Genomic DNA, 144,179 nt, shown 5'->3' on the forward strand with positions numbered 1-144,179 from the left:
TCTAGCCTGTCAAAAGCTTTTTATTCATAATTAACATTTTTTTAACATTTTTAGTAACATACCTTTTGTTTATACAAATAAGCATCAGCTCAACATAAATTGCATATTTTGTAACCAGGACAACATTACAGTTAAAACACTTAACGGGTGATGCGGAAGTTATCGGACATATCCTAATTTCATTATTTGAGCATAATAATTATTTTTTGTGGTTTTATGCGTAGGCATAAATGTTCTATAAAATATAAACTTCATTATTTGAAACACAATTATTTAAATGAGGTTAAATGCAGCTCAACGAGAATCTTTTCGAAAGCGACTAAAAATGTTTTTTGTAAATAAACCTAATATTTGAAAAAAAATAAAATCGTAAATCATTTCGAAAAGGAAGGATTTGCTCGAAGTACAATATATGATAACCTAAAAAGACTTGAAACTGTTCAATCGTTTTCTGATAGAAAGCACCCTGGTCGTCCGACATTCTGGACTAGAGAAAAGAAAGCCGAATTAACGAGACTTGTCAACAATCGAAAAGGGGTCAGTCAGAGAAAAATAGGTATTAAATTCGGTGTAAATCAATCGACAATTGGTCATCAGTTAAAAAAAATCAATATTAAATATAGAAAACGTGAAAAGACTCCAAAATACACTAAAGAACAACAAATAAAGGCAAAGAAAAGAAGCAGGAAACTAGTTAACCAACTCTATAACACAAAATCGCTTCTAGTCATCGATGACAAAAAATACTTTTGTTTTGCAGGGGACAACATGCCTGGAAATTCTGGATACTACACAAACAACAAAAGACATGCCCAGAAAGTGTTCGTTTTATAGGAAAAGAGAAATTTCCAAAAAAATTATTAATGTGGATAGCCATATCTCACCGTGGTATGTCCAAGCCATTGTTTCGCACTTCCAAGGCTGTAGCAATCAATTTATCAATCTATATTAATGAATGTTTAGAAAAACGACTTCTTCCATTTATTCACAAGTATCATGGCGACTTTAACTATTCATTTTGGCCAGATTTAGCAAGTTCTCATTATTCTAAAGATTCTCTAAATTGGATGGACCAATATGTCTATTACGTTGATAAAGAATCCAATCCTACAAATGTGCCTCAAGCACGACCAATTGAAAATTTTTGGGGACATTTGGCACAGAAGGTTTACGAGGGAGATTGGCAAGCTTCAATAGAGCAAGTTTTGATTGATCGCATTAAACTAAAACTACAAGAAATTGATTTAAACTTTTTACAGTTGCATATGAAAGGCGTCAGAGCAAAATTGAGATCAATTGCAGATGGTGGTGTTTTTTCATATAAAAAATAATACATTTTTATTAAAAGATAAATGCTTTATTCAAAAAAAATATAATGGTAGTTTGTTTTTTTATTCATAAATAAGTTATTGACATTTTTATTTTGTCCGATAACTTCCGCATCACCTGTTATTGTTCAAAAAAAGTTTGAATAACTATGTCTATGTTATGTTTATGGTCTGTATATACCCAGGTATATACAGACTCTGATATTTTAATATCCTGACTATGAATTGTAGCATGTCTTTTATTGAACTGGAATTTATGCTTAATTTTTAAAACTTGACTATTGATTTAACATTAATTATTGAAAAATTATTAAAAAATTATTGAAAATAAACAAACTAAAAACAACATTCTGCTTACTACAAGATATGGAAAATAAGTAAGACCTTTAGTACTTAACTAGTTATTATAAAGTATTTTGAGTTAGTATGCATTAGAAAAATATATTACTTAAAACCTTGAAAAAATACTTTAAAATCATTAAACAGTAAGCTTTTTAGACAAATGCATTACCATTCACAAAGATTTTTTTTTAATTTATAACAGAATTTGCTTTCCAAATTCTGGAAAAATAGCTCAAATTGTTATTCCTCACAAATTTTACAATAATATTTTGCATTTATTTCTTTTTAAGAAGTTTTTGATTCTTCATATATCAGAATTAGTTCTCATTGCCACTTGCTGTCGTTAAAATTTATTGTATAAAAACTTGAAATAAATAGTCTGTATGGGAAGTAAAAAGAAAAAACTACTTACCCCAGAATAGATCACCACAATAATCAAAATTTGATTGTTGCAATTATATTCTACAATAGTACTGATACAAAAAAAAAAAAAGAAACCTCTAAACTAGTATTTAAATGTTTTTTTTTTACTTTTTTGCATCGATTTAACTAGATTGTTACAATTTTCATTTTTGCAACAACCTAGTTAAATCAATTGTAATTCAATTGAACTTTCCTCTAAATGATATCTAGTTCTTACTTTAGGCTATTTATAGATTTTATAGATTTTATTCAGATTGTGAATAATTCTTTGTGTAGGCTCAAATAGAATAATTGGATAAAATAGAATAAAATAATTGGAAGGAAAATGAATTGGATTGATTTAGAATGGGATAAAAAATACAAACACTAAGATAACTTTTCGGGCTTATATACTTAAAATATAATATTTAATATATAATACTTAATATTTAATAAAAAAATATAAACTTATAACTTTTTTTTTTTTATTGTAACTATTCATTACTTTAAAATTACTTTCATCATTAAAAAATACATTTCCAAAGATCACCCACTTCTCTTTATACAAGCTTAATTTTGTGAGCTAACCTCTGGGCATCAGCATGGGTTTTCCAACAGCAGCATCAACACCATTGATTTTCTTAAGTAAAATATTTCTGATTGTTTTTAAAAGGTATTTTTCACAGTTTTTGTTGAATGAGTTGGTCCACAATAACTTACCAACACATTCAACAACAACAAAAATTAAAACTTTTTTTGAACTCTGTAGTTTTTTTGACCTTCTAAATCCTGCATGACATTGGGTGCTACCTGTCATCTTTAATGTTTTTAGAGTAATTCTAATGCAATTCTCTGAAACTTTAATTTTCTTGTTATTTCTCTGCTATTGATTTTGGAGCCATCCTTCATACCTGCTATATGCAATTTTGTTGCTTTTAGACCAATTTCTTAAATATAATTTTTTAGATTTTATCTAAATAATTAAAAAGGGTTGTCACTAAACTAGATATCATAAACAATTTTATGTAATAAATATTTTTATTTTTATTTTTATGTAACTTTTAATAGGAAATGATCAAGCTGACATAAATTAATAAAATAATTTTAAATAAGAGTTGGGTTGAGAAGGCGGTAGAACCTTATTTTTTACAAAATTTTCCAGCATGTTTTTTTTATTCCTTTGATAAAACTAAACTTTAAAAAAAAAACTAACATGAAGTAAACTTCTTACATGTTTTTTGGAAAAGTCTTATCTTGTAATTATAAAAACTATAACCTTAGCTAAAAATATTTACACTTTTAGACAGAATAAATCAAAAACATTTAGTGTAACATTTGTATGGTAATTGTCTATCATCATGAATATTGTCAGTATAATACATTTTGAAATTTCTTTTTTTAAATAAGACTTAAGCTATTACAAAACTTAAAATAAGTTGAAAAAATTGTAGTTTTTTATAATATAGAATAAAAATATATTATAATATTTTTTACAATATAATTTTCATAATGTACTAACTTTTTTTTGGCATAACAGTTTTGTCAATTAATTGCATTGTTAGCAAGTAGATTTAGAGCCAGTTATTATTAGTTCAAACTCTCATTTACAAAGTAAAAAACTTACCTGTAAATTCAACATCATCCACTTTATTAATACCTAAAATTTCTTTTTTGAGTTGGTTCGAGAAAATATCTGAAAGTTTTTCACTGCTATTAAAAGTAACATCCAATTGATTAAAATACACCATGAGGATATGTAAAATGCATGATAGCAAAATAAAAAAGGCAATAAGCAACAATATACAACTAAAACCAAATTTCTTTCGCCTTTTTTTGCAGATAACAATTCCCTTGAATAACATAACCTAGAACACAACTAATTATGCTTTTATTGATTGAACTAAAACTAAAGTAAATAACAATTAATATATTACATAACTAACATAGTTATATAAGAAAATATGACATCAAATTATTATAGTACGCAATATTACTATTGTATACAATATACAGTTTTTTTAAATTGGTAATTCACCTCCCCATAACCAAGAAGGCCACTACAGTCCAGGAGGCTATTTTAATTTTGGTTACAACCCTCTCTCAACTCTATAACTTGAAACTCAAACTATTACAAAACAAGTGAATGCATGGAGAAACAAGTTGAATGCGGTACTTATTCTTCAAACTCAGAACTTCTTGTTTAAGAAGTATCATAATAACTCTATCGCTACACTACTACCGCATACTTTGACTTCTGGAATCATTGCATTTGGATAGAAATTACCTAAACATGAAGTTAAATCATAATTAGTTAGTATACATTAGAATGAGAACATCTAATAGTCACATGCTATCACATTTAGAATCATAATCACATGCTAATCATATTCAGAATGAGAACATCTAATAATCACAATAAACATCTAATAATCACATGCTATAAACCAACACACACACACACATATACATATGTATCTAAATATATATATATATATATATATATATATATATATATATATATATATATATATATATACACACACACACCCATTTTTTTTTTTTTTTTAAACATCTTCGCTTCCAACAAGGCTGCAAGCAGCCACTAATTAAAGTTGAAAGTTACTGAAAGAGAAAAGATGAAGATTGTAGAGCAAGATAACGATTGACGGACGACTTGAAAGATTGCAAATTATATGAATCAGGAAAGCAAGATGAAGGAAGCGAATTACAAAGAGCTGATGTTCGAGGAAAAAAACTAGACGAATAAGCGTTTTTGGTGCACTTAGGAACAGTCACAGAAAAAGGATGACACTTAACTGAATGACGAGTAACACGAGAATGAATTATAGTAGATGGCACAAGAGACGCTAGCTCTTTAGAGCAGTGCCTGTTATAGTATTTGTAGAAAAGAGAAAGAGAAGCAAATTTACAACGATGTGATAATGGTTGGAGGTGATAATGGTTGGAGGTTGGCTGCAAGAGCAGGTCCAACAATGTTTACAATGCGTTTTTGCACCTTGTCTAAAAGAGAAAGGACATCATTAGAAGATCTGCCCCAGATATGGCAACAGTATTCCATACAAGGCCGGATTTGAGATTTATAGAAATAGAGAATAGAATCCAAAGTAAGAAAGTGTCGAGCTCGATAAAGAGATGCAACCTTAGCAGATGCTAGTTTTGCAACTGATTTGATATATGGTTTCCAAGAAAGATTGGAAGTAAAAGTTAATCCTAGAAGATGAAGAGTAGATGACTCATCCAGTACATCACCGTTCATAAATATAGGAAGATCTAAATTATTGCGATAACGATTGGCTGAAAAAAATTGAATTTTATCTGAACTAAAGTTCACCAGCCACTGTGAGCCCCATGCTGTAGCAGAAGTGAGATCCTTTTCAAGCTCAAATGCCCCCTCCAAGCAATCAGAAGGTGTTGGTTTCTTATCACGACAAGAGTAAATGGTAGTATCATCAGCAAACAATGCCACCTTAGATGTGACAATATCTGGAAGATCATTAATGTAAATTAAAAAGAGTATAGGGCCAAGGGTAGAACCTTGAGGAACCCCTGAAGTTACAGAATAAGAAGAAGAGTGTTGTCCATCGAGGACAACTTTTATGCTACGATTGGAAAGAAAGGATTCAATGATCTTAAAGATGTTGCCGGATACACCATAAGAAGAAAGCTTATGGAGAAGACCAGCATGCCAAACTTTATCAAAAGCTTTTGAAATATCAAGAGCGATGGCCTTAACCTCTCCACCTTTATCTAATGCACGATAAAACCTGTCAGTTATTACTGTTAGCAAATCAGCTGTAGAACGAGAAGATCGAAATCCATATTGATGGTCAGAAAGTAAGTTATTAGATTCAAGATGAGAAATTGTTTGTTAATTAAAGATTCAAAAACCTTGGTTATGATAGGAAGAAGACTTATGGGACGGTAGTTAGACGAATCAGATCGCTCTCCAGAATTTTTGAAGATAGGGATAACAGATGCCGCTTTCCAGCAGGCTGGAAAGCAAGACTCTGATAAGCACTTGTTGAATAGTTTTGAGAGTATAGACGACAGCTCCGGAGAACACTTCTGCAAGACAATAACAGGTATGTTGTCCGGGCCACAAGCTGTAGAGGAGTCTAGGCAGGAAATCACTTTAGATACAGATGCTGGAGTGATATGAATGTTAAGCAATGGATCAACCTGTTTGTTGGCAATATCAGGTAGAACGCAACTAGTGGAATCAAGAGATGATATTGATGAAAAGTTTTTAGCAAACAATTCGGCTGTCTTTAGGTGAGGTGACAGTCTAAACCATACAAGAGAGGTGGAATTACAGATTTGCCCTTGTTATTGATATTATTAAAGATTCTCCAGAAGTCACGAGAGCCTAATTTTTGAGATGAGATACAAGATTTCATGAACTGAGAATAGCGGGTTTTGGCGTTAGACAAAACCTTTTTACAATTGTTTCTAGCAGTAATAAACAGAGGTCTGTTTTCTGGAGAATTGTTTTACTGATAAATATGGAAGTAACGGTTTCGATTGGCAATCGCAGCAGCACAGTGTGAAGAAAACCATGGAGGAGAGTGAGGCTTGACCTGGAATCGTCGAGAGGGAATAAAAGATTCCATGCCAGCCTGAATCCACGAAGTTATGTAAGAAGCACATTTGTCGACAGGAAGACGAAAGATTTCTACCCAAGGGCGATCACGAAGAAAATCACGGAAAGAATCCCAGTCAGCTTTACTGTAGTTGTAAGAGGTACGATAATAGGGGGATTCAGGTGATGAAAAAGAACGAGGTATTAGTTTTAAAGAGATCAAACTGTGATCACACACAAGATATACACACAAATATATATATATATATATATATATATATATATATATATATATATATATATATATATATATATATATATATATATATATATATATATATACAGGTACCCAGAATCAGCCATTTTGTTTGTGTACCCAGCACCGGGTACCTTGAAAAATATTTTTAACAGGTATAACCTTTAAGTGCTGTAACTAATAAATAATAAAAATAATAAAACAAATTTTGTTTTAGTGTTACTTTAAATTGTGCAGAAATATTATTAACCAGATAAAAAATAGCGCAACAACCAATAAACTTTTTGATAATTTCAGAAGTTGATAATTCATATGTACTAAATCTAGACGTGTCTCACTTAAATAAAGTTTTTTTTATTTAATTAAGTATTTTTACTATATTATATTGCAAAAAAAAAATTAAGTATTTTTGCTATATTATATTGCAAAACGTTGATAGCAGATAATATTGCAAAACAGAAATTGATTTATACATATATAAAACCCATAAAGTAAATAGAAATAATATGAGAATACAAAAGAAAGAAAAAGAAAAAAAAAGGGAAAAAAACACCTAATTGCTTCTTTTTATTACTTAAAATGCAAGAGAAAAACATTTTTCAAGATCAATCAAGAGAAAGTTTTAAAAGTTTAAAATTTTTCACAATTTTAATTACGAAAAATGAATGAAAGTTTAATACTTTGCATAGGTCATTTTTAAATAAGGTTTTTGCTAAATGATCATTTGCAATAAGTAAACGTTTAAACCAATGACCTTTTAACTAACAGAGATGATTTTCAACTGAATTTTTTTCCCATGAAGTTTGGGAAGTCGGGCGAGAAATCAATGGTTTTGGCACACTACCTCATTTCGAAAAAAATTCATTAATTTCCTATAAAAATCAACAATTTCTTTTAAAAAAAAAAAGTAGGGGAGAGGCGTGCCCCCTCAGAAACTAGAGGAGACGCATTCCCTCTTGTTTATGAGGCAAGCAATCTACCACTGTGCCACAGCTGCTAAAAACAAAGAAATATTGCATAGTTTTAAAGGGTTTTAATTATTTGTTAGCTGTTTTTAAAAATCTAAATTCTGTTCAAATGAAGTTTTCAATCAATTGAATTTTGAGTTTTTTTCAGATTATTGTTGGAAAAATTATTTGATTGTCTACTTTTTAATTATTTCGAATGTTGATAATGTTTTTTATTTGTCACAAACAAAAAATCATAAAAGAAATTAAAATGAAATACAGCAAAAAAGTGTAGTCTAAATTATTTTTTATTTGTTTAAATTTTTTTTTTTTTCTTTTTTAATGGACTTGGTGCCAGGTACCCAATATTTACCACCGGGTATCCAGCATTTACTGGTTTTGTCACTTCTCTAATATATATATATATATATTTTTTTTTGTTATTCACCTCCCCAAGGCCGAAAAGGCCACTACAGATAAGGAGGCTACTTAATAGTGGTTATAACCCTCTCTCAACTTTAAAACTCCGAAACACGAACCTTGACAAACAAGGCCGCTGCGCGGAGAAACAAGTTGAGCGCGGTACTACCAGGGACGTGGTGGGGATCGAACTCGGAACCTCTGGCTTATAAAGCGAGCGCTTTACCACTACACCACTACCGCATAAAATACATATATATATATATATATATATATATATATATATATTTATATATATATACACAGTACTGTTCAAATTATTACGATAATTAAGAAAATTTTTTAGATTAAACTTTACTTGTACTTTTTGTTCTTAAAATGCATTTTAGTAAATAAGTATTATGATTAATATCATACCTGGGGCATTACTGTGAGATTTTAGTGCCTGCATATTAGATTTGTACTTTAAAAATTTTTAAAATATGTTAGTAATGTTCTTAGTTATAAATATTCAATTATTTGCATTAGGCAGGGATTATTTTGCAAGAAGTTAGGCTACCAGAAATGATTTGATTTGAGGTCTTGAAACCAGACCATCAACTTCATGCACAAAATCAAAATAGTCTTCAGTGTTTAATTGTTTTATTTATTTACTTTAGTAGCAATGGTGAAAAAAAAAGATTTATCTCCCCTTAAAAGGGGTCAGATTAAAGTTCTCTTGGAGAATACAGAGCTTACTCAATGTCAGATAGCTTTAAAATGAAGGGTGACTCAGAACATCGTGTCAAGCATAAAAAAGAACATGCAGCATGGCTCAACTGGTACTCCAAAACGTAAAGGAAAATGCGGCAGAAAGCGAATATCATCGCGACAAGATGATTGAGCTTTGGCGAGACTCTCTAAATCTAACCGCAAGATGACATCACGCAGATTAATGGTTGAAATGAACACTTTAGGTGCTCAGATGAGTAGCAACATAGTGCGAAGAAGATTAATTGAAGCTGGTTTGAGGGCATACCAACCAAGAAAGAAACTGAAATTGACCGCTGCAATGATGAAGAAAAGATTATTATGGGCCAAACAATTTGCCACGTGGACAGTGGAGGACTGGAAAATGGTGAGTTGTCAAAATGTACTTCCATACTGTCCAGCAAAATAATTTTTAAATATGATTAGTGACAAACAAATTAAATGAAATTTAACTTAAATAGAAATTTAAATGTTAGAATGAGAATAATTGTAACAGTTGTAAGCCTATAATAGTAGTCTGTGTAATTCACTGCATATGTGTGTGTTTAAGGTATGTTTTTTGGATGAATCAATACTGGAAATATTAGACAAGGATTGCCACTATGTAAGAAGAAGACCAGGAGAAGAGTTTCTTCCACAGTGTCTGGCGCAGAAGGTCAAACATCTGACTAAAGCCATGGTTTGGAGCGTGATATCTTTTAAAGGACCTGGACATCTATACATTGTAGATGGCATAATGAATGTGAAACAGTACAAGAAAGTGATCAGAACTTGTCTGATTCCTCAACTAGAGGACAGGTTTCCTGATGAGAACTGCATTTACATGCAAGATGGGGCACCCTGCCATACAGCAAACATTATCAAAGATTACTTTTTTGACATCAGTATGGAAGTGTTGCCCTGGCCAGAAAGTAGTCCTGATATGAATCCAACCCAAGAGTAAATGAGGTCACCACCACTAACAAACGTGACCTAATCGAACACATTAATCATGTATGGTATCACAATCCAGATATCACACAGTTAATTTCCAAATACTATGCAAGTATGTCGAATAGAATTGCAACACTTATAAAAGCCAAGGGTGGTGCAACCAAACACTGGAAACATATGCACAATGAGTAAATTGTATGCAGTACATGTATGTTTGCTAAATTTGGGCTTATATATTGAATACAAGGAATAAAAACCAGTTTTTAGTGTAAAAAACAAGTTTTTGGTCAATTATCGTAATAATTTGAACAGTACTGTATATATATACAATATATATATACATATATATATATATATATATATATATATATATATATATATATATATATATATATATATATATATATATATATATATATAACTATTAATATAATTTTAACCAATACAATGAAAAATGTATGTCAAACAAAATCTCAACTTCAAAAAAAATTTTTTTATATATTTCTTTAAAGGTTTGTAAGAAATTAGTACAAAATATATTTAACACTAGAGGCCTTTCAATGTTTCATCAGTAGTGTTAGTTTAAGTGCTGTTATGTACAAATTCATTTATTTTTTGTTACAAAAGTATTTTTTAATCAATTAATGTATTGTTGCTATTAGTTACCATTGTCTAATATTTTTTAAAACAGGAAGTGTTAGTTAAAAGTATCATGCTTTTGTTTATGCAAATGACTTTCATAAGATAATAAATTTTTATTACTTTTAAGTTCCAGAAATACAAAAAGCTGGAAAAATGGTTCCATTATTTTTTTATTTATACGTTGGCAATCATATACATGATTGTCAAACCTGTCTCTTGAATGGCCAGTTCTGCAACTTGAAATATGACCATTAGTGCGATTTCTCAAATTATTTGTTTTTCCAGTATACATTGATTGACCATTACAAGACAAACATTTTAGATAATAAATGACATTCTTGCTGCTACAAGTAATGTGACTTTTAATGTTCCAAATAGTACCGTTGGATGTTACGAAATTATTTACCTCTTGTAGGTAAAATAAACAAATTTTGCAACGACTATCATTACATTTAAAAATTCCTATCTTTTTGTTATTAGATGTTGTGGAATTAAATTTAGCAGAAGTAAGTTGTCTCAGTAAATTTGGTGGTTGTTTGTAAGCTATTACAGGATTTATGTTAGAAAATATTTTTTGTATTCTTTCACTGGTGGATAAACTGAGTAGAAGTTTGGTTTTAGTTAATATAGGTTGGCAATTCAGGTTGCTGTAAAATGTAGTGACTAAAGGAACGACTTCATTATGTTTCTTTTGTTGAGCTGTATATATATATGGAGACATATAAAGTAGAATAGTCAAAACATGAATTTTACAAATACGCTCAACAGCTAGATAAGATTTATGATTACCAACAACATTAAGACCAGTAACATTTTTAATGTTATTGATCAGATTATCAATAACATTAAAAACAGTAACATTTAATGATCCAGGAATTGAGGGTGCCAATCTACTATTGTTTTTGGATGATTGATGGTTCACTAGCTACTATCTGCTATTGACAATTTTTGTGGAGTAACATATATGGTGGTAAATGGATTCCCACAGCATTAATGGCTAAACAAACAGTAACAGTCTATTATTATATAAAGTGCATATTGAAAGCAGTAGTATAAAATAGACTAGTGATTTCAGGAATACATAGTGATAAATCTGGCAATTAATGAATCCATGCAAGCAATCATTATTTTCAAAGCCAATCTATGATAAAGTTTATACTTACATATATATCAGAAAAAATATTTTCATAATAACACTTCAAGCCCAGTATTATCCTTATATGTGCAATAAATATTGTATTAAATCATGAAAAAAATTTAATTAGATATTAGAGGGCATTAAAGATTAAAGAGTTCATCCAGCTCTAATTTAACAATAATTGCATCACCAATAAAATATGTAATAAAATATATAATAGTCTTGAAATAATTCCATATTGAAAAACTTTTTGAATATGAAATAATTGGAATTATTACATATTCAAAAAGTAAATAAAAAGTTTATAATAAACATTTTAACGAAGATTAAGCAAATAATCCGTCAAGCCAGAGATTTCCGGCTATTAGTACTTTAAGGATGCGTACTCATGCACCACCATAAAGATAATTGAAATAAAATGAGCATTGTTTGTTGACAAAAAATTTTTTTTTTGAGATTCAAAATTATTTCATCCAAGTTTGAGATTCATAATTATTTCATCTCAAATTTGGAGTTGGCTAATAAACATTATCATACTGGTATCTGTTCCCATCACAGAAAAACTCTGGATCTTTGAAAAAGATATAAAAGAACCAGTAGCTCTTCCAGCAGCATATGATTTTTCTACTGTGCAAATTTTCATTATTATAAGCAGTCAACTTGAATGCGCAGTTTGTGATGTTGAAAAGGAAACTACCCAGACTTTTTTTCCATTTTTGACTGATCTTCCAAGGATCAGTCAAAAATAGAAAAAAAAGGAAGGCCAGTAAGGTCACTAAAACAGTTCTGCCACATCCTCAACCCATATCTGTATGCTAGAGATGACTGTGTACAGTTGGACACATTTAACCACATTCCTGCAATATATTAGTTTGCAAACATAATCTTGAGACAGCACTGTTCAAACATACTAGTTTGAATAACATAAATTCGTTGCAAAAATAAGTAATAAGTATATATGATAAATAAAAGTCATTTTTGGCATTGTAAAGAAAAAATGTCACTATCATAGATCATCCATGTCATATTTGAAAAATCCGGAAAAATTGTTTGAGTAAAATATCCAAAATATTTTTTCCCTTATTTTCCTTTTAACTTTGTTTTTAGCTGATTTTTTTCAAATGTTTTTTTCAATTTTTTTTTTATTTCTCAATATATTACTAAGTGAAAAAGCTTAAAAAAAAAACTTGAATGAATAGAACTTGAATGTATAAACTTGAATGTATAGAAAATGTTTTAGATATCCGGAAAAAATAAAAGCTGAAAAAAATATCCGGAATTCAGGAAATATCCAGAAAAAGATAATCCTTGCACTATATGAGTAGTGCTTATATATGTGATAATTGTATGTAAAAAAACAATCTTAGACTGCAGTTTAAGGAAATATGAACATTAACTTCATAGGTTGCACACATTTTTTTTTACATGTAATACCTAATGAAACTAATGAAACTAATGAAACCTAATGAAACCCTAAAATTTAGCAAAATTTTAGGGTTTTTTAACTAATTTTTTTATCAGAAAAAATAATCTCAAAAAGTGCTAAGTGGGCACTAGCAAACCCATATATTTTTAAACTCCTATAACAAAGAGGAATAAGATGCTTTTTAACTAAATTGAGCCAACTTAGCACTTTTGAAGAAAAAAAAAAGAATGACCCTTCCCTTTAGTTAAAATTTTTGTAAAATATATTAAAAAATACTTATGCAAATAGTTTTACATTATTTTGTACATATTTTTATAAGGGGAAGATGTGTTCAGTAAAAGTGTATATCTAGAAATTAAAAAAAGGATTAACACCAATTTTTGACCAACACCTTCAAACCCGCCCCCCCCCCTTTGTTTTTGAACCTTTTTTTTACCAAATTTAATATAAGTTAGTACAACCATTAACAAAAAAAATATTGCAGCATTGAAATCTGTTTTAAAATGAACAAATTGCAAAAGTTAAAATCAAAACTGAGTGCTTTGTGGTGTATATAGTAATATAATATTTTATATTAATATAATAGTAATATAATATAGTAATATAATATTTTTACTTTTCACGTAAACCTTTTTATATTTTGAATTATATTATTTTAAATTTAAATAATTTTGTTTAAAAAGTTATTAGATAATCAATCAACAAAAATATTTATATCTTTAGTTTTATAATAATAAAGTTTAATGAACTTGACTTATTTGAAATTTTTATTGCTGAGGAAAATACACAACCAAAAACTATTTCTACAAATATAACAGGTTGTATACTGATAATTGCTAAGGCACTTGGCTCCAATAAATTGACATTTGCACAAAAAACATTAGTTCAGAATAGCTGGCAAGGATCTGCATCTGAAGAAAAATTAACATAAAAAAATGGGTTATGCTGGCATATAATTCAGGGCTGGTAAGGAAACCAGGTAATAACAAAATATTACGATTGATAAATACTAGACTCTCAATAAATGACTCCTAAATTGTCAAATAACAGACATTATTAACTGAATGTGGATATCATCTTATCAAGTAATTTTTGACAAGAGATACAAAACCATTCTGCAAATTTTGGTATGAAAAAGGACGTTCTGATAAATAAACATAAACAAAATGTTGCTAATAACAATAGTAAGTGACCGGGGCCCCGGCCCTGGCTAAAAATGAGACTTTTTGCAAACCCTGCCCCAGCCCTGGCAATATTATAAGATTTAGCAGGAGTTGATAGCAAGGGCTAAAAAAAAATTTATGATACTTTTTGTATTCTAATTTTATATTTACATTTACTATTTATTACATACTGGCATATATTTATATATTTTTAAACTCTAATTTACTTTCAACAAGATTGCAAGCAACCACTATTAAGTTATGACTTAATAGTTAACTGAAGACTTTAAAAGTTGCAGGATGTATTAAAAATGAAAACACGAAGATGGGGAAGAGTTAAAAGGCTTTGATGTGCAAGGACAAAAAACTGAATTAATAAAAGCTTTTGTAGCATGAAGGAACAGATACGAGCTATAGATCTCTCTTCTGTAAATCCACAAGCCACTACAAGCCTTAGGCTTGCATCAGATAACCAGCGAAAACCAGCGTTTGTTCTAAGGAATCAAAAAGTGAAGATTTTTTGTTGAGACACGAGTATAAAATTGAGTCCTTAGCTAATAGAGATACTTTAGATGTAAAATTTTCATGAAGATTTTTATTGTAGATAAGAAACATTACAGGAGCAAAGATAGAACTTTGTGGTACCCTTAAAGTTACTTGAAATAAAGTGGAGAGTAGGCCTTCAAGAATAACTTTAATTCAGCAGTTAGAAAAAAATAATTTATTATTTTCAAAAACTTTATATAAAAAAACTAATAACAGAGTGAAGGCTATTCGTAGGATAGTTGGAGAGGTCAAAATATTTTCTATAGTTTTGAAAAATTGGAACCACTTATTTAGCACTTTTTAAAAGTTTAGCAAAAATTGAAGAGAATTCTGGAGAATACTTTTCTAAGACTATGATGGAAATCTTGTCTGGAACACAAACTATAGAAGTGTTGAGAATTAACCTAACCATTAGAAGCCATAGTGATTTTAATGTTTAACAGTGGGTTAATCTGTTTAGCTGGCAGGAAGAGTGTTACCATTAGATTCAAGAGTTGAATTAGAGTAAGATTTTTTCTTAAAAAACTCTGCCTTATAATGGGGAGAAGTAAAAAGCCAGACCCGTGGATTAGAGATTAAATGTTGAACTTACTTTAGTTAATGACACTGAAGGACTAACGAAGACTTATCAAAAACCCCTAGATCCTAACATCTGAGATAAGAAACAAGATTTAGTAAACTTAGAATAACAGAGCTTAACATTAGACATGACCTTTTTACATTGGCTTCTTGGAATAATAAAAGGACATTTGTTTATAAGAGAGATGTTCTTCCAAAAAAGATGAAAAAAATGGTTACTGTTTAACAAAGCAACTGCTCAAGATTGTAAAAAATGCAGAGTAGAATGAGGCTTGATTTAATATTCAAGAGAAAGAATAGAAGCTTCTAAAATGCACTTTATGCATACATATTATGGGTATAAACATATATTTTTGCTATATATTTAGATGCTGGCAAACAATAACATTGTCACTGGCAAACATTTAGATCCTTACATATTTATATAAACTTTAGTATTGATATGGTGTAGTATTTGCCAAAATAGAAGATGATCAGATGAATGTGTGGTGTGACTCTAACACGACAAGAAAAAGAGGCATAGTCTTAGGCAGATTACAAAAAAGGGTCTTATCAGACAACATTTGTTAGAGAAGATTAAAGTGATTTATGTATCAGCATGTAGAGAGGTAGAAGCTTCAGGAGAAAATGGTAGCGATAGAAGTAAGAAAACTTGAAGAGAGTGCCTTATATATTGTATGAACAAACGACCACAAACCTGGCCCCGGCTCCGGTTATATTTTATCAAACCAGGCCCCGGTCAAATATCAACCCCAGTCATTCACTAAATAACATTTCATCTGAAGATGAGACTTAATTTAAAATATTATTATATATAAATATATTATATATAAAAATATTATCATATGAATAAATTATGTATTTTAATATTTTTTTTGATAATTTTAATTGTTTTTCTTATTGATGTACCTTGGTTATCTTTGTATTACAAAACATACATACATATTTATAAACATTTATACGTATTTTTGTTATAACCAATAAAAAAAAAGCAAATTTTATGAAATTTTCAATATTTTGATTTTTTAAAATGACCTAAATATCCTGCAGCAAAATTATTTTTTAGTTTTTCCAAAATTTACACATAAAAACTTTTCCAAAGTCTTTAATCAACCTTTTCAAAAGTTATTAATCAGTGTCCGTGAAAAAAGCTGTTTAGCCCACTGCGTAGTGTTCTCAGGAGCTGGAAAGGAAAGGTGTTTTTTGAACCCAACCTAAGAAAAAAAATAGGTTTTGGTGGAAAACAGAGCTTTAGGTCTTTTTTTTGACGTTGCAGAGCTTCATAGCAAACAAAGCATTTAGTTTACTGCAAAAGTGAGCTTTTATTATTTAACATATTACCTGTCAAATATGAAATATAAAAGAAAATATAAAAGCTCTAAGATGAAAATATAAAAGTTCTGTCTATTGTGAACACTTTGAGACTTATTTTGAAATTTTAAAATATGTAATAACCTTGAAAAAACTCATGATAAAATAAAGTATTTATTGCACATATAAGTGAAAATATTAGACTTTTGTGTTTTAACAAACACATATTTTTTTCTTGGATCCTAAAAATGAATTTGTAGAAAAGAGAGAAATAAATATATTCCCAGATCATATGGTAAAGATTGGGATAGAAGTAAGAGGATTTTTAAAGGTTTGTTTAAGTATTCTAGATTGAGGACAGGTTAAAATACTAGAAATACAAAAAAGGTTTAAAGCATGACAAGTTCAAGGGCGGAGGAGTCAAGAAACTCGATATTATAGCTATTTTTCAAAATGTTAAAGAGAACCACCACAACATCAAGCAGGTGATAGATCAGTAGAGATAGGGGCAGAAAAGTATTTTTTAGCATTTGACTTAAAGCATGCTAATTTTAATAATTATTTTTAGAGCTTTCTCTACTCACCCTTGCAGTTAGTGTGAACTATCAATCGGGAATCAGCTTATCATTATTAAAATTATTTTCTTTTGCAAAAATGAAAAATCATGTTGATTTTAATTCCGTATTTAAATGTAGGTTTTTTTATCAGGACACAGTATAATTAGAGATAATGCAGAACAGTACAAAAGGACTTGTGTAACTCGCAAGATAAAAAAAAAAACTTTCTGCTATATTAACTAGATGATATACCTGTTTTAAAAATCTTTTTCCCAATGTATATATAAATATATATATATATATATATATATATATATATATATATATATATATATATATATATATATATATATATATATATATATATATATTTATATATACATACATTATTAAGTTTAATAAGTTTTGGAGCTGTGCTGTTCTACATAAAACAGAGTATACTGTAATATATACATGTAATATATTACACATATAATAATATATATATATACATATATATATATATATATATATATATATATATATATATATATATATATATATATATATATATATATATATGTATGTATGTATGTATATATGTATGTATGTATGTATGTATGTATGTATGTATGTATGTGTATGTATGTGTATATATATATATATATATATATATATATATATATATATATATATATATATATATATATATATATATATATATATTAAATTATGTTACTGAATAAAGATCTTACATTCACGGATATTTACAAATAGTAAAATAACTAATATTAAGTAAACACCTATAATTCTAATAATACATAACAAATATGACATAATAACAATAGTAATGCCAAAGCTAACAATATAAAAAAATACTAATATTATTTGAAAATAATGATAATACTATTATTATTAGTATATACTAATTATACATACATATATATATATATATATATATATATATATATATATATATATATATATATATATATATATATATATATATATATATATATATATATATATATTATATGTATATAATATATACATAATGTATATAATATATATATATATATATAATACATATATTTAATATATATATATATATATATATATATATATATATATATGTATATATATACATTATGAATATATATAATGTATACATATACATTATGAATATATTATATACATATAATATATATATATATACATATATATATATATATATATATATATATATATATATATATATATATATATATATATATATATATATATATATGTATGTATACATATATATACATACATATATATATATATATACATATATATATATATATATATATATATATGTATATATATATATATATATATATATATATATATATATATATATATATATATATATATATGTATATAATATACATATATATATATATATATATATATATACATATATATATATATATATATATATATATATATATATATATATATATATATATATATATATATATATATATATATATATATATATATATATATATATAAGATTAACTATTATTATTTAACATTCTAAAAGCGTGGTTTAGCTGTAGGGCGGTTAGTTTCACTTTTTTCAGGGCGGCGTTTTTCAATACGCCATAGAGCCGTATATTTTTTTTATTTTTTTGTTCTTTAATCTTTACAAATTCGTAATATATAATAGAATCTTTACAGAGTAAGTAAAATCTAAAAAAAAAATCACAAAGATACGTTGTACAAAAAATATATAAAATAATACTGTTAAGTATAAGAAATTACTTCAAAGAACGCGGAAAACTTGCCGTCTTGTCGTCAAGAAACCGCTACGCGTTACTAATATTTTTGGATACTTCAATTTGAAATAAGTTTATATTAAAAAAAAAATGTTATCAGTTTTCGGCAGAATGAAAATAAAAATCCAAAATGCAAAAAACAAAGAATGCAGACAAATAGAAGTTTTTCATTTTTTTTAATTTTATTTTAATTCACATAAATATAAGTAGGTACACGATTTGCTAAATAGGTAGTATATAGTGTTTTAAGTGTTGATAAATAAGCCTATTATTTGTTTTTGTATTTTTGTTATTGCTGTTGTTTTTGAGTTATTTAGAGTTATTAGAGTTATTAGAGTTTACATTGGTTTCGGAACAAAGGGCGTTAAATGCCAGAATCGAATTTGTGAAAATGTTCTAGAACCGAATTGTGTAAAAACTGCTTAGATTCGAAAAAGATTTAACTAATTTCTGGAATCAAATTTATTGAACATAAAATGAGATTATTGAATATCACTAAAAGTTTAATGTAACTAAAAAAACTTTAAAAAAACCTAATTTTTTTCGCAACCGAATAATTTAGCATCGAATTTGTACAATCGATTTTTTTATAATCGAATTTGTAATTTTAAAACTTAATTACTTTTCACAGCCGATTAATTTAGCGTCGAGTTTTTTTACAATCGAAGTTTTTTACAACCGTAATTTTAATGCATTTTTGATGCAGTTCAAAGACGGCATAATTTTTCAAACTGGTTTTTGTGTTAAAGGTTAAAGTGTACATGATCCTTCAAAAAATGGTTTTTATTATTTTCGAAAATAATATATTTTTTTTGTTGCAAAGTGTTATGTAAGCATTGTAAAATCCAACGAATGCATGTGAAAATATGTTTAAATTTAAAATAGCAAAATGGAATACAGAAAAATTGAAGGGGACAAACGGAAAAGATTTGTGTATGTTGCAGGGGACTTTGGCTACATCAAAAATAAACAATGGTTTTGTGTATCTCAAGTGTAAGCACCGTCATCAGTGGCGGATTTACCATATGCGAGGCCATAGGCAAGTTTTCTATTATATTAGTTGAGTTTTAAATTCTTGTGTTCTATTGTGTTTTGGATATTTATTAGAACGTAACGAAGCAAAAAGCGCACATAGGTTTTAAATGTACATTAAGTATTTTTTTTATTTTGGATGAAGATGCACTAATAAGACTACTCAAAATGCGATACCATTTATTTTTTTCGCAGATTTTAGGAGGATCGATTACATTGACTTAAAACTTAACCTTTCTGACTTTTAAAGACGCAAACTCATCAATTAAATCAGAACAGTCCAAGGACCGACTTATTTTATTTTCAATGGAAATTAAAGCTAATGCAGATAAGCGGTCTTGACCCATAGTGGAACGTAAATAGTTTTTTATGAGTTTTAATTTGGAAAATGACTTCTCTGCGCTTGCCACTGAAATAGGGGAAGTTAGTAAAATTCGTAGGGCAATAAATAAATTTGGAAAAATTTCGATTAAAGAATTTGCCGTAATATACTTCAAAATTTCCAGTGCATCTTTCGATTCCGCTGAAGCTTCCATTCTTAAAAATGTATTTATTTCCGAGTATAACTCTTCATGGTTCACGTCCGATTCTTCTGTACTAGGATTTCTCAGTGATATTTCTAAATTTTTACAATCATTCAACAATTCATTTGCATCTAAACTTCGCATTTTTTCGGTACGGGTTAAAAAACCTAATATTTGTTGTATGAATCAAGCATTTTGAATCTTTCATTTAAGCTTACTAATGCAACATCAATTATTGCATTAAAAAAATCTACTTTATATTTAGACTTTCCATTTAGAGGTGTATCAGTTCCTTCATATTCACGTGTCTTGTGAAATTTTCATATGTCTTGCTGTATATTCTTCATATGTCTTGTGCAACAGTAAAAATGTAAAGACAATATTATATAAAATAAATAAACAAACAAACAAAAAGTCATTCAGTTAGGAGGATGGAAAAACAGAAAAAGCCTTTGAGACGTGCAGGTGTATATGGGCAAAGATATATTTGTCACAGTCATTGTCAATGTATATGAGACTAGAAACCGCATACTCTTTCATATGGTTGCCAGGCATTATGTATAACGCAAAAAAAATTGCTACATACATAATAATAGATGTATATGTAGGTTGAAAATAAAGTTCAATATTTTATAAAAATACTGTTTATAAAAATACTGTACGCATACATTATATTGAATTTTAATAAATGAGTTTCGTTGATTATATTTATTGTACTAAGAAATTTTTTTTATATTACTTGTACTAAGAAAAAAAAATGCGAGGCCACCTGAGCGCGAGGCCACCGGCAAATGCCTGCTTTGCCTGTGCTTAAAACCGCCGCTTACCGTCATTTTTGCGTCAGCTATTTTTAAATGTTAATAATTTCTCTTTTTCAGAAACCACTATCCTGTTTGTTGATGCTACATTTCGTGTGGTTCCTGCCATCTTCCATGGTGGTCAGCTGTTCAATATTTCACTGGAGTTAGGAACAATGATCGTGCCTGTTCTGCATGTCTTAATGAATGAACGAAAAGAAGGTCTCTACCTACGTGTTTTAAAAAGCTTCGCGAACTTTCTTCAACTTTAGTGCCACAGGCTGTGATGGCTGACTATGAAACTGCCATCGAAAACTCTGCCAAAGCTGTTTTTCCAAACATAAGAGTAACCGGTTGCAGATTTCATTATGCCCAGGCAATTCTCAAAAAGATTAAAGCCATTGGTCTGCAGGTGGAATACACAAGGAATAATGATCCAATCATCAGAAAATGGTGTCGTAAGTTTATTTCCATGAGCTTGCTACCACCCAATTTAGTAAGGCCTGAAGTTGACAAACTAAAAGCTGAAGCTAATCATCACAGTGACATTGCTGTTAAAGAAAAAATGAAAAGTTTGTTCAGTATTACGAAAGGTATTGGATGTTCCAAAAATCTCCTGAGATGTTTTCTGTTCATGGCGTCATCGTACTAACAACGTGTCTGAATCCTTACACTCTAAGATAAATCGTTCAATGGCAGCACACCCTGGGTTTTGGCGTTTCTTGGACGAACAAAATGTAAGTCTTTATATAATAGCACTTTAGTGTTTTGATGCAGCAGTTGAGATCCTATCCTTAAAACTATCTTTAAAATATCAATTTTAAATAGGTCGTCTATCCAATGGAAGTTGAGATGCTCCAGATCCGAAATGGTTCCCAACATAGAAGAGATCTGCGTCAGGATCGTCAAAGGCAGCATGAACGCCTTCGTGGGTACGAAGAAAAGCTTGCAAGTGGTGAATGGACTGCAACCAAATTTCTTGAAGCTGCATCATTCCTCTGCAACGATATGAAAATGCCAAGTGATCAGGAAGTTCAAGAATTCATTGAACAGGTTAGATAATTCGTTACAATTTATAACAATAAACAAAAAGTATTTACTGCATTGTATTCATGTTAGCGGTTTGTTGTTGTTGTTTTTGACTGGTGGAGAACATCTACTAGTTAGACGTTTTATATTTACACTTTTTTTTTGGAATAAACTGTTGATGAAGAATCTCAATCAAATGGACAAGCTGCTGTGGTGGAAAGACCAATTGAAAATGTTTGCAAAGTTTGTCTCGTGAACAATCTTCAAGTTGTTGTTTTTCCTTGCCGCCATCTTTGCCTATGCCAGCGATGTGCTGAAGCTACTTAAAGTAGTTCTATTAATCACTGTCCAGTATGCAGAGGACCAACATCAGATTTTATAAATGTGTTTATTTAATGTACTATTTAAAATACTATTGCATACATTAAATTTTTTATTTGTTTAACTGATTCGATTCTAGAAGATTCGGTTCTAGATGGTGGTTCTATATTATTTGACTGAAAGAAGTTTTAATAATATAATTTAAAAAAATCGATCCTAAAAAATTTGACTGTAAATGATTCTATCCTAACAAAGTTCAAATTCGATTCTAAATAGCTTCGATCAATAAAAAATTTGATCGTCTCATTCTATTCTATTTAAATTCGGTTCTGACATCGGACACGAAAGTTAGTTTTATGCATAGTTTTAAATGCTTTGGGGTTAATAAAAATTCATAAAGCTGTTAGTGTTTAAAATGAGATCTTTTAATAACGTTTTCAGAGTATTTAAGTTATTCGATTTTTCCAGTTGAATATTTTTGGATATTAATTTGTTATATAGACAAAGACTACGGTACGAAATGGAAAAGCGCGAGAGATAAGTTTTTTTAAAAGGTACGTTGAAGTTTCCCGTTCCTCTGGTGTGGTATCTATTTTGCTATTTTGGAAGAAATTCTTTGAAAAGTAAGAAGGAACAATTCAATGTTTATATTTGAGCATAAATAACAAATTTTGGAATATATTTATTGAATATACATTTAATTTGGTTAGTTTGGATTTATGAGTACTCGCCCATGCAACATTAGCGTATATGTCGTAGCTTTGTATGAATGAGAAGTATAAGAACTTTAAATTTTCAGGAGACAGTATAAAACTAGCTTTGTAGAGGATACTAATGTTTTTTGATATTTTGGTATTTAATACATCTGTATGTGATTTCCATGAGATGTTCTCATCAATAAGTATCCTTAGAAATTTAGTTGCATGGGTTCTCTCTATTTCTTTAGTATCTATATTTAGCGAAGGTAAATTGGGAGGTATTTTTTTAAGATTAGAATGAAAAAGAATGTATTTGGTTTTTTCTGTGTTTAGCGATAATTTGTTAGATTTTAACCAACTGTTTATTTTTTCAAGTTCAGTATTTGTAGTTTCATAAAGTTCTGTAATTGATGAAGATGCATAAAAAAAATTGCTGTCGTCTGCGAACATTATGACATCCAATTTACTTGAGGCTTTAGGAAGATCGTTTATGTATATTAAAAACAAAAAAGGTGCAAGAATGGAACCTTGGGGGGCACCGCATTTTATTTTGAGTAATTTTCAAAATTTCTTTTCATGAGCAATAACGCATTGTTTTCTGTCTAGTTAAAAAAATTTGAACAGTTCAGTGCAACACCTTTTATCCCATATTTTTCAATTTTCCTAATTAAGATAGCGTGATCTACTGTTTCAAACGCCTTAGATAAATCAACAAAGACTCCAAACTATTTTTTATTTAGGATTTTGTTATTTGTTAGATATTTTATACAGCTTATTGTATTACTCTCTCCAAAAGTTTTGAAAATACAGGAAGAACTAAGATAGGTCTGTAGTTATTTAGTGTAAAAGAATCTCCGGTTTTTAATATTGGTATTACCTTAGCTATTTTTAATTTATCGGTACAGATCCTGTAATAATTGAAGATTTAAATATTTCATAGATAATTGTTCACCGGAAACACATTTACAACTATATAGCTACAAATATCGTCGTCCCAGGGGCCTTATTTGTCTTAAGCGAGTTTTTTGCAATTTCTAGTTCTTCATGGTTTAGTCCAGAGAAAATATTTAAATAGAAATGTTGGTTTGTGATATAGGTTTCGAAGGAGATATCAGGGCATTGAATTTTTGAAGCCATGTTAGGGCCTATGCTTGCAAAAAAAACTATTGAAGTTTTCAGCGATAGAAATTTTGTCGATATATTCAGTTTCGTTAACGATAATTTTATTGGGTAAATTATTTGATTTTGTATGGTTTTTACCTATTATTTCTTTCAATATGTTCCAGGTTTTTTTAATTTCACTTTTGCTTTTTTGTAGTTGTTTTAAATAATGTATTTTTTTTTTTGAATTCTTTCTAATTTTTAAATGCGAGTCTTTAAAATTTTGAATAGAGAACTGATTAATTTTTCTTTTATAAATTTTGGCTTTAGGATTGTTATAGGTTCTTAAATCTAGAGATAATGAAAAATAAATAGGAAAATGATCTGATATATCGGTTTTGATAACTCCTGCTTTTAAAGAGGTTTCTAGAAATGCATTTGTTAATATATTGCCTATAGCAGAGACGGAGGTTGGGGTTACCCGAGTAGGTTTGTTGATGATTGGAAGGATACACAATTGAAATAGATTATCAAAAAAGAGTTTAGTAAACGCATTTTCTTTGTAGTTTAGACTGTTAATATTTAAATCCCCTATAAAGAAAATATTTTTTCCCTTGTCATTTATTTTGAGTAAGATTTCATTAAAAAAATTTGAAAAATTAGTTATATCACCTTCTGGAGGTCTATAGCAAGTGGAAATTATAATATTTTTTGATTTATTACCCATTATCTCAATAGTAAAGACTTCGCTATCAGCGTCAGAGATGGAGAGGTCTTGTCTTACTTTAAACACTTGATTATTTTGGATATACGTTGCGATCCCTCCTCCCCTTTTGTTTGTTTTTCTTTCAAAAGATATTAGTTTATAATTTGGAATTTGAAAATTAGAGTTCGTTAGTAAAGATTCATCAGAACACCACGTTTCGGTTATGCAAATCATACTAAATGAGTAATTGCAATCTATTAGAAAGTGTTTTAGTTTATCAAAATTTTTATTTATACTTCTTATATTTATGTGTATTGCAGTAAAATTATTTTTTAAAGTTTCAAGTTCAATTTTAAAAGTTTCTGTTTCGAAGTATTGGAATCAAAATTATTTCTGTGAAAAATTTGCGCATCGGAGTCGTAAAAATTATTTGATAAAATATTATTAGCAGTTTCGAAGACGGTGCAACGCAGCGTTTCAAAATCTTTTGTTTTGTTTTTGTCTTCGTTAGTCACTGGGTAAAGTGCGGTAAATTTAACTTGCTAGCATAATAAAAAATGTACAGAACTATTTCACAAATCTCGATTAAGTACTTTGTTAATATTAAAATTATTTACGAAAATCTCGGATTTTCGTAAATAATTTTAATTAAAAAAAGAAAGAACGGACACCGGCATGGGAATAGCATTGAATAAGTGGTTACCTGTTCTACTTTAAAATAGAGTCGGTATCAAAGTCTAATATTAATAGAATCGAGTAGTAGTATAATATATGGTATGATTTTTTAACGTTTTTTGGACGTCTATGTGTTCACAAACTTTGCTCCCTACGCTCCATCTTAATGGACTGATTTAAAAACCTTAGGCTTTTTTTTCGATTACTAAGATGTTTAAAAAAATTTTGAGTTCTTGCAATAGAGCACTGTGGAAAAGCATTTAATTAGAAAGTCCAAACCATCTTCCTTACCGTTGTCGAAAATACAGCCAGAGCAGACACTAACCTTGAATCTCGGGCTTCTGGTTAGTTAATAAGTATTTTAATCACTGTAATCAAACAAATATCAGAAATACACATTTTACACGGAAAAAATGCACTTTTATAAGCTTTGTTTTTCGATTAAAATTTTTTTTTATTACCAATATAGCTGTAAGTCTTTTAAAAACTAATCCAAATCCAAAAACCTCTAGAAGAAGCCACAATTAAATTTCTAGTTTTTTTCCACACAAAGCTGTTGGATCAATCAAATTCACATAAATCTTTGAATAAAGAGCTTTTTTGCTTCTCTCTGATTTTATACATCTTTGCATACATCATGGCATACATACAAAAAGCGATTCAACATACTCAATTGAACATCAATCATTTGACTATACCCAACAAATATTTCTTCCAAATGTACCAGTTCAACTAGACTATATATGTTTTTTGATACTATTTAATGTTGGAATGTTCAAGGTAACTAATGAATAAGGTTGAACTTAATACATATATCTTTTAACACAAAACATGCTGATTAGAAAATTAGTCAATACACGATTCTCTGAATTGGAGAACTGACATGCGCAATATTTTCGGTTGTCATGCGCAGAATTTTTGGAGGTAAACAAACATTTACCGAAATCAATTAAAATCAATCAGTTAAAAAAAAAAGCAATTAAAATTTTTCTTAAAACCTTATGTAATAGCTGGTAAACCTTATGTAATAGCATAGATAATATCTTTTTTCACTTTATTTTGTTTCTTCGTGGAGAATCTAAAAATGTCAAATATCCGATGGTCTCTACTTTTTAAGTAAAACGACATTATAAAACTTTAAATTTATGTCTATTAAAGCACTGCAAGTATTTTTGTCGTTAAGAAAAAAGTTACCTAAAGGAGATCACAAAACAATATTACAAAGCCCATCTAACAGCTTATTGTTGTAGATACGTTCTTTATTGTTTTGGATAAAAAATGCATCAACATTCCAATTATTTATTACTGCAGTAGTATCTTTGTTTATCTTGTGTAATATTTTGAATTAAAATTCATTTTCTTATGTGCAGATTCTTTTTGATTATTTTTTGGTAACAAAGTTACAATGTCAGGAATTTTATATATATTTTTAATTTATTAAAGTCTGCTAATTGAGAGGCATTATTCTTTTTCAGCTGTATGAAAGTGAATCTATTGAAACTAATATTCGAATTCTTTGAGATTCAATGTTGGGTAGTCGAAAGTTGATTTATTTGAAAAATGTAGAGACCAAACTGTGGTTTTTGCAGCAGGACTCTAAAGTCTTTTATTCTTTTTTCTATTTATAAGTAGTTTCTATATATTTTGTATACTTTTTTTTTTTGTTCTTTGTCGGAAGAGAATGTAACCTATAACAAAAAATTTACCTCTTATTACCTGTTACCTAGTAGTTAGTTACTTACCTGTTAGCTACCTAGTAGTTAGTTAGTTACTTACCTGTTAGGTTTAGTTAGCTAGCGATAATATATTCAACATAGAGTTTCACTTTACAGTAGATATGTAACTTATAAATATTTTGAGTTCGTTTTATCTGATTACTACATTCTGCTGAAAAAAAATCCTAACCAAAACGGTGGCTCACAAGTACATTTCAGATCATTCTTACTTACGTCATGCTCTTTACAAATACCTTTATTTTATTTTAACAATTTATATCAATTTATATTAATTTATATTAAGTTCATTTAAGTTTCAAGCAAAAAAAGAAATTTTTAAAATGTAATGATCTCAAGAGTAAAAAAATTATTTTTATTTTAACTAATTAATTTTTTTGTTTGACTATTTTACCGGTAACTTTGCTACTTATTTGCTTCTTAATACGAGCTTTATATATGTTATATACTTCTTAATACGATCTCTTTAGTATATTTATTATGAGTTTTTATTTATATTATACTCGATATTAATGCTGTATATTTACGATTTATTAAAACGATTTATTACTCTTCTTATTTATTATATAAATCTACGATTTATTATTCTTTTAAAAAGGGGCTCTATGAAAAGATTGGGATAACGTAAAGCTATCCTTATCTTCTTTGAGTTCCTACCTGCTTTAACCTTATTCTATTTTAATATTAGTGTATACTCGTGTAACTGAATTTATTTTATATATATTTAAACGAGCATTGTAAAAATTATTATACTATGTTAAACAGAAAGAAAAAAAAAAAATTGACCATTAGTACAACTTTTTACAGCATAATGAGTAGACATTTTTCATTAACTTTTTCTCCAAGTTGGTTTATTTACCTCCCAAAAATATGCGCATAATAACTAAAACTATTACGCATGTCAATTATCCAATTCAGAGAATCGTGGATTGTTGATATGCTGAATTAGTCTCTCGAAAATTTCTCGCCTGATGTGCATAATTTATATTATATGTATAAAATTTCTCGCCTGATGTGCATAATTTATATTATTTGTATAAAATTTCTCGCCTGATGTGCATAATTTATATTATATGTATAAAATTTCTCGCCTGATGTGCATAATTTATATTATATGTATAAAATTTCTCGCCTGATGTGCATAATTTATATTATATGTATAAAATTTCTCGCCTGATGTGCATAATTTATATTATTTGTATAAAATTTCTCGCCTGATGTGCATAATTTATATTATATGTATAAAATTTCTCGCCTGATGTGCATAATTTATATTATATGTATAAAATTTCTCGCCTGATGTGCATAATTTATATTATATGTATAAAATTTCTCGCCTGATGTGCATAATTTATATTATATGTATAAAATTTCTCGCCTGATGTGCATAATTTGTATTATATGTATAAAATTTCTCGCCTGATGTGCATAATTTATATTATATGTATAAAATTTCTCGCCTGATGTGCATAATTTGTATTATATGTATAAAATTTCTCGCCTGATGTGCATAATTTATATTATATGTATAAAATTTCTCGCCTGATGTGCATAATTTATATTATATGTATAAAATTTCTCGCCTGATGTGCATAATTTATATTATATGTATAAAATTTCTCGCCTGATGTGCATAATTTATATTATTTGTATAAAATTTCTCGCCTGATGTGCATAATTTATATTATATGTATAAAATTTCTCGCCTGATGTGCATAATTTATATTATTTGTATAAAATTTCTCGCCTGATGTGCATAATTTATATTATATGTATAAAATTTCTCGCCTGATGTGCATAATTTATATTATATGTATAAAATTTCTCGCCTGATGTGCATAATTTGTATTATATGTATAAAATTTCTCGCCTGATGTGCATAATTTATATTATATGTATAAAATTTCTCGCCTGATGTGCATAATTTATATTATATGTATAAAATTTCTCGCCTGATGTGCATAATTTATATTATATGTATAAAATTTCTCGCCTGATGTGCATAATTTATATTATTTGTATAAAATTTCTCGCCTGATGTGCATAATTTATATTATATGTATAAAATTTCTCGCCTGATGTGCATAATTTATATTATATGTATAAAATTTCTCGTCTGATGTGCATAATTTATATTATATGTATAAAATTTCTCGCCTGATGTGCATAATTTATATTATTTGTATAAAATTTCTCGCCTGATGTGCATAATTTATATTATATGTATAAAATTTCTCGCCTGATGTGCATAATTTATATTATATGTATAAAATTTCTCGCCTGATGTGCATAATTTATATTATATGTATAAAATTTCTCGCCTGATGTGCATAATTTATATTATATGTATAAAATTTCTCGCCTGATGTGCATAATTTGTATTATATGTATAAAATTTCTCGCCTGATGTGCATAATTTATATTATATGTATAAAATTTCTCGCCTGATGTGCATAATTTATATTATATGTATAAAATTTCTCGCCTGATATGCATAATTTATATTATATGTATAAAATTTCTCGCCTGATGTGCATAATTTATATTATATGTATAAAATTTCTCGCCTGATGTGCATAATTTGTATTATATGTATAAAATTTCTCGCCTGATGTGCATAATTTATATTATATGTATAAAATTGCATAATTTGTATAGAGTTGTGTAAAACAAAATGCAGCAAAATAAATATTGAAATATTTCATTGGTATAATAGTGTCAAATGAATATAATTGAAATTTGTTGTGAGGTGGTAGAAAAAAATAACTTCTTCCTTCCCGTAGAAATTATCAGAATTGCTCTGGATGTTCTTTAAATAAAATTTTGTAGCAAAGAAGTGGCAACATTTGTGAAACCTGCAGTACCAACCTGCAGACCTGCAGTATCAACGTTAAAATAAGGAAAAGTTGTACAACTTTTAGCTGCAAAATAAAATGCAACTTAAAACTCAAATTACTGCGCATTCCATGGGATAACAACTCTATTCGAAAATAAGTTATGTCGTTCTTCACAATATAATTTTCGAGCTGTCTTCTAAGATTTTATTTGTGCCCTAAATATTTTCAGGTGGAGTGATTAAAATCATACTCTATACCTCAAAGATTAAAATAAGAAGTGGACTTGATTTATTAAAAAAAGACGTAAAAGTAAATTTTTATTAAAATTTTTTTTTAAATGCGTACTTTTAAAAATTTTTTTAATTGTTTTTTACATGAAATATTTTTTAGGTAGAATATTGCTTAACACACTCCAAACCATAACAAAATTACTTGCTAAATGTCATTTTCAAAAAAGTTTAGTATGACGTACCTATAATCGTACGTACGTACGATTTGTCAAGCTCAGCAGCTGGGAACGTTGTTAACGCTAACTTGTCAACTAACATTTATTAACTCGATCCGACGTGCTTACAACGCAAACTAGAATACATTGCGTGTAACGCTAATTAGTCAACTAATATTTATTAAGTCGATCCGACGTGCTTACAACGTTTTTTAATAAATTTATTAAAAATCTAAATTTATTAAAAAACGTTGCACAACTGAAATCAAATGAATAAATTACATTATATTTAAAATTGTAAATCTTTATCCTCCATTTATCAAATCTGTCATCACACGCAATTACAGATTTTGCCATTTTAAATTGGCAAAATCTGTAATCATGTGTTTGATTTCCATAGTTTTAGCTGTTTTTACTTCGATTCCTAATATAGAAAGACGCGTACTTTGCCAGAAGTTCTGTGCGTTTTATGGGTTTTTGCCGGAAGAATTGCTCAAATAATTTCTCTTATCTTCAATTTTTAAAGAAAAGAACATAGAAAAATAAAATAAATAAGAGAAAATTAAAAAGAATAGAAAATATATTAAAGGAAAAAATAAACAACAAAAAAATTTAAGAAAGTTAAGTAATAAAGTAAGAAAGTTAAGTAACGTAATAAGTAAGAACGTAAATAAAGAAAAAACAAGCAGTTTTATTGAATCAAATCAATTCGAATTAAAATCTAATGAAAATGTTTTTTAATATGTATATTTTAAAAGTGTTGTGTTTTTAGTTATGTATTCATCAATTTTAGCATATATGTTTGTTTGGTTTAGTTGCATTAATTGGGAAAGCGGGGCAACATGAATAATGGGGCAAGATGGCTTTTCATTATGGCAACTCAACAAAATAACTTAAAAATGGGTGAAAACGAAACTGTATTGATATCTTGTATTCATAATAAATGATGTTCTTCGGATGTAACTTTTTTAAGAATATTTTCTTGCGACACGTGTTTATTTTGTGTTACTATAGTTAGAGTAGTTGGTAATTTTTAAATTTTTTTTAAATTGGAGGCAGAAATTGCATAACTTATCTTGTCCCGGTCACGTTACTAGATGAAAAATTTTAAAACTTCTTATTTCAAACTTTTTCTACTTGCAAACAGAAAATTTATGCAGACAATGAATCATTATGTGGGCTTTCAAAAAGTTCGCCATCCTGCCCCGTCTTTCCCTATATATTTTTTTATAATCGCTGTTTTTTTATCAGTTTGTTGTTGCTTTATATTTTATTTCCTTTGATTTTTAGTCGGACTTTTCATAAAGGACTACATTTTTTAAAATAGACAATAATTTTTAAACGCTGCAATTCCTTTAAAAATTTTAGGAACCTTACAGCTAGCCTCTCACCCCCTGCATTGCGGGCTTTTGCGGTATGATAGTTCCGCCACTGAAACAAATTCAAACTCATATAATAATAAAAAAAAATTTATTTACGTTAATGTGTAGGAAAAAAACAAACAAAAAAAACGAGTAAAAACTTTTTTTGAGAAACCAAACTTTTTATATTTATTTAAAACATATCAAAACCTCCTTCGTTAAAAAAAATAACAAGAAGTCTTTTTATTAGAACCTCATTTATTCCATATATAAAGTTTCATATCGTCGGGGATATTGCAAACCCGCGGACCTACTACAGGTAGGAAGCGCGTATCTGTATTGCAGATAATTTTACAGGAGAAGGTTAAAACTGTATATACTTTTTGTTTAAGCAGATTTTGGGCTCAATTTGGCATAGAGTTTTATTAATGTTCATTGCGATGTCAATAATAGCTATTAGGTGTTATAGTTAATAGTTTAGTCGCAAGAACACTTACGCGGATTTGATTCAACCACAGATTCACCACAATGGTATCCCAAAGAGTTAGTTATGCGGTATTGAAATCAAACTAGTAGTATTACTTCGAAATAATAAATTTATAATAATCAAGTAACATGAATTATAATATCTGTTTAAAGCCTTATATCTTACAATCTTAATTAAAAAAGATAAAAATATATATTCTGAAATCTCTTCAAAATGTAAACATTGATAGTATAACAATATTTCAATAACAGTTTGCTTTAATCTTACATTTTACTCAGCCTTTACAGCCTTTTCAATTACCTTATTAGAAATAATGGAGCCACTTTTAGGAATAATATCACAAAATTAACTCATAACAATCAAAGAACTTCTTCAGTTATCTAACAAAAATATATCTTTACGACTTTATGAATAAATCTTTATAATTATAAATTACTCATTAACAAAATTACAAAATTACAAAAAACATCAAAAAAGTATAAGAACTATTTCAACTACTCAAAAAATAACAACTGTCATCGTTTATAGTTTGACAGAATAAAAGAAAATTATTTATTTTTGTAAGGTAATTGTCATAAAATTCATGGCAATCCTTGGGTATAACACTTAACTTTTGTAAATGTTCATATTTTGATTTTGAGATGGGCAATCTTTCAGTAAAGAGTTGTGGTGGAATCACTGGTTGAACTCTTTTTGGTCTTTGTGGTAATTGTTTAAATTGTTCATCGTAACTTAGTTTGAAATATATTGTACCATTGGGATTGTATTTTAGAGCTCTGATACCAACCACACATTTTGTTCCAGGACGGATTGTATCATAATTAAGGTAGCTTTTAAGACTATAATCTTTAAAAAATGTATACCATTGCTACCTCACATGGAGATGGATTGCGTCTAGCATCTTTTGTAATTAAAGAGTTTCGACTAGGTAAAAATATTTCACGGTGTTTTAACTTTCTTTCTATTACCGAATGAGCTGAACCCACCTCCATTTGAGCATGACGCTAATATTATTTAGATCCCCACCACACACACACACACACACAAAAATCTAAATATATTAAAAATCTAAATTTATTAAAAAAACGTTGCACAACTGAAATCAAATGAATAAATTACAGTATATTTAAAATTGTAAATCTTAACTCCATTTATCAAATCTGTCATCGCACGCAATTACAGATTTTGCCATTTTAAATTGGCAAAATCTGTAATCACGTGTTTGATTTCCATAGTTTTGTTGTCTGAAGCTTTTTCCAAACTAAATCTTTCCGTGATACATGTTGTTGATACTCTTGCTCTGTGATATTTCCTGTTTTATATAAACAACATAGATCGCATGCATCTTTCTTTGGTTGAAACAAAGCTATGTTTCTATCTTTCAAAACATCTTCAAGTTTTCTAGAAGCGACTCTCTGTCCTTATTATTTTTGCATTTTTAACGTAGATACAATAGAGCTCACGTTTAGACTGTATTATGGGTTCTAGATACAATTGTTTACTTTCCTTTCTGCAGTTGTGAGAAGGCAATTTAGGCACGGCTCTTAAAAACATTTCTACTAACTCTTTCAATGAATGACAAGGCCATGCAGTTACATTTTGTTATTGTATCCTTATTATATTTTTCTCCTAACCAGTACCTAACTGTCCACTCATTAATACCCAACGTTCCTAAAAACGTCTTTAAACATACTCTCATTTTGTTGTTATTTAATTTTAAATAATAGACCTTTGTAATACTTCGCCTTGTATTAGCTCTTTCAGTAGTTTTTCTTTTAATCGATTTTTTATCAACTAAAGATGAAACAAAGATTTTCTTGGCTACCCAGCTAATCTCCCAAAATTTTTTAAAAATATCTAACTTGCACTTTCTGTAAACTTTTTGCAGTTAATCACATTACTTTTTCCATGCTTTATATAAGGTTACTTTCTATATATATATGTTTGTGTGCCACAAAATTTGAAATCAATTTTTGAAAGCTTTTTTCTCAATAAATTTTGCTCAAATTTTGCACACTTAATCATTTTCGATGACAATACAAGGAGATGGAAAAATTTGACCAAAAAAAGTTAATTAAGTTAATAAAAATTTAATTTGTATTTCCCTATACATTTTATTTATTTGATATGAATTGCGTATTACGTCACAAAAATCATTGATTTGCAAATTATTTGCAGTTTCGAAGACATTAAAGCGCAGCGATTCAAAACCTATTGTTTTTTAAGTCTTAAGTTATTAAGTTAAAAAACAAAAATTTAATAAAAACAGTAATTTTTAAATTTAAAAAAAAGAAAAAAACAGTAATTTTTCCTTCTACAAAAGATAACAAAAAAAGAATTTCTAGGCCCAATAGAATTCTGCTTGCATAAAGCATGGATTTGAAAAAAGAATTTTTTTTGATTTACTAGTTAAGCATCTGTTTGACTTACAAGCCTCTCCAAGTTTTTTGCGCAGGTCTTACAGCGTCTTGAAAAATCACCAGTCTTTTAAAACCTGTATACTCATGATCTAGCATTCTCAAATTCTTATTCCTAAATCTTTTCGAAGACATTTGTTCTGCTTTTTGTTTCCTTTCTCTAGATTCAACTTCAAGTTCCAAATTTCTTTCATGAAAAAAATCGTTATTACTGTCTATTGATTGAATGGAAGCTATCTGTTCAACATTTGTTATTTCAGAGATTGAAATGTTATTTGGATCAGCAACAGAAAAGTCAAAAGTTGGTAATTCACGTAGTGAACTATTGTTTTCAGTACGTACACACTCCGCAAAAAAATATGGTAAATTACCAGTCATTTTCTTTAAAGCTTTCAATGTTATAATTTGATGTGTTTTACCTTCTTGACAAGAGTTTGCTGTTATTTGCCATTTTAATCTTTATTTAAAATTATTTAAAATGCCAATATTAACAAAACTAGTAGACTCCCATCATATTCAATTTAAAAGTAAGAAAACTAATCCTATACAAAAAGTATAGTCCTGCAATTATTTAGATAGTAAAAATAAATAAACAAAAATAGTATTAATTGACAAAAAAATGTAAACAGACTTTTCTCTTTATATAAACATGATCGCGCATTGTGTTTTTTTTTAAAAATGATTAAACTTAATGAGGCAACATTTTTTGAAGACACGTTTTTTTTTTGTAAAACGAGTTTTAAAAAAATGGTTAAAGAGCATTTATTACGTTTTTATATAAATAATAAAACCAAAACTCAGCTGACGTGGTGTTGCTTATTTTCAATTATAAACCGAATTTAACAACATGTCAAATTAACAACAACATTACAGATACGCTCCGGATATGATCACATACGCGGTACCGACATTTACCGGCCTCAGATACACAGTATTGTTGTTGGGCAATAACCTGCATTCTATACTTCAAATGAAAATAACCTCAATATTGGCGGCTGCCAATTAGAATCCTGCGTGCATTGCCCACGAAATCTCAAATAGGCTACATTTGTCAGATACGCGGTATCTAAATGTAGCCAATGCTAGCCACGCGGATTTTTACTATCCCCGACTATATATAAAAGTGCACACAGAAAAGTTACTTAAGTCTAATTATACTGCTAATAATACTAATTATATTAATTTATAATATAGTTAATTCAGATAACTCAGAGATAACTAACAGACTTGGAGTACATATATTAGTAAATTTTTATGGCAACAGATTTTTGCAGTGTTTCACAAGTTTTAGTAATAAATAAAAAATTATGCGTCTTTGTTACACACTAAAATAGTTACAAATATAAATAACTTTTTAAAAAATCCAAATTACATATATTCATATAAAATATATCCAAAAAAAGTTTATTTTTCAAAGTTAATCTTTTTTCTTCTTGACTTCATGAACCTCATTTGGTCCAGATAAAAGTACAGAACAGAAAAGTTTTTCAAGTTTAAGATATGGATCGCTAATTTTTGTTAAAAATAATAAAACTTGAGTAATAGACGCCACAACAAAAATTAGAAAAATTAAAGCATTCTCAGAAACATCCATGAATCCATTCTGTTGCAACACAAAGAGCGCTGCCGAGAACAAAGCGTGTTTTGTGGTACTAGATAGATGCAAAAATTAAAAATATTAACACAAATCAGTTTATCATAAATATTAATGGATTATTGGAATAGCATTATATTTAAATTTATGTTACTAACTTTTTAAATGAATAAATTAAAATTTTTTTAAATATAAGGTAATATTAAATAGACAAATATTTTAAAATTAATAATAAATACTTTAAACATAAAATCGAAAAAAGTATAAAAAAGCAAGAAGTTTATAAAGATGAAGAAAAACTTTATTTTAAATTTTGAAAACACAAAATCAAACTGTAACAGTTTTGGAATTTTGCATCTCAAATCACATACAAGGTTAACATATATTTATAACATATCGTTATTATTAGAATGACTATAAAGCTATTCACATAGACAAAGAATTACCATTAAGCTCAAAATCATGTTCTTTATAAGTTTTTTGTACCAATCATTATAGTGTGTATTATATATTGTTTTCAAAAAAAATAGGCGCAGTAAAATTTTGTTGCTTGAAGTACTTATTTAAACTACCATAAAATAAAAACTAAAGAAAATATTAAACAAACTTTATTTGCGAGAAAAATCTTTTTTAAACAAATCTTGCATATTGGGTGGCATACAAAAACATAAAATTGTATATAAAAAAGGTTTTCAAACATAATAACAAAAAATATCAATAAAAAACTGCAATATATAAAAAATCAACGCAACAAAAATAACATCTAAGCTAGTATCTAAAATATCCCCCACGAGCTTTTTTGCATCGATTTTACAAGATTGTTGCAGATTTCGTTTGGAACACTTCTTCAAATGGTATCTAATTCTTGCTTTAGGCTATTTATGTATCATATTTGCACCTTGACTAATTCTTTTTCCATCCTAGCCCAAAATAGATTCCATTGGATTGGATTCAAATCTGGTGATCGAGCTGGCCAGGACATTAAATCTACTTTATTTTTTTTCATCCTTGCTTATAATGTACGAGTTGTGTGGGCATGCACCAAATCTTGTTGAAATTGCAAACATTCGTTTCGATCAACCAGCATGTTCACTGATGGAACAATCCATATCTCTAGCGTCTCTATATATGTATGTTAGTTGATTGTATAAATGTTACACATTACTACTCTATTAAAGTTAAAACAGCCCCAAATACCAACACTGCCGCTGCCACTTTGTAACCTTGGTACAACAAAGCAATTACTTGCGTTTTTGCATGAAGACCCATTTCTTCATATGTGCCACCAACATTCTTCCATTTCGATTGATTGCTAGGGTGTCATTAAGTATCCTCTTATTGATTTTGCAAGTGCAGAATCTTGTTGGAGAACATATCACAGTATCGATCTCATCATCGCTGGTGCTAAATTCAAACCAAAGCCCAAACCTGTAAGCCCATATCGCTGATTTTTGTAAATGACAGTTTGGTAGGGCCAATGTCTTTTATGCACATGAATTTGCATATATGAAAATGCACATGTATGCTCATTTTAGATCCACAACATAGTCATTGCTATTTTTACCCGAGTCTCCAATGCCTTATTGCATTGTTGATGACATCTGGATCTCTTGTAGAGGCTTTTAGATACGTGTTAAGCAATAATCAAGCACAGGTCTTATTTTCTTTTTATTATCTTGAGTGACGCACATTAGCGGTAGTAAACCTTTAGCTTTTCCATAATTTCATCGCCATATTTGATAAGTATGTCTTGTTTGATCCATTCATTTATATCGTTGTTGAACGCCTCACAATGTTGATCAGACACGTTATACTGACTTGTTCTGTTTTTCATTTTAGGTTCGCTCTACCACTCCCAACTTACAATCCATTTTTTGCCATCAAAATAAGCTTTGTTTGTTCCAATTTCTTTTGTAGCAACACGAGGTGTCGATGACAACGTAATCAAAGATTTACAAAATTTCATGTTTAAGCGAGCATAAAAGAGTGCATAAAGAGGTACACTCACGTGCAAAGTGATTTAATGATTCACAGTTGTAGCATCGCTTTTCTTTCTGTCTTAGTATATAACTTGTCAGTCCTAGTTGTAGGTAACTTGCATTTCATTCTTCATTTACAGATAAACATGTCGCATCTAATCTAGTTTATGCAACCACGGATGCAGTCTTAACACAACCGTCAAAGCTCAACGCATCTTCTTTCCAAAGAATGGCACACAGAATAGCACCATTATTAATCCCAATAATAAATTGGCCAAGAAGTCGGCTATCTCTCTCTGAAGACAAGAACTTACAATCTTGAGCTACTCGAATCACTTGATGCACAAACGTCTGTATAGATTCTTCATTGCCACGACAAGTTTTACCAAATCCATATTGTGAGATTAACAATGATTTTCTTATTTCCAGCATTTCCAATTTCGTTACCAATTTTCCGTACGAAACGTCCTCTGGAACTTCTGGTGCTGTTAATTCTTCCATGATCTTGCAAGTCTTCAACGGCAGAGCAGCAAGCAAGTACGCTACGTATTGATCTGAGGTTATATTGTTTATTATGTAATAAGAGGTAATTTGTCAAATAAATCGCTTTGGCTGTCCATCTTCATACTGCGGAGACACGCCCGGTTAGCTTGTTGTTCAACGCTTTTAAAGCCATTTTGCTCTTAATGTTTCTTCTACTAATCAGCAACCTCGTTTTCTTACAAAAAATCTTTTGCTATATATACCATTTAAAAATGCAGCTTACAACTCATGTCAACAATTAATGATCATTATATCAAAACGCTAAAATAATAATAAAAATGCAGCGTGCGACTTTTTGATTTTAATGTTGAGTGTCAATAATTAGCTTTGCTAATTATTGACAACATTAAAATCACAACATACTCAACATTAAAATCACAAAACACTCAAAATGTTATCAATTGGTTTAAAAAAATAAAAGGTGAACACCTTTATAAATTTCTCATTTTTGATATCATTGATTTCTACCCTTCGATTAGTGAAAAACTCCTTAACGATTCTATCAATTTTACGGAGAAACATCTCACAGGACAAGTCAATTATTATTCATGCAAGGAAATCTTTACTATTTAATAATAACCAGAACAACAACTTTAATAATAACACTCAGAACAACAACCTTGTTCTTAGTGTGGAAACAACTTGAATTATAATGTGACAAAATGCCACGGTCAGTTTCATTGATTGAAAATTTTAGCAAAATTTGTCTTGACTAAGTAAATATAACTTACAATGAACGTGTCATATGATGCAAAATTTTATTATTACATGTGATATGCTGATAAGCTCATTTAACTAATATAGAACTGGGTATTACTAAAACTTTTGATTTTTCAAATTTGTGAACTTTTCTTAAATTTGGTACTGTTTTTAGCAATATGCCACCAATGGGACATAATGGGGTATTCTCCATTTTACCCCAAGTTTTTACCTCTGCCTTGGGGCTCTTGGTTGAGTAAAGGCTAGAGATGGTGTCTCGATAAAAATACTCATTTTGGGCAATGTTAAATGCACCCAGCTACTGTCTTGTAGAAGGCCTCCTAGGCAAAGACTTAAGAGGTTAACAGACTCTATCTGTTGACCAGCCTCGCACCCCTTCTTCATATATTAGGCTGACGCAGATGTATTTTTAATACATTGTTTCCAGTTTAGGATGTTGAATGCTGGATCTTCTTGACTCAATGCATGGGTTTTGCTTGTGTCTCTGTTTTTATGACTAGGCAACTCATTCTATTATCTCCTAATGAGGGTACAGCTCTAAAACTCAGTTTTATGGTTCTGAGGCCGGCTGGTAGTCAGGTTTCCCGAACTCTGTGGTAGCTCTCAGAGAGGCTGATTCCATCAACAGCTGAAAAATATCAAAGTATTAACAGTGCTATGTTGCGCATGGATGGTGTCCCTGTTTGTACTTTTGGTGTGCATTGCGGAGGCAACATTTGGAGCCCTTTGTTACGGCTTAGGGTTTATTAGTAGTAATGAGGCAATTGCTTGGGCTATTAAGCGGTGTTCTGAGTACTATCTATGCTTTGAGTCACCTTCTTCAATCTAATTTAAAAATGGATAAAGTACCAAAAACTAAAAAACACAAAAACCAATCATCATCACCAAGTTCTCTAAACCTATCATTCACTAATGTTCGTGGTCTTTAAATTAACTTTTCTTCTGTTGAGTCTTATCTCTTGCAAAGTTCACCAGACCTACTTGCTCTTTGTGAGACTAATTTGAGTTTGGCTATCTCAACTTGTGATCTTAGTGTTGATGGTTATCTCCTCTAATTCGTAACGACTCCAATAGTCACATGCTTGGCCTGGGCATTTACATTCGAAACAATTCACCCATTTGTCATGAAACTAGGTTTGAATCCACAGACTATTTCATGTGCTATCGTTTAGCACCACTCTCTGGCTTTCTCTTTGTTCTATATCGCTCTCCTTCATCTCAAGACTGCACTCTTTTTGACATTATTTCTGATCATGTTGACCAAGCCCTCTCTCTTTATCCATCAGCTAATATAGTTGTTGTTGGTGACTTTAACACTCACCACTCTGAATGGCTTGGCTCTAGTGTCAGTGACTCTGCAGGCATTAAAGCCCACAACTTTTGCCTTTCTCAATCTCTAACTCAAATAGTCAACTTTCCTACTCGCTTTCCTGACAACCCGAATCATCTACCTTCTCTACTCGACTTATGTCTTGTTTCTGATCCTAGTCAGTGCTCAGTTTCTCCACATTCACCCTTAGGTTTTTCTGATCACTACAGTAAAGCTGACTGGGATTCTTTCCGTGATTTTCTTCGTGATGGCCTTTGGATAGAAATTTTTTGTCTTCCTGTCGACAAAATTACATAACTTCGTGGATTCAGGCTGGCATAAAATCTTTTATTCCCTCTCGACGATTCCAGGTCAAGCCTCACTCTCCTCCATGGTTTTCCTCACACTGAGCTGCTGCGATTGCCAATCGAAACTGTTACTTCCATATTTATCAGTAAAACAATTCTCCAGAAAACAGATGTCTGTTTATTACTGCTAGAAACAATTGTAAAAAGGTTTTGTCTAACACCAAAACCCGCTATTCTCAGGTCATGAAATCTTGTATCTCATCTCAAAAATTAGGCTCTCGTGACTTCTGGAGAATCTTTAATAATATCAATAATAAGGGCAAATTTATAATTCCACCTCTCTTGTATGGTTCAGACTTTGTCACCTCACCTAAAGACAAAGCCGAATTGTTTGCTAAAAACTTTTCATCAATATCATCTCTTGATTCCACTAGTTGCATTCTACCTGGTATTGCCAACAAACAGGTTGATCCATTGCTTGACATTCATATCACTCCAGCATCTGTATCTAAAGTGATTTCCTGCCTAGACTCTTCTACAGCTTGTGGCCCGGACAACATACCTGTTATTGTCTTGCAGAAGTGTTCTCCGGAGCTGTCATCTATACTCTCAAAACTATTCAACAAATGCTTATCAGAGTCTTGTTTTCCAGCCTGCTGGAAAGCGGCATCTGTTATCCCTATCTTCAAAAATTCTGGTGAGCGATCTGATTCATCTAACTACCGTCCCATAAGTCTTCTTCCTATCATAAGCAAGGTTTTTGAATCTTTAATTAACAAACAATTTCTCATCTTGAATCTAATAACTTACTTTCTGACCATCAATATGGATTTCGATCTTCTTGTTCTACAGCTGATTTGCTAACAGTAATAACTGACAGGTTTTATCGTGCATTAGATGAAGGTGGAGAGGTTAAGACATCTTGACATTTCAAAAGCTTTTTATAAAGTTTGGCATGCTGGTCTTCTCCATAAGCTTTCTTCTTATGGTATATCCGGCAACATCTTTAAGATCATTGAATCCTTCCTTTCCAATCGTAGCATAAAAGTTGTCCTCGATGGACAACACTCTTCTTCTTATTCTGTAACTTCATGGGTTCCCCAAGGTTCTATCCTTGGCCCTATACTCTTTTTAATTTACATTAACGATCTTCCAGATATTCTCACATCTAAGGTAGCATTGTTTGCTGATATTACTACCATTTATTCTTGTTGTGATAAGAATCAACACCCTCTGATTGCTTGGAGGGGGCATTTGAGCTTGAAAAGGATCTCACTTCTGCTACAGCATGGGGCTCACAGTGGCTGGTGAACTTAAGTTCAGATAAAATTCAAGTTTTTTCAGCCAATCGTTATCGCAATAATTTAGATCTTCCTATATTTATGAACGGTGATGTACTCGATGAGTCATCTACTCTTCATCTTCTAGGATTAACTCTTACTACCGATCTTTCTTAGAAATCGTATATCAAATCCGTTGCAAAACCAGCATCCGCTAAGGTTGCATCTCTTTAATGAGCTCGATACTTACTCCGGATTCTATTGTCTATCTCAAATCTGGTCTTGTATGCAATACTGTTGCCATATCTGGTGCTGATCTTCTAATGATGCCCTTTTTCTTTTAGACAAGGTGCAAAAACACATTGTAAACATAGTTGGACCTGCTCTTGCAGCCAACCTCCAGCCATTATCACCTCCAACCATTATCGTTGCAATGTTGCTTCTCTTTCTCTTTTCTACAAATACTATAATGGGCACTGCCTTAAAGAGCTAGCATCTCTTGTGCCATCTACTAAAATTCATTCTCGTGTTACTTGTCATTCAATTAAGTGTCATCCTTTTTCTGTGACTGTTCCTAAGTGCTCCAAAAACGCTTCTTTGTCTAATTTTTTTCCTCGAACATCAGCTCTTTGGAATTCGCTTCCTTCATCTTGCTTTCCTGATTCATATAATTTGCAATCCTTTAAGTCGTCTGTCAATCGTTATTTTGCTCTACAATCTTCATCTTTTCTCTTTCAGTAACTTCTAACTTTAGTAGCTGCTTGCAGCTTTGTTGGAAGCAAAGATGTTTAAAAAAAAAAAAAAAAAAAAAATGTGTTTTTAAATAAATTGTAGACTAATTATATATGACATTTTTATGAAAATAAAATAATTTTTTATCCTGAATACATTTGTGTTCCACATAACACATTTTCCCTATATATTTTGAGTTCATATATATATACCACCCCTCGGAAATAGGGTCAGCATTCAGCAATGCCTAGAAGTGTTTGAGATCAAAAAATTGCCAACCTCATTTCTATGTTTTATGGTAAAACCTTTGTATCAAATTGTTTTTGCCGACCTCTAAAAGAATAAAGTTGGCAATGATATACACACACATAATTTATTACTTTATTACTGCTCTGTTCTCTTAGAACATTAGGCACTCTATTTGTAGAATACAAGGACATAATTTATATATATATATTTATATATATATATATATTATATATATATATAAATTATATATATATATATATATATATATATATATATATATATATATATATATATATATATATATATATATATATATATATATATATATATATATAATTATATATATCCATACATATATATATATATATTATATATATATATATATATACATATTTATATATTTAAATTATATATATCCATACATATATATATATATATATATATATATATATATATATATATATATATATATATATATATATATATATATATATATATATATATATATATATATATATATATATATATATATATATATATATATAGAGAGAGAGAGAGAGAGAGAGAGAGTTGTGTTGTATTCTGTTAGATATAATTCCTCTTATCTCGATATCTCTTTGTTGGTTTAAGAGTGATCGATACTTATAAAAAAGATGAAAATATATATAATAATATTTAAACGAAAAAAATACTTTTTAGGAAACTTTTTAAGAACGGTTTTTATTTCATTAGTAATCTTGCATAGTAGTCAAAAAGTTTCTTCCATAAACTAAAGTTTTAAAGAAAACACTAATAAACCAGACCAGAAAAAGTTTAAAAACTTGAATAAAGTTTTTTTTTAAAAATGATAGATTGATGATAAATGATAGACAAACCAAATCCTCAGTAGATGTAGCGGCACTTCCTTGTAGCAGCAGGCAATAAGGTACTCGATGCAGCAACACCCTGCGCATGTTTTACAGTAAAAAAGCAACACTTCTCGTATGTTTTGCCTATTTTTCAGTCAATTTAGTAACACTCATCGCATGTTTCAAAAATATTATAAAACAATAAAAAAGCAAAAACACTATTAATTAAAAAAACTTTTTAATCATTATTATTGAAATTTTTTAAAAAACGATAAAACTTATTTTACGATAAATCTATAATTTTTTAATGTTGATTAGCAATATAATTTTAGGAATTTAAACTAGAAAACTTATTATTTTACTATACTTTAAAGTATTTTTGTATTTTTTTTAAGTAAAAAGGTTCTTTACAAATAATTGTTTTTCAAGATAAATTATATGAGAAATTATAAACGAACATCAAATTGACAAGCATTAAGTGAAAGTGCCATGCAACAAGCGATTCTCTCAGTGATAAATGATGATCAAGGATATAAAAAAGCTGCCAAAGTATATACAGGGTTCCCACTATTAAAACTGGGGCTAAAATTAAGGATTTTAAGGAGATTTAAGGAGATATTTCCCTAATATTTAAGGAGATTCGTTCGCGAACGACAATTTTTTGAAGGAAAAAGTAAGGAGAATTAAGGAGAAAACAATTATATTAAAAACAGAATCTTTCTTTTTTCCATAAATTTTTAATACAAATAGATAAACTATTATAAATGAATATATATATATATATATATATATATATATATATATATATATTTATATATATATATATATATATATATATATATATATATATATATATATATGTATATATATATATAAATAAATATATATATATGTATATTTATATATATATATACATATATATATATGTATAGATATATATATGTACACATATATGCATATATATATGTATATATATATATGTATATATATATATATATATATATATATATATATATATATATATATATATATATATATATATATATATATATAATATATATATATATATATATATATATATATATATATATGTATATATATGTATGCATATATATATATGTGTGTGTGTATATATATGCATATATATAAGTATATACACTGCAGGCCAAAAGTTTCCGGACACTTGGATTTTGTTTAATTTTTTAATTAAAACTCCCATAATTTTTTCAAAAAAATTCTTATATCATATTTATTTTATAAAAGATACATATAGTTACTATTTAAGAAAAAAAAAAGAAAAAAAAGAAAAGAAAAAAAATACTAACAACACTATTATTATTAAACTGTCTTTTCGTCAAAAAATAACCCACGAGTTTTTATCACTTTTTTTGCGATCCGTGGCATCCTATTTATTAACTTATCTACTATTTCGGGTGTAATTGATAACCAGGATTCTTCTAATATCTGCCACAGGTGCTCTTTGGATGTTGGGCATTTTTGTCTGACCTTTCTGTCCAATTCTTCCCACAGTAACTCTATTGGGTTCAAATCTGGTGATTGGGCCGGCCAGGTCATGTTTTTGAGGACACCATTATCCTCTCTTGTTTTGAGGACACCACTATCCTTTATAACTTTTATTTCTTACATAATTTTGAGGTGTGTTTAGGGTCATTGTCCTGCATAAAAACAAAACTACGACCAATAGTTCTTAAGCCAGAAGACCAATAGTTCTTAAGCCAGAAGGTATAGCATTGTTTTCTAGAATTGTTTTATATTGTTCTTTTTTCATAATACCCTCAATTTTAACTAGGTCACCAACACCAGCTGAAGAAAAACATCCCCATACCATAACTGACCCACAACCATGCTTGATTGTCGGCACTAAACACTCTGGGATCATTTTATCTTTTGTTGTTCTTCTGATGTAAATTCTACGTCTTTGCCCAAACAGTTCAAATTTGGACTCGTCGGTCCATAGTACTTTTCCCCAGTCTCCTTCTGTCCAATTTTGGTGGTCTATAGCCCATTGTAACCTTTTCTTTTTATTTCCAATCCGTAGCAACGGTTTCCTGACCGCTATACGGCCAGAAAGTCCTGCTTGTCTAAGACGTCGTTTCGTAGTGGTTAATGAAATAGATTTTGAATGACTCCTATTAAAGCCTGAAGTTATTTCCGGGGCCGTAAGTCTTCGATTCCTTTTACTCATCAATATTATACTATTATCTTCTGCTTTTGTTGTTTTCCGTGGTCTACCAGATCTTTTTTTGTCTTCAAAAATGCCTGTTTCTTTCCATCGTTTGATGGTATCTTGTACAGTACTTCTGGCAACTTTTAATTTTTTGCAAATTTTACAAACTGAATAACTTTCTTTATGTAATGTAATTATTTCAGAACGTTTTGCAACCGTTAAAGAAAGTTTCTTACCCATATTTTTAGTTAAATAGTCGAATTATAAAATTTTAAAATTTTTTTCAAGACTTTTTAATGTAACCATCATTAATACTAAATGAAAACTAAACAAAACTAAATATTCTTAATCATTTTAGTCGGCTATCATTATATTATAAATATTTACTTCATGTTTCAACAAATAAATAACTTTAACAAGACCAAACTCTTAAGAGTAATGTAACGCTATATATCAAGTTAAAATAAACAATTAAAAAAAAAAACTTATTTAAGTTTGAGGTCAGTAATACCCAATTACTGACCTCAAACTTACATAAACACATAAAATTAGTAAGTTTAAGTATTATAAATTAATTTTTTTGGTTAATTTAATGATACAGGATAGATTTTAGCTTTTTATATAAAAATATCAAGTGTCCGGAAACTTTTGGCCTGCAGTGTATACATATATATATATATATATATATATATATATATATATATATATATATATATATATATATATGTATATATATATGTATATATATATATATATATATATATATATATATATATATATATATATATATATATATATATATTATCGTCGTCAACATATAATTTCTTTTTTTTTTCCAACAAGTTTCTTTTTTTTAACATATAGCTTCTCTAGTAACTCTTGTTTTTTGCAAGTGGCTCTTTTTAACGCATTAGATTATGATATATCAGCTTTAATGTCATCTAAATGGAAAAGGAATCATTAAATAATGACATTACATTTGGTGATATAAACTAAAAAAACATTTATATTCAAGGCATAAACCTAAGGCTATTCTTTTTTCAGCACAGAATCCAGTTTCATCAGATGACTTCTTTAAATTCTCAATTATAGATAATGTCTGTCAAATTTAAGTATTGACAATTTCAATATCTTCCATAACTTTTCCTTTTGCTTCCATTTTCAATGTTTTTTCTATAGACAGGACTTTTGAACATTGATCACCAAAATACTTCTTCCTTTGTTTGCAGTAATCTAATTAATCTTTTGTTTTTTCAATTTCATGAGCCATGAACCCATGAAATGTGAGGTAATCTTGGACATATTGTCATCTTTCAGACTTTTGTTGCTGTTAAAACCACATTCAACTTGAGCTTGTCCATGCGATAAAATGAGGACAATTTGAAAATGTGCTGTAGATTTGCATACATCTTTAAATCAGTGTATTCCCACAAAAAGTAGTCCAAACAATCCATATCTTTATCAAAAGTCAAAAATACTTTTGTTATCAATGACCACACTTTTACAGAGCCTGGAATATTCTTTCTTAGCTAAATCACCAACAGAAGGTCTAATTTTCTTGAAAGTAACAAGCTTCATCAACAGCTTGTCAAAAAAATAATCACACTTTTCTTTTTTCTTTGTCTTACTCTTGAGTTGCTGCAGATAATCCGTCAATGAAAAACTAACATTAATCTTGCTGGTTGAAAGCCAGTTTGTGTAATTAAACAAATCTATTTTTAACAAAGACGTTGTAGTTTTGTCATTTAAAAGAAACATCTAACCAAATGAACTTCGCATAAAAAGTTGCGTAATAGTTCTTTAAGAGTCACCACCAGAAAAGGAGCCATTGGTTTATCAGTTTGAAAAGAAACTGGAAGAAAAAAAAAAATGCAAGATTGATAATATGAATAATATATAATAATTCTGAGATATTCTTTCATTATATGAGAATTCTTTTAACAATATGAATAATATGAAAAGAATATCTCAGAATATTTCTATACTTTTCTAATAAAACAAAATATATTACATAAAAAGTGCATCTGGATCAAATACCACCTACCAAGGAATGTATTTAGACTGCCACTAATTTCTTCAAAAACCTTCAACTTTAAAGGAACTAAAACTTTATTTGTTTGAGTACTTAGATGTTCAAAGTTGGTGTTTTGCCCTGATTTACCAAGTCCGGGTTGCTTACTCTTTGGTAAAGACTTCCAGTAGTCAACAAGACTACTTTTGACCAAACCTCTATTGCTTTCTTGGCAACACTTTGATTTTCACCCCGTTGAGTGCCACAAAATATGTAAGGAAAATATGTTGCCTCAGCTATTCTTTCATAATCACTTGCTCTTGATGGACTTTGGTACATTGAAGACATATAGTACATTGAAGACATTAACTTCTTTAAGTTCCGATCTGTAGCTTTAGCACCAGTTTGTAAACCACAGGCAATATCAATGAGTGTATTTAATTCATTGTTATGACATTCTTTGTTGAGCATTTCCAAAAACAGTCTATTTACATTAGAGATATCCATAGAAACTTGAAGCATTTTTTCAGCATTTAAACCAGTCATGCAGGATTTAAACATATTTAGAATATCTGGCTGCAGCTTTTCCCATGAACTCTGAACTATAATATCTTGTACAAACAGTATTCCTCTCTTCATTCCAATAGCGCACATGTAAGTCCATTTGACCTTTCTTTACAACTTTATTGTAAGACTTATCAAAAAGACATACAAAGTTATCAAGCAGGGTAAGATCTTTTATCAGAATTTTTTTTAAATAAGGGGCAAGACCATGAGTTACAATATAGCCAGATTTTGTTCGACCACATAAAAAGTCGCTAGCAATTTTGCTATCTGGAAACATCAAAGCAAATTGTTTAGACTTATTCTCACTTGATCTAAAAGAGTATTTGCTTTGAACAATATTTAAATACCAAATTAATTCTGCTTTCAAAACTGCTTCCTTCTGAAGCATATCTGAAATGATACATTGCTTTGATGAGGTAGGCTTTTGTGGTACTGATTGCAAAGTTTCTTTGAACACAACAACATAACCCTCTTTAGGCAATCGCTTTACATCATATTATTTCATACAATTACACATTTAAATATATAATTTTTTGGAACTTATTAGGAATATCAAACACTTTATTCAAGATCTAGGTGTGTAGCAAAGTGTAAAATTATAGTAAAGAAATTTCCTAGAGTTACCAATATGGTTTTTTAAAATTCTTAATAAGTTTTGCACTCCGTAAGTGTGGTTTAACCATAAAAAATATTTTACTCTGCTGAAACAGATTTTTTGCACAATTTGATAAATCAAGTTTTTCCATCAATACATTTATACATTTAAGGTACTTAAGTGATTATTTAATATTTAGCTTTATTTAATTAAAGTTATAGTTAAAAAATCAAATTTGCATGATTCAAATTTTAAAAAAGCACGAAAAACTTTTGAATATTGCAAAATAATTTATATTGGTAATAAATCATTGGTAAAATCCGGAATGCAGAGATGCGGAAACTTTCAATGGGTAAAATGGGTAAAAGAGCCTTTATATCCATGCCTGCTAATGAGAACAACTTAAAACAAACTTTGCATCTTGCAAGGCTGGTATATTTATCTTTCTGAAATCAAGAAGTGTAACTATCATTATTTAACGAAATATTCCGGAAACTTTTATATTTAGGCATCTAAAGGTAATTAGTGAAAAAAATATAACAATCTTTTTAGTATGAAGTTTGTTTAACATCTTGCTAATGGTTTTTTCTCTAAAGTATATATATTTAGCTGTAATTAAGTATATATATATATATATATATATATATATATATATATATATATATATATATATATATATATATATATATATATATATATATATATATATATATATATATATATATATATATATATATATATATATATATATATATATATAGAGGGTCAATAAATACTTATTGTTCACTTGTTAAGTAAACAAACAAAATTTTTTAAAGAAAGTAACTATGCTTCTCTATAGATAAGTATAATCCATTTGCTTTAAGGAGAGCAGTCAAATTTTAACTTTTTTTAAGGTTATTTTAGAACTTTTAAGGAGTTTTTTTTTTTTTTTTAAGGATATTTAAGGTTTTTAAGGAGGAGTGGGAACCCTGATATAGTGTACCACAAACTACCCTTAAAAAAAAAATTTTCTAAAAAATCCTGATATTAAAAATTCTGTGTGAAAAGAGTAAGTTCAAATAACTAATTATTTATTTACAGTATAGATGCAATGTATCTAAAATTCATTGATAATGAATTTTAGATACATTGCATCTATACTGTAAATGACTCTTTGACAACTTACATGTAGCCCAACACTATAAAAATAACCTATTAAATGTGTAAAATATGTTATAAATATTTTCTTTATAAGTTTGAAGTGGTTAAATTAGAACATTAGGTGTTTTCAAAAAGATATGTGGGAGGTACATACTGCCCATGATGATCTTTCCTCATAAACAAATGAAGCCAGAATTAATGGATGGAACACCACCAGGTACCTGGGCTAAATGTCACTCAAGCGGATGGAAAAAGTACAAAAAGAATTGTTTATTGTCTGGTTAAGAAAATTTATTTAATATTCAGTGGCCAAAATAAGCTCTCCAGTTCTACTTATTTTAGATAGACACAATTCTCACACTAAAAGTATTAAATTAAAATTGCGAGAGAGAATGGTGCAATTCTTCTGTGTTTGCCTCTTCATTGCACACATCGAATGAAGCCCTTGGATTAGGCTTTTATGAAGCCTCTTAGCACTTGCTATGACCACAATATCAGGAAATGATTGAGAACAAATCCTGGGCATGATTAGTGATCATGTGATCACTAAATTTAAAAGAGCTGCACTTTTTGGCTCAGCCTATCTGGAAGCTGCCACAATGATAAATGCCATAAATGGCTTTCAAAAAGCAGGCATAAGGCTAGTTAATAGAATTATTTTTTCCAAAGCAGAATTTCTGGTAGCAGAAATTACTGATATTAATTTCATTGAAACAAACCCTGCTGATACATGTAACATGACTGTTACTAGCCACCTCTCTGCTTCTGTCAGCTATCTATCTGTAAGTATCAGCCATCGAATGGTACCTACAACCCAAATATCTGCTTTTAGCAGCAATCCGAATGCTTATAACATCCATACAATTGCTTCTACAAGCTAATTATCAGATTTTACCAACATGTCCACTTATTCCAGCATTTTAACCACTTCTACGAGCAATGTTAATACCACATAATAATGTGGTATTAACATTGCTCGTAGAAGTGGTTAAAATGCTGGAATAAGTGGACATGTTGGTAAAATCTGATAATTAGCTTGTGGTATTAACATCTCCAAGGTTTATCATTTCAATACCAAAGCAGTCACTGCAAAGGAGACTATCAAGGCAGAGAAGAAAAACTGCAATCCTGACCTCCTCTCCATATAGAGCCTCTCTATTAGAGACCCATAATAAAAATGAGGAAAATCCGTGAAAAAAAGGAATGACAAACAAAAATAGTTATGCATCAAAAAAAACAAAAACCCGAAAATGTTGAAGTAGATGGATAAAACACTGTATCTAAAAAGATGAAAACGGTGAAAAATTTAGAGGAAGACACCCGTCTCTACTGTCAAGAAAATAATTTGATTAGTGTTAAATGTTAGGTTATTTTGAAGTGATTGCCACAGCTGGGCAATCACTACAAAAAAACTACTTGTGTGCTGGTTTAAAAGAAAAAGTAAAAGGCCAAGTTTTACTTGTGAACTATGTCTAAATATTGAATAAAGTATACAACATATATTTTGTAACATTGTATACCCCATTTTGCCCCTAGCATGGGGTGAAATGTTTTTTTTTTCAAAGATTTTTAAATGTTAAATAATTTTTTTAAATATAATGCTATTGACTTTTTCTTTTGTCAGATAATAGTTTGTGATGTATTTTGTAATTGAAAAAAAAAATTGTTTTCATTTTTACCAATTTTTTGACTTTTCTTAAGTACCCCATTATACCCCAGTTTCCCATATATATAATATTAGGTAGAATAAATTTTCAAATTTAAAGCTCGAACTCTATTCTATGGCATTCAAAAGAGTCAAGTTTGAAGATAATAAGTCTTAAAGCATAAATTTTATAAAGAATACAGCACCCTTTTCAGACAAATTTATATAATATTTCCAGACCTTTTCTATACAATGCATATTTAAAAAAAAAAAATAGGGATTACACACTGGAATACATGATTCTAAAATAGATTAAACATAAATTTTGCAGACTTTTATTCAAAGTTAAAAGTTGTAACTTATTTTAAATGTATGTACAAGAATTTGGCTGTAATAAATAATAGTGATTATAAAATTTCATATCAGAAGATACAATTATGCCAATATCTTACATCAAATTAACAGATTCATAGGAGAATCAATGAATTCAGGGGAATCGGTTGTTTAATGAATAAAAATGTAAAGATAAAGAAATCTTTCCATAGTGTAGATAAAAACATTTTTTAGTAGATATATAATTATTTGAACATTCCGAAATTTTTAAAAAGTATTGACTAAGTGTATATTACTTTTGACTTTTCTCAATTGATACTACTTGCTGTCATAAACAAACAGTTTGATTTCACAATCTCCATCAGTTTAGAAAGTTAGATTATTTGTATAAACTAATAAAAAGGTCTTACACATCTTACAAACACATTGAAAACAAAAAAATCACTTAAATAAACTCATTTAAGGTTGTCAGCATATGTGTATATGTGGATCTACACTTTCAAAAACTGTTATTATTATAATATTAATTAATAATTTATATTACATTCTATACCAATTAACAAATAATGCATGTCATAGAAATATATAAATAATTAATGGTTAAAAATGGTTTTCTTAAATATTGAACATACTACTGCAGTTTTTCCTTGTTTTGGAAAAAAATGACGAAAAACTTACTTATAGTTGTGCATCAACAGTGAAATTTTCTTTATTTCTTAATTTTCTTAATTTTCTTTGTCTATTTTTAGGATAAAAATTTTTTTAATGGGTCTAATATTTAATAAGATGAAAGATTTCAGTATGTAGAATGTGGAAATAGAAATAGCTCAAAATTTCCCACAAAATTTTAACCAGTGATTTGGCAGCTACTTTTACTTAAATAAAATATATTTTATTTATATAAAAATGCATATATATATACACAGTGCTTGAAGTAGAGGAAAAAAGTAACGGGATTGTAAATTAAAAATACCATCCTGCCTAATCATTGTTATAAATAGAGATTTATAAAAAGGTAGCGGGATGGTTTATACTTTATAAAGAGGTGACGGAATGACATCCCACCTCACTTCGAGCACGGTATATACATGCATACATACATACATACATATATATATATATATATATATATATATATATATATATATATATATATATATATATATATATATATATATATATATATATATATATATATATATATATATATATATATATATATATATATATATATATATATATATATATATATATATTAGGGGTGTGACTTTTTGGTAAATTTTCGGTATCTCAAGTTTCCAATATAAAAAGTAGATGAAGTTTGGTTTGAAAGTAACCGAAAAGTCATTGGTTTTATTTAATTTTTGAAAAAGGTCACCCACCATGACTCTTGATTACACCCTGGCTCCCATATATCAGTGAATTTTTTTTTTTTAAAGTATATCAACCTGGGTCTGAAAAGAACCAGAATTTTATAGTGATTTCAAACTTCATAATCTTTTCTACTGAAACATTAAAAAAAAAAAAAATTGCAAACAAAATGTCATAAAAAACAACCTTTTTAATTTTTAGTTAAAAATTGTATATAAAATTTACGCAATTCATTTTTATTTAAAACCATTATTATTACTTGTTGGAGACAAAAATTTGATAAGTGTTTTTACTATATACTATATATATATATATATATATATATATATATATATATATATATATATATATATATATATATATATATATATATATATATATATATATATATATATATATATATATATATATATATATATATATATATATATATATTTACATATACATATATCTATATATATCTATATATCTATATTTTTTTAATTTTTCAGTGTTTCATCAATAAAGACTCAAAAAAATTTTTCTGATGAGTCTTTAAGACTGAGAAAATTGATACTTTTAAAGAACTTTTTTTTTGAAAATATTAGGGACCTGTCTGATGTTTAAGGGACTTGAGCTACTCCTAAAAGTTTTTTTCTTAAAACCGCTATACTTAGCTGAAATACCTTGTGTTGTTACGCAAAGATATTTTAGTTAATTTTGAATTTAGTTAATAAGTTAGATAAAATAATTTATGAAATATCATTCATAAGATGCTGCATTTGAGTTAACACTCTCTGAGAAATATTATTTATAAACTGTTGTTAACTTTTTAAATTCTTTATTGATGGCTAAACAAACACTTAAGTTAGTCAAAGTTGCTAACTAAGTGTTATGATTGATTTTTTGAGGTGAGTTTTAAAGGGATCCGAAACTCCCAACACATGTTGTGTTCATATTAAAGACAATGTTGAAAAAAAAGGTTTGAACCAATTTTTTTTTGATAAAAAAAAAATAATGAATGCATACCGAGAAAAACTAATCTTGTCATTTTTAGTAGAAGCTTGCCTTCTTCATTTTACTTAAAAAGTCTTTAAATTATATGTCGGAGTCTTTAAATTAAATGTCACAGTCTTTGGTAATTCCTTAAATGTCACAGTCTTTGGTAATTCCTACAGACTTTGGTAATTCCTTTGAAGCACGTTTAATTCATAAAAGTTTTAGTATTTGCCATTTACTTTATTATTTTGATGGAAAGTTAAAAAACTAAAAAAATCGACAAATATAAGTTTTCCAATAATGCTACAGAATTTTGCAACCTTTAGTTATAATAATTACAATTTTGTAAATAAAACAAAATACGAAATAAATATTTTTCAAAATAAATTTAATATAATATAATATATTCGCACATGGCTAAATAAGATAAATTTTGTGAATATGTGAAAACACCTGATGAAAATATTACTAAACAATAGATAATGTGACGTCTAACTTTTTCGGGCAAAATTCGAGTAGTTCGGAAAGTCAGACAAGAAAACTTTGTTTTTTCTCTAATATATTTTCCATACTATGAGAACAATTCTAAGGGCTTTTTTTGATCTTAGAATAAAACAACACAATATCGCATAATTTTAGGTGCTTTTTATTTATTGCTTAGTCATTCTAAAGAATAAGTAAATTTAGTTCAAGTTAATATTTCAATATTTAAAGTTGCAATATAAAGATGTTTAATGTTGAACTTTTTAGTTATTTATTTTTTACCTACTTTTGTTATAAGACTATAGTACCCCCGTCATTAAAATCATTTGTTTTAAAGATATTTCAACATAATTATTAAACTAAGTTTTTTCGCTTGACTTTAAAAATTCATGCAAAGCAAATTCAGATGAAATATTGTCTAACCAAATAAAAATACTGTTACTAATTTTATACGGGTAATTAATATAAAACAATTTTTTATCAGAACCTTGATTGAGATAATAAATACTTCATTTATTAACATGAAATATAGCACAATATCAATTAATAGCAACAAATGAAAATATTTGAGGTTTTTAATATCTTTTTAATGTTAAAATTAGAAATTAAATAACTAAACAAATAATGAAAAAATTTATGAAAATAAATAAAATTTTTCCAGAGTTTCATTTGTCAAAAGTCTATTGTGACATCAAATACTTAAACTTTTATGAACTAAATGAATTACCGAAGTCTGTAGATTGTGACATATAATTTAAAGACTTCAATTTTTTGAATAAAATGGAGAATGCGAGCATCTACTAAAACGACAAAATTAGTTTTTCTCGGTATGCATTCATTATTTATTTTTAATAAAAAAAAAATTAGTTTAAACCTTTTTTTTCAACATTATCTTTAATATGAACACAAGATGTGTTTGGAGTTTGGGATCCCTTTAAGGTTCTGAGTAATAACATTAAGAGATGTTATTAAATACGGTCTTTAATAACATCTCTTAATGTTATTAAGAGATGTTATTAAATTACTTTAATATGAACACAAGATGTGTTTGGAGTTTGGGATCCCTTTAAGGTTCTGAGTAATAACATTAAGAGATGTTATTAAATACGGTCTGTTTCTAAGAAGAGCTAAAAACTTTAATGCTTAATGCAAAACTAAAAGATACATGCTTGAAATTCCTATTTTAGCAAATTTCCAAAGTTGATTGCAATAAAATAGCTAGAGTATGGAAAAACTTCAACAGATTGTTAACTTCAGATGTTTGTTAACTTCAGCTATTCGATAATATCAAAGTGCAACTGTGACATTATTTCTTGTGAGGAGGCAAGTTGTAGTTCTTGTGTTTTTAAAGCTCATATTTCTTGATAATGTAAGTAAGAAAACAAAATTCCCCATGAAATGACTTTAGTTTATGTAATCTAAACTTGTCCACATGCAAGATTAGTAAATAAAAACTTATTTATAAGTTCTTAAAAGTCCTGAATAAGTAAATTTTCTGTACATGGACAATCTATAGAAAGAATTGAGACGGAAGTTAAAAGAGCTTTTCATTCATGATTATGATAGTTTATGGACAAGAAAGGTGGGAAGGGTTTATAAAGGAAACATGGCTCACAGAGAACTTCTTATTGTTTTAGAGTCAAACAAAATTTGCTTAAGGTTTTTTAAGCAATAAGTTCAAATTTTGTTATATAATTAGGGTAATTAGCTAAATTCATACAAATGACTAAAAAATGATTTTCAATATTTCTGATTGGTTAGACAACTTTAAAAGATTAGACAATCTTAGGCATAAATAGCCATTAAAATTTTTTCAAAATTTAACAGATAACTTTATCTTAACTTATAATGTAAAAATAAAATAATAAAAACAAAAACTTTGATATTTTACTTCAAATGAGAGCAACTAGTTTGAACTTTCAATGCTCATAAGTTTGATGACTATATAAATACCTATTAACAAGTTTTTTTTTAATTAAAAACTTTGATTAAAATCAAAATTTGTTTTTAGCAAACAAATTTATTGAGATTACTCTTAAATAATCTAATATTAAATTTTATCAAATCTTTCAAAGTTTGCTTAATTATAACACCTGTTCCATAAAATTTGAGACTGGTTTTAAACTTGAATAAAAACTTAAATAAACACGATAAAAATTTTTTTTTGGCATGTTCTTAGAATTAAATATGCAAAATAGGAAAATAAAAATAAATTTATCACAAGACTCCATATCTTCGAATTTGATCAAGTCTGGTATTGGTACCTTGTACCAGCTTTTGTACAGCATTTAGGTCAAGTCTACTGGCACAATAACAAATCTGACGCTCAAGGTTTGATATATTATTTGAAGACCATCCATTCTTGTACACATCCCGCTTAAGCATTGCCCAAAAATCCTCTATAGCACGAGCTTCTAGTAAGTTTGCTGGATTGTCTTTTTTTTAAACAAATGATATCTTCTTGGTTTCTAACCATTTTGTTACCGAATTAGCATAGTGAGATGTTGCTAAATTGGGCTAAAAGATATACTTGGTGTCTCGATAATATTTATTAATAAAAGGTTTCAAGCGCTTTTGTAAACACTCTTTTAAATAGATCTCTTGAATTACCGCTTGGCCAGAAGGAACAATGTAAATAGATGTGACCCTTCGAGGGGAGATTGCCATCCATACAAGTAATTTTTTTTCAAATTTTGCAACATCATACTACTTAACAATGTCTGGTTTCAATCTTTGATCATTTGAATAGTATGTATTATTACCATCCAGTTCTGTTCAGAAGTTCTGCTTGGTCTTTTTTTTCTTTTTTTAACAAAGAATAAGCTTTTTAAAGCATTTTAAGATTCGTCCGATGGTGCTTTTGATACAACCAAGTCTTCTAGAAGCCTTTGAAAGTGACACACCTCTTCAATTGTTAAACATTTTCCTTAATTTGATGCAGTTGTTTTGTGTATTAAGAGTAGGCCTTCTTCCACTTCCAGCTTTGCGACCCAATGGTTTATTTTGATCGTAACTGTTCATATATCTATAAATTGTGGCTTTTGAGTAGCCCTCCATCTTAAAATGGTTCCAAACAACGTGTTTCCCATCTTCATGTTTTTTTTTATAAAATGTATAAACACACCTTTTTAGGGCTTGTTGATTTGCCATTTTAAATTGTTATCTAAACAAAAAATAATCAGAGAATTTATATGCTAATTGAAAGAGGAAAAATAGAGCTTTTATTTGATACCAAATACTAATTATTTTATCAAGCTTACTAATTAAATATCACTAATTCAAGTTAGTCTGAAATTTTATGGAACAGGTGTTAGTTTTAATAATATCCATGGTTTTGAAATTTTTATATGCAAACAAATTATTTCAGCACGGTGCAATTAAATTAATTTTTTTTGAAACTGATTCACATACATTTTTCATAATCAACATTTCATAACATTCATGCTAACTGTTGTTTTTATCGTTTAGTGATGCATTTTTGTATAATTCATAAGTGAATGAAGTTATAAAATTTCACTGATTTATTTCACTGAAATATTTCAGCAGATTTTAAATAAACATCATTTTTTTATGATTCTTATGCACAAAGTGATAGCAAATATTATTGTCGTGATAAAAAATATTGATAATATTTGTTATCCCTTTGTGATAACAAATATTATCTGCTGAGTATTTATTAATGAAACACTGTATAAAATGAAAAATTTTGATGTGATTTTCAACTAATTTATTATTGCTCTGTTCTTTTAAGAACATTTAGCACTTTATTTTGTAGAATACATATAAAATTATTCATATTGAATGAAAATTTTTTTTTTATTTTTCTTATTCAAAAAGTATATTACTGCTTAGATTTTAATGTCTACAAACAAAAATCTTGCTGTTATTTATCACTCAGATAGATCACTTGCTGTTATTCATCACTTAAATATATCACTTGCTGTTATTCATCATTTAAAGCAAACTTCCTTAGAAGAAATGGTAGGTTTGCTAGCTAAAAATTTATTGGAAGCTTCTCCAGAAAGTGTTTCTCCAGAAAGAAAAATGAAGGTACCAATTATATATATCTTCAGTTTCACTTTTTTAAAATTAGACTACAGTTAGTTATTTAGAGTTCTTATTCAAAATTTAAAGAATTTATTTTGTTATAAAAAAAAATGCAGACTTTGTCATGAGTAAAATATGTTCTTTCTTATTTTTTGTAATTTTTAGTTAAAAAACACAAATTTCGTTGTCATTTGTTGCTACTACACTGAAAAAATTAAATGACATTATTTTTTTATACACATTTTGTTAGATTGCTGCTTTTTGCTTATATTTTCTTACATGCAACCAAGATTTAAATTGAGTTCCTGAATGGACCCTTTGCCTAATGGCTAAGACAGTGACAACCTTCATAAAAAACAAAAAAAAATTCAAATCTGCCATCACCTTAAAAACTCACAAGATATGAATCTAATTAACTGTTGTTATTCACCTTGTAATTGAATTTTTAAAAATCTTTACAGCTTTTAACAGCAAAATAGGAAAGCACATAGAACAAACAATGACCTAAATCCAACAATTATGAACCATTGCTACTTAAAAACACATACTTTCCAGATCTCTTTTGAAATTATTACAGAAAATATCTCATTTGAAATTAAGTTTTAAAGTAAAAAATTAAGAGAAAAACATGTAGCTGCTAGCCAAGTTCGTATTGATTTAACAAGTGACATGAGAAAAATCTTTACTATATAGTATATAGTAAAAAGAATATATATTCTTTTTATAATATAACAGTTGAATAAAACAAATCAACAAAACAATATATAAAAGATCCTTGATTCTTTTCTTTTGTTTAAGAGTATATTATATAACAAATGGTTAAAGTAATGAAATCACAAAAGTCCGAATTGCTGTTTGTTATGCTCAATATCCAATATATTATTCTAACTAATATATTATGTGTGATATTACTTTTTTCATTATCCTGAAGTTTTGTTCAATATCTTATAAAATTTAATTTATACTTACTGCAGTTTTGTTTAATGTCCAAATAAGATATGCTTATATTTTTTTACTTTTAGAAAAATGAACATGGCCTACTATATTCATGGCCATATATTTTGCATTTTTGAGGGGGACATTAAGAGGCCATTATTTAGTGGAAAAAATGGCTGCCCTGAATATCATATTTTTAAAATAAAAAGCAACTCAAATCTTAATATTTAACTTATAGTTCTTTAATATAAAGACAATTGCATATTACTTATTACTACATTTAAACATTTTTTAAACTTTAAATGAAATCAGACTAAATTAATCATATTAACCATATTTTTCAAATTAAAATAAGTTGTTTATTTAGGGTTGTAAAAAAATATTTAAGGACCCAGGCCCTTTGAATGTAGAGAATATGTATAGTATAAAAAATATACATACAAATAATTTTAAACAAAATAAATTAAAAAGTATAATAGTAATAAATTATGTATAAAAAATATCTATTTCATAAAATATTCTTAACACAAATGCTTTTAGATATAAATAATAACATAAAAACGAAAACAATAAAAAAGATAATTCCATACAATCCTGGTTTCAATACTTCATTAGTAGTAACATGATCTCCTCTAATTAAAGCATCAAATGGATGCAAAAGGAGGGAGGATCCACTTCCTAAAAAAATTAAAACATGAGCACATATATATATATATATATATATATATATATATATATATATATATATATATATATATATATATATATATATATATATATATATATATATATATATATATATATATATATATATATATATATATATATATATATATATATATATATACAAAATACAGAAAAAACTTTCTGACAACATATAAGAATCCAAGACTGGAATTTTTTTTTTCATTAATTGATAGACTGCCTGCCCCAACCAAACCCTCAGTTGATGTAGCAGCACTCCCTTGCGAGTCAGGCTAAAAGATAGATGTAGCAGCACTCCGTTGCGAGTCAGGCTATTTTTCAGTCGATATAGCAGCACTCCGTTGCGAGTCAGGCTATTTGTCAGTCGATGTAGCAGCACTTTGTTGCAAGTCAGGCTATAAGATAGTCGATGTAGCAACACTCTGCGCATGATTTACAGTAAAAAAATAATAATAAAAACATTTTATTAAAAAAATAAAAATTTTATTTATTAAAAAAAAAAAAAAACATTTTATTACAAAAAATAAAAATAAAAACATTGTTTATATTATTAAAAAGATTCAGAATGTTTTTAAAAACATTCTGGTCAATTAAATTTGCATTTTTGCAGTTTTTTAAAAAAATGATTAATTTGTATTTAAATTAATGGTTTTAACTTTCTGACAACACGCAAATATTGGACGAAAGTCAAAAGCAATTAAAAGTGACGATGTGTTGGCGTAAGAATTATTTTTTTCCTTCCGTACTTCCCAAATGCAATAATCTATATATATATATATATATATATATATATATATATATATATATATATATATATATATATATATATATATATATATATATATATATATATATATATATTGTTATGTTACATTATTGTATAACAATTGTATTATTAGCATTAACAATTTTATGAAAAAATTAATAAATTTTTAATTACATAAAAAAATACCTCGAATGGTCCCAACGAGAACTATTATAAAAGGATTCCCAGAATAAATTGAAGCTGCTACATTAACACCACCTTTAACTGAATGTACACGATGTATTTCTTTTAATACTAACAAAGTAGCCTAAATTAAATGTAATAAATTAACTTTATTCTATAAATATATAGCTCAAACAACTTTAATACAAAAAATTAAAAAAGGTCTGCTATATTTGCAAACATTAGGCAGACAAACCTTTGCCGGAAAGATTTTTGGTCGTGTAAAATTAATACATTTGTGTAAACTTTATAAAAAGTAAAGATCTCCATGGCAGCTGTAACATTAAAAAAGCAGTACAGATGTCATGGAGGGTAAAAACAGGGGTTAATAATTTCTATAAATTTGATTTTTATAAATTTTATTTATATATTCAATTATTTTTAGTCAATTAAAATCAGGAATGTCCAGTGTCATTTAAAAATCTTTTGAATAGTCTAGTTTTTAAACAAATGCTATCATGTATCCTAAACACCATCTTTGTTTAAATCTCAGAAAAATTAAAATACTTAAGTGAATTAAAAGATTTTACTTTTAAACTGAAAAATGATTTGTTTAACCAACCTTTTTGTGTTACAGAGGCATATGAAAGTAATAGAATATGAAAATAAGGTTAAAACTGAACACAGATAAACTTTTATTGACATTCCAAACAATTATTAAGTCTACATGAAAAAATTGATTTCAAATGTTTATTTGTTTATAAAATATGTATAATATGTTTATAAATATGTATAATGTTTATAAAATATGTATAGATTATCTACATATCTTATACCTTTACAAACTTTACTTTTGCAAGCTCATAAGCAATGTCAAATGGCGAAAAGAATATCAAATACCTATATAATATATATAAAAGAATATCAAATACCTACAGACTTGAATACTTGAAAAAGATTTTTTTACATAAGAAATCTTTTTCAAGTATTGAAAAAAGAGAAGTGAGCAAGTTTTTTTATAAAGAAAACATTTGATTAAAAAATGCTATTAAACTTACCATATAAATGATGCTAACAATAAATCTGGGGCGCTCTGATAAATCTGAATTATAGGACGACCTAACATAATATTCATTAACAGTTGACCAGCAAAACATGATGTAACACAAACAAACCAACTTGCAAATGGATGTTTGATTGCATGCTCTTGGGAACCTATTTTTTGCAATAAATCTATATAACAAACATCTTGATTTTTTGCAAATTTTACTGATACAAAAAAATTTATGGATACTGATACAAAATGAATACTGATACAAAAAAATTTATGTCAATTAAACTATGTAATTGTTGAAAGAACTTAAATTTAAATAATTGAAGAATTTAAAAAATATAATCACCAGTGCGACTCCTCATTGATATTGCTACAAGCAAATAATGGACTGAAACAAACAGTGGCCACATTTTAGCAGACCCAACTATGTCTAAAAGTTCTTGAGGACAACTGGGCATATAACTAATAAAATTATTAATGTATTCCATCTGTTTGATGAAAAAAGATAACAGATTATTACTATATACAAATAAAAAATTATATAAATATTACACTATAATTATTTATTGCCAACCTCCTAATTTCTCCTAATTCCCAGGGCTGATATATATAAGTATGTATATATATATATATATATATATATATATATATATATATATATATATATGTATATATATATATCAGATTTAATGGGATTTAATTTAATGGGAATTAAAATTAATGTCAATAACTAATGCCTAATGATGCGAAAGGTGTGGAAAAAACTTAGTGAGTGACATAGAATTGATTTTGACAAATTGGAAAAGTTGTAAAGTGCGAGTAAGTTATAAACTAATCCAATGGAATGAAAAATGCCAGAAAGGGTACTTAATTGTAAAAAATTGCTTCCAAACTCTTGCATAATGTTCTATTTAAATAAGAAAATGAAAATTGAATAAGAAATGAAACGAACATCTATCTAAAAAATCGAAAGTTTAAAACAAAAACTTTCAAAGCTTTTTTTAAGGTTTCAAACCTTTTCTAATCTTCTTTTTTAACTTTTCTAAATATAAAGTTTAAGAGTATTGTTTATGGGAAAAATTGAAGGACACACAACAAGAGTGAGCGTTTTTGTGTGCGTGTATATATATATATATATATATATATATATATATATATATATATATATATATATATATATATATATATGTATGTATGTATGTATGCATGTATGTATGTATGTATGTATGTATGTATGCATGTATGTATGTATGTATGTATGTATGTATGTATGTATGTATGTATGTATGTATGTATGTATGTATGTATGTATGTATGTATGTATGTATGTATGTATGTATGTATGTATGTATGCATGCATGTATTTATCATGCTACTTGAAAAAATGTTTTTCAAGTAAAAAATGTATAGGTTATATCAAAAGGTTGTGCAAAAATTTAAATCTTTTAAACATCTACTAAATGCAACAATTATATAATGGACTTAGATGAGTTGCAAGTAAAGAATTTTCACAAAGAGCATTGCAATCAACTTTTACCTGTAACTTCACAAAGAACATTGCAATCAACTTTTAACTGCCAAAAAAAAATACAGCAATAATGAAACAGAAAGCCGAAGCTGTGGAAATATTCCATTTATATCAATAAAAAATCAACCTTAAAAAAAAAATATTTCATTAATCTTCTTTATAGATATAAAACCTGACAATCTACTTTGATTTACTAAAACATCAACTATGATTGTCATCAAAAAGGAAAGACTTGTACTTGAATTTACCCATCAAGAAACCAATATAATACCGAAGCCAAATAAAAAAGTAACAAAACACTACCCCAAAAATTAGGCTACTTAGAGACCAGGTTACTTATAGACCAAACTTTTTCAGAATGGTAAAACAACCACAATTTTAGTTTATTGAAATGCAACAAAAAAAAATTTCCAGAAAATATTTTTAATGCAACTACATGCATCAAAACAGAAAAAAACTTGTTTCTAGGAAGATGGCTTTAATATTACAACAAATGATCCTTCATAAGTATAAAACATCTAAAGAATTCAAGGTGAAAGATCAATCCTGAAAAGAAGAAGAAAAACAAAAAAAAAAGTAGACATGTTATTATAGGTCAGGCTTTATGTAACCTTTTTTATTTGCACAGAAATCATTATTCTTATTAATTGTACAGAATTACTGTGAAATCATTATAAATTTATATAAATTTATAATTTTTAGTTTTTTTTATCATTTATCTCATAAATTTTCAGAAAAAAAAAGACCCAATAAAGATTAGACATAAGACAAGTAAACACTCTTAAACAAGTAAACACTCTTAAACAAGTAAACAATCTTAAAAATATTTCTAATAAAGTATAATGAATAAAAAAAATTAAATGAACAAAAAAGATTTTCAAAAAACAACAAAATAATTATTGAAATTTTTTTTTGTAGTTAATAATTTTAAATAAACAGTTTAGTTTACATCATGCATTTTACTATCCATTTACAAATTTTTAAGAGAAAACTTCTTTCAAGAAATTTCTAAAACAAAAAAATAAAACTTAAAATAATTTTATACTTTTTCAGAATCATTTGATGTAATCCATAACTGATAAATTATAAAACCAGAAAACAAGTTTTAAAATAAAATTATAAGACTATTTTGACAAACACCAAATTTTGACCACTTATTGTACCGAGCCATATATTTAAATTGCATATTTAAAAATATTAAACACATATTTAAAAAAATCTTTTAACAGATCAATTTATAAAATACTATATCTGGTCTAAATGTTACATTAACCTGGTGAAACCATCCAATTTTCAGATTTGTATCCAATAATTATTTTTCAAATGGGTACCAGAAGATAAGCAAATATTATTTACAGCATATGAATAAATTTGAATGTAAGAAATCTGAAAGCTTCTTGAAATTTGAAAACTAACCCAGGAAATCTGTACGTGACTGGAGTTTATATATGTGCATATGATAAATTTTAAGTGCCGGCCCAAGTTTAATACGCATACCAGTTAAGCAATCATTACGAGACATCAAAAGCAATGCACGCCCATCAATTTCCTGTAAATATATAGACAAGAATATTGTCAAAATTACATAAAAAATATTGAAAAAAAAAAGCAAAAAAATACTGAACTGATTTTGAACATGTTATGGGATATATTAATCAAATGACCTTACAAAACAAATAAAATATGAAAAATAATTAATTCTATCTATATCTCTATTTCATTCTGAAGACATTTTGAAAACTTATTTAATGATTAGAAAAAGTGAACAACATCATTATGAATCAACATCATGATTCCAAATGAGCACTAGGACATCACTCATCAATGTTTATTTTCTATTTACTTTAAGTAATAATATAAACTTTTCTATTAAATTTTTAACTTTCATAGCGTTATCATTATTCCACAGGAAATGCCTGTTACAGCTTTCTTAATGCAATAGCTGAGTTGTCCCATTAAAATGCAAAAGCAAAATCTGTAGTTTTTTTCTGGCATTTTTTTTACAATAGCAAAACATGAGGGAGTTTATAACTCCACATTTTTATTTGAAGGTTATTTATCATAACCTTGGATTTTAGTTAAAGTAATAGAGAATTTAAGATTACATAAATTTTTAATTTTTTTTTAATGTTACATAATTACATTCTTAAAAACTTTTCTTTACTTAGAAATGACTCCAGGAATCCAGGAAAAAAAAAAGACAATGTTGAAAATACTTACATGATTAGGTGATGAGGAAAACTATTGCATGTTTGTAGAATCATTTATTGGTGATGCTAATAAGAATCATTTATTGATGTTTTATTGGTGATGTTTATAAGAATCATTTATTGATGTTTTATTGGTGACGTTTTATTGGTGATGTTTTATTGGTGGTGTTTATAAGAATCATTTATTGGTGGTGTTTATAAGAATCGTTTATTGGTGATGTTTTCTTTAAAAGATGTTATTTTATTTCAACTCATTCATTTTTCATTTCATTTCAACTTTATAGATTCATTTTTCTTTTTATGACCATTTTCTACCAATACTTTAAAACTTTTTTTTACCAATACATGAATACTTTTTTTCTGCCAATACATTAAAACTTTTTTTTATAAATTTTAGCATAAATAGTTATTTATTTTGAATAAATGCTCTATGAAAAAATCTATTAAAAATTTTAGTTGAAAATTTTTGGATCGTGTTACAAATGATATAAATATATTTTTTAAAACTTTAAATTTCCGTCTAAGTGTTAGTAATTGCAAGGCATTGCTTTGCCTCATATTGCTATAAAAAAAGAATCATATGAAACAATAAAAAAAAGCATCATATAAAGTTTTGTCCAGTTGAAGAATATTTGCTTTTGCAAAAAACATTTTTATGTAATAAACTCCTTTTAACTTAATATTTTACTTTATATATATATTATCTTTTTCTTTTTTTCAATATATTACCTTTTTATAGTGCTTTTAACAATTTGGTTAAAAACAAAAACAATTCTTTAACAAAATTGTTAAAAATTTTAACAATTGGTTAAAAACAAAAACAAAAAAAGATTTGTTTTTATTTATTAAAAATTTGATTTGTTGCATATTTGTAAAATAGTTGTAACTTACTAAAATATTTAGCAAATAATTTAAACTATTAAGTGTATTAAGGTTTATCTCTCAACTCCTTCCCATATTTTAATTATAAAATTTGATTTATGAAAAAGACCTGGCTACAATTTTATTAAATCTGGTCCATTCTTGATTTAATCAAAGTGGCCCCAGTTAAAATCAAACCTTAGTAAGTCACAAACTGGACCAAGTTAAAATCAAACCCTAATCACATAAGTAAAAAAAAAGAACTTATAAATATTAGCATTTTTTATTTATTTAAATATTTTGTTTTATAAACATTTTTTATTATTTTAAAAAAATTTTGTTTTATAAATATTATTATTTACAAAACATTATATCACAAACATGCAATAATGTTCAAAGCTAATGAACAAACCCTTTGAATATCCAAAAGTACTCTTACACAATTTATATTTTAAAGAAAATAAACAGAACAAATTAAAAAAAAAAAAATTTGTCCATGAATAGTGACAAAAAACAATTTTTAATATTGATAAATTTTGTGATTTTAACACTAAATAATACTAGGTACATATTGTGTACACTTGTACTTATATATTGAATACACTTGCACTTACATATTGCGTACATCTGCACATAGTTCACTAAAACAATATAAATGTGGAAAGCTTTTTAAAATGCCTCCAAAGTATTGAATTAATTTAGAAGACATTTTTTACTAATAAGAACCAAGTGTTAAAACTGCATTATTCTACAGAGACTATGATGGAAAGAAGAACCCCTGCATGAGAACCACTAATACTTACACTATGTTAGCTGAAACTGTTATATGGTAAACTTAATATTAATAAAAACCCGTTCTCTTAAAATAGTAATTTTGCCAAATTTTGAGAATTCTAGGTGTTTATTCCACCCTATCAAGATCAACTACTATCTAATGCAGTTTTTATATTTGATTTTTTTCCATCTAGGTGCTGGAGCATGGCACTTTATCTTTATTCTGGATTATATCTACATGACTGTTAGATATAACCAGATGGCTATACCTACATAGTCTATTTAAATTCAGAGAAAGAACTAAGCCTAAACAAACTTCTAGATTTTAATCAAAAAACACTAGATTTAGGTATTTCAATTGACAGAAGGTGAGAGAAATATTAAAATGGATAAAAGAGACACAAAGAAAATCAGTAACTTTGGCCTCTACAATCTTAAAGACAGGCTTGACAATAAATGATTAAAAATTTGGTCACAATAACTACTTTCTCTCATTCAAGTAATCAGTTTTTCAATGAGATAGCAAAAGAGCAAGTGTTTTTAACAACAAAAAGCAGAAATAGAAATTAAAAAAAAACTTATTCACTCCAAACAAAGCTGCAAGCAACCACAATTATGTTAAGAGAAAATAAAAAAAGAAAAGAGAAAAATACTAGAAAACAAAGAATAGTGTTAAAGAGCAAGGAAACAGCTAACCAAAGACTTGAAAACTTGAAAGTTGTATAAGCCAGGAAAACATGAAGATGGGAGAAGTTCCAAAGCATTAAAGTGCGAGAAAAAAAACTTGATGAACAAAAGTTTTTAAAGCATGAAGGGATAAATGTGACTTTACTGAATGAGAAGTCAAGCCAGTATGAGTTTTAGTGACTGGAACTAAAGATGATAGCTTGTTTAAACTATCATCTTTAGTGTTGTTGTTTACATATAACATATACCACCTTTTGAACCATCATTAAAAGGACCAGCCCAAATATGATAACAGTGTTCCATACAGGGACAAATAAGAGATATGTAGAGGTAGATAATAGAATCAGGAGTAAAATAATGGTAAGCACCATAAAAAGAAGCAACCTTAGCAGAAGCTAACAATGGAATGTATATATGGTTTCCATGAGGTCAGTAGTGAATAATAATCCAAGAAGTTGTAAAGTAGAGGACTTAAATAATCCAAGAAGTTGTGAAGTGAGAGGGTTGCTATTTATTAATACAGGAATGTCAGCAATATTGCAATAGATGTTTGTAGTGAATAAATGAACTTTGTTGGAGTTAAAATTCACATGCCACTGCAAACTCCAAGCTGTTCCAGAAGAGAAATTAGATTTAAGATTGGCTGCCTGTTCTACATAGATAAATTTTTGACTTTATGAAAATCCTAGAAATTTTTTTCTATAAAAATCCTGGAAAATTATTTTAATAAAAAATCTGGAAAATCCCAGTAAATTATAAGATCAACAAATTGACGAATGTATGTAGGTAAATTCTGGAACGTTGGTAAAGGAATAAATAAAGTAACTTAACACTACTGAACAATTACGTTTCTCTAAAATTCTCTAAAATCAAATGTAATATCTCAGTTTTACCATAAACAATCTGCAAAGCATAATAATTTATTTACTTTTTAAATATAAAATGTCAGACAATGGTTCAGAAACTAATACTTTTTATTCTTATAACTTTCTGCTGCAAAACATTCATCAGCTTTTCTTTTTCTGTACTTTTTTGCATGATCATTAATGGATTCTTTAACTGTTTTGCATCGTTCATGTGAGGCGATTTTTTTTTTTGCGTTGAATTTATATTATAAAAATGTTCTTCAACTTTTCTGTTTTTCCGATGGAATTTTAAGTAATTTTTTAAACTTTTGTAAACTTTTAAAACCGAATTTAGATTATTTAACTTTTTACAAAAAGGAATTTCTAATATTCGAAAAAGTTAATTTAAATGAATAAAAAAAAAAAAAATTGTTACAAAAATGTATCTTGTGAAAATTTCAATTATAAAAAACATTTGTTTAAATGCAAATGTTGTCATATTTAAAATTTTATATAATGTTTCTCAAATTAACATCAAAAAAACATCCAGAATTTTCTGACAAATTTAATGGAGTTTCAAGTGAATTTCCATTTCTGAAAAACTTAATGAAGTTTCTAGTGAAATTCCGAGAGTTTCTATGGAACACATCTATGGTTTTAAGAGATTGAAATGAAAAGACTATTTTTAAGTATACAGTTGAGTTGTCAGCAAATAAAACCAAATTAGATGAATGATTTTCAAATTAGATCTTCATGATTTTCAGGAAGATCATTAGTAGAGGTAAGAAGCATTTAAATTATCAAAATAATTAAATTATCATTTAAAACTTCAAAATTTTTACTAGTTATACCATATGAAGCAAGCTTATGGATAAGATTTTTTTATCCAAAGCTTTTGATATGTTAAGAGCAATAGCCCTTGCAACGCCACCTCCATATAATGCACTTATTAAATAGTTTAGAAAGAAATGAAGACAGTTCTGGAAAACACTTTTGTAAGACTATGACAGGAATATTATCTGGATCACAAACTGTAGAAGAGTTTAATAGAAAAATTACTTTACTAATATTTAACTGGAATGACAGGAAGAGTACAGACATTAAAATTGAATTTGAGGAAAGTTCTTTACAAATAGTTTTGCTTTTATCTTTGAGAGGTAAAAAAAACAGACCCATGAATTAAAGATGGAATGTTTGACTTACCTTTTTTAATGACACAGTTGAAGATATTCCAAAAGTTTCTAGAATTTTCTGAGATAAGATGCAACATTTAGTAAACTGGGAATAATGAAACTTAGCACCTTTTTACATTTCATGCAATAATAAAATTTGTTCTAAAGAGAAATGTTCTTTTAAAAAAATGTTTACAATTAGATATAGCACCTGCACAAGAAGGCAAAAACCATGGAGTACAATGAGGCTTGACATGAAACCAACAACAAGGAATAAAAACTTTCATACCTACCAGGATCCAGGAGATTACGTAGGAGGCGCATTTATCAGTGGAGAGACAAAAGACATCAGCACAAGGACTGTCACAAAGAAAATTACAAAATGAATCCCAGTCAGTGCATAACAGATCCCAATCAGATAACAACAATATTGGCAGAGGGATAAAAAGAAAGGGCTTGATCAATTTGATCATAAATTACATCTAAAAGATTGCAGTACTTTTTAAAGGTGCAGAATAGTGTGTGTGTGTGTGTGTGTGTGTGTGTGTGTGTGTGTGTGTGTGTGTGTGTGTGTGTGTGTGTGTGTGTTTAATTAATAGGATTTGTAACTTTGAAAAATTAAAAATTAAATATTTTTACTTGTTCTTGTAACAAAGCTCCTTCTTCCATATAACCATGAGATTTGAAATAGTATGCAACATCATCAATAGTCCAATCTGCAACATCTAATGGAAGTGCTTTTAAAACATCCTCTCTTATTGAAGACCGAACATCTAAATAAAAACTAACTAAAATAATTGAAACCGCAAATCTTATTAAATAATTATATTATTATTATTTACCTGACTTGAACTTTTTTTAACTTCACATTGAAAACAGAAGTCAAAATAGGATGAAAATGTTGTACTACAAGGGCAGAATTAAGTGATCGCAAATTGGGATGGGCCAAAACCATTTAGCAATCTTAAAAGTATATTCTTTGAAGCAACTGTGATTGCTAACTTTTATATTGCTAAGTTAAAGTTTTATGATAAAAGAAACCATCATGTTTTAAAACAATATTGATACAAAATAGCCTGGTCAGGCAAATATTACTTCTGGCTATTTGTCTGTCAGGTCCGGCAAAGCTAATTTTAAAATTAACATTTATGTTTTTTTGACATGTTTTATACTTTTTTCACGAGTATCACCAAGAAATACTTGTCTTTTAAGTTTATTTATTTCATCTCAAAATATAACTTTTCATATTTTGAGATCATTGGTTTATTTATATACGCTTTTGATGTTAACTTTAAATAATTTTACTTTCTAATCAAAGTAGTAAAGTTAATTAAAGTAGTAACAAGCTTTTATTCAACTCATTTCTATTTTTATTAAATTTTATAATAATAAATCCTGTGTTTGTTCTACCTGGATTAACATCTATTTTGTACAAATAATATTTTATACGTAATAGTTTTATATGTAAAAGTCTTTTGAAAGAACTTTGCTAATTTTGTTGCAGTAAACTTGTTGTGGTAAATTTGAATTGATTTGCCCCTTGTACTATATAATGTAAAAAAAAATAATATTAAAATGCATCAAGATTTTTTTTACTTGAATCTTGTTTAAAGTAGGATAAATTAAAAAAAAAATCAACAAATAGAAATAGTTAAAAAAAGATAATTAATTAATTTTATTTTACTTTTTTTTTTTGATTCATAGAAAAATTTGTTAAATAATCACTTCTCCAAATGGAGAAGAGAATGTTGCAAAGAGAACCAAACTTATTTAAATTTCTTCCATAAATAATAGTTATGGTTTCATCATATTTAGTTTTTGTACACACTGATTGTATAATTTATAAATTGTTATTTAATTATTTATAAATTGTTGTTTAATTTTATTCTAATCAGCCTAAAAAAGGAAAAAACTGCAATCATTATGATATTCTAATTAGTAATCAATAATTATCTAACAACCATTACAACATAAGTAACTACCATAACAACTTAAGCATCTACCATATTAAAGGTAGAAGTAAATAGTAAAAGTAAAAGTAAATAAGATTTTTTTTTTTGAGTGTCATCAACATCAGTACTCTAATAGATTCTTTTATTTTAATTAAATAGAAATGTAGTAATTATTAGACAGTAATTATGGTAAGGTATACAATAGTAGTAAATATGGTATAGTATGGTTTACACTAACAAAAAAGTAAAAATTGCACAAAATATTAGGTCAACTGAAAAGTTCTGTTTCTACAAAAAAAACCTGCTGCCCCAAAGGAGTGCTGCTACATTGACTGAAGGTTTGATGTTTAGTAGCAATCTTTTCTTTCATTATTCTTTTTTTTTTCTTTTTTCTTATTTGTAAAATATTATTCCGTTTTTACTATTTGCGACACTATTCTTCTTTTTTTGTTTTCAACACTATTCATTAAATTCATTTGCAGCACTTTTTATTTTTTGACATTCGTTAAATTCATTAGCTACACTATTCCTTTTTTTTTTTTGCGACATTAGGCCTTTTTAATATATTCTACACTATTCTGAAGTTCATTTTTTGACACAATTCCTGCCACCCATTCGGAGTATTATTTTTATCATTTAATGTAGTCATACATATGTAGCAAATTAACTCAAACAAAGTTATTTTACTTTTGTTTTCATTATAAAGTGATATATTTTGTTGTGAAAACGAACAGACTTTTTCGGTAGACCTATTATTAACTAGAAATTATTAGTTTTAAAAAATTAATTAGAAATTATTAGTTAATAAAAATATTCAACATGTAAAGATGTAAACCTGGTAATGGAACTTTAGGATTAAGTATATGTGTGAGATTGTTATGAACACCTTTACCAAAAGTACTTTGCATAACTGGTTGCTTATATACTACCCCAGTCTTTGAATGCCCAACACCTGATTCTGCTTGAGAATTCTGGAATAATGGTGGATGCACTTGAGCAATACTAGTGATTGTTGTATGTGGTGCTGAATAATGCTCTTTACCTTTAAGTAAAATTACAAAAAATTAAAAATTGTTACACCTACACAAAACAGGAAAAATAAATAGTATTTAATTAAACCAGAAACAACTGCAGTACAAAAAGTTTAACTTTAAACATAAACCATGAATCACAAAAGCTACACCACATATTACTTTTGTTTAGCACAAATTTTCAAAAGTCAATTTAAAAGCATAAGGGTTTTGAAAAAATTTAATAAGATCCATGTTTTTAAAATGATATCATTGTCATTTAATACTATATTTTTGTTAAAAAGCTCTACTAAAATGTTTTTTTAGTACACCTAATACTGATACAGGTAACTAAGATACTAATACTGAGACAGACTTTTTTTTAGTGCCAAAATACTGGCATTGTGTTTGTTCAAATTGGAATTTTGGTCTATAAAAATATAATTTTGGATATATAAAAAATATTTGAAATTTTTTTTTTTAAATGACTGAAAAAAAATAACTTTTCATAACTAAATTGACAAATGCTAGTCTTTAAATGGTTTTGAATGACTATGTATGCTGGAGTAAAAATTGAATAATTTATAACCAATTACAATTGTGCATTCAATAAAAAGAAAAAACAATGCATTTTAAATAATAAATCAATAATCAATACTTTATGCCTAATGGGAAGATTTATATAACTTTAATATCTAACTCTTGACTTTAGCATATGGGGACACTGTAATTATGCAATTTGTGTATAGCATTTAGCTGAATGTGGGCATAACATTTTGTACAAAAAACCATCAACCATAAATAAAAATTTTTTCAAGCCTTGGATTAGTTAGAGGTGTGAATTCACTGCTTGCTGAAAAAAGCATTGAGTTAGTTCAAAAATTGTCAACACAGCTTATGCTGCATTACGACATTGTTTGCATTACTGATGGAGTTTCAATAATGCAGAAAGTATTTAAGTACTTGATGATTAGTTTTGCATTGTGTATGGCATTTAGCTGAACGTGTGCATAACATTTTGTACAAAAAACTTCTTGCACACAAAGCTTAAAAGCAAATCTGCATCAATAAAAATACTGTAAATTAGAGTTACTTTGACAATTTTTTATTTTTTCAAATAACTTTTTAAATGTTAAATATTTATATGTACATTGCTATTAACTTAGGGATAAATAACCTTAGGATATACTCTATAAATTTATCTTTCAAAGAATTGCTTTCAACTTTTTTTAAAATTTAATGGTTGTCCAATGTTGCCCCATGCTGTGGATACTAATGACCAATTAACAAACTAATGTATTTTAATGTATAAAATTGATGCCCATTCAATTCCGAGATAATTATTTTTAAACAGCAATTTTTACTCCAAGTTTGTTATGAATATTCTTTGTAATAGCCCTTAGGTCTATAGTGTCCAATGGAAATCCTCATTCAGAGCAAATTGTGATATACTTAATAAGTACCATCTCTGTGTCTGATGATAAAACAGTTGGATGACCAACATTATTACCATTTTTTTTCCTCAGTTTGATAAAGTACTCTTTAATACATTATATTCAGTAGCTGCTTCTCTGATTGTATCATCGTTAATCTTGCTGACTGCTACTACTAAATTATCATTGGTATAATCTTGGTACTTTCTTGACCCTAATGTATGTTTACAAGGCACCCCTATTAATGTTTGTTATAAATATTTTGTTATAATAATACAAATATTTAAACTTTAAATTTGTAACAAATTTTAAATTTAAATTACTGTGTTGAACTTTAAAAAACAATAATTTGCATTCACTTCAAGCTCACTTTGTATTGTTCTATTCTATATAATTCTTTTGTAATTATAAAACATAGCCAAAATTTTAACATACTCATATTTAAAACATACCCAAATTTAAAGTAGTTGGTGCAATTTTAGCTCCTTTAGTCTTTGGAGGTTCATCATCATCTGCAATAATATACACTGGTTTGGTAGAGGACATCGATAGCTTCATTTTACCTTTTACTTGGCAGTTAGCACAAGCCCATTTACCTACAATAAAAATAAAAGAATCATAAAAATAAAATAAAAGATTTAGCTGAAAAAAAAGATTGCAACATAGAGACAAACTGCATTATAAGTTAAAAAATTATAATATTAAATACATTAAAACACTTTTAAATATTTAAATACACTATAACATTCCTATTAAAGTGTTAATTATAATAACTTTATTTAGTAACTAATAAATAATCAAAATAATATAATAATATAAATATAATATATAAGGATAATAATAAAAAAAAAATAAAAAGATAAAAAATAGAATAAAAAATAAAAAGTTATTCATGAAAAAAAAAATTTGTAAAAAAAACAACTATAAAAACAGTTTTTGATATAGGATTGTATATAGTATTGTATAACATTTTCTCACTTTTAAAACTAAAGCAATCTGGGTACATTTTCTTACTTTTAAAAATTAGCAAAAAATAACCATTTGAATATTAGATAAAATGTTGAATAATTTGTACAAATACATTTTATTTTTTGGTTTTTGTACAACCTGCTTTAGCTTTAACTTTGTTGCATTTTTTTATTAATAAAACCAACTCTGTTTATTTTATCATTTTTTATTTACAAAACTCTGTTTTTTTGGAATTATTTTATCAAATATAAGTTAAATTAAATTTAAAAAAATTTCTCAAACAAAAAAGAAAAACAATTCTAAAAACATTCTGAAACAATTGACTCTTAAAGAAACTCTGTTTTCCTACAATTCTCTTATTATTACCAACTCTGTTTCATTTTGATCTTCATCAAAATTATTTGAAATTCATTTAAATTTTTATTTTAATAATTTAAATGATGTATAAATACCTGAAGGCATCTGTGTAAGTTTTGGTTCATGACAATTCATATGATAACCTTTATCACAAGCATCACAAAATAGCAATGTGTCCTACATAAATTTAGTTATAATTTTTTACATATATAAATAAAAACAGTTATGCATTAATACACATATCATGTCGTAAGATTCTATCAAGACTATATCATGTTTGGACTCCCGAAACTCCCTTTGCTTAAAAGACATACTCTTACAAGACCTAATAAACTTTATCTATCATACATTACACCTAAACACATGTTTTAGTATCGAAGTGTCACATAAACCTAGTGGAAAGAAATATATTTAGCCTAACTATAAATTTTAAAAACTTAATTATAGAATAAAGTTTTTCAAAGTGTACAAGCACATATTACAACTCAGGCTTCATTATGTATATAATTTGCAACACATAAGCGCACAGAATTTATACACATTCTTTTTAGTATTTAGAGTTTTTTTAAAACTCAATAAATGACCAACTAAAAACTTCTAAATATTTTTAATTTCAAATTATTTTAGAATACATTACATTAAAAACTGTAACCAAAAATAACACAGTAATTGTAACCAAAAAAACACAGTAATTGTAACTAAAAATAACATAATAGTAATGCTGATTATACAAATCTGTTAGCAAAACTAAATTTTTTTTTTGCTGATTTGTACATTTGGTCTTATAAAAAAAAATCTTTTAAAAATCTATGCTTTCATAAAGACAAATCACTTTGTTTTATATAAATACAACATGTGTTGGGAGTTAAAAACAGATAAAAACCTGGAAATACTATTTAACTAAAAAATATTATTTATTTTTAAAATATCTAAATTACAACAAAAAACAATCAAAATATAATTCAAATGCTTACTGGATCTCCAGTTCCTTCACATATTATACAGGCTTTACAGTCAATACATTGCCAAGATCCATCTGATCGAATCTGTTCAACTAATTCTGCAGAGTAACTGAGACAAGATGGATGAGCTGTAAATATTTTTAAAGCAATTTTATATTTTATAGTTTTTATAATTTTCTATTTTATATGATTTATAGTTTTTACAAACAAGTTAATCAGGCTAAAACCTTTCAAACTTAAAAAAAACCTTTTGAAAGTTAAAAAAAAAACCTTTTATAGTTGTTAAAAAAAATCTCTTCAAAAACATTAAATAGTAGTTTAATTAATTTCTTTTAAAAAAAAAAGTTTTAAATGTAAGAAACTGTTTAAAAACAAAATTTTGCTGGTTAAAATGAAAACTTAATAGTAATACTTCTGCTGTTATTTTTTCTATAAAAATATTTTAATCAATTTTTTCATTTTAAGTTAAATAATTTTTTCTTTTTACTTGTTTGCTGTGTAAAATTTTTTTTGATCATCAACTTTTTTTAAATTCAAAAATCATTTTTTGATATGAGTGATCAATTTCCAATTATGGAAATCTTTATTGAAAATAAATTACAAACTGCTTTTCCTACCTTTGTTGCCACAATCTTTACAAATAAGAAGTTCTTCATGCTGTCCAAACCTGTTCCTTTCTACAGTTGATTGACAATAATCACATAATAAAATTCCTTTGTCATTGTCATATGTTGCTCCAGTCTAATAAAATAACAAATACAGCAGCCAATACAAAAAATGATTTAAAAAATATATAAATCTGAAAATAAAAAAATAAAAAATTTTCAACTTTCTGACACTCTAAAAATTCTAAGAAACATGTAACTATAAGATGCCTATTAATGTTAGAGGTAACTAAATATAAATATAAACTAAATATAAAAATAAACTAAATATAAATACTATTAAACATTAGTTGTTATATTGATTAAGGGTGTATTGATTTTGTTGAACTTTAAAGGCGTATTGATTTTGTTGAAATTTTATTATTTATCTTTTTATAATCTATAAGTGATCAAAATAGTATATAAAATTATCTGAATCATTTCCTGAATAATCATTTTATAATTTATAAGTTATCAAAATGATATATAAAATTATCTGAATCATTTGCTGAATAATGATTGAATTAATGACAACTTTTTTTAGGAGTAAAGTTGTAATAAATAAAACAATTCCTAACTGCTTTACTCATTTTTATGAACTAAAATTTAGTTTTTTATATATAATCTCCAGTTAAACCATCCAGTTTAATTAACCAATGGTTTTAAGTTTAAACCTGCCCATAAAGAATCAACCTTGAACTTTGAAAACTCCGCAAAAAATTTTTAAAACTGTCTTCTTCACATTCTTAACATGATTACTTCAAGCACATATCCACTCCTACTCGTTATACTCCATTGTGTAATTGCTAATAAATTTATTAATAATCATTTTTTTAGAATTTTTTTTATAGTAAATCATTAATTTGAAAATTTGAAATTTTTACTTTTTATTATACATAATAATTTAAAGGATATTGAAACTTTTATAGATTATGTATCTAAAGTGTTTTCCTGCTTAACAGAGTCTTGTTTTCCAACCTGCTGGAAAACAAGATTTTGATAAGACATGAAAAAATGAGATCTGCTATCCCTATTTGAAAAAATTCTGGAGAGTGAACTGACTCATCTAACTACCATCCCATTAGTCTTCTTACTATCATAAACAAGATTTTTGAGTCTTTAATTAACAAACACTTAATCCCTCACCTTGAATCTAATAACTTACTTTCTGATCATCAATATGGATTTCGATCTTCTTGTTCTACTGCTAATTTGTTTATGGTAATAAATAGATAGATGTGGAGAGGTTACGTTTATCCCTCTCAGGATTTGTACAGTCTTTGATAAAGTTTTGCATGCTGGTCTTCTCTATAAACTTTCTTTTTACAGTATATCAGGTAATATTTTTAAGAATATTGAATCCTTCCTAACCAATCATAGTATAAAAGTTGTCCTGGATGGGCAGCACTTTTCTTCATATCCTGTAACTTTAGGGGTTTCTCAAGGTTCTATCCTTGGTTCTATACTTTTTAATTTACATTAATGATCTCCCAGAAATTCTCACATCTAAGGTGGCATTATTCGCTCTCTCCAGCCTTACTTATCAACAACCACTTCTGTTCCATTCACAAATTTTGCTTGCAATTCCTCATAACTGTTCATCAACTGAGATACTTCCATCAATATCTTCATCCATTACCACATACAGAATTTTATCAAGCATGTGATGCTGACTAGAAATAAATAACAGTTTGTCAAACTCCTTAAAATATTCGCTTAAGTCTTACAACTATTACCGTTTTTTTTAGCAGTGTTAACACTGATTGTCAGCTACTATCATCTTCACAGATTATCAGCTACTATCCTTAAAAACTGTCAAAATTTCATCAGTAATAGTTTCTGCCTCTCCATCTTTCAAGCACAGTGCAGCTAATTTCACCTTATTCTTTTGTTTTCAATACTGCAACCTGACATTCTTTTTCATTAAGGTGCTTTCTATCAAAATGTAGAGACCAAAAAAAAACTTAAATACTGTTCAGTATTTAAGTTTTTCGTCATCTCTTTCTTTAGTTTAGAAGCTTCCTAAAATACTGACTTATAAACTCTGACTTGAGTGGGTGTTAGAATGTTAACATTATTAAGTACCAATTGCGTGCAAAATTTGGCAGCTTTTTTTGCTGATACTCTTGTATCTACGTTTAATTACTAGTAGAATGTTAGATTAAAAAAAAAAAGATTTAAAACTGTTTATGAAACTCAGTTTAAAGACAATCAAATGTATGAAAAACTTGTTTTATTGAAAGATAAAAATATTTTAAAACATTTCTTTAGAGTAAAGTTAACTTTAACTTGTTAGCAATTAAAAGTTAACTGCTTTAATAATAAACGAACTAAAGTAAAAATTTCAGCCATAATAACAATGCAGTAATCCCACAAATTTAATTTTTGAATGAATGAAAGCTTTTGAATGAATGAAAGCTTTTGATCTATTTTATATATTATTTAAAGAAAATGAAAAACTTTCAGAAAGTTTTTTTTTTCTTCAAATTCTTTTTGACTTTGAAAATAATTTAAAAAAACAATGAATACAACAACTTAATAAAAACTTTATTAAGTTTTAGTTATTATTAAACTTTAAAAGACAGCCTTTATTTAAAAAAAAAATCTATAGTAAATGTAACTTGTTCAATGCTGTTGAATAAGTTACATTTACTATAGATTTTTTTTTCATATTGAACATAAGCAATTTTTTATCATATATATAAATATTTTTAACTATTAAGTTTACTGTAATTATCTCCTTTATTTAAAAAGTGCTTTGAAGCACTGTGAAAATTATTAACCATTAGTAAAAGTTAAATGAACAGAATTGATAATATTGGAGGCTATCACAAGAACACCCAACATCGCCGGAAAAAAAGCTATCCCCAAATAAACTCTGGGTTCATCAGTGTACTGATGTAGATGGTTTGTCGGGTAATTTTCTTCTTTTTGAAGTATAAATTGTTTCCTTGCCTGCTTCTTTACAGGTGGCATAACCAACTTTTCCTCAACTTTCTACTTGTAGGTAATAAAGTTGTTTATCTTCAGCTGACAACCATACTTTGTTAGCTTTTGTGATATCAAACAGTTCATCTAATGTGTCATATTTTCCTTGTTTAACACATTCATCGTAAATTATTAACACACATGAAAGTTTGCTTGTATTACTTGATTGAATACATGCGGAAAACTTAATTTATTCTTTCATAATCTTAGAAATTCTTTAGAAATGTTCATATTCTTTCCTTTCACTGCTGATTTCAGCTCCAAAAAAATAGTATCACCTAACTACCTGCTTTATGAATAGGGTCCTACATTTTTCTTTAAGTGAAAATTCTTGTGAAGGCACTGTGCCCCTTTTTTTATGTGACTGCTAAAACTTCATCAGAGTTTTGGCCCAAATGTACTTGTTTTTCCTTACAGTGCTAAAACTTTTCTTGTGTGACATTTTCTATAAAGTTATATTAGTTCTAAAGATAAAAATCAAAAGTTAATAAATATATACTTTCAATGTTATATATAATTAATGAATATTGTGCAATGAATATTATTTTTACATATTTCAGTATAACAGATTAATAATCACCTAATAATATCCCTTAGTTAACTTGTCAGCCCAAATTAAAATTAATCTGTCTCTATATCCCTTTCTTAACCTTGACATAATCTTTGGTGTACACTGATAGCTAAATACCGAATTATGCTTAGGCTTGGGTTATCATTGCCCATGTTTTTCTATAGGAGAATGCAATTAGAATATTAATTTTAATTAGTTTAGCGCTTCATTTACCTAAGTAAAAACTGGAGCAACATTAACTTAGACACAAATAATTAGGTCAGAATAAAATTTGTAATATTTTTTAAGTCACTATATTTTATCATTTAAATTAAATAAAAACGTGTTATAGCATTGTAGTTTAACTATTGTTTAGTTTAAAGTTATTAAAATAACAACTTTAATAACTATTTTTTGCAGTTTATTTAACTATTTAACTTTGGAAAGGGTATAAAATACCCTTTCCAAAATAATGTTTACATATGTATATATATATAATTTAACATGAATTTTGAATTAAAAAAATATACTTTAGTATGTATAAATGTTTATATAGCCCTGGCAGCAATCTTGGCCCCGGCCCCAGTCAAATATCAACCCTCGTCGCTTAATAAGAAATGATATCAAAAATTAATGATAATTTTTTACAGCATAATTTCATCCCTAAAAACTCTGGTTAATTGACTCAAAAAAGTTAAAAAAAAAAAAATCAAAGCCCAGAGTCCAAGAAGTCCCTAATTTTTGACCCCCAAGTCTGGAGTCCCAGAATCCCTAAAAATCAATAGGACTTGGCATCCCTGTCCCTAAATATATATACATATATATATATATATATATATATATATATATATATATATATATATATATATATATATATATATATATATATATATATATATATATATATATATATACATATATACATATATATATATCTTCTAATTTCTTCCTAATATTTATCATGACTGCTCGCAACAAGAAACATTGTTTATTCTTATAAAGTTTAAAAGTGAAAACTTATACTTTATGTCATATGAAGAAAAAAATGCAATAAAATAATTTTGCACCTAAAGAAAATCTTAAAGAAAAATTAGTATATGAATACAAGAAATGTAAAAAAAAAAAAGATCACAAAATTTAGCATCTACTAAAATTACCTTTGAAAGAGATAAAAATAATATTATTTTTCTATCTTTGTATCTTATATTTCTTTCTTTCTTTTTTGAAATAATATTATATTTCTATATTTAAAGATTTTTATTTTTCAAATATCATTACTTTTCAAAATTTTGTTGATATAAAAGTGTAAACATTGCTAAACGCCAATATTAAATAATATTGACATTTAACAATATTATTATACCTATGTATTTATATTTTTAGTAAATGAAAAGCAAAATATGCCTCTAAAGAAAAAACCAAAACGGGGTCAGGGTAACAACATCAGTGTTTGCCATGTCTAATAGCATCTGTCCAACAACATCTGTAAATACAATGAAGTATAATAGCATATGCTCAACAATATCTGAAATTTTATAGGTGTCTTATAATATATGTGCAAAAAATATATGAGTATTACAGATGTAGTTACATCTTTTCAATTATCTGGGGTAAAACACACTGAATCCTATGCCTTTATTTTTAAAGGTAGGATCTTCGAACTTTCGGCCATTTAAAACAATTATGGCTTTATAACTGGCAAAGGTTTGACTATCCTAACTTTGAAATTAAAGACAGGATTTATTTAAAGATCAAATGGCAAAGACTAGGTTGCATGGCAAATACTGGGTGTTTTACCCTATGTATAACAACATCTGTGCAACTACATCTGGCAATATTACAGATGTAATTACAACTTTACAATTATATTAGGAATAACTACATCTGTGCAACTACATCTGCAGATTCTACAGATATAGTTACATCTTTTCAATTACACAGGTCAACAAAAAAAAATTCTTTTTCTGGTGCTGAGCAAACAATTTGTTTTTTGTATAGCATTTCTCATTTTGATTTCAAATATGCAACTCTTTTTTTACCATCACGTCAAGTTGTAAAGATATTTAGGTTCAAATCTTAAGTATTTAGGGTAAAGTCCCTAATATTGTCGAAAAAAAAGTTTTCAAAATTATGTCAACCTGGGTCTCAAAAGAAGCGTATTTTCATAGAAATTTCAGAAAACATAAATATTTTTTCTTAAAATTTATTGACAAAAAAATCTCTTAAAAAAATTTCAACAAAATGTTTTTCAGCAATAAAACAAAAAATACTTATTTTTATTACAAATGAATAACATTTTTAAAATCTCTATGAAAATATGCTTCTTTTGAGACCCAGGTTGACATACTTTTGAATAACTTTTTTTTCAACAATATTAGGGACTTTACCCTAAATACTTAAGATTTGAACCTAAATATCTTTACAACTTGACATAATGGTAAAAAAATAGTTGCATATTTGAAATTAAAATGAGAAATGCTATACAAAAAACAAATTGTTTGCTCGGCACCAGAAAAAAATTTGTTTTTTGTTGACCTGTGTTATTAATAATAAATTATTATTAAAAATGTTAACTAATAACACATTGTTTTAACCAGATATAGTTCCATATATGATTTTTTTTCAGATGTAATTTTATCTGGAAACAAATATCAACTAATAATGCATTATTTTAACCAGATGTAAATGGATGTAAATACATCTAAAGGAAATTCAGATGTTATTAGACTTCAAGAAAAATTCCCAAATGTAGTTACATCTTCCTAAAGATGTTGTTAGGGGTCATTGAATTAACAGATGATATTAGACAGATGTTGTTGGAGTAAAAAAAAAAATACAGATAATTTTGGAAAAAAGTGTTCAGATAATCTTGGATTATTCCACAATTGTAGTAATCTTTTACCCCAAAATGTAATAGAAACAGGTCAGAAATATTTCTTGTGAAGAAAACAAGCAAGATTCTCTTAAAGAATAAGCTTCCAAATGGTAAAGATGTTCTTCAGAATTATTTGAGCTTAGTGCCCTGCAGAGAATAGCAAGAACAGTTGTGTCATAAAACCTAGCTGGATTCCTCTAATTACAATAGACAATATAAGGTAAACTTTTCAAATTCTTGTTTATGTAAAAAAATTCTATATTACCTTTAATTCAATTTACCATTTATATTTACACAGTAGAAGCATACATTTGTTGTTTTATTACGTTCTTTAGATTGTATAAAAACTATTTATTTAAAATTCTTTAAAGTGCATATTTTCTTAAAATAGGAATTCACTACAATACTATATTTATGATGTATAGGATGAAGATTCAGAGCACAGTGGATTATTAAAACATGTCAAAGAAGAGTCGTAACAGGAATGGTCCATCAAATACTTAAGTCAAGGGAAGATTTTCTTCAGAATCTTTTGACCTGTATTGATTAATAAAAATCCTGAGAAGCTGATTGAAAAGATCTGGGAAGTAAAAAGAATTCTGTTGTCAAAAAGGAAGATATTACATTCATCTTAGATCAGCTGGGAGAATGGAAGGGAACAATTGGAACAAAAGATCAAAGGTTCTAATATGCTGTTGAAAGATCACAGAAGAAACCATTGCCTACCAGGGAAAGTGAAAAAGACCCTACAAATAAACGGGTCATTTCAGAATCACCATAAATCATTTTTGGACAAAAATGATGAAGCACGAAATCATTTTATAGTAGATTCATGTTACATACATGTCAGACTTTTCAGTCAACACTTTATAAGTTGTACACAGAAAAATCTGAGTAATACAGGCCTTGTTAAGAGATATTGTTGTGTCAGGGAAAAGTGTAACGCAAGTAAATGTAACTTTACTCAATATCCATATTTACCAGGTCTATAAGCATGAAGTGAGCATCGAGTTACAAATGTATCATTAGAGAACATTTGTTGTGAACGGGCCTTAATTCTTTTTTAATTTTGTTGCTATGACATCTGTCAAATATATTTAGTAAACATCAAGTCATTGTATAAACAACATCATATTTTTTAATCATGTTAAAAATGTCGAATTTTTAAAAAAAGTTTGAAGACACAGAATTGCAAGCAATACTGGATGACACTTTAAGTCAAAAACAAATGGCAGAAATGTTAAATGTTTCACAACCACCAATTTCTGACCGTTTAAAAGCTATGGGAAAGATCCAAAAGTGCGAGAAAATGGGTGCCACATGAATTGAATGACAGGCAAATGGAAAAACAAAAAACCACATGTGAAATGTTGCTGTTACGACACGAAAGGAAGTCAGTATTGCATAGAATTGTGACTGGTGATGAAAAATGGATTTATTTTAAGAATTCCAAACGCAAAAGATCATGGGTAAATCCAGGAGAAGCAACAACATTGACTGCAAAGCCTGATTGGTTCGGAAAAAAGACAATGCTCTGTGTTTGGTAGGACCAGAGGGGAGTGGTGTATCATGAACTTCTAAAACCTGGCGAAACTGTTGATATGCAACACTACCGACAACAAATGATCAATTTGAACCATGCATAGATTGAAAAACGACCAGAATGGGCCAGAAGACACGGAAAGGTAATTTTGTTGCATGATAATGTTGCAAGTCATACAGCAAAAGCGGTCAAGGAAACGATAACATCACTTGGCTGGGAAGAGTTACCTCACCCGCCGTATTCACCAGACTTGGCTCCTTCCGACTACCATTTGTTTTCATCGATAGGACATGCATTGAATAAGCAACACTTTAATTCCTACGAAGAAGTTGAAAAATGGGTCTTCGAATGGTTTGCCTCAAAAAACAATCAGTTTTATTGGCGTGGTATCCACAAATTGCCAGAAAGGTGGTCAAAATGTGTAGAAAGCAATTTTGTTCAAGATAAGCAACTAAGAGGCATGGGGCATACTCTAATTTCTAGTATGTTGATACTGGTGTCGAATGAGGATGACTTGCAAAAAATTAGGGCAATTGGAGCTAAACCAACCCTGCCCGACCTCTAGCTGCCCCCTTTCTAGAACTACGCCTCCTTTAATCGTAAAATTTTTTTTTTGTTCCATCATTAACTAGATCAAAATTCATTGACAGATTTCAAATTTCATCAAAAAATCTCTTTTCATTTAAGATTTATAATCATGCAAAGCTTAAAATTACTCCCTGAAATAACTTTAAATGGTCTCAACTTTTAAATGAAAATTTTTTTTTGATGTAATTTGAAATCTGTCAATGAATTTTGATCTAGCCTAATATAAAACAAGCAAAAAATTGAAAAGTGTTTTTAGGAACCATACCCTGGGGAGGGCTATTAGGGGTCGAGAAGGGTTTACTACAATTATTTATTACGGTAAAAAAAAAATTCTGGTTATTATGGTTACATTATGATTGATATTTTACATTTCAAAGTCATACTAAACGTTTGTTCATAGGAGGTTTAATATTTTACTTTTTACAAACTATATTCCTGCAAACAGAAAGCTACTTTAAAAGTGCTTGTAGTTGTAAGCAACAACTGCGTTTTTTAGCACCTCTATATAGTTTGGGCTGTGCTCTCCAACTTTTCTCATTCGCCAAAACTGATTGAAATCCTGATGAATGGATTTAAGAGCTTGTTCGGTCCAGTAACCTAAGCCTATAGAATAGTAGAAGTACAAAAGAAATGCAAGTTTATTTAATAAATATTTGTCATAAACTATGCAAATTTTACGATTCAACTGTTGAAATAGAGTACTTAATTACTAAGATTATAAATTATTTTTTATCAAATTTAAAAGTTATTTATCATACCGAAGACTCCACCTTTCATGTCGATAAATTTGATAACGTGTTGCTCAACTATGTGTACCTTCAAAGGAACTGTAGCCCTTAGATTTTTATAGCTTCTCCTCTAAATCTTTAAAATATGTGTAGCTTAATGATTTTCCAAAACAACCATGGACTATTTTTTCAAAATCTCTAAGTACCTTAATATATTTGGCAGCGTAAACTCCAAGACTAGACTCTTGAAAAAACAGTTCAAAGCTGTCTATGTTTTTAAGCAATTTATTACAAGCATTGCCTTCCAAATGATGCTGCCCTTGGTAGAACACTCTGCAGATGTTTATCTTAAACAGATATTGGTTAAGAAACTGTAACCCACACTCCTTGTTTTTAAATAAATTTTTTTAATCTCTTTAAAAATTTTGTCTACAACACCTAACAGTATATGTAGACCAGGAATATTTAGAAGTTCTAGTATTTTTTTGTTTTTGTCGCCTGTTAATAAAGGGGGATTAACAACATTTGTGTACTTTTTGCTTTTTTTAAATTTGCACCATAAGCCATCCATTGGTCATACAATCTACACAAAGACTCTAGAGTATAATGATCAGCTTTTTGAAAGTCAGGAGATGACATCATGCAATACAGACAAGAGTGCTTTGATGTTGCAGTTTGTTTTCCAACTATTTGAAGCAAAATCTTTAGATCTTCAGATACTGTGTAATCTAAGGATGAAATGTTTAACTTATCCAAAATTAACCGCATATTATGGTATTTTTCATTCAATGAAGGCATAATGGTCAATATAATAGTTTTGTGGACGCTTGAATCTTTAATATCTTTGCACGCATATCCGTCACACTTGCTCAGTTTCTCTGGAATTTTATTATTTTTTAACTCCGGTTTTAGGGTTATTGACAGTGTAACTTTAAGAAATCCCTGCTCTCCATCTACACCTAATTTGATATCAACATCATTTGTTCCTTGACTTCTGTGATGAAGTACCATTGCTACAAGCTCTTCAATGTCATTGCAATACACAATAAGAGTATCTTTTTCTGCCAACTATACATTCATAAAAAATCAAAATGAATCATACAAATTGCAATCTAACTATAAAAATATTTTTTTTTTGGTAATAGTTTACCCCTTCGCTTTCATTTAATTCTAATAGCAATGGGATTATCAAAATTGAATAATTTTCCAATCACTTTGATGTTCTCAATCAGTTTAATATTGAAACCAGATTTCACACTTTTCCATCCTGCCTCACTTCTCAGAAATCGTGCAACTTCAATTTTGTTGCGATTACTTAGAAATCATAATGAAATAATGAGTTATTACAAAAATTGGCTTTAAACTCATAACAAATTTATTTTTAAAAGTTTGTTCAATTTATCTAAAGAAAAGAAAGGTTTCTTAACCTTTTCGAAAGAGACAGTGAGTTGCTTCGGACCAAAAGTTTTCAAAGCTACGGTGTTCCCTGAGTCATTTGTGCTGAAATCTTTCATAGAGCTTGATAGAACTTTTCCTTGTGTTGTTGGGGATGTTGATTTTACAATGGCAGTCAAATTCTTTTGTTTTTCTAATTTTATAGAGGGATGTGGAATTCCTTGTCCCACTTGGGCATAGCAATCTTGACAAATTAGTTTTTCTGCAGGTTTATTTGAAACATCTTCAGCGCCTTGATAAACAAGTTTTCCCGACACACATTCAACCATAGGGGCCAATATTTTTTCCATTTTTGATTTAGGCCCATTTTCACAAATAAAACATTCACATTTTATCCCTCTAATAACTCTGGTATTAAGGTCTAAATTTTATAGCATATAATTTTATAGCATATATCAACGATAATAACTAAAATAGCAAAACTAAATTTTAACTGAAGTAAATTAAACATCAATAGAGTTATAATTACCTTCATAATACGGCTGCATAGTGAAGTAAGGATCAGTGCCTGCAAGCCTTTTTCTACATTTTGAGCAAAGCATGGTAGAAAGGTCAGGGTTATCTGCTGAATAACCTTTCCAGAATATAGTTTTGATAAGGTTTGAGTATTCATTTTTCTTTTTATTTAGATTTAAATAAGTTGTTTCAGCATTATTTATTGGTCTTAAATCCTTGCCTTTCCTGAAGCAGCAAATACAAAATTTTTTAACAAAATCACTATGTTCTTTTGCATGTTAGGCATTTTAAATGAATGCTTCAAATAAAAACTTCTGATATGGATTGATAATATTGGCATGATATATCAGTCATATCAATCAAATGTCAATATAATGGCTAGAAACATGCTTTCAGTTCATATATCAACGCATGCAAGGAGTTATTATGCAGCTGTTAACAATTAGCAACTGCTAGCTTTTACTAATTGTTAATAATTAAAGGTTGCTTTGCTTTGTTTTTATTTCAATAAAAATGTAAATAGAAAGTAATGAAAATTACTTATCCATCTGTAAATTTCAATGTTAAACAAACATTTTTGAAAACTTTAAAAAGAAATTGATAAATCTATCACAAACATTTCTGAAAAACTAAATACAGGGGCATGGGCATGATTTTGTGGTGTTTGAAACGATTCCCCAAATCCCCCCTAGGGTATGGTTCCTAAAAACACTTTTCAATTTTTTGCTTATTTTATATTAAACTATATCAAAATTCATCGACAGATTTCAAATAACATCAAAAAAAAAATTTTTATTTAAAAGTTTAGACCATTTAAAGTTATTTCAGGGGGTAATTTTAAGCTTTGCATGATTATAAATCTTAAATGAAAAGAGATTATAAATCATGCAAAGATTTTAATCTTAAATGAAAAGCCCCCACTAAAAAAAGTTGTCGTTTACATTTTTTAATGAGGAAATGTTTTCTAATGATAATCAGAACACTGGGGAAGTGTTGCAAGGTCTTATGTTCTTATGCATCGTGATCGGTAAAAGTTATAGAAGCTGCTTATTTTACAAGTGTGGTTTCAAATTAAATTTAATTACCTGTTGTAATTAAATTTAATTTGAAACCACATTAAAATTAATTTTAAATCTTTATCTTTATAAAATATTTATAAAATAACTTTAAATTAAACAATATTGTTATCAAAAAAATTATCAATAAAATTTAAATGCATTGTTGGAAAAAAAAATTTCCTTATTTTAAAAAACTTACGCTTATTTAAACTTATAGTATTTATTTCTTAGAAAATTTATAACACAACATCATCATTTTTTCTTTACTTTCTCACAATTTAGTTTTTTTTTTTTTAAATGAGGGGGCAATTGTTTAAGGATGAATTTTTCAACAGTCAAAAAAAAAAAAAATAAACTTTTAACATTTTTTTTTTAACATTTTGGCTTTAACAAAATCTTTGCCTGCTACTCATAAATTAATTACTCATTTTTAATCAAGATTCAAGATCAATCTAAAAACTTAATAACGATAAAAAAACTTTTGTTAAAAAGCAATTTATTTACAAAAAGCAAAAATATGTTACATAAAAATTACTAAAAAAATTCTCTAAAATAATTTTGTCTAAAGGCTTGATTATGGTTTATCTGGCTATGCATTTATATACAGTATAAGTGCATTAATCACTTTTGTATATCAGCACTTTTGTAATGGGATTTATTTCTTAAAACATTTATTAACTTGAAACTATAAATAATAAACTTATAAAAAAATCAATCAATTAATGTTTGGAAATTTTAAAATTAAAAAAAATGTAAAATGGAGCAAGAAATTAAAAAAAAATTTAAATTTAATTTCATTAATAATAATAAATTTAATTTAAATATAATCAAATGAATTTAAATTTAAAAATTTTTTAAAAATAAAAAGTAGCAAAAATTTGTTTTACTATCGGGCATTTTCATTTTTGTACGTGAATTTTTATTTTTCTTTGTTTTAGCAATAAAAATCTGGGACTTAAAGCAATATGCATACTATTATGATTTTCTTAAAGAACATTCATAACAAAAATATTTTTATCATATTTTAGGCTACCTGAATAATTTAATTATACATTTTTATTATTCTTTTTTTTTTCGTATTAATATCGCAACAGTTTGAAAAATAAACAATAGATTTCAAAACGCTATACCCTAGTGGGCACAAGACATGATTAAGGCATCTACAATACATAGTAATACACAATAATACCTTTTTTATACGTATTAAACACACCTTCTGTCCACAGGGACTCTGGCTAGAAATAACTGATGACTGTCAATTCACATTGAAAATATATTAAATAGGAGTCGAAGAAGTATAATATTTCATTTAAAATACTCACAATTGATTTTTATAAAAATATCAACATGAAATTGACATATTCATAACTTCCATGAGTACCACGCATGATCATTCATTAACTGCGATTCATGAATGATCATGCATTGCAGTGATCATTCATGAATATGCAATTTAAACAATTGCTGTGAAAAACTGCAATTTAAATGATGGCTGTGACTTTATGATACATAGTGCAATCCTGTAACTTTCTGGAAATCTTTACTAACGTTTAAAATGTTATTTAAAAATATATATACCACTGAAACTTACATTTTCTGAAGAGTTAAAGTTAAATTATTTATCTAGTAACTAAAATTTGAGTTTTTCTGTTCTGTGAATGATTACACTTCAAACTTAATTTATTCTTTGTTAACATTACTAATGTATATTATATTTTGTTTACAAAATACTTATATAGATTAGAATTAAATGAGAGATTGGAACTCTCTAGTTTTGTTTTGATGAAAATGATAGACAAAACATACAAGAGTTTCTGTGCGTGATTTTTTGGAAATGCCCTATCTATAAAAAAAAATATTTCAAGATTGCGATGAAAATATTTTTTACTACAATTACTGCCTAATGTTTTCCAAATAAACTACTTTGAAAGACTGTTTAAGTACTTTAATTGAAAAAAGTTTTTGTGTAACGTAAATGGCTTAATTCGCAGCAAGCCTTCCCAGGAAGTGTGTACAGTCACACGACTTGTCCGTCCACGTTTAAAATAACTTATTTAGACACACTGACCAAATTTTGCACCTTTTATCTTTTAAAGGGTTTCAATAACACGTGACAAAGCTCAACTTATCTACTGAAAAAAAAAAACCAATACTTAAAAAAGTAAACAAAACTGTAATGAAATATCAAGTTTTAATTAAATAAACTAAAAAAATTTAATAATTAAAAAAAAAAACAACGACAATAACAAATGTGTTTCAATTAACTTTTTTTAATTCATAAAGTTAATATAGTTGAAAAAAGGTTTTTGTTTGTTTGTTGTTGTTTTGTAAACTTTCTAATTAAATAAAAACACTTAATTGGAAAGTTTATAAAACAACAACAACAATAACAACAAAATTTTTAACACTTTTAAATAAAGTAACAAATTTTAATGATTGTTTTAAATAAAAAACATTAAATATAAATTAGTAAAGAATATTATAAAAAAGTTATAATTAATTTAAAAAATTTGTGTATTATATGATTATGCTTAAATATTAATAATAACTTTATGAATGAATTTAGTTCATGAATAATTTTATATTTAATTCACCAAATATTATAAAAATATTATACAAGATCAAAGTTTTTATAAGTAATTATAAGCATAATTAAATAATTTTCTATTAGAGTTTTAATTTATCAATTTTATATTACTTTTTTTACATTGACTTTAAGCTTGTTTACAATTTTCTTTCTTTTTTCAGCGTATTTTTAAAGCATTAAAAAGCCATGATCAAGCTATATAAAAATATTATATGTGTGGTCAGATATCGAGTGCGATCACTCATCTTTCCTGTCCATGAATTATATATATATATACATATATATATATATATATATATATATATATATATATATATATATATATACATATATATATATATATATATATATATATATATATATATATATATATATATATATATATATATATATATACAGTGCTCGAAGTGAGGCGGGATACCATCCTGTCACCTTTTTATAAAGTATAAAGCATCTCACCACCTTTTTTATAAATCTCTATATATAACAATTAGGTGAGACGGTGTTTTTAATTTACAGAATACCATCTCATTACTTTTTTTTCTCCACTTTGAGCACTGTATATATATATATATATATATATATATATATATATATATATATATATATATATATATATATATATGTATATATATATATATATATATATATATATATATATATATATATATATATATATATATATATATATATTAAAATAGATTCTAGGACTCTAAAACTAGCAACCTACATAACTACACTTAATTTACAACTTTTACTAAAATACCTTATAAATGTCGTTATGATCTAATGATAAAAGATTATCTCCAAAAACAACAACAAAGTACATGTCTCTTAGAACACTATTTATTTCATTTTGTGTAACAAGACCAACTGATATTTTTTCTTGAACAGATTTTTCACGATTTCGAAGACTTTGAATTTTAGTAATATGCTTTCTTCGTAAATTGTTAGGACTGCTATCGGCTTTTTTTTGTAAATCTATCATCATTCGTTCATTTAGATAAACACCTGTCACTTTTTTATAGAGATTGGCTTTTTGCAAGCTATAAGAGAGCCTTAAAAGTTTTTCAAATCTTACTGTAAAATACTTGCTTTTGCGTAACTTTTCTTCTTCAGTTTCCAGAAGCAAACCAAGCATAATTTTTCTTTCAATTTGTCTAATTTTTACAGCCAAATCTCGAATAGTCTTAGGTTTTGAAAAATGAATTTTTTTAGAAGGACTTTCATGAATTGAATCTGTTGATACATCACTTATAGCATCATCTAAAAAATCATCATCTGTATTGTCTTCCATTCGTGAGTTAGTTAAATATCTAAAATATTTACAAAATATAAAACCAAGTCAACTAAAGTTCAGTAGTAACTTTGTTTTAATATTTTAAAAGTAAAGTAACTTTGTTTCAAAATTTGACAAAAAAATTTCATCTAGTTAGTTTCAACCTTTTAATTTACATTTTAGTCATTTCAATTTTTAACTGAATTGAATCAGTCAGCTTGTTCAAAGATAGTGTTTACAAATTGAAATTCAATATAGATGAATGATTGGACACAAAAGTGTCTTTTCATTCAGCATGGGAGTGCCTGGTGTAGCACTTTCTCATCAAAATATATAAATGTAATACATATATAATTGATTTCTGAAATACATTAACTCAAACTCAAACTCATTTATTAAGTCAATGGTAATATAAAATACTTAATAAATAAAATAATAAAAAATGAAAAAAACTGTTCTCCACACACAGCATATTTTGTTTCATTATTAGACAAATTCTTTGACTTAGTATACAGTCAAAAAAGTAAAAATATAATTTGATGTTTTTATATTTTTATATATATAATTTTTAATAAAAAATTTAACACCATGTGAAAGATGAAAAACATTTAATATGAATTCAAAATGAACAACCTAATATTAAAAAAAAGTAATCAATAAAAAAAGACTTTAACTTTCAGCAATTACTTTATTAAGCTAACAGTAAAATATTATTAAATTGATATTTTAAACAATATTTTTTCAAAACAAGAAATTGTAAAATCACAAAAAAACTGTGGTAAATATGTGAACAAACAGAACCAATAAATAAGAAGTTGGGAAGTCATAAGAGTGTTTTTGTTGATTGGATGGAAGTAATGTATTTATCATTAAATTACCATACCATTAAATAATAAATACTACTTTATAACATTTTAAATGAAAGATCGCTGAACAACAAATAAATGACGTGTTTGTCAATAACTTGCAATGCTAAAGATATCGTAAGGACATAAATGCAACAATGTAAAATTAGTTAATTTAAATTCCAAATTTTTCAAGTCATTTTCTACCATCATAGCTGCCTTAGAGTAGAATGGGTAAATTTGGTGATGCAGCTAGACAAAGCAGAATCTGTTTTTGATTCTCATCTTTAGTGAGGCTTTCATTTCTGGATTAAAGCAATGCCATACTCTGTGCTACCATTGATAACCTTTATCTTGATTCAATCCTTTAAATTTTGCCAGCAAGCACCTGATTTCTAAGCATCTGAATCTTTTAACAATAAATTTTTGGCCTTCCCGTTGTGATAGTAAGAACTTTAAAAAGATGAAATATTTTTAGAATCTGCAGCTTTAATATACTTATTGTTTAATTCACTTTCAAGTAAAAGGCATTTATGTACTTACTCTGATAAAAGTTATCAATATATTTTGTATCAGCTAAGAATATCTGCACCTTTAGGTAACTTTTTTTTAATCATGGGTATATCAATATGTTTCCTAGTTTTACAAAAAAAAATATATTTTTTAAAACAAGGTGTTTGCAAAAAATGTTGAAATCCTATTCACCCCTGAAATTGCTCAAATTGGTTCAACTTTTTGCATGTTTATTCCTAATATATTGTAGGAAAAAGTTAGACTAGCAGAGAGCAGATAAGAATAGTTTTGAATTTTTACTATTCACCCTAGTTATAAGCATCTTACTAATATGCACCCTAGTGCCCATATTGAACTAATAACTACATATTAGTAACATAAACTAAATTTTTTAAATAAGGGAGAACTTAGTAGCCCTATTCCTCTATGGTTAATGGGATCAAGGGTATAGAAATAAAACTTTTTTTTAATACTTATTTAAGTTGACCAAGAAAATACAAAAAAATCTTTTGTATGTAATTATATCAGTTATACTACTGGCTAGATTTTATTTCTTTCACTAAGTTGCAATTTTATTTTTATTTTCTCACAAAAAAGTGAGCATCTAATGCTAAAGTTCAATTAGCAGTAATGCTCATACTATAGACTCCTCTAAAAGGTCTTGATCATATGACTTAATGTGCTTCATGATTAAAAAATAGATATAAAGATACAGATGTTCTTGGTTGATGCAAAATATATGATAACTTTTATCAGAATGGATAGAACAATGTTTTTTACATGTAAATGCTTGAAAAATTGGATCCATTTGTCAACCAATGGCAATTTGGATTTTTGATGAACTTGACTCTTAATTTTTTTATGCAAAAAAAGTTTTTAAATATGACTCATCAAAATCTCATCAAAAAAGACTCTAATTATTAATTTTTTGTTGATCATCTGAACCATGCATTTTGTTTATAGCTTCAGCAGATTGTTTAAAATCCTCCCATTTCTATGTCCCTGGTAGTACTGCACTCAACTTATTGCTCCGCACAGCTGCCTTGTTCATCAAGGTTCGTGTTTTGGAGTTATAGAGTTGAGAGAGGGTTATAGCCACAATTGAGTAGTCTACTCGTCTTTAGTGGCCTTTTTGGCCTTGGGGAGGTAAATTTACATAATAAAAACAAAAAAATTAAGTATATGATCAAGTCTAACCCATAAAAATATCTCAGCACCACCAAAATTTTTTTTATACAGTTCCTTATAAGAAGTACATTACCTATGAAAGGCACTTACCACATAAATGCATTAACATGGTAGCCACTAAGGTTTATCAGTAACAGTATTGCCCTTTTATAAGACAAAGTTACTACTCATCTTTTGCTCTCAAGATAAGATTTTAATTTCCTTAGTTTCAAAATTATGTCTATGGCATTTGTCTGACTTTTTCTATGAATAGTATAGTCTTTTAAAAATAATTCAGCTGTCTGTGCACTAAAACTTGTTTGCTTCATTTTTAAACAAAGCTTGCAAAGCAAGTCAACAATTTTTTTGAGAAATAAAATGACATTGATCCTATTATCCTTTGATCTTTACTGTTGGCAACAGGGAGAAATCTAGTATTTCCATGCAGGATTTTTTTCGTATATTCCTTTTTTTTATTATTTCTTTTTATTCTTCACTCAATAGTGTTGTTATGGTGACTTTAATGTTCATCACACTGAACAGTTTGGCTCAAGAACCACTGAACCTTCTGGCACTAAAATTTATAGCTTTTGTATTTCTCTTTTGTATTTCTTTTGTATATCTCTTATTCTGATAGTTATTTTTGTAAGTTATTTTTCAGGTAACCCAAGGAGTAATGGTCAAGAGTTAACATTTTCATTTTCAAGGAGTGAAAAACTCCTTGATTTGTATCTTGTTTAGAGACAAGATATACATCAAGTAGTCATTCACTCCTTCAAACAAGCAGTAAAACAAGTTTGGTACAGTACTACCAGGAACGTGATAGAGATCGAACTTGGAACTTCTTGCTAATGAAACAGCCAAATAACCACTACAATACTACCATCTTGAACTTCTTCTTCAGACTCACCCTATTATTGCAATACTTATTATAACTTTACAACTGACTGAGATTCTTTTTGTAATTTTTTTCTTGGCAGTCCTTGGGCTGATATCATTTGGCTCTCACCTCTTCTTGTGCAGCAGCTATTTTTAATTGAAATACCATTTTAAAATCTTTTTGACATGAATGATTTGTTTAATAAAAGTCTTTTTTTTTTTTTCAAGAATCCAATACAAAAAGATGCTATTAGACGATGATCTTAAATATTCTAAGTTGACTAAATCTTGTATTTTATCAAGTTAGGTCTACAAACATTTGGAAAATCTTCAACAGTGTCATTAACTAAGGTAAGTGTAACATCTCTAATACACAGCTCTGATCTTATTAACTCTCCCAAGGATAAGACAGAACTATTTGAACTTTTTCTTACATTCCACTCTTGAATGTAATGGCCAAACTCTTCCTATCATTACACAGAAACAGATTAATCTAATATTAAATATTAAATCTCTGACTTTTGTTGTTTAAATTAATTCTTTCTTGAAAGCATTTACAGCTTGTGTTTTAGAAAACATTCTCAAGAACTCTGTTCAATACTCTCCAAGTTATTTAATAAGAGCTTAACTGAATCTTGTTTTCTTGTCTGCTGAAAAATGGCATCTGTGGCTCCAATTTTAAAGAACTCTGGAGAACACTCTGACCCCTCCTACTATTGTCTAATCAGTCTTCTCTCTACTATTATTAGCAAGGTCTTTGAGTTTATAATCAACAAATTTCTAACATTCCATTTTGAGTCTAATAACTAACTTACTGTCTGACAATTAGAATGGTTTTCGATCTTCTCGTTCTATGGCTGACTTATTAAGTCATTATTATTCACTACTGATCTCTCATAGAAACCATATATACAATTCATTACAAATTAGTATCTGCTAATGTTGCCTCTTGCTACCCACAATTAATAAAATGAAATACTTCAGTGATTGTGCTGCATCGCAGTACAAAAATTACAAATATCTATAAAACTTAATTTACCACCTTGAAGATCAAAATATAAATGCTAAGCATCACTTGTCCTAATAACTTGTGATATTAACAACCATGAAATTTATTTTACTCCAGAAACTATATTAAGAGATGAGCACAGTTCCCGGCATCACAGTTTTGTACTAGGTAGAAAATCTTTAATGATACTGTCTATGATACCCATTTGCTGAATGTTAACTTGGTACAAAAAGATCCTTCAAATTTTAAATCCAGTAAATACATTGCATGCTTTTACAATAATGAATAGTACATAGTTTGTGCTTGAGATTTTTAATAAAAATCAAGATGTTAACATAAATTTCATGCCTAGAAACAAATTAAATTTGCAATGGACTAATGATGCATTATCAAGTCAGTTTTTTGATTTGACAAAGTTATATCTAATAAGTGCTCCATCCATTAAAAGTGCTTAAGAGTATTATGAGATATCAGAGACTAAAATTAGTGTACTTGTGTTTCATGTTTATATGCAATCCTTCTTACAGAATTGTTTTACTTTTTATTTTAACTTTTTAATATAACTTTTAAATTGAAAATGCATCACAATCAAAATTATGCCATGATTCAAACTCAAATGACTCAAATGTCACCATATATATCAGATTTTGCTGATTTTTGTACTTTTTTTTTCTAACATCTTCACTTCCAACAAGGCTGTAAGCAACCACTATTAGAGTTGGAAGTTACTGGAAGAGAAAAGATGAATCTTTTTCTGTAACTATTCCTAAGTGCTCCAAAAACTCCTACTTGTCTAGTTTTTTCGCTCGAACATCAGTTCTTTGGAATTTGCTTCCTTCATCTTGTTTTCCTGATTCGTATAATTTGCAATCTTTTAAGTCATCAAAAGATGACTTAAAAGATGACATCAAAAGATGACTTAAAAGATTGCAAATTATACGAATCAGGAAAACAAGATGAAGGAAGCAAATTCCAAAGAACTGATGTTCGAGCGAAAAAACTAGACAAGTAAGAGTTTTTGGAGCACTTAGGAATAGTTACAGAAAAAGGATAAGACTTAATTGAATGACAAATAACACGAGAATGAATTTTTGTGGACAGCACAAGAGATGCTAGCTCTTTAGAGCAGTGCCCATTATAGTATTTATAGAAAAGAAAGAGAGAAACAACATTATGGCGATGTGATAATGGTCAGAGGTTGGCTGCATGAGCAGGGTTTGCACCTTGTCTAAAAGAGAAAGGGCACCATTAGAAGATCCTTTCCAGATATGGCAACAGTATTCCATACAAGGACAGATTTGAGATTTATAGAATTAACTACAATTGGAAAGGAAGCAGTAGCGGACTGGCCCCAGGGAGCACCGGGAGAATTCCCGGTGGGCCGGTATGAATTTGGGTTGGTAGGCCAGCCTAAATCAGGTTGGTCAAGAAGTTCAAAATGAGTGAATGCAAGAAAAAATAGGGAGGAGCTGAAAAACTACGTGATAAAAACAAAAACTTATTCAATCAGCAAATAATTAATGTCTCAAAATAAGTGACTTCATTTCTAAAAGAGATTCCAGTACAAGCATAGTTCATGAAAATATAGATTTGCCCTTATTATTGATACTGTTAAAGATTCTCCAGAATTCACAAGAGCCTAATTTTTGAGAAGAAATACGAGATTTTATGACCTGAGAATAGCAGTTTTTGGCGTTAGACAAAACCTTTTTACAATGGTTTCTGACAATAGTAAACAGATGTCTGTTTTCTGGAGAATTGTTTTGCAGATAGATATGGAAATAATGGTTTCGATTGGAAATTGAAGCAGCACAATGTGAGGTAAACCAAGGAGAAGTGAGGCTTGACTAGGAATTGTCAAAAGGTTATTGAGAGTGGTTAGTAAAGTAGAGTTGATAGTGCTTAGTAAAGTAAGAATTCATTGAGAATTTTAGCTCCTGGCTCCAAAAAGATCCTGAAGTATGACCATTTTACTTTGAGCAGATGTTGGCCACGCTCCTCTTGTCCCCTCAGAATTGCAATGTTTATTTAAAGGTTTTAAAGTCATATAACTTTAAAAATATTTGATTTTTTACTTAAAAATTTATAACAAGCTGATTTTGGGGGTGACAAATCCAATAAAATGATCAGAAATGTAAAAAATTATTATTAAAGTACCTGTAATTATTAATTTAAATATATTTAGGCATTTCTTTATATACCTGGTTTTAGTGCTCAAGAAAACCATGTGGCCAATATGATATCAAAAAAATATTACACATCGTTTTATATTCATTGATCTTTCAAAAAACATAAGGATTTTGATCTGCAAGTGTATGGATTTTCATATATTGATAATGGGGCACAGTCCTCACTTTTTTGTAGCGGAGTATTACAATTGATTTTTCACTATCTTCCAGACTAGCTGGAACTCTGAAAATTTTAACACACATTCATCAGGACTACACAAATGCTGAAAGTGTTAGAGCTCCAGTTTGTCTGGATGGCAGTAAAAAATCTATCACTAGATTCCAGTACAAAAAAGATCAGCACAACAGAAATTGGCATTTCTGTAGCGCCAATGATTGTGCATTTTGAAAACTGTTTATGGGGTCCCAAGACTTCAGAGGGGACTGAAGCAAGTGCTCCACTTTTTTGTAGTGGAACCTAGACAAACTGGAGCACTAACACTTTTAGCATTTGTTTAGTCCTGATGAACGTGTGTTAAAATTGTTTTCAGGGCAAACAACCAGATGGTCCTTGGCCAAGGGCACTGGGGCCATGCCCACTTTTTTTGTCAAAAAAAAATTTTTTTATGACACTTTCAATCAAATAAAAAAATAACTTTGAAAATAATATTAGAGTTAAGATTTGCTTAGATGCATTAATGGTTAAAGTACACATACATCCAGTTGTTGTTACAGGTGCATCAATGATACAAATTATGTTGGTAATTGGAACTCAATACTCATCTGCTCTAGATGACCAAATAATTCGTTAAAAGGACTGTGCGGGTGCATAAATGTTACCATAACATCTTGCTCAATACTGTCAATTTCATTTATCATACCAATCCAATAAAACGTATCACATTTACACAGAATAAATTCACCAAACTTCAATGTGTTATTGTTAATTTGCTGATCAGGTTGAATACTTTGAATACCAGGAGAAAAAAAAACATGGCTGTTATATTAAAATTTTCACTTGTTTCTTTAAAGCTAATAGTACCTATGGATTCTGGGTTATATTAATGATAGCTCCTAGTTCCATGAATTGTTCTAGCTGAAAAATGTTTTTTCAAATGTTTGCACAATTCTATTAGTCTTTCTTTTCCAATTTTGAAAAAAAATAATCTTTTTAATATTATTTGTACAGTAGTTAAACTTGCTGTTAACAGGTTCACTGCCGAGATATTTTAAACTATGCTTTATTTCATTGCCGAGCCACTAAGTCTGCTATCATTAATTTTTGCCAAGGCTTTCATTCTCATTGCCAAGGCTAGAAATCAAAATTTCAATAAATAAGATATTTTTAATCGAAAATAATTCTATAGTACTTTTTATTCTGAATATAACTGACAAAAAATAAGCACTTCGAGTATACTCGTAGTTGGCAGCAAACGTGTTAACATTTTTAATATTATTTGTACAGTAGTTAAAATTGCTGTTAATGTTTTAGCATTAAAAAATATCAACTTTTTTTGATTCAAAAAGTTTTAAATTATACAATGTAAAATTCTGCTAAAATCATTATTTTAGATGGATGACTGTTTTCAATCCATATACTTGCAAATCAAAAACCTTATAAACATATGTACTTTTTTAAAACATTTTAAGAAAGATCATTGAATAGGGAATGATCAATAACTGTGTGGAACAATTATAAACCAAAAAAATTTCTGAAGACAATATTTTTAAAGATACTTTATTAAAAATGCAAAAAAAATATTTAAATATTTTGATAAAAGTAGGTCATGGCCCCTGGCATTATGGAACCTCTGCTCTGGAAACAATTTTAATACACATTCATTAGGACTACACACATGCTGAAAGTTTCAGTGCTCCAGTTTGTCGGGAAAGTAGTAAAAAATCTATCACCAGATTCTGCTACAAAAAAGTGGGGTCCGTGACCCAGTCCCCCTCCCCCTTGCGTCTTAACAACTTTAACACACATTGCGTCTTAACAACTTTAACACACTGGAAACAACTTTAACACACATGTTCATCTGCACTACAGAAATGCCAAAAGTTTCAGAGCTCTAGCTAGTCTGGAAGGTAGTCAAAAATCAATCGCAATACTCCACTACAAAACGGGGACCATACCCCATTATCCATATATGGAAATCCATACACTTGCAGATCAAAATCCTTATGTTCATTGAAAGATCAATAAATATATAATGATGTGTAAAAAATGGATTTTTTGAGCATCAAAATCAGCTATATAAAAAATTGCCTAAATTTATTTAAATTGATAAATAAAGGTACTTAAAAATATTTTTGATCAATTCATTGGATTCATCACCCATGAAAATACCCAGGTAGAAATTTTTAAGTAAAAAGATTAAATATTTTTAAAGTTACCTGACTTGAAGTAAACATTTTAATTTTAAGGGGACAAGAGGGGCCTAGTCAGCATCTGTTAAAAGTATCTTCTTGGAGCTAAAAATTTCAAGGAATTCTTATTTTACTAAGTACTCTCAACTGTATTAAAATCAGTAAAATCTGAGATATCGGGTAATATTTTTGAAAATTTCTGGGTCATTCGAGATGAAATTATTCCATATGATAGAGTATAAGCCTTTAAAATTTTTATTTGATGATTGCCTTAATATAGAACTTGCAAACAGTAAAAAGCTTCATAATAGATTTCAACTGTTTACGCTATTTTCTATGCCGGCAAAGTGAATGTAACTTATTATATTTTTCAAATAAAGTATTATTTTAACAGGTTATTGCAAGTGTTAAACTAACTTTTAACACAATTTGAATTTCTACTAGACGTGGTTACTTTAAGTAACAAAAAATTAGCACTGCTTTTCAGTAGGTATTGAACTGGAGCACTTTAAGTAACGCAATTTCCTAATATTGCATTACTTTGACCAACAGTAACTCAAAAATTGTTCATTTAAAAACAACTGCAAAAGTCTATTATTTGGATGGAAACCTTTTTTGCTTACAAAGTTATGATTAATCAGAAATAAAATAAAATCCACTGTAAGCTCCAAATACTTAAATTTTTCTGATTTTGCTCAATTGTAAAGCAATCATAACTTTTAAACTGTTTGTTCAATAAAGCTTAAATTTTTGTTTTTTGTGTTTTTATAAAAATCTGTGAGTGATCAAAATTTAAATGTAATCTGTGGTGGTTCTCTGGGGAACTTTTAAACAACTAGGTGGTTTCATTAAAAATAACCCTACATTAAGCTACCGTCATGCATGGCTACTTGAGCTAACTGGGGTTACTTGAACCCAAAAAAATAGAATGTTTATTTATTTGTTTATTTTTTTATAGAGTTATTTGGTATAAAAGTAAATAAGTTATACACTTTGTTTTTTAACATCGCTTCCAACAAGGCTGCAAGCAGTCACTAATTAAAGTTGGAAGTTACTGAAAGAGAAAAGATGAAGATTGTAGAGCAAGATAACGATTGACGGACGACTTAAAGGATTGCAAATTATATGAATCAGGAAAGCAAGATGAAAGAAGCGAGTTCCAAAGAGCTGATGTTTGAGGAAAAAAACTAGACAAATAAGCGTTTTTGGAGCACTTAGGAACAGTCACAGAAAAAGGATGACACTTAATTGAATGACGAGTAACATGAGAATGAATTTTAGTAAATGGCACAAGAGACACTAGCTCTTTAGAGCAGTGCCCATTATAGTATTAGTAGAAAAGAGAAAGAGAAGCAACATTACAACGATGTGATAATAGTTGGAGGTTGGCTGCAAGAGCAGGTCCAACTATGTTTACAATGCGTTTTTGCACCTTGTCTAAAAGAGAAAGAGCATCATTAGAAGATCCGCCCCAGATATGGCAACAGTATTCCATACAAGGTCGGATTTGAGATTATAGAGATAGAGAATAGAATCCGGAGTAAGAAAGTATCAAGCTCAATAAAGAGATGCAACCTTAGCAGATGCTAGTTTTGCAACTGATTTGATACATGGTTTCCAAGAAAGATTGGAAGTAAGAGTTAATCCTAGAAGATGAAGGGTAGATGACTCATCGAGTACATTACCGTTCATAAATATAGGAAGATCTAAATTATTGCAATAACGATTGGTAAAAATATAAATTTGATAAAAATTGAGTTTTATCTGTATTGAAGTTCACCAGCCACTGTGAGCCCCATGCTGTAGCAGAAGTGAGATCCTTTTCAAGCTCAAATGCCCCCACCAAGCTATCAGAGAGTGTTGGGTTCTTATCATGACAAGAAAATGGTAATATCATCAGCGAACAATGCCACCTTAGATGTGAGAATATCTGGAAGATCGTTAATGTAAATTAAAAATAGTATAGGGCTAAGGATTGAACCTTGAGGAACCTCTGAAGTTACAGAATAAGAAGAAGAGTGCTGTCTAATGAGGATAACTTTTATACTACGATTGGAAAGAAAGGTTTCAATAATCTTAAAGATGTTGCCAGATAAACCGTAAGAAGAAAGCTTATGGAGAAGACCAGCATGCTAAACTTTATCAAAAGCTTTTGAAATGTCAAGAGAGATGGCCTTAACCTCTCCTCCTTTATCTGATGCATGATGAAACCTATCAGTTATTACTGTTAGCAAATCAGCTATAGAATGAGAAGATCGAAATCCATATTGATGGTCAGAAAGTAAGTTATTAGATTCAAGATGAGAAATTAAGTGTTTGTTAATTAAAGATTCAAAAACCTTGCTTATGATAGGAAGAAGACTAATGGGATGGTAGTTAGACGAATCAGATCGCTCTCCAGAATTTTTGAAAATAGGGATAACAGATGCCACTTTCCAGCAGGTTTGAAAACAAGACTCTGATAAGTACTTGTTGAATAGTTTTGAGAGTATAGACGACAGCTCCGGAGAACACTTCTGCAAGACAATAACAGGTATGTTGTCCGGGCCACACTTACTCAAATCAAGTAACATAAAATAAAAAAAAGTTAAATTTTTGTGCAAGAGTTGATCAAAAAAATATTTTTTCAAAGGAAACTACAATAATGGTAAAAAATTAGTGTAAAACTTTTGTCTATCCAGACATAACTAAAAAAGATAAAAATTATTTAACAAGGTTTCTTAAAAGAAGTATCAGTGACTACAAAATGTAGCAATTATAATTGCTTTAATTTTCATTATTTTGATAATAAAAAAATTGTATTTATGTTTGAAGTTCAAAATTGAACTTCAACTTGAACACAAACGTCATAGCAGCTTATGTTTGAAAATGATTAAATTATTTAAAAGGAGTTGATATATCTGTTATTTTAACCATGCTTTTAATATTTGTTAGGTTATCAAATGCATACCTAAATAATGTTGATGGTTGGTTAAAGCTATTGTTATACACCTTTTTGCGTATACTTCGTACTATCATAACTGGTTCTACCAGAATGGTTCGCAGATATAAAAAAAAATTGAGATCTAGAGCTTACTAAGACTATATCAATCAAAACTTAGAGTAAGCCTGTAATAATATTGAACGTGGAGCTATTGTGAAATTCTATCTAGATTAATTAGGGAGTGATCTTCAATGTTTCAATGAAAATCTCCCAGGTGTTGAATGGGTAAAAGCCTTTATTAGAAGACATCGTCAGCTATCCAAGAGATTTGCCAGATACCTCAAAAGGGGGAGAGCTTCTTACACTATGATTCAAGTAGCCCCACAACAGGGGCTACTTGAACCCATCCTTAATCCCTCAAAAAAGGGGGGACCGAAGTCTACCCAAATATTTTTTTATCTACAATCATCATTACTAATTAATAAGTTCATGAATTAGCAACAACAGGCTTTTTTTACATTGACATAAATATGAGAGAGAACCACAAACATCAAACATGTATCAAATTTGGGTCCAAGTAGCCCCATATGACGGTATTGCTCTATTGTTGTAAGGTTGCATCTATTTCTTTTTTCTATAAATAAAATCTGTTCATACAGTAAAAAAAAAAAAAAAAAAAAAAAGAAGCAATAAATCAAAAATGGGACAAAATAAAAATCATTAGAATACTGGAACAAATGGTACAAAACCTTGACAACCTCACTCAAAACGAAATGTATGGTATGCATATATATATATATATATATATATATATATATATATATATATATATATATATATATATATATATATATATATATATATATATATATATATATATATATATATAATGCTATTATACGGATTATTATGTTATTATAACATAATATAGATTATTACAATATATTATTATATTCTATATTATTATAATAATAAATGGATCATATAAAAACCTCAAGTTCTTAACAGTATTTTTAATAAATTAAGAAATTAAAATTTTAATACAAAACTTGGCATTTAATCAATCAAATAAACTGGTATAAACAATTTGACATTTAAACTGGTATAAATAAACTGATATAAAATATCTCGTAACCACTTTGAACTACGGATGAACGGACGTCACACCGTAGTTCAAAAAACTATGCCGGACACTAACCAAAGACCACTCTAAATCGACGTTATTTTAGTGCAAGGCGTGTTATTTTAGTGCTACACCTATTCAAGATGTAATTGAGAACTTGAAAGTTGTAATTAAGTAACGTAAGATGTAATTGAGAAGATGAAAGTTGTAATTAAAAAACGTAAGATATAATTTAGAACATGAAAGATGTAATAAAGAAACGTAAGATGTAATTTAGAAGATAAAAGTTGTAATAGAGAAACGTAAGATGTAATTTAGAAGATGAAAGTTGTAATAGAGAAACGTAAGATGTAATTTAGGACATAAAAGTTGTAAAAAAGAAATCGTAAGATGTAATTGACAAGATAAAAGTTGTAATTGAGAAAAGTATAAAGAGTACAAAGTATAAGGAATACAAAGTTTGAATTTTGAATTTTGTAGTCCTAATATACAACATTGTTGTACATTTATAAAATATAATAAGTCATGAAAAAGGCATTTTTAGGTGGTAACTGGAAAAATCCTAATGGGTGTCAATTAAAACTTTCTTTTATTTTTGTTTGTGAAAAATTTAATTGAGATATCGGATGAATAATACACAAATAATTTATTTACATAAAACGTGACATGGAGCATTATCTGTAACGACGACCAAATCCTCGAAACGATTCCCGGATGTAACCCACTGGTTAAACAAAGCCAACATCCACTCGTTACAAGAATCTGCTTTAAATGATCCTCTGCGAGTTTCCATCATGATGACATTTGTTGTTGATATAGCTGCAATCAAGCGTATGTTTGCACCTTTTGAAGAAGGTATTTTCATTATTGCTCTTTTTCCCTGTTTGGCACGTCCTTGCATGTTTATACAAAAAAGATTAAAACTTGTTTCATCCAACCAAACTATCTGTTGACCATTTGTGATGTGTTCGTTAATGTTCCTAACATAATCAGCTCTTTTTTGTTTGTTTTCATTACTATTTATTGTAGTAGGCTATTTATACACTTTTTTAAATGAAAATAGTTTGCCTTCGAGGTATTTGGCAATTGTGGTTGTGCTGACGCTAATATTAAATTGTCTTAATATCCTTGTTTTAATGGCTACCAATGTCAACTGACAGTCACTTTCAATCCATGTTAGTGTTTCTTCGATTTGATCATCGGTTAATTTTTTTGGTCTAAAACCACCTTTTCCAATGAAATTTAAATTTCCGACCCAATTGTACGCTGTCTTATATTTAACACCTAAAGTTTGCGCCAGAGTCACCCAATCGTCGTTTCGCTCAGCACAAACGACATATCTTCTATCACAAACGACTCTTCTTCCATCATTCGATGAAGATAAAACATAATGTTTTGTTTCAACTTGTTCAGTTGTATGTATTTCATGTCTACAAATTGGACAAGGTGGTTCAGTTTGTTGTAGAAGTGGTTGTAAACAAATTTGGTGAAATAAATGCTTGCACGGATTCAATTTAATAACAGACTTTCTATTTATAGTGTATTGACAAATAATACAACGAACTTTCAATTCCATTACTGTATTACTGTATTGTTGGTGCATACAAATGCTAAATTTGATATTATTAACTTATCAAAATGCATGTCCAAGAAGACCTTTTATAATGATCTTTAAGCTTACATTGAATTCGCAATTACAAATAATGTATTCGCATTTACATATTACGATTTCTTAATTACAACTTTTGTTTTTCAAATTACATATTTTTGATTTCTTATTTACATTTTGGATTTCTCCATTACATTTTAGAATTTCTTAATTACATGTTGTGCTTCTTAATTACATATTATGACTTCTAAATTACATGTTGTATCTCTCAATTACATATTACTTATCTTAATTACAACTTTCAAGTTCTCAATTACATCTTGGAAAGGTGTAGTATATTAGGGCTGACAGAAACACTTCTAAAAACATAAAACAAACATATTAACAAAAAATATGATAAAGAAAACGTATGAATAATCATTTAATGGGCCCACGTTAAATGATCATTCATATACCTAGGACCATAGAAGCGGGCTCGGGCCTCTGAAATCTAAATCTTTCTGCTATTGTTCTACATCATACGGAAGTAGGATGTCGAAAAAAAAGAAATTGTAATTATCATTACTTTTTAAAAAAAAAGTTAAAAAGTTAACAATAAAAACAAATTTTAGAAAATAAAAGCTTGGAAAAAGTGTACAACAATGAAACATTGTTTTATAACAGAGCATTGCGAGTCTTGCTAAAGATAAAGTATTGTGAAGAACAGTTGGTAGGCTATTTTCCAAGGTTAATTATTATTATTTTACAAGAATAACAAAATTTGCGCCAACTTGCCTCCTAGAGCTACTTGTTGGTATTAGTGAAAATTTTTTTAAGAAAATGACTAATAAATAAATGCGTTTAGTCGCATGGAAGCATTTAAATGCAGTATTAAAAGGAAAGCTTGTTCATGGAGTAATAGCTTTTAAATGCGATAGGTTGGCTCACGTTCATGGCTTATTTTGGCAAGCATAATCTTAGACCTAAGAATGCAGAGATCTTAACGCTGCTTGCAACTTAGGTGACACTGGTTTATCTTTTAATATTCTTTATAATTATTACTAGACCAGTTTTTACTTCAAACTTATCGTTGGTCCAACTCAATCCATTGAGTTTCTCACTTGGAGCTTTCTCGGTACTTTTTGTATATCCAAAGTTGTAAGAGAGTAGTAAAATTAATAACTGAGTCAGTCTGTGGCAAAAAATCGAGAAATAATGTCTTTGTTGAAATTTAAAAAATTTAAAAAATAAAAAAATAATTATGTGGTCAACCCCAAAGTTTAAAAAGGTCAACTTTAGGGGAGGAGAATTGGAGACAATCCAAGCATCTTTCATTAATGTTACCTTTAGAAATACATTAGACTCGTCGAAGGAATAATTAATCTAAAAAAATTCGTGGCCCAGGAACGGTGTGGGTCAATAGCAATTTTATTTATTATATTATGTGTGGTTAGTTTTTTATTAAAACGTTTTAATATGAAATATTAATTATGTAAAATCTTTTAAAATTAACTGTATTATCTATTAATAAGTAGAAAAGATTATTTTATTCAATAGCTTTAAATTCGTTTTCCAGTAGTTAATCGTTAACATTTTTCAGAAATATTATCAGAACTGAATTCCTCATACCAAAATGCATTTGAATCCATTAAAACTATTGTGAATTTTTTTTTTTAATAATATTTTATATCTTTCAGTACCCGGTGGGAAATCGGCTAACGAATAGTTAGCTAAAATCGTAACGATAAAGATAGCGATTTAGCCCATTGCTAGCTTTTTTAAGTTAGCGAAAAGCTATCGATATTTGTAAAGAAAAAGACAGCAATTTGGCTACGAGGACAGCTAGCATAATAAGTAATAAGCCATTGGCCTAGCTTAATAAGTAATAAGCTAACTTAATAAGTAATTAGCCACTGGCCATTGTAGCTAGCGTCATATCGTAATAAAATTGCTGCCTAGAAAATTTTAATATGTCCCAGCTAGCGCACTTACGTTGGGCCAACGTATGTAAATATATTATGTAGCACAAATAAGTTCACCAGCCTCTGAGAGCCCCGTGCTGTAGCAGAAGTGAGATTCATTTCAAAATCAAATGCCCCCTCTGAGCAATTTGAGAGTTTTGGCTTCTTATCAAGACAAGAATAAATGGTGGATTTTATCGTGTATTAGATAGACGTGAAAGCTTTCGCTTTTTTTTAATTTACATTAAAGATCTCTATAAAATTCTCACATCTAAGGTAGCATTGTTCGCTAATGATAATTTCGGTTATTATCGTAAATAAATCAGCAGTAGAATGAGAAGAACAAAACCCATATTGATAATCAGAAAATAAGTTATTATATTCAAGATAAAAGATTAAGTGTTTGTTAATTAACAACTCAACAACCTTGCTTATGATAGGAAGAAGACTAATGGGACGGTAGTTAGACAAGATCACTCACCAGAATTTTTAAAAATAGGGATAACAAATGATGCTTTCCAGCAGGCTGGAAAACAACACTCTGATAAGTTGTATATATGTAGTAAATTGTAATTTAGATATGTACTAGATTTCTAAGCAATAACAGAAGTAAACCTACTAGGAACTATCAGCGAATTTCGTGACAACATTTCGCGTTGTGAAATGTTGATGTCAGCCAAGCTGAACTCTTTGCTTATCTTACCTTCAATTCAAAAAGCATCTTACCTTCAATTCAAAAAGCATCTTACCTTCAATTCAAAAAGCATCTTACCTTCAATTCAAAAAGCATCTTACCTTCAATTCAAAAAGCATCTTACCTTCAATTCAAAAAGCATCTTACCTTCAATTCAAAAAGCATCTTACCTTCAATTCAAAAAGCATCTTACTTTATATAAAATTCCTATACTTTTGTTGCATAAATTTTCAATGTGATTTTTTTTAGTATTATTATCAATATAAACACCTTAAAACTTTGTAACATTTACTCTGTTTATTTCGACATTATTAATGAAAAAAGTATGGCTTTTTATTTGAAATTAATTTTTTTTAGAATAAAAAAATAAAAATAAAATAAAAAAATAAAATAGTTTTTTTAATGTGAAGTGATAATTTGTTTGATTTAAACCAGTAAGAATCTTGTTTAATTCAAGTTTCATAAGTTGAAACAGTGTAGTGATGTTACTATGAGATAAAAATAGGTTTCATCACGTTCTTTTATTTTTTATCAACGACCTATTTTTGTAAATTTTTTATTGTCATTTACTTTTTAAGTCTTATCTTGTAAACTTTATATTTTATAACGAAATGTAATAAATAACAGAAGAAAAAAAAAATAACAAAAAAAAAATACTTTCAGTATTATGAAACAAAACAATTGAATTTTATTTCTAAAGAATATGTAAAAAATATGTAAAAAATAGAGAATATGTAAAAGTAAACTTTTACATATTCTCCATTTTTTAATTTACTTGTCTTTATTTTGCTTGAATACTCTTTGTAAGATTCTGACAACAAGATTTTATGATCTTCTTTCAGATCCAAGCTTATTTTCATTGTTAACAGTTTAAGTATGAGCGAATCTATACATTCGTATGTCAACATTTATATATATGTGCGTGTGTGTTTTCTGTGTTTTGAATGTTAATTAAAACAAAAAAATTTATTAAATTGATAAAAAATGTTAAATTAAATATTGTAACTGTATAATTGCAACACGATATATATGGCATATATAATTGTACTATTACATATTAATGAAAGAGAAAGTAAAAAGAAAAGACTAAGGAAGGGCGATGGAATAACGCTATGATAATCAATTTTTTTTTTTAAACATCTCCGCTTCCAACAACAGCTGCAAGTAACCACAAATTAGAGTTGTAAGTTACTGAAAGTGAAAAGATGAATACTATAGAGCAAGACAACGATTGACAGACAACTTTAAGGATTGCAAATTATATGAATCAGGAAAGCAAAATGAAGGAAGCGAATTCCAAAGAGCTGATGTTCGAGAGGAATAAGAGTTTTTGGAGCACTTAGGAACAGTCACAGAAAAAGGATGACACTTAATTGAATGACGAGTAACACGAGAATGAATTTTAGTAGATGGCACAAGAGACGCTAGCTCTTTAGAGCAGTGCCCATTATAGTATTTGTAGAAAAGAGAAAGAGAAGCAATATTACAACGATGTGATAATGGTTGGAGGTTGGCTGCAAGAGCAGGTCCAACTATGTTTACAATGCGTTTTTGCACCTTGTCTAAACGAGAAAGGGCATCATTAGAAGAACCGCCCCAGATATGGCAACAGTATTCCATACAAGGTTGGATTTGAGGTTATAGAGATAGAGAATAGAATCCGGAGTAAGAAAGTATCAAGCTGGATAAAGAGATGCAACCTTAGCAGATGCTAATTTTGCAACTCATTTAATACATGATTTCCAAGAAAGATTGGAAGTAAGAGTTAATCCTAGAAGATGAACGGTAGATGACTCATCGAGTACATTACCGTTCATAAATATAGGAAGATCTAAATTATTGCGATAACGATTGGTAAAAATATAAATTTGATAAAATTTGAGTTTTATCTGTATTGAAGTTCACCAGCCACTGTGAGCCCCATGCTGTAGCAGAAGTGAGATCCTTTTCAAGCTCAAATGCCCCCCCCCCAAGCTATCAGAGAGTGTTGGCTTCTTATTATGACAAGAAAATGGTAATATCATCAGCGAACAATGCCACCTTAGATGTGAGAATATCTGGAAGATCGTTAATGTAAATTAAAAAGAGTATAGGGCCAAGGATGGAACCTTGAGGAACCCATGAAGTTACAGAATAAGAAGAAGAGTGCTGTCTATCGAGGACAACTTTTATACTACAATTGGAAAGAAAGGTTTCAATAATCTTAGAGATGTTGCCAGATAAACCGTAAGAAGAAAGCTTATGGAGAAGACCAGCATGCCAAACTTTATCAAAAGCTTTTGAAATGTCAAGAGAGATGGCCTTAACCTCTCTAATGCATGATGAAATATGCATGATGGCCTAACCTTTATCTAATGCATGATGAAACCTATCAGTTATTACTGTTAGCAAATTAGCTATAGAACAAGAAGATTGAAATCCATATTGATGGTCAGAAAGTAAGTTATTAGATTCAAGATGAGAAATTGTTTGTTAATTAAAGATTCAAAAACCTTGCTTATGATAGGAAGAAGACTAATGGGACGGTAGTTAGACAAATCAGATCGCTCTCCAGAATTTTTAAAGATAGGGATAACAGATGGCGCTTTCCAACAAGGCTGGAAAACAAGACTCTGATAAACACTTGTTGAACAGTTTTGAGAGTATAGACAACAGCCCCGGAGAACACTTTTGCAAGATATAACAGGTATGCTGTCCGGGCCACAAGCTGTAGAAGAGTCTAAGCAGAAAATCACTTTAAATACAGAAGCTGGAATGATACGAATGTCAAACAATGGATCAACCTGTTTGACAGCTATATCAGGTAGAACGCAACTAGTGGAATCAAGAGATAATATTGATGAAAAGTTCTTAGCAAATAATTCAGTTTTGTCTTTATGTGAGGTGACAAAGTCTGAACCATACAAGAGAGGTGGAATTACAGATTTGCCCTTATCATTGATACTGTTAAAGATTCTCCAAATGACGCGAGAGCCTAATTTTTGTGATGAAATACGAGATTTCATGACCTGAGAATAGCGGGCTTTGGCGTTAGACAAAACCTTTTTACAATTGCTTCTAGCAGTAATAAACAGACGTCTGTTTTTTGAAGAATTGTTTTGCTGATAGATATGGAAGTAATGGTTTCGATTGGCAATTGCAGCAGCACAATGTAAAGAAAACCATGGAGAAGAGTGAGGCTTGACCTGGAATCGTCGAGAGGGAATAAAGGATTCCATGCCAGCCTAAATCCACGAAGTTATGTAAGAAGCACATTTGTCAACAGGAAGATGAAAGATTTTTACCCTAGGGTGATCACGTAGAAAATCACGGAAAGAGTCTTAGTCAGCTTCAAGGTAATTGTAAGAGGTACGATGATAGAGAGATTCAGTTGGTGAAGAAGAATGAGATAATGGTTTTAGAGAAATCAAACTGTGATCAGAAGCACTTAAGGGTGAATGCGGAGAAACTGAGCACTGACTAGGATCAGAAACAAGACATAAGTCGAGTAGAGAAGGTAAATGATTCGGGTTGTCTGGAAAGCAAGTTGGAAAGTTGACTATTTAAGTTAGAGATTGAGAAAGGCAAAAGTTGTGGGCTTGAATGCCTGTTGAATCATTGACACTAGAGCCAAGCCATTCAGTGTGATGAGCATTAAAGTCACCAACAACAACAATATTAGTTGATGGATAAAAAGAGAGGGCTTGGTCAATATGATCAGAAATAACATCAAAAAGAGCGCAGTCTTGAGATGAAGGAGAGCGATAAAGAACAAAGAGAAAGGCAATAGAGTGAAGTGGTGCTAAACGAAAGCACATGAAAGAACAGTCTATGAATTCAAACCTAGTTTCCCGACAAATGGGTGAATTATTACGAATGAAAAATGCAGAGACCAAGCAGGTGGCTATTGGAGTCTTTACGAACTAAAGGAAGATAACCATTAACACAAAGATCATAAGATGAGACAGCTGGACTCAAATTAATCTCACAAAGAGCAATTAGGTCTGGTGAACTTTGCAAGAGATAAGACTCAACAAAAGAAAAGTTACTTCTTTTTGTTAAAAATTACGTTTGGGATTGGGTTCGTAGTGATCCCAATGAAAAAAAGGAATAAGTACTAAGAAATAAGCTTTCCGAATATCTTTCCGAATCATCATTCATTATCAAATTCATTATCTTTCCAAATGATCCTTCTTCAACTTTGAATGAGGTGATTGACAAAACAATTGTTAATAGGGTTGGGAACAATTTATAATTGTCGAAATACCGGTATTGAAAAAGCCGAAAATTCGAAATATTTTCACCATTCAAAATAATTTTGCAATTCGAAAGTTTAAAAAGTTTAAATTCGTATAAATGGAAATAAAACTCATCGTAGAAAATTAAATGTGGTTATATGATGTTATAATGTGGTTATGTGTGGTTATATCGTTTTATTTGCGTGCTGTAATAGTTAATTTAAAGTATTATATAAACGGTTAGTAAAATAATTTCTTTTTAATCAGAGTATGAATTATACATTTTATTATCGTGTTTCGAACTTATAGAAAACTTGTATTTTACACCAATATGAATATTCAAGATTTCGAGGAGCATTCCAAAGCAAATGATAAAAGTTCACCGTGGTTTTATTTGTAAGAGAAAAAGCAGGACAGTGTGCTAAATTGTGTAAGAGAATAATAAAAACACATGTAGGTTCTACAAGCGGTCTTCATACCTATTTAAAAACAATTCATGAAATCAATTTATTGAAAAGAGATGTAGTCAGCACCACTGTTTTAGATTCTTCAGAATTTGAATAGAAATCAAAACCTTCTGCAACTATAAACAATTTTTTTTAAAGAAATAAAATGGATGACTCATTACCAGCTATTTTAGCTAGAATGACTGCATGTGATGGTTTATCATTCAACATTATCTGCACGTCATATATCAGAAAAGCTTAACAGCCAGAGGCTTTTTTAACATACCAAAGGATCACAAAACAGTTCACAAAGTGGTCTTTAATTACAGTAGAAATATAGGAGACCAAGTAATTAAGATGTTATCGAGCAGTACTGCAAATGGAAACAGGTTTCCTCTAACTTTCGATGAATAGACATGGTAAGAAAGACGGTAAGAAATAGACGTTACATAAATATTAATGTCCACTCTGACAAAGAATTTTGGAATTTAGAATTGATTCTTGCTTTTGGAACAATTCCAGCAGGAAAATGTGTTGAATTTGTGAATGATGGGTCAGGTGATTTTGAGCTTTCGATGAAGAATATTGTAGGTATTACCACTGATGGCGCTGCAGTTATGACAAAGGTTGGCACGTTAATTGAAGCGCATCAGCAGCTATGTTTGGCGCATGGAAGCATACAGCTGGCCATTATAAGCGTACTCTTCAAAAAATCTAATAATGAGACTAGTCTGCATAATGAAGAAGATGCCAAAGTTATATCTGTTCCTACACCCAGATTTCTATTCAATTTATGATAAAATTAATAACTGACCATCCATGTTCATTAAGTTATGAATTAAAAGCAGCTTTAAAAGTACATATTCTTGAAATACGAACAGAAATTTCAAGTGTTTGGCAATAATTGCACGATAAAACTCCAATGAAATTGATAATAACTTCAATTCAAATGATAATGAAGCCGATAAAGATTATGAATTATTTCCGATCATTACCAAAGCTGCAATCGCAAAAGTTATTGTCATGCAGATACAACGTCTGTTTTACAGATACAAATTGCATTATGAATCTGTATCTGTAGTAACAAATTCTACTTCAGTCAACTTTTCAAATTCATATACGTATATAATGTCGACGATGATAAAAATGATTAAAGAAATATCTCTGACTTTAAAACAAAAGTTGGAGAGGGCAATATCGAAAAAAATTGGTTCTAGATTACCAAAACAAAAAAGATCTCAATCGCTCGATAAAAAAAGGAATGTTATTTTTTAAGACTAATGGCATAAGAAAAAAACAAAACAGTGATGAAATAGTGGACGATGAAAGGGCGACAGTGCTGATGGAAAAAAATTAAAGCCGCAGAAGAGTTTAAACGGAATCAACTTCGCGAAACAAAGCAAGACTTGGTCCCTAAAAATCAGTATCAAACTGATGCATTTGTTGATTTTGATAAAGAAGTAACGAACAACTTGTTTTCCCACAAGAAACTTAAAATATAGAAAAAATTTTTAACTTTGTTAAAACTCTTAATTATGCTCATACTTACGTCAAAGAAGTATTTTGACGTCAAAGAAGTATTACAGGGTCTTTTGAGCGGATTTTTGATCCCAGACTTCAATAACCAATATTTTTTACAAAGCATTCTTGTTTAACAAAAAGAAAATTATAATAAGATTTCAAACAATTCAACAACCAATAATGGCAGCCATACTTATCGTCCTCAGAAATTCAGCAACTATTGTAAAAGAAACTTATTTAATTTTTCTTAAAGACATAAAGGTTTATAATTACTGTAATAGGACAGACACATGGAGGAAATACTCTTTCAAATGCTTTTATTCCCGTAAGAGCTTAGGGTCAAAAGCTTAAGAATGTTGCAACAAAATCACTATAAGATATTGGCCTGATCATGCTCATGATTACATCAAGAGAAAACCATTTATTTGATGTATTCCCACGTCCAATGAACTCATCAGATCCAATTATAAGTTCACTTGAGGTATAAGATCTAAAAATGTAACATATTTTATAAGATATAACTAATCTTTTATTGACATAAGTTGGCGTAAATTATAGTGACAAAATAATGATAACAGATGAGTACAACTTAAATATAGATGTAATTACAACTTTAATATAATGTAATTGATAATGATTAGAATCAAAAAATGATAAAACAAATATTTTTTTTCTTAAAAATACAAAACTTTGAAAACTTTATTCTTATAAAAATATTATAAAAAGATTTTTGTTTCAGATTTTTTATGGAAATTATTATATTGACCTTTTAAAGAAACTTACAAGAAGAAGCGGGAGGGCAAATGATCACCCTCTATGTTTTTTGAGGACTCGCTATTTTTTTTATTTTAGCTGAGTACTTTTTAAATTAAGTTTTGACAAACTATTTCTAATTTTATGAAATATTTTTCTTATCACCTTTTCCATGCTGCAAAAAAATGTCAACAACTATGACATTTTGGACATCAACACTTTTATATATGCATTTTTTAAAAATAATAATAGCTTCGCGCATTTATAGATAAAATAATTTTGGCCACCCTTTATATGGAACCGTCCCACTGTGCGTTACTTATAAGCATTTTTCTTCTCTCCATTTCTTCATCCTTCAAATTAAAAAAAAAGAAGAGAAAAAGATGCATTTGACAGCATCGTCCTAAAATAATGTTCAAAATAATACGTTCGCTCTTCATAACTTTCTATAGTATTTTTATAATACACGTAAAATTTACTTACTAGTACTAACCAAATGTTTTTGGTTTTATAAGTGGCCCGTGCTAAAAATAGGTATACAAACGTATAATAATAAACACATAAAACTACAGTAATTCAAAAAGCTACGTAAAGAAACATAGTGGAAGCATCCCCAAACATCACGCCTTGAATATGTGAAAGCACCACCAAGAATCATTTTAATATTCGAGAAGATTTGCAAAGATAAAATTGTCTACTTTTTGAAAACCATTAGTTATAAGCGAATTATTTGAAATATTCTAATTCTAAATCTAAACATGCGACAGGACCAACTGCACTCAACCAAGTTAAAACGTAGTTTTTAAATCTAAAAAGTCAATCATTAAATTTAATTAAGTTATATCCAATAATATATCATTTAAGTAATAATATAAACGGACTGTTAAATGTTGTATGTTGGTTGTTATGTTGCAAACATTAGTCTCATAATATTTTATAATAAATATCGTTATAAAAAAATATTTACGAAATTTAAAAAAGTTTATAAATTCAAAGACGATCAAAAGTTTGAACATTATTTAATCATTAGGTTTTAAAAAATTGTTTGTTAAAAGTAAAGATAAGGGTGTAAAACCAATTATAAAACGATTGTTCATTATTAATACATGTTAGTTACACGAATCCACAGCTTTGCTAAACCCATCATCAGGTGAGTATACATATTTGTCCCCAACTCGTATGTTAGCCACTTTGGTGTTATATTTACGGTATATGATGAGGTGTTATAACAATGATAAATGTTGATTGTCTAGTAGTAGCCTAATTTTAAACTATTATCGCTTCGATCTGGCGAAGAATTCAAGTCGCTGACTGTACTGCTGTTGTACTTCTGACTTAACAGTTGCTAATAATCTTAAGTAATATACTTATCTAAATAGCAGTGTCTCTTGACGCAAACGCGCGTTTAAGAGTTCCAAGCACGTTATTTACTTTGTTTTTTGCTCTGTTGCAGTATGGAGATCCTCAAAGATTTTCATTCTAATAAAGGTACTTAAAAATTTTTGTATGAATAATGTGCAATTAATTATTGAAAATTACAGCGCTATAAAATATTATTAGATTTTTGTTTATCGACTGTGCAATAAAGCAAATCTTTAACGCTTAAGAGCCGTTTTTTCTAAGAATCAGGCAAATTCCTGAAACTGTGGAAGTGACCTCCTCCAAATTGCTTGAATTTTTTATATATTGATCAGAATATAGAAAAAACCTGTTGGGGAAAAAAAAAAATTTCAAAAATGTTTCGTTCACTCGGAATCTGGGCTTAAATTTTTGAGATTTTATTAAAAATTTTTAGAAATTTAGTTTTTGCCACCTTTGAACCCATTTTTTTGGCGAGGCAAAAAGTTGCACATAGCTTTTGTAGTTAATATCAGACGTAACCCAAAAGCTCTCTCCAAAAAATATAAAAAAGTTGCGTGACACTGTGCGGTTGGCTAATTATCATAGTTCAAAAGTACAAAATCAATCACTTTTGTCAATTTTTAATCGGAGTTAATTCTAGCGGCGAAGTGTTGCACACAATTTTTCTTTTAGGATTTGAAATTATCAAAGGTATTGAGTCTAAAAATGCAAAGAAAGTTATGTGATACCTAAGGCCTATTAATATATTAAGGCTTGAAATTGGAAAAAAATGTTTTAGTATACTTACAAAATGAACCATTACGGCAGAGGCGCTTAGTTTTGTAAAAATGTAAACATATCCAACTGTCAATACAAAAAGGTCCTAACATAATAATAAAAAAAATTCGTGTGATTTTGTCACACGCATGATATAACATGAATTAAAAACTGAACAAAAATCTAACATCAAGATAACTATATTGCTAATTAAATAAAACATAAATCAAACATTTAAATGTTTTTCCATTTAAAAATTAGTTTTTCATTTATTAATAGAGTCATTTACACACATTATCCACCACATCACACATAATTTCTACTCTGCTGCAGTAAGTTTCTCTAAGAATAATGATGACTGTATTATAGTCTTCTTCGGATAATGAATAATCGCCACAACCACTGATTAGAAAAGGAGCATTTACTAAACAGATAATTTTATCCGTTTGGTTATTTATCTCCTCGGTAGTAACTGGCCAGCGAAAAGTATTCTTCTCTTGCCCGTTAATCATACAATTAACTCTGATCCCAGTTATAGATACCTGAAAGTATTAGCGCAACATTTAAAATAATATAATAAAGAGTTTATGATTTGTTTAATTTTGCTTACATTCAATAAAACTTGTAAAGTCTTATATAATGTCATTCTGAAATTATTTTTACATTTTATTTATATTCCTTTTATTTTAGAGCACTGTTTTGTAAAACAAAATAAAAACTTGAAACTAATATATACTTTGAATAATATTACCTCCACAATATATCCAATATTCCATTGTTTTTCATATGCAACAGCAACCCAATCATTCACTTTCCATACAAGACAAATTTCTTTTGCAAGATTGGCGATGTCTTCCTCATATTTATTATCATCTTCATTGTTTCCTGCCAGATTAAAGTCATCATTTTCGCCATAAACTTCTTTGTTATCGTTAACCTGACTATTTTCATTATTTTCTGTTGTCGGTTCTACCAGCTTACCTTTTCTTTTCAGGTTACTAAATCTATAACAATATCAATTGTACATATTTTTAAACATATGTAAACAAACACACAAAATTATAACTTTCACCTAAATTTTAATTTCATATTTGTAAAAGAACTATTTAACAGTCAGAAACATAATCTAATTTGCAAAAGTTTTGATAGCAACAATGCCTACCTTGAAAATAAAGATCTTATCTGTTGGCTAGTTACATATTGATCAAGCAGAAGTTCTCTCCTCAGCTGCATGTGAACCTGCTCAGGGCTCATTTTATTACCTGATTCTTCTCCACGAATAAAGTATTTATACAACAGTTCTTTCTGCTGATTTGAAAATCTAAAAGAACTTCGAACTGGTAATGCCCAACCTTGCAATAGAAAAATGTTCATGCAATGTGGTTTGTCTTTTACGGAAGCACTGTTAGAGGATGAAGAAATTGGCATATTTAGTTGTGAAGTAATTTTCATCTTATGAACAAACGAGTTGCGAACTTTATCCAATGATGTTAATGATTTCGGAACTGTATGAAGACCGGATAGCATGTGTTCTTCTAACTCAGCATCGCTTTCAAATGATAAAGTACAATTCATTTCAGTGCAAAATCTTAATGAATATAATTGCCTGTCACTTCTTTTCTGTTTTTCCTTAAGTGACTTGTTACGCTTAATTGAATTATCTGTTTTGCTATATGGCAACAACAACTTAATCGAGGGTTGAATTTTAAGATTTCCATACTCTTGTTCAATTCCCTCACCGATATTGAAATAACGCCACATCTTCATACTTTTCTCACCAAACTCAAATGAGTGATAGTTGCTAATGTTCTTAATCTTTGGTCCAGTAACTACAGTTTTATCATTGCTAATTTGAGCAACTGCTACTTTTGCATCTTTAGCGCCAAAACTATAATGCATAGCCTTGTGTATATCTTCAGCAGTCAAAAGATTATTACCAGAGTCAACGTAACTCCTTAAAATTGTCTTTACAACTGCACTCTCCCTGTCACATTGATCTTTTCCACAACAGGGTTCATTATAATCATATCTCAGCAACTTTATATCTCTCTCTTTGCATACATTGTAGATTGCTTCAGCTGAAAGATTTCCCTGATAGCAGCCGGCATTATCAGATTTGGTAAACATTTTCTTGATATGCGGTTGATCAATTCTGAATTGGTCTAAAACTGCAGTGGCTAACGAAACAACATCACCTATTCCCTGATCACACCTATACATTGAAGTAAAGTAAACACGTTTGAATAACTTTCCTGCTATTTTTATGAAGAATATATCCACATGTAAACTCATTCCTTTCTTGCCAAAATACTCTCTTTGGCCCTCTCTGTATCGAACCGGAAGAATTTTTTGACAAAAATCTTTAAGCCAGAAAGCAGTTTCATCGTTTAATTGCTTAAAAGCTTCGATTTTTGCCTTTTTCTGTTGAGAATCTCTCATCAGGTGTTTTATGTAGTTGAATACATCCTTTACAGCAATTTCCAAATCATAAATAGAATCAGCATCGTCAGAATTTTGAGTTGTTAGTTCTTTGATCATCTCGATAGCTTTGCACAAATCATAGCAATCGGCACATACCACTTCTGATATCTCTGTGTTGGATTGAAGATTTTTTTCAGATGGATCTGATAAGGCATGTTTTGAGCTATGAGAAGAAATGTTTGAGTCATTGACACTACAATTGGTTTGATAACTTGTTTTCAAATACCTTTTTCCTTTTTCAAGGGCAGCTTCGAGAGATTTAGAACTAAATCTTTGTGCCAATTTTTGTAATGTTTGAAAACCATTCATGCCTGAAGCAGTAACATCATCTAATCCAGCTAAGCTTTTTCGACTTGAAGGTTTTATTGCATGCAATACTTTCCACAAACTTGAATCAGATAATGGTATATAATTGTTTTCACTACAACTTTTTCGATAGAACATGATAGCGTGGCTATATTTTGTCGTCAGTATTGCATGCACTATCTTTTGTTCTTCACCGCTGTCGTATTTTAATTTGGTTATTCCATAAGCAACATCATGCAAAATACCGCTTGTAAATATAAAGTCTAAGAAATGTTCACACTTTGTTTGATCAAGACTAGATCGGACGAATACTTTCTTCTCTGGAAATGCCAACCCTTTATGAGATGCATGCCATTTTCTTGCTGTTTCTATACGATGTTTGGTACACTCAAATGTGTTCATTATAAACTTTTTGGTATACTTGGTATGGTCTAATAATGAGAGGATAACTAACTTTCCCATGGAATCACTTTGCTTATATACTTTCTGAGCACGAATAATTTCAATTGGGAGAGGGCTATTTATTTCATCAACATTTTTACTGTTAAGAAAATCTATAAGTATTTCCTCTTGTCCAGGAGCAACAGCTTCCGCAAATTTTTTCTTTAATAAGTTTTCTAGGCGAACATACTTGCGTTTTAACTTATCTTTAGTAGTATCTTCCAGATATTCGAACTTCCTTTTTAATCTAAATTTTATTGGACTTGCATTAAGAACCTCAGTTACACTCTCACGGCTTCTTAGAGATTCGTCCAAAATCTCCTGTGAAACATTAATTTCACCGGGATCAAATTCTTCATCTGGAGTAGCAGGTGTCATATATGTTTGTTCTTGTTGTGTTTGTGTTTCTGTACATAAATTGGTGTTTTCGTTGACTCTAGATAAAGCAGTTTCTTGCTTTAAATGGGTAAAACACAGCATTGCACCAACTGAAAATACTTCATTGTATCGCTTTGACATTGATATGACGACATGTATTGGTGACGCCCTTAAAGCGGGAGATTTTTTTCCTTTTATATTTAGATGGTGAGGATGAAAGCATGTTTTTGGAGGACTCCATGCAATATGAAACGTGTACCGGTGAAAAGCACATATTTGTTCATCCTTTACAAGATTTCTTTTAAGTCTATTTGCAATAAGTCCATTTTCTTCCCAAATATTATTATCGTTTAATCGCATGACCTAAAAACAATTTTTTAAACAATTATTAAGTGTGTCATTTAAAGCATTGTTTATAATCTGACTCTTCACGAAAAATGTTTACAAGTTTGAAATACATTGTTGTTATTATTAAAATACAATATTGCAAGAGTGTGATTAATTTAGTGATTATTTATTAAAAGAGTGAGGAATTAATAAAAAGAGCTTTTTTTTTTTGTTTAAAGAACTTTGTCTCAAAATCTTATTGCAGAGAAGTTATAAAGTATGTAATTACAAAAATTATATTACAGTCTGCGTAAATTTAAAATACATAATTACCTTTAAGTTGATGAGGTGTTTCTTAACATCAACATCTCCCAGCTGATGAATGTAGAACATTTTGTTTATAATTTTATGTTTTTTGAATGATCCACAATTTCCTTTTGAAAAGCAACAACAGTTTTCATAAAAATATATGTTTTGTTTCATACTCAACTAAAAACAAGTTCTATTTATGCAGTACCTATTTCTCAATAGCAATGATAAAATATCTACTCTATTTATGCAAATTTTAAAGATCGTTAAAATAAAGTTAAGACATTTTTATGGTAAAGTAAACAACCGCCCACTAACTTGTTTCTCCACAATCGTGATATCAGCGATTCTTTTTCCATTCGATCACCACAAGTTATTTGGTTATGACGTAAATTTAAACAATTCACTTCTGATCATGTATTGTTTTTTATTATTATTTATTTCAATTGTTATGATTTCTATATCATAGTCAGAAACGCTTAAATTTTTTCTTAACATTACGTGCAATGTTTTGTGTAATGCTAAATGCTAATTTTGGATGATAGAAATTTTATTGTGAGCGAAAACCTCATCTGTGTGTCCAAAAAAATATCTCTTTGTACTTAATCATTTTTAACAATTTGTACCTTTGTTTTTAACTTAATATCTAAAGATCACACGAATTTTTTTTATTATTATGTTAGGACCTTTTTGTATTGACAGTTGGATATGTTTACATTTTTACAAAACTAAGCGCCTCTGCCGTAATGGTTCATTTTGTAAGTATACTAAAACATTTTTTTCCAATTTCAAGCCTTAATATATTAATAGGCCTTAGGTATCACATAACTTTCTTTGCATTTTTAGACTCAATACCTTTGATAATTTCAAATCCTAAAAGAAAAATTGTGTGCAACACTTCGCCGCTAGAATTAACTCCGATTAAAAATTGACAAAAGTGATTGATTTTGTACTTTTGAACTATGATAATTAGCCAACCGCACAGTGTCACGCAACTTTTTTATATTTTTTGGAGAGAACTTTTGGGTTACGTCTGATATTAACTACAAAAGCTATGTGCAACTTTTTGCCTTGCCAAAAAAATGGGTTCAAAGGTGGCGAAAACTAAATTTCTAAAAATATTTAAAAAAATCTCAAAAATTTAAGCCCAGATTCCGAGTGAACGAAACATTTTTGAAAATTTTTTTTTTCCCCAACAGGTTTTTTCTATATTCTGATCAATATATAAAAAATTCAAGCAATTTGGAGGAGGTCACTTCCATTGACTGCCTGATTCTTACAAAAAATGACTATAACCTCATATTGCGGTTCATAAAATTTTTTTATTGTTTTTATTAAACTAAAAAGGGCTAAAAAGAAAAATATACAGCAAAATGAAACCATAGTCGAGCAACAAGAAGTTTAATCACTAAAAAATATATAATATTCTGAAATTTAAAAATGTACATAAAAACTTTTTATTATGTAGGTTTTTATGTAGATTTTTAAAAGTTCATAAAAAATTTTGTTATTATTTTCAGAACCAGATATTTGTTTTTATGTAATCTCAACAATATTAGCTAAATATTTGTAATGATTTTATTATCCAAAATCATTTCCTAAACAATTTTATTTAAACTTTAAAAATTCCACAATTTAACAACAGGTAAGTTTCAAAAACTATACCTTTACCATAGAAACGGTTAATTAAGGATAAATCATAATTCCGAAATTATAATAAAACGTTTTAATACTTTTTTGTTTGAAATTATTATCATTTTTTTTTTTGGACAAATAAAAATGAGTGTTAACTAAATAATTCTGAATTTCAGAAAATGCATTCCAAATTATCTGGAATTCGTATCGGCAATATAAAAAAGAAAATAAAATATAAAAACTAAAGTTCAACAGAGAGTTACTACAATTACAGGGAGGATACAAAGAGATATAAATAGAGATTTAAAAAGTTAGGTTTATTATTGCTAGATAATAGAACAAGATTTGTATGTTCAAATATTTTAAAGAGATTAATATAACTTTTATCGCCACCCGGAAATACTAGATAACATTCTAAAACCTCAAGACCACATTATAAACTAACAAGACAACAGGAAATATGAAAGATTGTAACTTTTTTCTAGTGTAGTAAACATAGATATGAATACTACTATAATAATTTTTTTATTTTCACAAAACAATTTTATACTTCTACTCAACTGTTTTTGTCAAAAACGAGGTTTAAAATAATGCAGTTGTCACAGTTGTCAGTTGATACACAGAAAAAGATAATATAAATTAAAGTTAATTTATATCAAAAATATTTAAATTAGATTTAATCAAAAAAAATAGGTAAACCTATAAAAACTGAAAATTATTTTTAACAATATTTGTATGATCAATGAAATATATATAAAAAAGTTCAATATATATATATATATATATATATATATATATATATATATATATATATATATATATATATATATATATATATATATATATATATATATATATATATATATATAACATACTTATCTTTAATACTATGATTGCACACAAAATTTTTCATCAAGTTACTTGTGTGACATGGATGTAAATAATAGTATATGCATCCCAGTTCAGGATGTTCCTAAAGAAAAGAATTAAAGAATTAATAATAATAAAGAATTTTATGCAAGAATAACCTTACACTTTTTTTTAAATTTAACATCCATGTTTCAATAATTAGGTGGCTTCGACAGATTTTTTTAACGCCCTTTTTTTATTAAAATATAAGTTTGGAAGAGTTTGTGAAGAAAAGAACTTTGTGCAGCCAAGTTGTGAAAGAAAAGAACTTTGTGCCAGCCGAGGTTCAACGCGGGCCCAATAAGCGCCATTTTTTAGGAAGGAGGCATAAACTTCTTAGTTCATCCGCGATGCTCTGTGAAGGACTTCTGGAAGCACTTTAAAAAAAAAAAACTATGGGAACTAAGGAATAAAAACTTTAAAGTTGAAGCATACTTTAAAGGTATGGAATTCGAATCTCAGCAAATTTCGAAACAGTTGTGTTTTACACAAAAGTTTTATTACAGATGTGTTAGTTATTGTTTTGATAATATTGTTCCCTATAAGTTTTTTATATTTCTCTAATTATATCTTATATTATTTTTTTTATATAAATATATTTTTATTAAGTATTTTCGTTGTAACCAAAAAAAAGCAAAAAAAAAAATTTTTTTTTTTAATATATATTTTATTACTTTAATTTCTCATTTTCAAAAAAGCCAAGTTTATTTATTCCCTTTTAACTTGTAACACTGTAATACTAATATTTATGTAAAAAAAAGTGTTCACTTTGCATTTCAGGGCCGACAACACGGGTTTCAAAGTGGAGGTGCACAATCGTCAATTTCAATAAAAAAAAAATTCCTCTATATCTAGAAAATTCTTAAAAAAAAAAAAAATATCCTTCAGAAAAAAAATGGGGGAGCAAGTGAACCCCCCCCCCCCGCCCTGTTGTAGTCGGCTATGCATTTTATACAAATATTTTAAAATTAAACAACATTAATAATTTAAGTTAAATTTGAAAGATAAAATATATTTTTTTCCAAATGCATCATTTACAACCCAAAACTCTAACCTGTACAACCAAAAGATTGTATTACTGTGTTGTTATAGAGCTTGAGTTTTAAAATAAATATTTTCTATTTTATTACTTTCAAGTTAGTTTAGATTTAAACATTTAAACAGTTGAATCCTGTCATAACTGCTGTCATCTTTTGATGGTGCCATTTTAAACAAACAAAAACTCTAAAACTATATAAAAAATAAAACTTTAACATCTAAGAGACATTAACATGTTTATAATTTATTTTATATTTAATCTATTTATAATTTATTTCATTATTTCTGAATAAAATTATAGGGTAAGGAGAGTTCGTCAGGTTTTACATTTACAAAATAAATTCGTATATAAATTAGTATGAAGTAATTAATATTCACATATAAATAAGTATAAAATAACTTTTCTAGTATTAAAACATTTTTTTATTAATAAGGGTCTCTTCTTTGTTAATATATTAAATCAAAACAAATTCTTAAGTTACAAGTTACTTTAGCGTATAACTTGATTTTTTCAACATCAAGTCATATGGGGCGAATTCGTCAATTACTATAATCTAATTGAAAAATACGTCACTTTGACGATTGACAAAATTTCTTACTAGTGGTAAAGCTTCTGCTCTTTATCAAGAAAAGCTTCAGGAATTTTCAGTCATCTGAGTGTGATTTTTTGAAACAATAGAAACCAATTACGTGATGTCAAACATTTAATGTGCCAACTTTTTGGAATTCTATAATAAATGCCGCCAAAAAAAGCTTTTGGCTTGGCTATAAGTAGTAGATCTTAACCACATTATTGTGAGAGGAAATCCTCTATTGGCCGTCTTTGAACAAGAGCTTCTTCTTGGTTTTTAAAAAAAAATTGTTTTACCACCTAAAGAATATATTTTCTCCGAAATTTATCAGTCAATATTGTACGTGGAATATTAAATTGTTTTGCTGCGACTAATACAGCTTCTCAATCTATAAGTTTGCTAAGCAGTCTGAATAACTTCTGCATAATAATACTTTTTTGTTGCTTTGGCTTCTAAATACATATTATCTATCAATTTTAAAATGAAAAGTGTTATAAAAATCGACCATTATTTCAAATTATGTATTTGAAAATTATTAAAATGAATAATCTTTTAATAAATAAAATCAACCGTTATTTCAAATCATCTATTTAAAAAAATATTATTTTTTAAAACATTTATGTTTTAAAAAATAACATTTATGTTTTAAAAAATAATATTTTTTTAAATAGATGATTTGAAATAACGGTTGATTTTAATTATTAAAAGATTATTTATTTTAATAATTTTCAAATACATAATTTGAAATAATGGTCGATTTTTATAACACTTTTCATTTTAAAATTGATAGATAATATGTATTTAGAAGCCAAAGCAACAAAAAAGTATTATTATGCAGAAGTTATTCAGACTGCTTAGCAAACTTATAGATTGAGAAGCTGTATTAGTCAAAAATAATATTTTAACATACATACTTATGTATCTACAATACATACATATATATTGTATCATAAATTATTTTCAGTATTATCTTTTCTTTAACGACGAAGTTGTCCCTCATTTGAGTATATGCTAACAATTATTGCGTGACGATTCCAAAAGAAAAAAACATAACCTAAATTATTAATTTAAAAATATTGACATTGATCAATCGAAAAAAATATTCTTTATGGTCAAAACATTGCGAATTTCGATTATTTTTCGACGATAGATATTTTAGCATAAAATATTTTTTGATTTTCAAAGTTTACTTACGATATTTAGGGAATAATTGAAGGTAATTATGTTAAACATTTATTATTCAACAAATAATATTCAACAAATTGTTGAAAATGTTTAAAAAAAACCTAGTGAATAATTTTTTTAGTTCTTATACATTATTAAAGCTGAGTCACTGATTTGCCGCGTAACAAATTATTATATTAAAGCTGAGTCGCTAATTCGCCGCGTAACAAATTATTATATTAAAGCTGAGTCGCTGATTCGCCGCGTAACAAATTATTATATTAAAGCTGAGTCGCTGATTCGCCGCGTAACAAATTATTATATTAAAGCTGAGTCGCTGATTCGCCGCGAAACAAATTATTATATTAAAGCTGAGTCGCTGATTCGCCGCGTAACAAATTATTATATTAAAGCTGAGTCGCTGATTCGCCGCGTAACAAATTATTATATTAAAGCTGAGTCGCTGATTCGCCGCGTAACAAATTATTATATTAAAGCTGAGTCGCTGATTCGCCGCGTAACAAATTATTATATTAAATTTGAGTCGCTGATTCGCCGCGTAACAAATTATTATATTAAAGCTGAGTCGCTGATTCGCCGCGTAACAAATTTACCCCCCGCTTTACCCTACTTAATCGAATTTCATAGTTTAAAAAAAAAAAAATCTTTAATTATTATATTTTATATCACATGACATTAGATTTATTATTTTCGTTATATTTTCAGGGTTTATGAAGTAAACCCACCTATATATTTTTTTTACTAATAAAAATCTTTCATAAAAATTTCATGAAAAAAAAACAAAAACAATTGAGACAACCTTTTTTTAAAAACTAACGTTATTTATTCTGCAGAATATATATTATTAATCTGCAGATTATACTATTAAAAATAGTTTATTGTTTCTAATAATATAAACTAAATTATTTTTAAAGCTTTATTGGTTAATAAATGTTACTTTTAATCACTGTGTATATATAATATGAGGCGTTGCGAATGAAAGGGGCACACCAACCAAAATCAAGTTTTGAGTAAGCGCGCGAAATAACACTTTTTCCTACCACGTGGTAGAAGAGTTTACACCCCCTCCCCCTCTGTGGTAGTTGGTGGTTTTTTCAGACCCCCCCCCCCCAAGCTACCACATGGTTTTTGAACGAACGTTTTACTCGTTACAAAGTGTGTTTCTTTAGATTTTATCACGTGTAAATAACTTTTCAGTTAGAAAGAGGCCCACTGACACGTTGATCTTGTGTTATATTGTAGATGACAAAAGTAAAAAATAGTTAAAGAAAACGGATTTTCAAAAATTGGTTGGTGTGCCCCTTTCGTTCGCAACGCCTCATATAAACTAATAGAAAAGAAAATCTTTTTTTTTTACCTGTTGACTTATAAAAGACCATTTCTCAAGCAATGCGTGTTGGTGCTGCCTTGGTACCAGATTCCATATAGATTCCAAAGAAAGCATAGTTCCATCTAAAAAAAAGCCAAAAAAATCAAAAACAAATATCGTTAATTTTAGAATATTTGATAATTTATTTATTAGGTATATTATTTAAAGTAACTTTATTTATAATTTTATTAATTTTCAATAATCAAATTTTTAGTAAATTTTAATTTTTTATATTACAAAAAAACTGGTTTTAAAATGCAACACATAAAAAATCTATTTAATCTGATTTCCTAACCGTATGTTTTCAGCAAATAAAATGTGACTATCTATAAACATAATATAAGACATAATATTAATAATTTTTCATCATGAGTTCTAACGGGTGATAAGTAATTATCCGGAATGATTTTATTTATCTGGAAAACTCAATAAAAAATAAAAACGAAAATATTTTTAAAAAGTTTTAAAGCATATTTAACGCTTATTTTATTTTTTTACAAAATTGTCTTCTATAGTTTCTTTTAATCGACGATCTAATTGAGACTTCACCCCTCTAATAAGCTCTTGCGCGCGTTCCATATCAAATTCAGTAAAAGATTTTTTTATTCTCTGAGTTGATCTGAAGCACACTACTTGTTGTCATACACTTTCAACTGAAACTGAAACTGAAACTGAAACTAGAAATCTTCAATAGGTTTACACTCTGGGAGATTTGAAGGGTTTTTTTCCTTGGGTATAACTAGAGCATTGTTTTCAATTAAATAAGCTACCGTTTTCGCATAATGTGCACTAACTAAATCTGGCCAAAATATGTAATTGTGATCAATTATTAAAATCAAATACAAAATATGTAATTGGTACTGTTTCAAAAATGATATCAACCTAGCTTCTAAACATTCTTCCATATATATATATATATTGATTGATCTCAAAACTATTTTCTCTAACCAATGATTCAGTAAATCTTCAACACAAAAATGCTATTCAAAGTAGAACATTATTTTTAAACTTAGAAGTTTTTGCAAGTTTATTGATGGAGGAGCATTTGTTTTATCATCAGTATAATAGAATCCATTTTCATTAATAGTTAAATGTGAAAGTTTGAATCAAGATTCATTATCCAAAACCCAATCACGATCCTTGTAATTCATATAAAAGAATTGACACTTGCTTCTCGCTTTCACCATCTGAACAAAAGCTCTACCTGGTATTTTAGTTTTCTTGAAACAATAAATTCCTATTTTATGATCTAAAACCATTGAAACATACATTTAATTATAATTGAATATTTCAGCTTTTTTTGTGATAAACTTATCTTATTGTTTGTTGATTGTCTCAATCAATTTAAACCTTGTTTATCAAAAATAACGGTTTGCCTACTCATGGTTACTCCGGCAAAAAAATGATCACCTGTGTTTTCCTCATTCCTTCATTTATATATTTTTTCTTGTATATACATTTTTGCTCTTTTTCAGAACTTTTAAAAAGATTTTTCAGACTTCTTCAGACATGGTTTATAAGTAAAACTTTAAAAATTTTCTAAATTTTTTTTAAAAGATAAATATGATTTTTGTAGTGCATTAAAGTTTATTAATAAAAACCACATAACTGTCCACGTGCGAGAAATGACCTAATTATTTTAAAATGAAGCCATTCCGGATGATAATTTATTACCTGTTATATTAAAACAATTTTTGTTATACCTTACATCATGATACTTTTTAATATATATAAACTTATTGATTAAAGACTATTAATATTAGCAAGATTGTCAAGTCAAAATCAAACAATTTTAATTTAAAGAAAAAAATAACTACGTAACTTTGATTCATACCATGACAATAAGCAACAAAGTACAACACAGGGACATTAAAACTTTCACTATAAAGGATATGGTGCTCAAATGTAACTGCATAACATTTACTTGAAGTGATAGACTGTTTAATAAAGTAGACAAAAAATAAAAAAATATTTTAACCAAATTATAGATAACATTGAACATATATATGTTCTGTGTCTTGTTTAATAAGTTAACTTACTAAAACTACTATATTAACACAGTGCAAAACAATTATAAATTAATAATAAACTACTATATCAAATAAATAGTTAATAAATTGGTTCGAACAGAATGGGCATGTTCAATTTTGAACATATAAGTTAGCAGGACTAACTTGTTTAACCACTGGGGCTGACACGGTAAATGATGTACTGTTGCGAATATGACTGTTAAGAAGGATCTCAAAACAGCCAACAGATCTGGCTTGTGCAACTTTTGTCAGGAAGGGCATTCCATTGCATAACAACGCAGTTGTTAAAGAAGTTGTATTGGACAAGACAGTTATTGTCTTTTTCTCAGTGTATACACGTGCAATGTATTATGTAAATTTTTATTAAACTATTTTTTTTGGTTGAATGTAGAAGAATGTCAGAAGCCTGTTGATGTAGTTGTAGGTTGTGAATGAGGTTAACAAACTTTGTTTTTTGGGCTTGATTTACCAAACACCAGAGGTGGTCTTGTAAGTGGGCCATTTTATATGGGAAAATTGAAATCACCTAAGATAAATAAACGATTCCATTTATTAGTTTAATAGGCTCATTTTTAAAAAATAATGGTTTTTGTTACTTCATTGAGAGCTATGGCATTGTTAACTCAAGGGCGATAAATACTGCTGACTAGCAGAGATTCATGGGACAGTTTAAGTTCCAGTCTTGGTTATTCTGAATTTTTAATCTTAAGAATGAAATGCAGTTGTAAGATATTAGTTATGTATGAGTTAATAGAGTTGTTGACATAGAGAGCAATGCCTCCTCAGCACCCTAATCAATTCTTTTCTAAAGAAGTTGTAATTGAGTAAGAAGAGGATTGAGAGCTTGTTGAACCAGGTTTCGGTGGTAAAGATGATGTTGTAGTTGTTTTGTTCTGTTATGATTTCTTATTCTCCTAATTGATTGGAGGAGAGGGATGTTGCGTTTGTCTAAAAAAATGAGATTAAATGTTTATAGAATGGTGTAATTTTAAGTGAAAATTTCACTGTATTTTAATATACTGGATTTTTGGCAGAATTTTCATTGAGGTTGATAAAACTTAGGTAGTGATTTGTTGACGCCTGAAGTATTTCATAATTGATGTAATGCTTGTTTCATAGAATTACTGCTAATAAAGGGATGCTTTTGGATGTCAATTATGTTTATTGTCACTTAAATTGACACATCTGAGAGAGTTTGTTCTAATGACAAATCTATATTTCTCTTTATTGCCTACAATCTCAAATGCTTTGCTGGCTACAGTCTTATTAAAGTCTAAAAATGTTTAGAGTTTAAAAAAATTTTATTATAATGCAAAGAGTTTTTGTTAAAATAACTAATTAAAAATAGTTCCCAAAATTACAGAATTTTTGTATTCATTATTTTCTACAATATAAAAAAACCTAATTATAATAATATTCCATTTTGAAACAAAATATTTACATTATTCAAATAAGGAAAGGAGAAAACATTAAAAACTTTGACTACAACAAAATGTTTAAACATTTATAGCATTTTAAATTTATATTTCAAGTATAAACTAAAGTAATTGTGTACTAATTTTAGATTAATACACAATTACAAAACTATTGTTAATAATAGTATTTAACAAGGACCTTCCACTTTATAACTGACAAAACAACTAATTACCTGACACTCAAATGATTCTTCAAAATCCGTAAGAACTGTTTCTTCATTTTCAAAATTTACTTTTTTAATGGATTTTCTTACCATATAACAATCTCCATCCTTACAAAAAAATTTATATACTTTTTTTAATTTTCATATAGAAAAATTTTTTTATAAAATTTTCAAACATAAAAAATATTTTTACTATTATCACTAAAAACACAATTATTGTTAACTATGATTTTAGTTAAAAAAATTTTAAAATGAAAGTTTTTACTTTAAAGTTTACTTAATATGTTGACAAACATGAACAATGTCAATTTACTTATTTAACCAGGGCCAATTATCAAAAATTAAAGAATAAATATTTTTATTTTTAAAATTAAACTATGCCAAGTTAGTTACATATAACAATTTGTTATTAATCAGATGTTTATTTGGTTACAATTAATTAATAATAAAGTTCAAAACTAATCTTTAGACTATGAATTTGAGTGAATAAAAATCAAAACAATCTAACAATAAACTTCATGAATAATCTATTTTGCAAAAGATTCAATAGAAAGAATGTTTTAAATGGAATGAGGTAAAAATAAAACGCCTAAACCAAAACCCTAAGTCAATGTTGCAGCACTCCTCACATAATCTACCTATTTGTCAGTCAATGTAGCAACACTACTTGCATGTTCCACCTATTTGTCAGTCAATGTAGCAACACTACTTGCATGTTCCACCTATTTGTCAGTTGATGTAAATTTAACCACTTAACGAACCTATTAATTTTCAAAAGTGTGTCAAAAACAAATCTATTTTTTTTTTTAATTGATTTTACTGTTTTAACCATGCAAAAAAGGAAAATAATAATAATCAATAAATTTTAATATATTTTAATAATTTATGACCTTCCTAATTGACCTTTGAAAACTTGCTCGACATATGTCGAGCATTGCAATATTGCATAAAATTCTTGCAAAATTCTTGAAAAATTGAAGTGAACCTAGTTGCAAACTTAATTTCCTCTATTTCTAAACAATAAAATATAAAGTTGATTTCAATAAATTTATAAATTTATGATTTTATTAAAAACTCTAATTATATAACATTACATAAACTTTCGTAAATGTACATTTATGGCACTGTAAAATTGTAGAGACTAAAAAAATGGGCACAAATAATTCAACAATGCAGGTTACGCAACAGATAATTCATGCAAAATTATCAATCACTTAAAAAAAAGTCACGAAACAATGCAATGCACTTCCAACCGCCCATGTGTAAACACTGGCGCGTGGCAGTCATAAAAAGAAGAGTTTATCGTACAGGAAGCGCATCAGATATCATAATAACCAATCAGAAGCTTTGCTCGACATATAGCGAGCTAGCTCTCAAAGTATACCAATTTTTGGTAATGCTCGACATATCTCGAGCAAATTTTTTTTGGCTAAAAAAGTTTGCTCGACATATGTCGAGCAAATTCGTTAAGTGGTTAATAAGTTTCCTCAATTAAACTTAATTAAATATATATATATATATATATATATATATATATATATATATATTTATATATATATATATATATATATATATATATATATATATATATATATATATATATATATATATATATATATATATATATATATATATATGAAGACCTCAGTTGAAAAACCAGTGTTGTCACATTTAAAAAGTATTGAGAAAGTATTTATTGATCATTAATAAAAGTCTTTATTTAAAGCAAATGAAACTAAGCAATTTAAAAAAATTTATATTATAATTATTTTATTTAAAATTTATTCAAAACAAAACATTTTGTAATTTTTTATACAAAATTTTTTTTTTCTTTGCTTTAAATAAAGACATTTATTAATGATCAACAAATACTTTCTCAATACTTTTTAAATGTGACAACGCCGATTTTTCCACTGAGGTCTTCATATATATATGTATATATATATATATATATATATATATATATATATATATATATATATATATATATATATATATATATATAAAAGAGTAAAAAAAGAGAATAAAGAAAAACAAATAGACTTTCAATATATAAGTTCTGATAAAATAATAAACAATCTTTTGAATAAACTAATTTAAAACAAATGATTTAAAAAATATATATATAAAGAAAAAGATTAAATAAAAAAAATTAATTTGAATTATTAAAAAGCAAAGTACACTTATAGAAAAAAAAAGCAAGAAAGTAAAGAAAGTAAACACAGAAAAAGGAGAGAAAAAAATAAAAAATTAAGCAAACAAGAAAGAAGAAAAACTAAACAACTTTATAAAAAAAATTCCAAAAAACAAATCTTCAAAAAAAAAAGAATTAGAAGATAGGTTTTTTTTATATATATTTTAATTTATTACTATTTTTATTTAATTTGATAATTTTATTTTTCACATTATATTCTAATTATAAATAAACTACAAATAAAGGGTGCAAGCAACCACTATTAAGTTGGAAGTTACTAGAAAAAATAGAGTTAAAAAATGGTTAACAGGAGACTTAAAAAGTTGAAGGTTGTAAGAGTCAGAAAAACATGAAGATCGGAGAGAGTTCTAAATATTTATAAGTGTGGGAAGAAAAACTAGACAAAAAAAGTTTTTAGAGCAATAAAGTTTTTAGAGCATACAGAAACATACAGTTAAAGAATGTGACTTTGCTGAATGATATGTCAAGCGTGAATAAAAGTTCCTTTGACCAGCGACCATGATAGTATTTTGTACAAGAGAGGAAGAGATACAACTTTCATCAATGGGAGAGAAGCCTGAGCTTGGCAAGTAAAGCAGGTCCAACTATGTTTACAATGTGTTTTTGGACCTTGTCTAGAATAGGAGCATCATTAGAAAAATATGTCAACAGTATTTCACACACTGACAAATAAGAAATTTGTTTCAATAATATATAACATAATTAAGTCACTATTTTGTTTACTAATTACTAACTACTGTTGCTATTTATTCATTTACTATTTATTGTTTGAATATTTTATTTTTATGATTTTCTATATTTTCTATTCTTTAAACGGTTTTACTATCTAAATCATGTAAATTTATCACTACTGCAAGTTTTGCAACAAAAAAATAAAAAATAATCATAGAGCTATCTAATGTGACTTGCTCTTTTTGGATTTATGCACAACGTTTTCCAAATGACAAACATACTTACAATCTGCTTTTCAATAACTTTTTAAAATGGTTTTGATTTAATTGCATATCAAACAATATAAAATTCCACATGCTCTCTGATCTGAAACTTAAAGGAACTTTTCCTGCAAGAATCCTCCTTGTAAAATAAAATCTCAAACCCCCTGATTACCTCAAAAATTTATTTATAAACAAGAACAAGGTGATAACATTTTTATAAATTCATTCCCTCCTTACATTTCTGGTAATTTTACAATTTTGATCTTTGACTATATTGCACACTTTTTCTGTATTCCTAATAACTTACCTATTAAAAAAAAGTAAAAACATTTAAAAGAAGCTTTAGGAAATTTAATTCCAATTTTTTTATCCGAGAAATTTTTGATATTAATTGGAAACTTCACCTAAAAAAGAGATGATAACATAAATGAATCTATATATTTGTTCCTTAAAACATTTGAAATAGTATTAGACCAATATGCTTTCTAGAAAGAACTAACAAAAAACAAATCAAACTTCAATCTAAACCCTGGATAACTTCTGGTATAATTAAACCTATTTCTACTAAAAACATAAAAAATTTATTTTTATTTTATAAATTTATTTTATTTATAAAAAACATAAAAACTTTATAAAAAATTTAAAAAACTTCTGGTATTTTAAAATCTATTTCTGCTAAGAATAAAGATCAAAAAATGTCAATACCAAAAATCTATTTTTAAATTTAACTTAAACAGAAATAAAAATAGCCATTTATTAAGATATTTAAAAAAATGCATTAAAATCTTTTTTTAATAACAACCTCAATAATGTAAAGAATATTTGAAAAGGAATTAAAGTAATCATAAACATAAATCTTCTATTAATACAAGTTCTTTAGATTTTAGTTAAAATCAAAACTAAATGTCTTCTCAAATCATACCAGTATTGCTAATATATTTAATAACTATTCAAGACAAACTACTTAAAAAAATGTTCATTCTAAATATGTTTTCGGCTTAAAATAACTTGTGCTTATTCTTTTCTCATTTATCCCATGACTTAAAATCCAATCTCATAAAAAGTACTATTAAAAATAATAAAAACCTTGGTCTCAAAAGTCTACCAACATTTTTCTAAAGTTGGTATCTCACATAATCTCTTTCTGAGCACCCAATCCTCCTAGAAATCCTCTCACATAAGCTCTTCTTGAGCACCCAATCCTTCAAGAAAAACTATAGTATTAGAGGTATTCCTTTCCTCTAGTTTTCCTCTTATCTTTTAATAGAACGCAATTTGTTTCAATTAATGGCATCAATTCAGAACTAGCTAAATCTTGTAACAGTGTTACACAACACTCGGTTTTAGGACCATCATTTTTACTTATTTTTATCAATGATTTAAGTGTATCACTTAAATTTTCTACTTTTATATAACCAAATTATTTCTTGTTTACACTTAGCCCTGTAATGAAAAATGACTAGAATATGCAAAAATTTTATAAAAAATAGAATGGGTAACTCAAAAAACCAAAAATAACGAACTGATTGCTTTTAGTGACCAACCAAAAGTTCAAATGTTCACCCATGATATATATATATATATATGTATATATACATATATGTAAATACATATATATATACACATATATACACATTTATATATACATATATATATATACATACATATGCATATATACATACATATATATACATACATATACATATATATATATACATATATATATATATATATATATATATATATATATATATATATATATATATATATATATATATATATATATATATATATATATGAGTATATATATTTTTTTGTTGATTCACCTCCTCAAGGCCGTGAAGGGCACTACAGACGAGGCTTTATTGTGGTTATAACCCTCTCTCAACTCTATATCTTTGAAACACGAACCTTGACGAACAGGGCCGCTGCGCAGAGAAACAAGTTGAGCGCAGTAATACCAAGGACGTGGTGGGGATTGAACTCGAAACCTCTCGCTTATGAAGCGAGCGCTCTACCACTACACCACTACCGCACTTAGAAAAATATATATATACACATACATACATATATATGTATATATATATATATGTATATAATTACAACGTTTAGCATCTCTTTTAGCTTTACTTTATAACCTTACTCTTTGTTTAATATCTCTCTAAAATCAAAAAGTTGCACTCTTTTCAATGCTATTTCTGATTGAGTTGACCAAACCCTTTTTCTTTATCCTTCCGCCAATATCATTACTGTTGGTGACTTGATTGCTCATCACACTGAATGGCTTGGCTATCACAGACCACACTGAATATCATGAATCACACTGAATGGCTGATATCAGTGAGTCTGCAGGCATTAAGGCCCATAACTTTGGCATCTCTTAATCTCTAACACAAATAGTCAACTTTCCGACAAATAGTCTTAAGTGCTTCTTATCACGGTTTGATCTCTCTAAAACTATTATCTCATTCTTCCTTTTACAACTACCATAAAGCTAACGGGACTTTTTGTGATTTCCTTATGATGGCCCTCGGACAGAAATCTTTCATCTTTTTGCTGACAAGCGTGCTTCTTATGTAAATTCTTGGATTCAGGCTGGCATAGAAACTTTTATCCCCTTTTGACAATTTAAAGTCAAGCCTCATTCTTCTCTGTGCTGCTGCAGTTTCTAATCCTAACCATTAATTCCATATCTACCACCAAAACAATTCTCCACAAAACAGACGTCTGTTTATTATTGCTAGTAAATCATTGTAAAAATATTTTGTCTAACGCCAAACCCACTAATCTTATGTCACGAAATCTCGTAATTTATCTAAAAAATTAGGCTTCCGTTTGTTGGCTATCACATCTTATCTGATACAGCCAACAAACAGGTTGATCTATTGCTTGACAATTTTATCACTCCAGCTTCTGTATCAAAGTGATTTCCTGCTTAGAATTTTCAACAGCTTGTGATCTGGAAAAGATACCTGTTATAACATTGCAGAAGTGTTTTCTGGAGCTGTTGTCTATACTTTTAAATTTATTTAACAAGTGCTTATCAGAGTCTTGTTTTCCAGCCTGCTGGAAAACAACATTTTTTATCCCTATTTGCAAAAATTAAGAGATTGAAGAGCGATCTGACACACCTAACTACCATCCCATTAGTCCTATTATTATCATTAGCACGGTTTTTGAGTCTTTAATTAACAAACACTTAATCCCTCATCTTGAATCTAATTATTTACTTTTAGATCATAAATATAGATTTCAATCTTCTTGTTCTGCTGCTAATTTGTTAATGGTAATAACAGATAGGTTTTACTGTGCATTAGATAGATGCAAATAAAGTGGTTTCTAACTTTCTTGGAAAACATATATTAAATCCATAGCAAAATTAGCATCTTTTAAGGTTGCATCTCTTTAATGTACTTGCAACTTTCTTACTCTCGATTCTTTATCTCTATAAATCTCAAATCCGTGATTGTATGAAATACAGTGCTTCGGAATTTGCTATATTCATCTTGTTTTCCTGATTAATATGATTTGCAATCTTTCAAGTCATCTTTTAATTGCTTGCAATCTATTATGCTTCATAAACTTCTCTTCCAATAACTTCCAAACCTAATAGTGGTTGCTTACAACCTTGTTGGTAGTAAAGATCTTTAAAAAAACAACAAAAACATCTACTACTAATTAGTATTCTGATTTTGAATATTAAAACTCATTATAATTCATATAGCAGCACACTTAGTTAACAAAAGTTTTTTCACTCACCTTGCTTGTTCGCAGCACAAAATTGTCTTGGAATTTCATACTTATTGTGCAAATATCATAACAACATCTTTTAAAATCTTCCTTACTGATATAACCATCCATAATTATCTTTATAGAAAATCCATACTTATAAATAAACCTTAATAAAAATGTCTGCATTTTAAGAAAAAGTTTATAATTAAACATAAAAATGTAATTTTTTTTTTTTATGAGTACCCCTATGGTTGGTCCCAGCAGTCCGAAAATTAGAAAATTTATAATTTTTGTAAATAATAAGGGGGGCAGGGTCACTTAAAATTATTTTAAAGATATCTTAAGGGTTATTTTTGTAGCCTGATATATCTTTTTTTAGATTATGTTTTGTTTTATTGCAAAAAATGATGGAAATGGTCAGCCCTACCCATTAAAATACATGATGTTTATATTTGAGAGGTAGGGGGGGGCGTATATATTTTTTCCTACATATTTTAAATAAAAAATATTTTTACATTTGCATTTATTTTTTAAAGAAAGATTATTTTAAAGTTTTCAACCAAGATTTTTTTTCTGTTGTCTAAAATTTTAGCCGAAGATCTGCAACAACTAATAAATTAGCTTGGCTATCTTCTTCGTTTCTGAAAGTTTCAATGAAGTCTTGACCAAGTTTAATAGCCCGTTCTGCACAATCATTTACAACAAGAAAACCAGTGACATAATTTTTAAATCTAATATAACCTGAAAATTTTTCCCAGTTTGATGAACTAGTTTTAAGCCATTCTGTCTCATGTAATGTCATTTTTAATAAATCAAATAAAAACCAGCTTTCAGGACCAATAAAGTCTTCAATATTTTTAGTTATTTTTTTTCATTGTCAGTAAAAATTTCGGAGTTCAGTTTCCCCATCTTATAACTGGTGGGCTTCGCTGTTTGAGCTAATTTAAGAGCTATTTTTTGTAGCTGATCTACAGGTAAACATTTATCAGCAAGACACATAACCACAAATCTTTCATTTAAA

General features: G+C 28.2%; 5 protein-coding genes and 1 long non-coding RNA gene across 7 annotated transcripts in view; 1 reads left to right on the top strand and 5 right to left on the bottom strand.

The window, feature by feature from the left end:
- The window catches only part of LOC105843285 (uncharacterized), a 21,527-nt gene extending 2,375 nt beyond the window's left edge, over nt 1-19,152 (bottom strand). Inside the window, exons 1-2 of the mRNA XM_065801154.1 lie at nt 19,129-19,152; nt 3,697-4,356 (exon numbers count right to left, since the gene is read on the bottom strand). Of these exons, the coding sequence (XP_065657226.1) occupies nt 3,697-3,934 (238 nt within the window). The 5' untranslated portion in view covers nt 3,935-4,356; nt 19,129-19,152. The remainder of the gene's footprint in view (nt 1-3,696; nt 4,357-19,128) is intronic.
- Nucleotides 19,153-19,762: 610 nt separating this feature from the next.
- LOC136082309 (uncharacterized) lies at nt 19,763-23,554 on the top strand. The gene is made up of 3 exons (XR_010639582.1): nt 19,763-20,181; nt 21,577-22,232; nt 22,324-23,554. It is a non-coding gene; the product is annotated as an uncharacterized LOC136082309 (long non-coding RNA).
- A 12,959-nt stretch (nt 23,555-36,513) lies between these two features.
- On the bottom strand, nt 36,514-64,379 carry LOC100198902 (trimeric intracellular cation channel type 1B.1). Its single transcript, XM_065801155.1, has 6 exons — nt 64,198-64,379; nt 63,856-64,012; nt 63,634-63,697; nt 62,822-62,942; nt 61,755-61,842; nt 36,514-36,957 (listed from the first exon to the last, which is right to left on the bottom strand). The coding sequence occupies exons 1-6, from the start codon at nt 64,337-64,339 to the stop codon at nt 36,723-36,725; spliced, it is 807 nt and encodes a 268-aa protein (XP_065657227.1). The 5' UTR covers nt 64,340-64,379; the 3' UTR covers nt 36,514-36,722.
- A 1,896-nt stretch (nt 64,380-66,275) lies between these two features.
- On the bottom strand, nt 66,276-95,412 carry LOC101241007 (uncharacterized). Its single transcript, XM_065801156.1, has 8 exons — nt 94,850-95,412; nt 79,229-79,352; nt 78,624-78,739; nt 77,745-77,826; nt 76,776-76,919; nt 74,716-74,922; nt 72,568-72,701; nt 66,276-66,928 (listed from the first exon to the last, which is right to left on the bottom strand). Exons 1-8 carry the CDS (start codon nt 95,378-95,380, stop codon nt 66,791-66,793), a joined length of 1,476 nt encoding a protein of 491 aa, XP_065657228.1. The 5' UTR covers nt 95,381-95,412; the 3' UTR covers nt 66,276-66,790.
- A 24,551-nt stretch (nt 95,413-119,963) lies between these two features.
- Nucleotides 119,964-144,179, bottom strand: part of LOC100214812 (ubiquitin-like-conjugating enzyme ATG10) — a 26,563-nt gene continuing 2,347 nt past the window's right edge. Inside the window, exons 1-6 of one of the 2 annotated variants that reach the window (XM_065801159.1) lie at nt 143,186-143,351; nt 136,286-136,384; nt 134,442-134,544; nt 132,596-132,690; nt 128,410-128,507; nt 119,964-120,347 (exon numbers count right to left, since the gene is read on the bottom strand). In XM_065801159.1, the coding sequence (XP_065657231.1) occupies nt 120,266-120,347; nt 128,410-128,507; nt 132,596-132,690; nt 134,442-134,544; nt 136,286-136,384; nt 143,186-143,344 (636 nt within the window). In that variant the 5' untranslated portion in view covers nt 143,345-143,351 and the 3' untranslated portion in view covers nt 119,964-120,265. Of the gene's footprint in view, nt 120,348-128,409; nt 128,508-132,595; nt 132,691-134,441; nt 134,545-136,285; nt 136,385-143,185 lie in introns of those variants that run through there. The other variant, XR_010639583.1, reaches the window with a different exon arrangement.
- LOC136082310 (uncharacterized) lies at nt 121,933-126,610 on the bottom strand. The gene is made up of 3 exons (XM_065801158.1): nt 122,820-126,610; nt 122,409-122,661; nt 121,933-122,199 (listed from the first exon to the last, which is right to left on the bottom strand). The coding sequence occupies exons 1-3, from the start codon at nt 125,621-125,623 to the stop codon at nt 121,939-121,941; spliced, it is 3,318 nt and encodes a 1,105-aa protein (XP_065657230.1). The 5' UTR covers nt 125,624-126,610; the 3' UTR covers nt 121,933-121,938.

This window comes from Hydra vulgaris, chromosome 07 (assembly GCF_038396675.1).
Source record: "Hydra vulgaris chromosome 07, alternate assembly HydraT2T_AEP".
Classification (NCBI taxonomy): domain Eukaryota; kingdom Metazoa; phylum Cnidaria; class Hydrozoa; order Anthoathecata; family Hydridae; genus Hydra; species Hydra vulgaris.

Bases quoted from the DNA above. Each gene is read 5' to 3' on its own strand.
- LOC136082310 (XM_065801158.1), bottom strand. From the start codon at position 125,623: ATGCGATTAAACGATAATAATATTTGGGAAGAAAATGGACTTATTGCA. The intron at 122,662-122,819 runs GTAGGCATTGTT...ATATTGTTATAG, and splicing joins ATAAGATCTTTATTTTCAAG to ATTTAGTAACCTGAAAAGAA. The intron at 122,200-122,408 runs GTAATATTATTC...TAATACTTTCAG, and splicing joins ATATTGGATATATTGTGGAG to GTATCTATAACTGGGATCAG.
- LOC101241007 (XM_065801156.1), bottom strand. From the start codon at position 95,380: ATGGAAGACAATACAGATGATGATTTTTTAGATGATGCTATAAGTGAT. The intron at 77,827-78,623 runs GTAAGCATTTGA...AAATTTATGTAG, and splicing joins GTGAAGGAACTGGAGATCCA to GACACATTGCTATTTTGTGA. The intron at 72,702-74,715 runs GTTTACATCTTT...GTTTTTATTTAG, and splicing joins TCCTAAAGTTCCATTACCAG to ATGTTCGGTCTTCAATAAGA.
- LOC100198902 (XM_065801155.1), bottom strand. From the start codon at position 64,339: ATGGAATACATTAATAATTTTATTAGTTATATGCCCAGTTGTCCTCAA. The intron at 64,013-64,197 runs GTGATTATATTT...TGCAAAAAATAG, and splicing joins ATCAATGAGGAGTCGCACTG to GTTCCCAAGAGCATGCAATC. The intron at 61,843-62,821 runs GTATTTTTTTAT...TAATTTTTTTAG, and splicing joins TCTCGTTGGGACCATTCGAG to GAAGTGGATCCTCCCTCCTT.